Here is a 140,472-nt window from a genome sequence, read left to right as displayed (position 1 = left end):
TTGCCCTTGCTCGTTACTGTAAACACAGCTCCTAATTTACGCCATTGGTAAAGACGGAAAGGTGCATTTCCCTAGAGTGTCATCCACAAATGGCCCTTGAGATCATTCTCCAGCCTTTTCAATTTGGGCGCGTCTCCATGTTCGCCGTCTGGGTCACCCAGGCACGAAGGAGAGGGAGGTGCGCCCTGCGGGGGCGCTGTGACTGGAGCAGGTGCTCTGGCCATTGCCTTAGCCCCCCGACTTTTGCAGCGGTGGCGGGTGCAGGGGTGCAGCCTGTGCGCTCTGCCCTTCCACCCGAGGCTTCCTCCAGGCCACACAGGGAAGCACGCTGGGCGGGGTGCTCGCAGGGTCCCACGGGTGAATGCCCCTGCCTCCCGTCCTCAGGGGCATCATTCTGGAAGGCATTCTGCCTGCTCTCAGGGTGCAGCTGAGCCCGATTGCCCACAGCAGCGACCAAGAAGGCACATTCTTTACAGGCTTTCCTCCTGCCAGGCTCACTCTCTGCTCTCTCCCTCCCACTGTCCGGAATCACCTCCAGATAAATTACCTCCACCCAGGTCCTTGCCCCAGGCTCTGATCCAGACACAGAGCTTTGCAGTTCGGGGCTGTCTGGCATCCATTCCTCCTTCATAATGGCATAAACTGGGTGTTTCCTTGGGAATTACCATGCTCTCGGTGTGTGCAGATTTGTGGGAGGAAGATGCATGAGGGACTGATAAGGGAGCCAAAGCAGCCAGATCTTCCCCTTCCCAACCCCCAAGGGAGCCTCAGGGCCACCGAGTGCCCCTGGAGGCAGGGACACAGGATGAGAGGAACAGCTCTCAGCCATTCTGGCCTGGCCGTAGCTGTGTTTACCTAATGTCCTTGCTGCATGGCCCTGGCTGTGGCCTCTGCTGCCCACCCACCCAGCTCCCTCAGTGCCACTTGCCTCCCATGAGCCCCTGACACCTTCGCCCCACCAAGAGATTCTCTCCAACTGAAGATAGCCAGTGTCAGCTTCCATTGCTGCCTCCACGAATTAGCTGGGGTAACAGAAGCCAACTCCAGCCACCCCAGGCCAACAAGGGGAATTTCTCAGGATGCAAAGGAGGCTCATGGAACCCAAGGGTGAAATTTCAGCCGCACTTCAGGATGGGGCTGGAACCAGACCCTAAAAGCCAGCACTACCCCTTGTCAAACATCCGCTTCAGTCTTCTCTCTCTACCAGCTGGCTCACCTTGCTCAGGGCCCTGCAGCTGGTGAAAGACGACCCACTCCCAGGTATAGTAATACGTAATGTAATGCATCCAGCTGCCCAAGGAGAAGACGTGCATCTCTCTCTCTTTCTCTCTGCCTCTCTCTCTCTCACACACACACACAGTCCTAATCCAAATTCTCAGAGAAGGGCTCTGATTGGCCAAACTTGGGTCAGATGACCAGCCCTAATCCAATCAAATACGACAAGGAGCTGGAGTCACATTACGGGATATAGCTGCCAGCTCCACCCCTGCTGCTGGTGCAGGAACAAGGTGCCATTGTCACCTCAGAAGACCCTGTAATGGATGTCCACTAGGTCAGTGCTTCTCACACTCCCTATGTGCACAATCAGGAGGATCTTGTTAACATGCAGGTCTGGGGTGAGGCCCAGTGGTGCTGATGTTGGGTGCACAGTCCACACTTTGAGCAGCAGGCACTACAATGCCAACCAAGGAGAGCTTACTCATCCCTCTTCAGTCTCACTAAGTAAGCGTCCACCCCTCCCCACGCCCAACAGGAGAAAGCTCTTGTTCCACAGCAAAGATTAAAAGGAAGATTTCTTGCTGGGTGAGATATGATGATGAGTGAGTTGGCAATGACATTTTGATGGGGCTTTTTTTACACAGGGACATTTAATTCAGCCTACAAACCAAACCATTAAACTTTTAGCCAAGTAATTACTTTCACCAAGTAATGACCAAATCAGACCAAATCAGACTCTAGTCCTGAGCCTCACCCCATCTTCTGCCAGGGACTGTGACAGGAACATCACTGATTAATTAAAAACAGTGATTTCACATTTTGACACAGCACTTCTGGGACAGTCACATCAACTGGCCATGTCCAAGTGGTCTGCTTCATCTGTCCGTTTTGCCTGGTCCCCAGAGTGCCTTCAGCTGTCCATCCTGGGCCCCCAGACTCCTGGAAATCTCATCTCCGTATAGCCCTGGTGTCTCTCGCCCTCACCTGTGATGGATTCCGGCCCACACTTGGGCCTTACACTCCCCCTCCCACCCCTAGTCCCCACCTGTGTCTGTCCTATCCTGCCCTGTCCATGGCCTCAGTGACAACCAGTCCCAGACACTCTGTTTCAACTGCTGTTCATGGCTGTGGCCACGCTGCCCTCCACACTAGCCCTCCTTTCTTACTAGCTGGTTGGGAGATGGCCAAGGTCTCTGGCCAAACCACCCACAAGGTATGGGGCAGTGCCCATTTAGGACAGCAGCACAATCTTTGTGGAGACCCTACCAATTGAACGCTGCAGAGTCTGTCTGTGAGGCTCCACAGGGCCAAGGAGGGCCACATGGCACCACGTTCCAGGGATGGAACTGTGGAGCAGTGCAGCCTTGACACCTGTTATTCAGCACTGCACATTGCCACCATACCCTACCCTTCATCCAAACTCTGCACACCTCTCTTCTGGAAAAGGCCACCACAGGCAAGTTTCCCAATACACTGGTCCTAATTCTGGTCCTAATTCTAGGACCAGAGCCAGCCTGCAGTCCACATAGAGGTTAATCTTGCAGGCAGGCCTGGTACTGGAGCCAGGAGTTTTGTTCTCAGTACCTGCACTTGAGAGAAGCCCACAGCCCCCATTAGGAAAGAAGTTTCTGAGAAGGGAAGTCTGTACTCCCCAGAGAAACCCTCTGCCCAGTTCGGCAGCATGATCAGGACTGGTTTGAGTGCAAGTAACAGAAGAACAATTCACGTGACTGAAAATACAGGCATGGCTGGATCTAGGGTGCAAACACCGTTCCCAGGCCAGACTCTCCTTCCCTCTCCCAGCTCTGCTGTCCTTGGGACTGACAGGGGTCCTGGGCAGGACCCCTCCGTGTGACGACTCCCAGGACCCCAGGCTTACATATCCCTGGTTTAGCACCCAGTGGAAAGAGACTACCTCTTTCCTTAAAGCTCAGCAGAAGTCCCGGGGTTGCCTCTTGTTGGTCTGGCTTGGGTTATGTGCCAAACTGAGAACCAGTCACAGTGGGCAGGAAGATATGGCACTCTCATGGGCTGGGCATGAGTCATAAGCCTCTCACTAGACCTAAGGACAGGGGTGGGAGAAGAGTGCTCCCCAAAGGGAAGTGGGGGGCTGCTAATAGAAGAAGATAAGCAAATTATAATTTGGCTAAAACACCTAACTCTCTGGAAACAATGTATAAGTTCTTATCATTGCAATTATTACATGTAATATTACACTAAGCAGTTTTCCAACATGCCCAAGGAAGAGGACTTCCTAGATCATCCTGTATTTCTGCTTAATATGGTGGGACCTCACACACCCCATACCTGGATCACTGACTGTCTTAGTTTGGGTTGCCCCAGACGAAGATCCAGAGATGAAGATTTGAGCAGAAGTGATTTGTTTGGGAGACGATCTAAACTCTATAGGGGAGGGGCCGGCCCCGTGGCGTAGCAGTTAAGTGCACGTGCTCCGCTGCTGGCAGCCTGGGTTCGGATCCCGGGCGCGTACCGATGCACCGCTTGTCAGGCCATGCTGTGGCGGCGTCCCATATAAAGTGGAGGAAGATGGGCACGGATGTTAGCCCAGGGCCAGTCTTCCTCAGCAAAAAGAGGAGGACTGGCATCAGATGTTAGCTCAGGGCTGATCTTCCTCACAAAAAAAAAAAAAAAAAAAAAACCTCTGTAGGGGAGAGGGAAGTGACACAGGAAGGGGAAGGTAGCCAATGAAGAGTGTATTATCAGGCTACTCAGCACGTGGGAGACTGAAACTAATCCCGCTGGGGCACTCTCAGAGGCTGGAAATCACACCTGAGTTAGCCCACCCCAGGGGTCAGGGACCTCCTGCTGTCACTGTCGAGAACTGCTCCTGGAGCTGCTGCTGTCCTGGCCCTTCTGGCTTGAGGTGCCCAGTGACAAGGAGCCCTCGGGCAAAGAGATGCAGTGCTGGCTACTGGCGGTGGGCTGACGTGCACTGAGGGGAGCGGGACAGGACACAAGCAGGCACCCGGCGGCACCTGCAGTCTCCAAGACTAACTGGGCTGCATACGTTGTCTTGGAGGTCCTGAAGTCACTTGAGAATCTTGCAATTCCTTCTGGTCTATAATAGGAATATCGTTTACCACTGTATCAAGCCCTTTACAAAAATAGAGTTAGTAGAGATTTTTGGTAGGTAGAATGTTGAGTAAAGTCACTTTATGAGGTTTAAAAGTTAGAAATACCTCCTCGGAGAATGACACTTCTCCTCTTCAATATTATTCTAAGAATTTCTAAACATTTTATAAATAACATGGTCTCTAAGCCACCCTGAGAAGAGAAAACTGAATTTCAAGGTTTTTTTTTAAAAAGTCAATTTCTTTTTTTAAAAGATCCAAACTGGTTACATAACCTTCTGGAGACAAAGTAACTGACAGATTGATTTTTGCACTTTTAACCCAATTGTTCCGCCTTTTGGCGAGATACCGCCATAGCAAACATAAGATTTAGCCTCTCACACATTACCTCAGCCAGTCCCCTAAGCTTGTCCCTAAGTGTCTTCATCCCAAAGAGAAAAAAATTGGGGGTTAGAAAAGGAACACTTTGCTCCCGGAGAGAGCCAAGTGGAGGATTTGATCATTACTATAAGAGTCACCCCAACTGCAGGCCATCAATCCGACATGCACAGGGCACTGGACCATTTAAGAGGTAATTTAATACCCATCATCTCCTGTGACCCTGTGAGACGGGGAGGACATGCATCGTGAGTCCCACTCGACAGACCAGGGGCTGAGCCTCATCCGGGCAAGCAGAGATACCATGGGCGCCGAAAAAGGTAGACCCAAACTAGATTCTACATCCCCCAGGTCCTAGCGTGAAGGTGTTTCCACCTGCTGTTGGATTCTGCACGTTGGGTTTCTCAGGAACTAGTAAAATTATTACATTGAACCATCCAAAACTGCCATTATCACTGGTCAAAAAGATAAAATCACAGTAAATTTGCCATTTTTATAGGTCATAATGGTTGAATATTAGCAATTTCACATGGTTCAACCTAATACAAAACAATTTGGGAAACTGAATTTAGTGAGCAAGAACATCAGGAAAAAACTCCATTATTACACCATTTCAAGTAGGAGAGATGATTTTAACCAGAGATAAGAAGGCCTCCATCTCAGAATGGGATATTGTGCTCTACGGAACGCTGACTCTCCCATCCGTGTTACACTTCAGAGCCAAGGAGCCACGTCACTCTGCAATCTCCAGGGCCGACTCTCCCTAACTTGACAAAGAAATGTCCAGAAACCCATCCTAGGGCCACTGCCATGGAAACCCTGTGCTCCAGAGATGGCGCTCTGCTTCCAAGGCCCCTCCTCCATTGAACAGACTCAGCAGCTGCCCACTGGCCCCAGGAGACGGAAGAGGGTGGAAGGTACGAGGCAGCTATCATCGAGTCCCCACAAATGGCATGGCAAAGGGTTGGAGGGGCCAAACAAGTGGCAAGGGACGTGGTCTGCCTGCAGAACCACCCCCACTGCACGGTGGAGACAGCAAAGTGGAGACCACAAGGGAAAGGCTCCTCCAATGCATCTCCAGCAGAGAGCTGCAGGCTGAGCAGAAGTGATGACTCATAAAACTCACAACTGTTTTCAGACCGATTCCTTTTTATGTAGTAAAAAAGAAGAAAGAAAGAAATGTGAATGTTTATTTTTTCTTTGCACCAAGCTCAATATTTAAATGAAGCATTTTCTCAAAGGGGCCCCACAGATCATCGTCTTTGCTGCATTAGTTCTAATTGCATTATTGCTTAATTGCAGAGCAATAGAGTGTGTAATTTGGGAGCTGTAACGCCTGGGGGGCTGGGATGATTTAGCTTCTCACACAAAGCCCAGAGTTGGGAAACTGGCCCAAGGACAGCAGAGAGGGTCCAGCCTCCCTCTCCAGCTGCCTTCTTGGACATCTCAGCTCTCTCCACATCGAGGGAGCGGCAGAGAACAAAGACTCCTGGGATCACACCTCATGCTCCCCTTGCAGCAGAACCTCGTGGACAGATACAAAGTTAGGAACAGTGTGTGGGCAGTTACTGGATGCCTACCCTGGGCTGCACAGAAGAACATGGCTTCGTTCCTGGCTGCAGGAGAGCCAGCCTAGACAGGAGAAGCAGACATGATGGAGACAAGCTGAGGAGGCTTCTTCGTGAAGGGAAGCCTAGACCTGAGGTCCTAAAAGAAAAAGTTAGATAAACAAGGAGCTGTGAGCCTCGCTAGGTGCTCACCAGTCCTTGCTTCTCTTCAATGCAATTGATTTGCTGCTGAAGAAGCCTCTAAGGGAGTAGGGGGGAAGCAGGGTGGAGAAAAGAGAAGGCAAACAAGGGTGTGATTCCATTTCGATGAAGTCCCAGACTCAGCCTGATCTCTTTGGAAGCTCCGGAGCATAAATTATACCTCGGACTTTGACCCACCTCAAAGCAAAGATGCTGGGCTTCTCTCCTCCCCCAGCAGTCGGTCATGTCTGTGGGCTGCTCGGGGTGAGAAAACATAATATTCTCTCCATGTGGGGGAGGAGGTTCTGATGCCCGAAAGCAGCCCACAGAAGGCTGCGGGTGCAGTCAGTCAGCAGACAGCACACAGATGCTTGAGGACAGGTGCGAGGGTTAATGAAAGTGACCCAAGAGGGTCGGGGTGGGCCCTACACTCAGTCTTGAACATGAAGACACTCGACCCTGGCAACGAGCTGTCCATAGAAGGAGATGTGCCAAATCCAGGCCTGGCCATAAAGCCCAAGCACAGTTAGCCCTTTATCTGCGCCCTTTCCCGTTTGTGCAAGTCCTCCTTTGTCAAAACTATTTTAGCCCTTCTAGGACATTTGCACTTCCATATAAATTTTAAAATTATCATGTCAGTTTCTACAAAAAAACTTCTGGGATTTTGATTGGGATTAAGTTGAATCTTTAGCTCAAGTTGAACAGAACTGACATCTTAACAATACTGAGTCTTCTGATCCATGAACATGGTATATCTCTCCCCATTTATTTAAGTTTTTTCTATTTCTCTCAGCAGTGTTTTGTAGGTTTTGGTCTATAGGACTTACACATCTTTTGCCAAATTTATCTCCAGGTATTTGAAATGATTGATTCTAATGTAAATTGTATTATTTTAAATTTAAATTTATTTATTTTTTTATAATTTTATTTATTTTTTCCCCCAAAGCCCCAGTAGATAGTTGTATGTCATAGCTACACATCCTTCTAGTTGCTGTATGTGGGATGAGGCCTCAGCATGGCCGGAGAAGAGGTGCGTCGGTGCGCGCCCAGGATCCAAACCCGGGCCGCCAGCAGCGGAGCACGTGCACTTAACCTAAGTTAAGCGCTAAGCCACGGGGCCAGCCCTAAGTTTAAATTTATGATTGTTACTAGGATATAGAACTACATTGTACTTGTGCATATTGATCTTTTTCTTACAACCTTACTAAACTCATTTATAAGGCCTGTAGCTTTTTTGTAGGTTCTTTAGGTGAAGATGATGTAGATTCCTACATAAGTGAAGATGCTGTCAGCAAAGAAAGATGGTTTTGCTTATTCCTTTACTAATTGTATGCTATTTTGTTTTTTGTTTTTTTCTTTTCATGCCTTACTGCACTAACTAGCACCTCCAGCGGGGGAGTGAATGGAAGTGGTAAGAGCGGACATCCCTGTCTCATTACTCACCTTATGGCAAAAGCACCCCATCTTCCACCATTAAGTATGACCTTAGAGAATAGAAACCCTTTATCAAAGTGAGGAAATTCTTTCTATTCCTAGTTTACTGAGGATTTTTAATCGTGACTGGATATTGGAGTTTGTCAAATAATTTTTCTGCATCTATTGAGATAATCATAAGACCTTCCTTCCTTTTTAGTCTGTTAAAGATGAATTACATTGGTTTGTTTTCAAATATCAAACTTCCCTTGCATTTTGCGATAAACTCCACGGTCATGATGTTTTGTTTATGTTCCATTGGATCCAATTTGCTAAAATTTTGTTAAGAATTTTTGCTTCTATGTTCATGAGAAATTTCAATTCATAGTCTTTCCTTGTAATGTCTTTTTCCAGTTTTGAGATTAAAGGTAATGCTGGCCTCACAGAATGAATTGGGAAGCGTTCCCTCATCTTCAACTTTCTAGAAGAGTTTGGATAGAATTGGTATTATTTCTTCCTTAAATGATTAATAGAATTCCCCACTAGAATCACCATAGGCTGGAGTTTTCTTTGTAGGAAGGTTTTTAACCATATATTTAATTTCTTTAATACATAGAGGGCTATTTGGGTTATCTACTTCTTTCTTGAATGAGCTTTGGTAATTAGTGTCTTTCAAGAAATGTGTCCATTTTATCTGAATTGTGGATACTGAGTGTTTTTCCTGATGCCCTGTGTAGTACAGGGTTTCTCCATTCTGGCTGTTGGGAATGTGTGGGTTCCAGAGATTGTTCTCTCTGCTTCTTTCCTGCGGTTCTCTCGGTGGCCTCGAGTATTGTTTCCTCACATGATGCACTGACGGGTACTCTGCTGAAGACTTGAGTGGGACCCACAGACCTCCAGAGAGCTATCTCACTCTCTCTCTTCTCTGGTATTCTGCCTGCAAATTCTAGGCACCTTTGCCCCCCTGAATCCTCCACTCAGTTTCCTCATCTCAGGGAAACCACTGGGCTCTGTGTGGACCCCTCTCCCTAGAAACTTGCTCCAGGCAGGAAGCTCAGGTGATCCAAGCCTCACCCCATTTGTCTCCTTCTCTCGTGGGTCACCACCCTGGCTGCCCTTCATTTGCTGCCTGACAACAGCTGTGACATATATTTTGTGTCTTTTTAGTTGTTCATGATGGGAGGGTAAATCCAGTCTCTACTGTTCTGTCGTGGCCAGAGGCAGAAGCCCATTTCGGACATCTTGAATCTGAGGTTCCTGTGAAATATCTAGCAGACAGTTGTAAGTAATGGGAGAGGTTGGGACCAGAGATAAATATTTGAGAGCAAGTGCATAGACCTGGTAACTAAAGCCATGAGCACAACTGGAGAGAGCTTGTGGAGGGAGGACAGTCCCTAAAAGACAAAACCCACAGGGGCAGGCGGCACCAAGGAGACTGTGAAGCAGAGAAGTAGAAGAAAATGCCTCAGAGAACGAGGAGTGGAACCCACGGCTTGAGAGTTTTAAGAAACTGAAGGCTCCACAGTGTCCAATGACCTAGAGACCCCGGGCATCAGTGTCAGGAGGGCACACACAGCACAACGCTGCCCACGCCATGGGCACACTCTCTGCTGTGGCTCTGTGTATGCTGGTTCCACTGGTTTTGGCAATACTGCAAACTGGTCCCCTTTACCAGAGACTGAGGTGGGGGGAGTGAATGAGGTGGGAAGAAGGGGTACAGAACACACTTTCAAGAAGCTTGGCTGATAAGGGAAGGAGATTAGTAGCAAGAGGAGAGGGCAGGACCAACGTGGGGGGGGCACTTTCTGCTCAGTATCCAAGTCTTAAATCTGTGCCTAGTCTGAGGAGGAAAAGGCAATTGGCAGGTAGAGCCTGAGATATGGAGGAGGAGGATAGCTGATGGAGCAAGATCCGGGAGGTGGGAAGGGGGAAGGGTCTGGCTCTGAGCAGGTGAGAGGAATGGCTGCCGCAGCAGAGAAACCTGCAGATCAGAGAGAGCAAATCTGCGATCCAGGTACCACTCTCCCTATTTACCAAGAGAGGTTGACGAGACACAGGTGGGTAACATACTAGACTATGACAGCCCCACCACACACCTTGGATTTGTTTCTACCAGCCCAACCCTGCAATTCTGAGACCTGTCCCTGCAGCTGGTGGTGGGAAGTCCCATAAATGCACTGAGGCAGTGGGCATCTGTGTATGGCACTTGAGACCGCAGTTTAGGACTGCCTTGGGTCACCCAAAGTGTGTGACATATACAAGACTAAAGAAATCCATTCTCCACAGCATCTGTCCCTGAAGCATTAGGGTCCACATAGGAGGGGCAGAACGGCGTGATTTCTACAAAGTAGGAGTATATCATGCAGACAGAGTGTGGCAATCCAAACTGGGTTAAGCCAAAGGAGAATCTATAGGCTGGATGTGGCTACAGCTGAGTCCAGAGCACAGAAGTGTCAAGGCCCAGCCTCTTTTCTGTCTCCCAAGTGGCCTGATGCACAGGTGGCTACATATGGTGGTAAGCTGACAGCAGCAAGTCCACCAGCTCAACAGAAGTTCCAGAGCTGAGTCCTGGTTCTCATCGGCCTGCCCTAGGTCATATGCTCATTTGGAACCAATCGCGAGGGCCAGAGGGACAGTGCTAATTGGGTGAGCCCAGGATGGACTCACCTTCACTGGAGGCTCATGGGCTGAAAGCGAAGATCAGATGAGTTATTACCAGGAGGGGGGTGCATGCTGGGAGGCATAAACAGGTAGTGTCCTCCACAGGAAATCCAAAGGGGCCAACTCCAAGGTATCAGCCCTGGGGGTCTGCTTCAGGAATGCAAAACACAGTCACAAGGAGCCATGGCCTCAATGTGTCCTCATGGAGTGTGTGTGAGAAGAAAAGAGACAGCGAGCAACAGGCTTGGAAAATGAAAATGTCATTCTGGAAACACTGCATTTTTCAGATGGTGCATCATGCATGCTCAGAAAACAGCGTCCATTAGCTTCTCCTCGACCTTTGGGCTGGCTGCCCCTTCCACTTTGCTTCAAATGAACCCGTAATTCCATCTCGAGAATTCAACTGGAACTAATTCTTTTATTAAATAAACTTCATTTGGGGGCTGACTGCCTTGGGCCCTGGGAGAAAATGCATGTTGCTTTTGCTGAGACCAATCTAGGTCAGCAATTCAAAAGCTTCTTTTTGAGAGAGCTTAGATGAAGGGCGGAGGAAGCTTCCACTCTGAAGGTGCAAAGTGGAGAAGAGAGAATAATCCCAAGGGAGCCAGTTCAGCAGGTGGGCAGTGGACAGTGGGCATGGCGACCTGCTGCTTCCCCCACCGCCCTGCCAGGAGACCCCCTCCGAAACAGGGGCATCTCTGTGTTCGAAAGCAGGCACCAGCAGCATCTCCAGTGCAGACTCAGAGCTCTCCTCGCTGCCTGGGGCCTGAGGCAGAGGTTCCAAAAGTAGACCCTGCAGAGGCTGTCAGTTTGTTCAGCAGTAAGAACAGACACGGGGAATCTGGGGTCTCTGTTCCCCACTCCTGGGTCCCTTTGAAGCAGGAGACAACCCTGTGGTAGCCAGCCTTCAAAATGGTCCCCAATGACCCCTGTCTCCTGGTATTGTTGTCCCTTCCACATTGAGTAGGACTGGCCTGTGCAATCAATAGAATACTACAGAAATGATGAATTCTTTGAAGGGTAGGTCATAAAAGATACTGCAGCTTCTGCTTTGCTCTCTCTTGGATCATTGACTCTGGGAGAAGCCAGCTGCCATTTTGTGAAGAGACTCAGCCCAGTGGAAAGGCACACATGGCTAGGACCAAAGACCCCTGCCCACATCCATGTGGACAGGCCACTCTTGGGAGCAGATGCTCCAGCCCAAGTCAAGCCTTCAGATGACTGAAGCCCTGGCTGACATCTGGGCTGCAAGATGAGACACCCCGAGCCAGAACTCCTCAGTTAAGCCACTCCCAAATTTCTGACCCACAGAAACAAGATAATAAATGTTCTTTTAAGACACTCAGTTTGGGGTAATTTGTTACGCAGTAATAAATGATATAGTTCCACTTCCAGTTTCATGCAAACACTCTCATCTCCTTGTTTTCTGTCTCATGTGTGCAGGACTTGCTTTCACTAAGGGCCATGATCCCACTCTGATGGATAGAAGCTTCCAGAAGGCAGGGACCAGGTTGTCATTAATGACCTCTTCCTCTCTCTGTCCCTAACTCTCCCATGCACTGTAAATGCTCAATAAACATTTGCCAGATGAACTTGTATTTCTGCCTTTCTGAATGTGAGAAACCTTGTGAGCACAGAGGTGTCTCCTTCTCCCAGCAACTCCCTTCCATAGTCAAAATGATAAATGCAGCTCTTTAGTTAACAGAACACATCAGAACCCAGATCTCAACAAATCTGGTGTGATTCAGAGGCTGCTTCTTACAGAGAGAACAGCTACTTGCAAAAAAGTCCACGAGTCAATGCAGTCCATTTCAGGAAATTACGTCCAGCGGGCAACCTCAATATCCCAACAAGGACCTCACTGCAGCACAGATGAGCAGCACGTGTCTGCTTGGCCAGTTAACTGTCCCTGCCGAGGCACAGGCTTCCAACAGCCCGCCTGTCGATGAGGAATTAACATATGCCCACTACCTGCCTGCCGCTCTGCTGAGGTATCCAGCACAGAGCGCTGTCCTCAGGGAGCTTGCAGTTGGCTAGGGAAGGCATTTTCATGGAAAACTTAGCCACATGTACGTCTGAATTCACCTAGGATCCTTAGAGTGGCCATGACTAGATAGTCTCGTAGAGCCGAGGAAGGGCTCCTCGTTTGGGAGAAGTGCACCACACCCTCTACTCCTCCTCAAGGAACTCACAGACTTACAGGGCAAGTGTGCCAGGGAGGGCCTTCTAACCCAGCTGAGAGACGGTAACACTTAAGCTGAGTCTCAAAGGATGAGCAAGAAGTGGCTGGGAAGGCAGAAGGGACCATTCGAGCTGTGGAGGCACCATGAACGAACAGCCCGTGAGGCAGGGATGAAAAGCAGTTTGTCATGACTGAGCATAAAGCGTGAGACAGGAAGGGGTGACAACCGATAAGGTGGGACACTGGTCATGGAGATGTCAGAAGACAGTTCCTCGTGGGTCTCTCACATTTCTGCACATCTTGTGAGCAGAGGCCTTTGTTCTGGACTATCTTTTCAAGGATATTTATATAGTGGACAGCCAGAGAAAACAGAGATAGGTTTGTTCTCCCCCTAGAGCGAAGGCCAGGCACACTGACTGCCCATTATAAAAACTCAGGGACCATAAGTGTTCCTCTCCTGTAACACAACCCCCTGCAGGTGCAGCTCACCTGGCCCTCTGACTGAACCAGTACAAGGAAATGCCGAGTGTCTGGCTCCTGCTACTGCTGTGAGGACGATGTCCTTGGTCTCTGACCCAGGACTCTTGTGTCTTCTGCCAGCATCCGTGAAACCGTGGCAGGCTAGCTAGTTAATGTGAAAGTAGGGTACAATCTCAGAGCCAGCACAGTCCCTGACAGGAGACCCTTGAATTCCAGGTTTTATCCTGCTGGTTCTTGAACAGGAAAATCACATGTCTTCAGCTAGAGAAGATCATTGCTGGGAGCACAGGACGGTGTTCTGATAAAGGGCCATTTATTGGGTTGCTTTGTATTTTTTTTCCAAGAGATACAGAAATCTCTTAAGGAAAAAGTTGAACTCCTCTGGTCATTTCTTTCTCAGGAGGAGTGAAGTAAGAGTCTACAGGGTGAAGGAGTAGGAAATCCGGTGTGTCTAACCAAACTAGAGAAGATGGGCATGGCTGTGAGCCCACCGAAGTCCCCAGGACGCTGCTGCACGGCTGAGCAAACTTGCCCATCAGGTGTAACAGAGAGCTCCTGATCTGGATCACCACATTCCTCTGCAACATGGTAGTCTGAACCTCCTTGGGCAGTGTCATAGTCTGCTCGGGCTGCCAGAACAAAATACCATAGACTGGGCGTCTTACACGACAGATTTCTCTTCTCAGGGTGGAAGTCTGAGATCAGGGCACCAGCACGGTCAGGTTCTGGTGAGAACTCTCTCCCTGGCTTGCAGACGGCTGCTTTCTCACTGTGTCCTCCCATGGAGGAGAGAGAGAGACCAAGCTCTCTGGTGTCTCTTATTATAAGAGCATTAATCCCATCATGAGAGCCCCACCCCCATGGCCTCATCTAAACCTAAGTACATCCCAAAAGGCCCCATCTTATGGATTAGGGCTTCAACACATGAATTTTAGGGGGACACAATTCAGCCCACAGCAGGCAGCTTGGGGTCCTGACCCCCAAGAGCTCCCAAGGACCCACTTGCAACCACTGGTTTATCCTACAGCACTCATAGACCCTCAAGTCCTCAAGCCGAGGGAACCTCGAACACCAACTAGGTCAGCCTCTTGTCACTGGGTGGGGAATGGCAACATTATCTAGAAGGGGTAGCTGATTATTCCATTTTTTAAATCTCAACGAAGCAGGAACTCTCCCACCCCTTCTCTCAACCACCCAATGTGCCCTGATGGTCAAACTGGTCAAATCATCTGACTACATTCCCTTTTGCTTTCATCTAAGCCCAATTTCTTGATTTTCTGGTCCCACTAAAAATAACAGGTGGTTATTATAACAATAATTTCTGCCTAAAACCCCCCTGAATTGTTTTAAAGTCAAATGAGCAGTTGGAAAATGGAAATGTGAAGGTGTCCCATGCCCAAGAATCATAAGATATTCTTCCACTACAATTCAACCTCAGGCAGATGCAGTGGAGAGCGAGATGTCACAGGGAGGAAGCTCCCTGGCTTAGTGTCTGAGAATCCAGAAGCTTCAGCAAAAACCTGGGCCTAGAAGAGCCGCCAGAGCAATGGCCAGGTTGGACAAGGGTCTGGGAGTCACGCTGGCCCCACCATCTGTGGCAGCACCTCCTCCCCCTCATCACCTCGTCCGTCTGTCACAGGCCAACGCAGCGCCTCCACAGTGGAGGCTCTGACACTGGAGACCCCAGAACCCAGGGAGCCAACGCTTCTCTGACCCGTTTCCTGGCCAAAAACTCTACCTTCCCTCACACCATAACCAGCATTGCTCATGAAGATGAATATTACTCAGGACCACCTTCAAGAAGACTGAGACACAAAAAACCACGACATTAAAAACAGGCAATAGGCCAACACTCAAACCCAAACCCCAGAAGCCTTTGCTGGTAGACTATTCCTGGCTTTCTCTATATTTGATACAGTCAACTGTCATCTTTCAACTTAAAGTTTTCTCACAATGGTGACAAGATATGGGGTACAGAAAAGAAACTGTATGCTGGAGGGGAAGGGGAAGGCTCTTACCTGGAGCACAAGGGGCAGGGCTGCCCCAAGCTCTGTATATCATTTCTCCTTCTCAGGAAGGATGCCCAGGGAGCACCACACAGCAGTCGTATTAAAGGACTGGAACGGCTTTTAATCCTCTGTCTTCAGAGTCCATCTACGAGGTACAATTGCCCACTTTATTATCTGTTGAGTAAGCTGGTGAATCAAATCTCCTGGACTCCCTTTGGGAACGCAGTTGTCCTCGTCCCACTCAGTGGCATTTTGTACAGCTCTATCCCTTCCACTTAGTGCCCAAAGTGGCAAATGATGTCCTGAAAATTAACGTCATTGATCTTCATCTGAGAATATGGTCAACAGGCATAATTTTTTCTGATCAATGTTGCTGATCAATTATCTAATAAAAGAAAAAAAAAAAAAAAGGAAAGGCCTCCCCAGCATCAGCATGAATTTATGTGCCTCCTCATATGCAGCACTCATATAGCTCAGGGCTCGTTTTCTGTTCAGAATTCTGCACTAATAACAGATAACCTTTCAAGCACAAAGAAAAATCTGTGCCCTATGCTTTCTAGGAAAGCATGTGTGTCTCCTGGAGGGAAGAGAAATCAGGCACCTCCTAAAGCAACCAGCCTCGGGCAAACAGAACTGAGTGCCGGCCACAGCTGGGGAAGCAAAGGGGCCCACTTTTCAGAAGTAGCAGGCACCAGTGGGCTCCCCACCTGCCCCTCCAGCAGTCTTTGCACACCAGTTTATCAAGACCCTTAGCAGAGGGGAGGGGGGATAGTAAAGAAGTAAAACAATTTACTTCTCCCCAGTGACACCCAGCTGAGATCAGTCAGGTTCTTGGGCCTCTGTCCACCTCAGACGAATTTCAAGTCCAGGATTTCATGGCAAAAGGGCGAAATCAACCAAGTGCATTGTTGTCCCAAGTCTCTGCTTTTTACCTCTTCCCTGAGCTCCCCTTGCCCCCACCCCCACCCCACCCCGACTGCTTAGTCGTGGCTCTGCGGCCAGACCACGGCTCACTTTGTCACATGGCAGGGTGTATTTATTACCCTCACCAGGGGTATTTGCAGTTCAAAATAAAACTCTGGAGAAAGCAAGCGCTCTCCCTGAAAGAATGAGGGTCCTTGTTGGAATTCCAGGCGCTGTGGGTCCTGGGGCAGGAGCTCATCTGTTATACACCATTGGGGGTAGGGGACAGAGAATGTTAGGGCCCCTGGAATCGCACTGCTTGGGAAGCCGCCTCTTCAGCCTAAGCACAGGGTGGCCCCTCTCTGCGGTTTCACTGGACTTCAGACACTCAGCCACCCACGCTTCTCTCACAAAGGCTCTCTGTGTGGCCCCATGTGCAAGCGTTGCGGCTACTTGCGGTTCTGCCAGGCAGCGCTGTAGGAGCAATGGGCACTCCTGCTGCCCTCTCTGCCTGTGGCCTCTCCTCCACAAGCACTCACTGTTCCTTGATAGGGAGGAGGGACAATTGCCACCAAGTGGTTCCTAACCCAGACAACATGAACAAACGTCACCAGATAGTCTCTAATGTCAAAAAATAAATACATAAAGCTTAATTGGCGGCAATTTTGCCAAGCAACTTCAGCTCCCCTTGTCTCAATTTCTACCTCTATAAACACAGAAAAGGACACTCATCACAGTGAAATTCATGAGCTCATGCCTATACATCACCTCCCAACATTGTATTATTTACTCTGCGGTATGAGTGTCCCTTTCCATGGTAATCACAAGGCCAACGGGCAGAAAATCACAGTAAAGGGGAAAAGGGCACCTCCAAAAATAAACAGCTGACAGGAGTAGAAATGCATCCCTCCTCCTCTTCCAAGCAGCCCAGGCTGCAACAGGCCACAGCCCACCCCCGCATCCTGCCAGCGGAGCTGCTCTCGCCGACTCTCCTTCCACCTTGTTTATGCGCCATCAATTTCTGAATGTCACCGACAATCGTGCCTCTTCCCCAGGCTCGCATAATTTCTGTCTCCTTCTAACCTCTATCTTATTTAAACCACTTGACTCTGTAAGCATCCGTTCTGGCAGGGAAGGTGTTGATCAAAATCAAGTTACATTGTTTATAGAGAAATAACCCCAGCTCCTGGATGTCCGCGGTTTCTAGCACCAAGGGCTGTGATTCTTTGTGCTGGCCATAAAACGGGGTTTTTGACAGGCTTGAAGAGAAATAACTCCAAGACGAAGGGAAGAAGCTGCAAGCCACTACTTCAATCCTTGTGTTAGGCTGCCATCTCGTGACAAACCAGGATATCCTGCCGAGAACCGGGGACAGCTTTTATGTCTCACGTTCCAAGACCTCCCCGGAGAAAGAATGTAAACCAATAAATAAATGCCAATATAACCTGTCATAGTCCAAATGGCCACATTAATATTAAAGCCAGCTCTTCTTTAGACATAAGGAAGCTCGTCATACAGGAACACAGATTCCATAGCTGACTTGACCTTTGTCAAGAACCTGAAGCATGCCCTGACACTGGCACCTACAGGCATCCCCTCCCCAACTCAGGTTCTCCCACCGCCCAGCCCCGTCAGACAGCCAAGGCCCTCCTCTTCGCTCCCAGGGTAAAGTGTGGGGAAAAAGCCTCCCCATAGCCACCAGTGCTCCAAAAGCAGAGATCAACAGGCCTCCAGGTGTGTGTGAGCTGCATCCTCTGTCAATACACTCAGCTCCCGGCCCCGCTGAGTCCGACCTGAGACAAACAGAGAGCCGCTCCAAGCTCACAGAGGGCTGCTGCCCCCCACCCAGGCCGACTGCTCCGCAGACCTGTGCATGGACAAATCAGGGCCGGTCCTCCATCACCACAGGGACAGGAAGGGATGGAGCCTCACTGATGAGGACTGACGTGGGCACTGAGAAGACGGAGAACGGTGCAAAGTCCAGCCTGGACCTGCAGCCATTCTCCAGCTGGCAACCTCCACGCCCCAGCTCTTCAGATGCCTGAGGCCTCTGTGGCTCTCAGGACCTGGGGCACACAGAACCTTTCCTGACCCCTCTAGCACCAGGTACAGGGGCTGCAGGGAGACCAGGAACAGTCCCCAGGGCGCCCTCCACTTGACAAACAAGACACAGGGCCCTAGAGACGCCTCGGGTCTTGTGGGAGATAAATATTTGTCTATCAGATGACCAAAAAGGGTGTGTGGTCTCAGCGGTTAAGTTTGAACATGCAGGCATCAGCCATCATAGGGGATACTGGAAGTACTTTTCAGCTCTAGAATTTCCATGTCTCTGCTGAAATTCTTCATCATTTCACCCATTTTGTCCCTCTTTTTCTCTAAATTACTTGATGTATTTATAATAGTATTTTAAACGCCTTCTCTTCCAAGTCAAACATCTGGGTCATCTATGGCTCTGTTCCAGTGACCATTCTTTTCTCTGGATTATGGGTCACAGTTCCTGCTTCTTTGCATGTCATATACACCATGTTTTAAGCTGGATGTTGTGCATTAATGAAGAGAAGAGACTGGGGAAGACTAAAGGGTATATCCATCTCCCAACAAGGGCACCCCTTTTTCTGTCACGCAGCATGCTGAGGGCCTGACCTCTTCACTGAATCAGATTTCTCAAGTTTCGGCTCCCCTGTCTTCAAATATCTTGAAGGGGAGCCCCGGCCCCCACCTCCAGCAGGGCTTTGGGGTTCAAACCACAAACCAGGTCTCTGCTTTCCAGCCCTGTCCCAATTCCAGTTTGGGGTGATTCTATATCAGCTCCTTCTCCCTCCCACTTTCCCATATTTTGGACCAGAATGGGCTCATACATACCTAAACACACAGCTCTTAGGCCTGGAGCCAACGGCTGCTTCCGTGAAGTTGAATGCAGGCCCAAACAGGAGAGGGGAAGCATGAGCTGCCTGCACCCGTGCCCATGCAGCCTGAAGGGACTTCCCTGCAAACCCGGAGTGCCTCAGAAATTTCCCCATCCACCCAGTGAAGAAGTCTCTTAGGACCCCCCAGTCTCCTGTGCCTTCAGACACTCTGTCATGGAAACCAAAACCAAGCTCTCTTGGTCTCTATGGCTTCTGCTTAGAGGGGAACTTCTTCAAGCATCTGGAAGAATCTACTCTGGCTGTACTTTAGATGTCTGCCATCAAGGCAGCCTTGAAGAGTGACTTCTGGAGGCTGAAGTGTTACTGCACAAAATTGGGGTTCTCTGCCCGATGCTAATTATGGCATTAGTCTTTGGGGGAGAAATCAGCTTTTATTCTGTGCAATCAATCTGCAGGGGGACAGGGGACATGTACCCTCAGATCTGTCTCCCCGATTCAGGACTTGGGGCAAAATTTAAGAGGTTAGGGAGAAAAGGCTGGCAGGCAGAAATGCTGGTGGGACAGGTTTTGATTGGTGGTGCTTCAAGCATTTATGGTAAGGTTTTAAACATTTATGACAGGGTGGGGAAGGAATTTTAACACCGGATCTCCTGAATGAGGGACCCCTCGCTTCTGATAAGAGTCCAACTTTCAAGTTCTGGTCGAGTCCCGGTCCTTGGGTTCCATGGGGAAGAGGATCTTTAGTTCCGAGGTCATTTCAGGTTACAATTCCCTTTTTCGCATGCTCTGGCTATGTGACTTTGCAGTTTTTCTGAAAGACAATTCTTTCCTTTTTTTGTGTGAGGAAGATCAGCCCTGAGCTAACATCTGCCAGTCCTCCTCTTTTTGCTGAGGAAGATCAGCCCTGTGCTAACATCCATGCCAATCCTCCTCTTTTTGCTGAGGAAGACTGGCCCTGAGCTAACATCCGTGCCCATCTTCCTCCACTTTATGTGGGATGGCGCCATAGCATGGCCTGACAAGCGGTGCATTGGTGTGCGCCTGGGATCTGAACCCGGGCCGCCAGCAGTGGAGTGCACGCACTTAACCGCTACGCCACAGGGCCGGCCCCTGAAAGACAATCCTTAATCACTCTGTTGATAAGAGATGGGGTGAGTCAAACCGGTCCTGGAGGGCCTGTGGTTACAAAGGGACTGAGAAACCTGGAGTTCAGAAACTGGTATACGGCCACACATGCCAAGAGTTATAGTCCCCGCTGTTTGGAATTCCAAATGGTGGGTCTTAAATTTACTTAGAGCACAGTGCTGCCTCTTGACCAAAAGGGACTGACATGTTGTCCTGCTGTGAGCACAAGTCCTTTGATGCTTGTAGCCAGAGCACCCACTGACCGAGCAGGAGAGGGCTTGCCTGGCGGGAACAGCCAACATTAGCACTGGCACCTCACTGCTCGCCTCTTCACTTAGAGTGGGCAGTTTCCTGTGGCACTAGTAAGCCTGAGGAATGACTGCCGGGGCCACTGTGTCCAGGTCCCCCCACCACCACTCCCAGCTCCCCTTGTCAGTACACGTCCGGACCAGCGTACAGCTCAAGGGCAAATCAAGGCCAGGGAAATTCATAATCTTGAGCCTCAGGGGCTGTCCCGGCTTTGTGAGGATGCAGACAATGATGGCATCATCTCTCACACCGTCCTGCCTGGGCCAGGCCCTGTTTTAACATGGGCATCGTCGCACTGCAAGCTCCAAGCCCCCCTGGGAAGCAGGTGCTGTTGCTAACCCCGTGTCCCAGATAAGGCTTTCCTGTTGTCGAAAAGCAGCACACGCCCCATCCCTCTCAAACACACCAGATTGAATCACTTAACAGAAACAGCAAGAATGCTATACACACACATACACACACAGTACGTGTTTGTGTGTATGTACATATATGTGTATATATACACACACATATACACACAGTACGTGTTTGTGTGTATATACATATGTATGTATATATACACACACACACACAGTACGTGTTTGTGTGTATGTACATATGTATGTATATATACACACACATATACACACAGTACGTGTGTGTATGTACATATGTATGTATATATACACACACATACACACACAGTACGTGTTTGTGTGTAATATACACACACATATACACACAGTACGTGTTTGTGTGTAATATACACACACATATACACACAGTACGTGTTTGTGTGTATGTACATATATGTGTATATATACACACACATACACACACAGTACGTGTTTGTGTGTATATACATATGTATGTATATATACACACACACATACACACAGTACGTGTTTGTGTGTATGTACATATATGTGTATATACACACACATATACACAGTACGTGTTTGTGTGTATGTACATATGTATGTATATATACACACACACATACACACAGTACGTGTTTGTGTGTATGTACATATATGTGTATATATATGTATATAAAATAATATACTGACCTTTTTAACATGGAAGATTACAACTTTCACTGAAAACACAGCCTTCCATGTTCTTATTGCAGGTATGCTGGTATTTCTTCAGGATCACCACCTTTTCTTATATTTACAGGAAATCTACTAGAAATAATGTTTTTCCTTAATCCAAAAGTGGAGGAAAAGGGGTGCAGAAAAAATACTTTTCCACTGTATTGTCAGAGGCTAGTAGATAAACGGTTTCTGTAGATTTAGTTGTGTTTATTTATAAGGAGGGTCCTAATTTTCATAGATATGCACTTATTTAATAGTTGAGGCTTAATCTTTTTGAGCTTATAGATGAAACTTCCCTTGAATGCTCCATCTGGCAGCCTGAATGTCTCAAAGCAGCAATCAAAAGAAACCTGTACAAACAGAGCAAAATGGTAACTGTGCTACCTAGGAGCAGACAAGTGCTCACTGTGGAACTCATTTCATTTTTCTGTACAGCTGAAGTTTTCCACAAGTTGTTGGGGGGTGAAGGGACTCATCTGCAACGACGCCATCCAACCGTGACTTCCCATGGAACTTCCACAAAGTCACTACTGGGAAAACACATACATATCCACGTGTCAAAGCTTGTCATTTACAGCTATAAAAAACAAAAATATTTTTAAGAAAGTATTGCTTTCACTGAATAAAATTTAGAAAATAGACAAAGAAAAAAACTCATCTTTCCAATCCTTTTTGTGTATATATTTGGTTTTGTTAACATCTTGTAACCTTTAAAAAATTGTACGTAATTTGTTTAATGGCTACATGGTATTCCATTATGCAAGTTATATAAATGTACCATACTATAGTTCTCAAACCTGATTACTCAACAAAATTACCTGGGAACATTTTTTAAAAATACAGATTCTTGGTACTCACCTACTAAATAAGAATCTCCAGGGATGATGCCAAGGAATTTGAACTTTTGAAGTTTACCCTCTGATTGTAATGCATTTAATTAACCTAATTAATTAGCACATACTTCATTTATTTAATCCACCATTATCAAAGATGGAGTCGTTTCCAATTTTTTGCAATTATCAACAACAATCACAATAACACTGCTACCTACAAGGACTGGTATCTCTCTGCATACATAGACAATTATTATGAGGATAATAAAGTGGTTTATTTGCTTTTTAAAAAGATTTTTATAATCAGGGAACTATGAAGTAACCGCAGCTCTGGGAGTGCCCGCCCACCGCCCCACACACAATCAGGGAATTCCTGGGAAGACTGGCAGTCATCCGGGCCCCGCGGCTACTTGAGAAGAGGTCAATGGGAGTTAAAGGTCCTAACAACCCAAGAAAAGCTCTCAGACAGAGGTCTGCCTTCTCCCTTATCTCCAGAATCACGCAAGTCCTGCTCAGAAGGGCCCGAGTCCACCGCACTGAGTTTGGCTCCTCCTGTCTCCTGCCGCCTTGTTCAAGTTCACATTTAGCAGTTCACACGGTACGGACCCCCAGTCCCACGGACTCCTAACTATTCTCCAGCACCCGGGCCCTTCTGAGAGGTCTGCTCCCGGCCTTCCAGCCACTTCTCGGCCCCTTCCCCAAAGCAATGAGAACCAATCCCTGCCTTTTATCTTATTGACAGAAACTAACATTCTGGGTCTCAAGAAAGCTTTCAGAGACCATCAAGTCCAATCCCACTCAGAGTACATGCGAGAAGTGGGGCCCAGAGATGGGAAGGGCCTTAGAACTCCGACTAGGGATCCCACAGACCTCGCTCCCAGCACCCTCACCACCATCCCGGCCCCTTTCCGCCCTCCCCTGGTCCCCGACCTCCCTCGTGTCTCTCCAAGTCGGCTCCCCTCGCTCTACTCCAGGCCTTCACGAGCATTCCAGAGGCCCTAACCCAACCCAGCCCTCGGCTTCCGGCCTTCCCCCGCCTACGAAACACGCAGGCTGAAGCAGCCGCACAGATCAGAGACACGACAAGGACCAGCCGTGCCCCTCCGGCCGGCCGAGTCCGCTCCGGGCGCAGGCGCAGCCTCGGCCGGCGCGCGTCGGTGACGTCACGGGCGGCGCCATTTACGAGCTCCGAGCGCCTGGGAGCTCAGCTGCGGGTCGGAGCGCGTCGGTCTGTCGGCTGAGCGTACCGCGCGGCCTCGGGCGCCAGGAACCTCTCCACCACAGACTGGCGAGAGAGGCTCTGGTAGTCGAGGGTGCGGAAGAAGGCGGAGCGTGGCAGAGTGAGCGACGCCTGAAGGAGACGTCATCAGAGCGCACCGGAAGCGGCCCGAGAATGACGAGTAAGCCGGGTTGAGGGCCACGAAATTGTGGAGGGGCGGGATGTAAAGGGTCGGGGACTCGGTGCTGGCGGGGGGAAAGGGTCTCTGCGGAGTCCGAACGGACTGCTGTGGGAGTTGTCCCTCTTTGCATAAGTGAGACTGAGCCCAGAGTCCCGTTTGGCCTGGCGCAGTCTCTGAGCCGGGGATGGTTGTCCGGGCTCCATGGAGGCTTCTCTCGGGGGCTCCTCAGCGGTGTGTGGTGCTGGAGGAGGGCCCGAGGCCTGGGCCGAAGCCTCCCTGGGTGCCGTGGTCGAGGCCCCGCTCCTCTCTCCACCTGGTTCCCCTTCTGTGAGGTGCTGATAGTGGGGCCTGCGCAGCCCGCTGTTCGTAAACGGCCCTTGTCTGGTGTGAAGCGCCGGGAGCCTGCTGGGGAATGACATCGCCAACCCAAGGCTTTGGGGGAGGAGATGTGCGAGGAGGGGAGCGAGCACCCGGGGCAGTTACAGGCAGAGGAGTGCAGACATCGTTAACACGGGGCTTTGGATCAGGATTTTGAGTTCCACGTCTGCTGCTCCCTCCTATGTGATCAGCTGTTCCAGCATATCTGAACTTTAATTTTCTCATGTGTGTTATAGGAATAATCACTACTTTGAAGGATTGTTCAGAAAGTATAATGAGATGAAATATGTGTAGCTTTTAATCAGGTGCATGGTAAAGAATGAGTGCTCAATAACCATTAGATGTGTATTGTTACAGAAAAGACTGGAAGTCTGCCTAATACTAGGCAGCTGTGGCAGGTGAAGCAAAGTCATTCCTGGGGTTCCAGGCCCTGCAAGTTGCTCTCTGCGAACAGGTTTTAATCCCCATCTTCCGTTTGAGGGAGAACCAGACTCTGTGTTTAAAATTTGTGACCACTTTGGTTTGCTTGTTCAGATGTACTCAAGGAAGCACAAGGGAACTGGGATGGAATTGATAGAGTATAGTATGAACCAAATTTCTAGTCTTTTGGCCCCTAAATGCCTTTGTCTCATTCTTATTCTCTTCACACTCGTGCTTTGTCCCCAGTGCCACAGTTTTCTTCTTCAGACAAATAAGAAACAGGAGTGTGGAAGTTTTTAAGGTTGAAACCACATTGATCAATATGTATTTTGACTTTGAAGAATGACATACTGTATTTTATCAGTTTAGGACACCATCAGTTGTATGATACATCCCAATCTCATAGATATTACAGTGTGAAAGTTCTTTTTTAGACATCCTATAGTCAACAAAATGTAATATTTCTAACCATCTGCATCCCGCAAAGCTCTATCACATAACTTTTAAATGAGTTACATCTTTAGACTTACAGAGCAACTGCTCAAGTTCCTCACCTGTGGTTATTGAAACCAGTGCAGCTCCACATGTGGTCCATGAGCTGCAGTAGCACCTGAGAGCTTGTTAGAAACGCAGGATCTGGGCGTGGGCCCGACTGCATTCTGATGAGATCCCAGAGTCGTACACACATGGAAGTTTGAGAAGCACTGTTTTAAAGCACACCCTTGGAACTTCTAGGAGGGTAAGATGAGAAGCTTCTAAGAAACCTTTGACGCTGTGCTCTTTGTACCACCCCCTCATCTCCTGTCTGAATAAGGATAATTATCTTCATAGTTAGAAGAGTCTTGGGCCTTATAGCCATACCCGACAGGACCTGATCATTTTGTGTTTTTTAATCCCCCAGGTGTGATCTACCATGCCTTTTCTCAGAAAGAGGCACAAGAGTTGGATGTTCAGGTACAGTGCTTGGCAGGAGGTGTGGGAGCAACAGAGGTGGTGATGGAGATGGCTCGATGGCTTCGAAGCCCTTAGTGCTGCTTCTGATGTCCTTTGCCGTGTCTGGCGTCTGATCGTTCCTGTAGATGTGCTGGGCCAGGTCAGGCCCGTCGTTCTCATGGCCCATTCCGTGTGCTGGCCTCCTTTCGCCTTGTCCCATGTCAGGTTCCGTTAACTGGGGCTTCTTGATCTGTGTCATCTCCCACTGCATAGGGGACACCAGCCTGTGTCCCGATATCTGCCTTGGTAAGCACCGTCACTGTGCCCCCTTCACTCTTGAAGGGGGCCGGCAGATCACATCTCATAAGTGGAATTTGGGTTATATCTGGATGCTGCAAATGGCCGTTGTCAGTTTGGCAGCAGCTCCACCGCTGACTCATAAGGAGAGATTACCTCGAAACCAAGATTTTGAAAGACGGATCTACCTTTATTTGGCTTCTTCATGAAAGAGGGGCCACTTAGGTATTTAAAAGGATTAAATAATTGTCCTCTTACAGTAATAATAATGATGACAGTGAATCTTTGGTTAGCATCTAAAGGTACAAAGCTGAAGCCGACTGCCCCCTTTACCGTGAGCTACCTTGAGGGTTATGTGTATCAAATCTTCCTCCCTCCCCCACGCCTGCTTCTCCCCCATGCAGGGAGACTTGATTACTATTGACAGACTATCCTCAAGGTGTTTTCAGCCTGGTTAGTGCAATGTGGGTCCAGGAAATGGCCCAGCCAAGAGGCGGGCCCTCAGTGGGCAGTGCTCCCCGGGCTGTGGCAGACCAGAGGGCAGAGGCACACCACTGGGGAATAGACATGGAATTCCAACTTGAGAGGCAGTGATGCTTGGAGTTTTTTCAAGAATTACACACAATTATGACAGTGATTGTGCCCAGAAGTCCTCTCTCAGAGCCTGTGCTCAGTCACAGTCCCATGATGCTCTGCTCTGTGTGGGAGGGGTCTGGGGCTGGGATGCACTGACAGTTCCTTTCCCCGAGGGATGCGGGAGCAGACCTGGAGAGTAGCCACACTGCGTTCACAGGGCTGGAAACCCAAGTAAAGAGGATTACGACGTGGCCGCAGTGTCAAAATCCCTACCCCGAGGCTCAGCCTACTCTGGGGTGCCTGGATTTGCCAGTTTCCGTAGTGTTGGGATCATTTCCTTCAGGCTGTTGCTTGATTCTACTCTGAGCCTGCCTTCACCTGGTCACGACTGATTAAATATCCTTGACATACATTTTTCAAGCTTTCCTCCCTGCTGAGGGTGAAAGAAGTCTTTCTTCCAAATGTAAAGGTTTTTTTTATCCTCATCGGAATAACCTTAGAGAAACAGGGAAGGAAGTCAGGGTTTGATGTGGCCGTTCTGTGTGGCAGTCACGAATTGGCATTTGAATGTGACTCCCGCATCTTGACGGCTATGGCAATGACCACTCAGCAGATGAGAGGCTGTGTGAGCCTCTATGGGTAGATGGTGGGTCAGCGAAGGCAGCCCATGGCTGTTGCAGGGGTGTGTGGTTGTGCCGAGGGTCCCAGGCTGCCCCAGCTAGAGGAGTGAGCACCATGCTGCCTTGTCCCCATGCAGCAGCCAGGAGCCCGGCGGGCGGAAGCCTTCGTGAGGGCCTTCCTGAAGCGCAGCATGCCCCACATGAGCCAGCAGGCCCGCGAGGACCAGCTGCAGCGCAAGGCCGTCGTTCTGGAGTATTTCACTCGCCGGAGGCGGAAGGAGAAGAAGAGGAAATCCAAAGGCCTCTCCGCCAGGCAGAGGAGGGAGCTGCGGCTCTTTGACATTAAACCAGAGCAGCAGAGGTATGCCAAGCCTTCCTGCCTGTCTCCCCGCGGCTGCTTCATCTTCCCGGTCTGGATGTGGACTTGGGAAGCCCAGGGGCGCGCTAGGTAGCCTGGCCCCACTTCAGCTGCGGGAGCCTCTCCTGCTTGTGCCACAAGGGGGCAGCCTTCCTTTACCAATTCAGACTGGGTTTGGGTTAGGCTTTTGACAGCAAGGCCTGGTGGGACTGACTGGCTTCTGTCCTAGCCTTAACTAATTAGACCTGCCATGAGTGACTCTGTTGCCCGTGGCAACAGGTTGTTGGTCTTTCAGCTTTCTTAGAAAAAGGGGAACTGATATTTTTAATATATATCTCTTTGTAGCTTTTAATAGCACTAGACAGAATCGCCCACTGGGGATCTATTGCCAAAGAACATGCTGCCCACGTGTTTCGGAAGTTTCTGAAAGGGACGCATCACTCTGTGGGAGGACATGTTCCTCCCTCCAGCTGCCACTCCATCCCTCCTTGGCCACGGTTCTGCATTTGCATGTCTTAGGACTGTTTGTCGACTTTTGCTTCAAGATCTGTAGCCAGATAGCCTCCACATCCCACAAGACAAAGCCTGTCACTTTGCCCACAGCCCCTCTCACGAAATCAGCAAGGCTGCGTGGAGGAGGTGCTGCTGCCTGCCCCAGGTTGGCCTCGCTGTGTCCCCACCCACAGAGCCCACTTTGGGTTTGAGCTTGAGGCCCCCGTTTCTCTCACCAACAGCTCTGTTAGGTGGGTTCCCCACGAGGCACCAGGACAGGTGGTGCTGGCTCCAGAGGAAAGCCTTTGGGGTTCTCCCACCTGCCCACTCACCGTCTAGACAGACCTGTTCCCTCACACAGGGACTCGTGTGACAGCCAGCAGCTCCTGTTCACCGAGGGTTACCAGAAGCAGCTTCCTATAACAGAAAACCTCAAAATAACAGCGGCTTAAGCCAGATTGAAGTGAATTTCTCTCTTATGAGAAGAGGTGCAGATGGACACCATCCTGGGCTGGTGAGGCTGCTGTTCCACAGCCGTTGGAGGCCCAGGCAGTGCGGCCCGGGCCGCATCCTTGCTGCTCCACCATCATTAGATGTTGCCTCTGGTCTAAGGTGTCTGCTTGAGCTCCAGCCCTCACAGCTGCATCTAGCCAGCAGGAAGGATGGAGGGGCAGAGGAAGGCAGCACCGTCCTCTTCTCCTTAGCAAATGCTTAGTCTCGAGAGGGCTCTACTCGTGACGAAGCTGAGGTTCAGAAGGGCAAGGTGCTGGATTTAGGTTATCTGCAGGAAAACTGGTTGGCACCCAGTCCCCGGTGACCCCAGGTCATGCACCTTAGCATCAAGCCAAGCTCACAGTGCCTAACTTTTTACCTCTTTCTGACTTTGCCGCAGGTACAGTCTTTTTCTCCCTCTTCATGAACTCTGGAAACAGTACATCCGGGACCTGTGCAATGGTCTTAAGCCAGACACGTGAGTTGCCGTTCTGAAGCCTAACCCTTCGGGACAGAACCCAAGTCTTAGGGTCACTGTAAATGCAGCCGTAGGAGCTAGCGGTCTGCCTCACCTGGCTGTAGAAGTCTGTAGGCCCATGTGCTTCTTCCAGGACTCTCTATTATGGTGTACAGTAAGGGCTTCTCTTTACCTTGTAGGCAGCCACAGATGATTCAGGCCAAGCTGTTAAAGGCAGATCTTCATGGTGCCATTGTTTCAGGTGAGTCGCCTGAGAGCACTTGGTCGTCCGGATGCCCAGGCCATCACTTGGTGGCAGCACAGTGCTGTGTCTCGGTGTCAGACACTTTCTTTGCCACGTGGATATCCCCAGACCACCAGGACTTAGTGTCGGAGGTGACTGTGCTGTCTTAGCCAGTTCTGGCCACTCGTTGGCACTCTAAATTGTCTCTATATACCCTCTCCGCCCAGCAGCTGCTAGCACTTGCCCACGGCCTGGAATCGTGAACAGCGCATCCTTTTCATCCAGTCTCGTGGTTTTAAATGTCGGCTATTGGCTGACAGCTCCCGAGTGGTCGTCTGCAGCACAGACCTTCCCCAGAGCTCCTTCACTCACCCCACTGTCCACTGGACACAGCCCCCCGACGTCACAGGCGTCATAGACTGTCCACATCCAGACAGAACTCCAGGCCTCTCCTCAGGTCACCCTCGGGGTCTTCCCTAGCTCATTCCTATCACCACTGTTTACCCTGGCTGTGCAGGCCAAAAACCTAGGACCATCTGCATTTCTTCTTCCTAATCCCCCCTCCAATCCATCAGCACCTCCTAGCACCCAAATCTAAGCCACCACCATCTACCCTGGTTTACTGCAGAAGCCGCCCAACCCTGTCCCTGCTGACACACTGTTCCTCCCCCGACCAGGCAGCAGAGTGGAGGTTTCATAACAGAGGTCAGATCGTGTCCCTTCTGCCTCCTTCCTGTGGTCTAAAGGGCCCCTCCGACTTCCCTGGGCACCAGGTCTAACCACACTGGCCTGCTTTCTGCTGCTCACACACCAGCCGTGGCCCTGCCTCAGGGCCTTTTCACTTGCTCCTTCCCTCTGCCCAGAGCATTCTGTGTGTTCACAAACTGAATCTTCGTTATTCAGGTCCCTACTCAGATGTCACTTCCCGTGAGGGTCTGCCATGGTTAAAAGTGACCCCCGCCCCGCCGCTCGTTACCTCATCCATGTGTTCACAGCACTCACCACTGTCAGGAAATAGAATAGTCTGGTCAGGTGCGCGTTATTCTTCTCCCGCATTAAAACATCAGCTCCCTGAGAGCAGGCCCAGGACTGTCTGGGTCACAGCTGTGCCGGACGCCTGCCCAGGGCGGTGCTCAGTGAACGTCTGCTGACTGTACCGGGGACGGGTTAGGGGAGGCGAGAGGCCAAGGGGCCTGCTGCCCCCTCACTACTTGGTGAGCTACAGCGGGATGCGTTCTGGGCCCAGTGTGGGAGGTGGTGGGGAGACTGTGATGGATGGGTGTTCACTCAGATCCTGTAAGTGAGACTGGGCACCGCCACAGTCCTCTGACGGTGGTTCTTGGTGGTGCTGGACACACATTTGACCTCTTGGCTCCAGAATCCTGCCCAAACCCCATGGCTGCGGGCCCTCCAGAGGACCCTTGTCAGAGCACCCAGAGGCTGCAGGGCCACAGGGAAGGGATTGGGAAGCCTGGCTTCTCGTCCACTGGGTCCCTGCCCCGCTGAGGAGCCTCCACCGCCCCTGCCCCTCTGGGTGCTCTTTCTTCGTCTGCTGGATAAAGGGTGGGCCCAGAGCCCCCGGCCCTGCAGGCCTGGCCAGCTGTGGCTCCCCCAGTACCACAGAGGCCTGACCCTTGAACCGCCCTGTTCCTTTGCAGTCACAAAATCCAAATGCCCCTCCTATGTGGGTGTTACGGGAATCCTTCTACAGGAAACAAAGCATGTTTTCAAAATTATCACCAAAGAAGACCGCCTGAAAGGTACGTCACTGTCTCTGAGGACGCTGTGGGCCGTGGCCTCCCCAGCCACTTCCTCAGCCCTTTCCTCATGACTCTAAGGGTTTGCTTTGGGCTCTCAAGTCAGCACAGGTGGCAGGTACCTGCTGATCCTACCTTCCGAGCCTGCAGAGACCATCCCTGCCCACCCCGCCGCCGGCTCCCCCTGAGACGGTCGTGAGCCCAGCCAGCAGCTCTGGCCTGATACGACCAGGGAAAGGAAGGGCTGCCTGGCTGAGCCCAGACGCCTGGGTCCGTTTCCGGGCCGGGGGCCCTCCACCTGCCCAGAGGCTGCTGCCTCCCAGAGGAATGTTGCTGAACAGACAGTGGGGAGGAAGCTGAGGGAGCGCCTGTCCCCTGGAGTCTCGAGGTCCGCACCCTTGGCGGTGACCCTCGGGTTCCAGGGCCGCGCGTGCTGGCTCCTCCACTCTCTGTGCTGTTGCTGGGCCAGAGCCGAGGGGGAGCAGCGGAGGGAGGGGATTCCCACACTCCTGCCTCACCCGCGCATCCAGAGATTTCAAAACCACAGTTGGAGGGTTTCATTCCTTTCATTGTTGAGCTTGGTTTTTCTTGCTGCTTCCTTCCATTTCCCTGTATATTCTGCTCTCATTTTGAACCTCAGAAAGTGGTGTAGACATTTCCCCACTGAGCATAAAGCCACGAGTCTGTCTGACAGTTATGTGGGAAGACATGTTTCTGGAAGTTTTCTGGGAGTTTCTGGTTCTGGGAGTTTGGTTCATAGCCTTTGACCCTGAAAATCAGGTGTTGCATTGTATTTAAAATGTGAATAAATTCGCCTCCTGGCAGAATAACCCTGCAGTCCTGTGCTGTGGTCTTTGCAGCTCCCCATTTCCCATCAGCTTGTTTTCTATGACAAACATTTTAGGAATAATAATCTGGAGGAAAGTGAACTTAACTACCAGGATTTTCTTCCTCATCTTTTTTTCCTGCTTTTTTTCAGTTATCCCCAAGTTAAACTGTGTGTTCACTGTGGAAATCGACGGCTTTATTTCCTACATTTATGGGAGCAAATTCCAGCTTCGGTCAAGTGAGCGGTCTGCGAAGAAGTTCAAAGCAAAGGGAACAATTGACCTGTGAGCTCCTGCCGCCCAAGGCGGTCGTTTATGACCCCGAAACCTGGAAGCACCCTGCATGCCCACCTTTCCGGGAAGAGATGGTCAGGCCAGTTCTGGTGATAGACCACCTCCAGCCAGTTGGAATCTGTGTGAAGGACACAATCATCCGGGAAGAAACACGCGGTGCTGAGTAAAGAAGTCAGGAACAGAGAGGTGGTGTTCACAGGTGACCTGAATCTATATGACTCCCGTGGAGAAAGAAGATGGCAGAGAACACCAGAATTAGCACAGGTTGACTTGAACGGTGGGATTATTTGGTTTTTATTTGTTTTTCATACTTGTCTGTGTTTTCCGAGTGTTCTATGATAAATCAGTTGCTTGTGTAATAATAAAATACACACAGAGGCATCAACAGGCTACAGGAGTGATTCCAGCGGCTCAGCCAGGTGGGAATGAGGGGGAAGCCCCAAGGCTGCACCTGGACTGTTTTCACTTTGCTCTGTGGACACCTGCCGTCAGCTGCTGTGCTCACAAGTCCCATGGTGCGGTGTGTCTTTGACACATGACCTTAAGTCTTGCTCGCTGTAAACTCTGACCTAACTAGGGTTTACATTGCTGTTTTAAGAAAGTTGCAGAGGAGTGGATGGTGACGTTGCTGAATGACGTAGGGCTCATTCGCGCTGGAATGAGCACAGGGCAAAGCGCCGGGTCTGGACGTGCTTAGTCATGACTGTTCCAGCGCAGGGAGCCTAACCCACAGCAGCCCCCTCCTTCCTGGGTTGGGGAGGCTCCGGAGAAGGGCAGGCTGAAAGGGGAGTGAGGGCCGCCCCTCTTTCCGAGGTGCACCCACCAGGAGAGCAGGAGGCCCCAGCAGTGGACCTAGTTGACATCTTAGTTGCATTCTTTGCTCTGCCCCGGGCCGGTGTGGCAGTGTGCCTGCAGGCCAGCCGATGAGGCCCTTCCATGCAGGGCCCCAGTGAGGACTGGCAGGCCAGTCCTCCAGTGTCTGGTGTTAGAGAAGCCACGTGGCTCAGAAGGACCTAGTGCCCCTTTCCTGTCACAAGCAAGCATTTGCCCACCAACAAGGTGAGGGCAGAAGCATTCCTGGTGACAGACCAGCGGCAAATGCGCGTGCTTTTCCTTCACAGCAGAAGGAGCAGCGCTGTGGAGGCGTTGCTTTCTTGGTACTTCGCAGTCGGACTCCACGCTGCAGGATGAACGCCGTGGTGGAGAAGGGCAGCGTAACACTGACCTCAGGACAGGAGGCAGGAAGGCCCACCTCTGCCAGCGCACCTCCCAAGGCCGAGTGCACCCAGAGTCCCGTGGGGACCCGGCCCAGTGGCTCGACCCCACCATCTGAGGTGTCCCTCGCTCGCCAGGACTGTTCTGAGATGGCTTGGATGCTCTTTCCGGTCTAGCCTGTGGTGTGGAGCTCAGGTCCCGCACCGCCTTGGACAGGGCAGCCTGGGCCAACGACAGCCCTGGGGGGACACCCTCATTTTGCTCCAGGGATACTCAGACTCCAAGCGCTCGCTTTCCAGGGGCCTCCCCGCTTGAGAGGGGTAGAGCTGGGATATGCGCCCTGTCATCTGGCTCCAGAGCTATGCCTTTGACTAGAGGGTGGCCGCAAGGATGAGCAGACGCTGTTCTCAAGTGCAGCACGCGGTCCCTTAATTACCTGGGTTCCCATCAAGGAAATCTCTGTCTTCTGTGTAGGATGGCTCTGTTTTTCCAGCCATCTGAAAGTGCTACATTGGTGACAGCATAGGTGCCGTAACTTCCTAACCACACTGCTCTTGCCAGCCCCTCTGCAATGTAAAAGGCGGCCACTGTTGGGTAAAGATACAGTTGCTTTCCAGAAAGGTCGTTGGTACCACTTGCCACGTGAAATCTGTTTTTCATTTGGCGCAGACTCAAATTTCCCTGTGAGTGGCTGTTCAATTTGTAGACTTCTCTCCCTTCTCCCCAAGGAGCCTTGGTGAGAACACTCACCTACCATGAAGCTGCTCCGTGCATGCCTGTTTCTAGGGTGTCCACCCCGGGGTCACTGGGTCCTGTGCCCCAATGACCATGCCATCCCCCAGGCAGAGGAGGGACGAGGAGGCCCAGGCCACGCAGAGCACCAGCTCTGAGTGAGTGCTGCTGATGAAGGTGCGCTAACTGCCACCCAGAACAAGGCCTGAGGCCCGGGAAGATGGGTCAGGGCTGGCTGTGTCCCCACGGTTGTGGCTCGCAGCTTGTCACGGAGGGCAATGTGGTACCTTCATCTCCACTGCCTAGGGAGCAGGACCCCAGTCGAGCTGGGCCCTTGGACATGTAGGCCAGAGTGAGACATGGCTGAATCCGCCTCGTGTGGAAACCTTCATGCTCTGGGGAAACCTGGGCCCCAGAGAGGCCTGTGGAGCAGCAGCGTGGTGAACACCTCGGGATGGATACAGGAGGCTGTGGGGCCAGGAGACATCAGCCCAGTGACCCGCGCTTTCCCAAAGAGTGAGCGGGCCTGGGACCCTTACATTCCCAGGGCCAGCTCTGTGGAGGGCACGGCCACAGCACAGAGCCCACGGTGGACGGGCCAGGGCCTCTCGGGGAGGAAAAGGACAGTGTGGGTCACGACCGTCGTGTTAGTGGGCCAGGGCTCCGTAACAGTGCTGCGGGGGAGCGGCTTAAACACTGGGCGTTTCTCTCACCCTTCTGGAGGCTGGAAATCCGAAACGAAGATGCCGTCAGGGTTGGCACCGTGAAAGCTTTGCCCTTTGGCCACCTCGCTGGGTCCTCACGTAGCCTTCTCTGTGCTCGCTCCGGGGCGTGGGTCTCTGGTGTCTGTTCTTATAAGGACACCAGTCCTATGGGATTACGGCCCCACCTCCGTGACCTCCTTTAACTTGCATTACCTCCTTAAAGGCCCTCTCTCCAAATACAGTCATATTGGGGGTTAGGGCTTCGACACAGGAATGGGGGGGACGTAATTCAGTCCATGACAGTGTGGAGCTGTCCCAACTGGAACAGACGGGCTGTGCCCCCCAGAAAGGCTCCAGTGCCCAGCCCGGCCCCGCCCTCAGGCACTGGCCTGGCCTTCCCATACCCCAACATGGGGTGCTCGCACCCTTAGCCAGTTCAGCCAGCCCGGCTGCTAGACCCGGGGCTCCCACCACCCCTGGGTCCATGACTTGCTCAGACAGGAGCTGAGGCCCAGCTGCTCCCTCCAGCACCAGGAGCCCTGGGTTGCCAGGTTCCCTTTCGTTCCTGCCACCAGCTGAACTCCTCTTCCCCTGCCCTTTCGTTGGGCCAGGCACAGTCTGGTTGGGGGAGGACGTGCAGACAGGTGGGCAGAGGGTCAAGGGAGGCTCCCCGGAGGAGGGGCTTCTGGAGCCAGGCAGCTGTGGGGTGTGAAGAGTGTGGTCACACGGAGGCTCAGGGCAGGGCCTGCAGAGGCATCATGGAGGACCCAGGGAATCACCTGCCCCCTGGGCTCAGGGCCAGCAGGAGGGGAGAGGGCCTGTGGCTGCCCGTCGGAAACCCATAGGAGACGCCCAGCTCGTTAGTGGCAGTGGAGAGATGTCGGGAGCTGCCAGAAAGGTTCTAACCCGCGGGGCAGGATGTGGAATTCTGCTGATTCCTTCACCCAGTCCTGAAGTCTTTTGGGGCCTCAGTGTCATCATCTGTCAAGTGGGGCTGTGAGACTAGATTCTGGAACTTTCTGTGTCAGAATCAGCAGGCTGCATGTTGAAAGCAGCCGGATCTGGGCTGCAGTCAGACTGCAGGGAGGAGGCCCGGGTAGCCTCCTGCTTCTCCAGGACCCCAGCTGGCTCCTCCAGTCGTGATGGGTGAGGATCCTGGACTCCAGATGCTGTCTCAAGTCTTTTCCAGCTCTGACATCTGGACTGTGACTTAGGATTTGGGACTCTCAGGATGCTGTTTTCTGGATGCTGGAAAAGCTTGTCAAATGACTGATCTCTCAGGTTCTGAAGAGTAAACATGAACATTCCCCCAAAAAGCCATAAATTCTGGTAAAAAGCTTTCTTTCTGGACAATGGCTTTAGTTCTAATTTAGTTTGCATTTCTTAGCTATAATGCCTAATTAAGACATCTGTTAAATGTCTATAATATTAATTTAATAGAGGGGGTTCTAATAGAACTGTATTGGAATTGTCCATTTAATTAACCTCATGGGCCTTTAATGGATGTCTTAAATAGACATCATTAACAAGAGTGCCAGACGAATTAAAATTAGAGTCAATAACATTCTTGGTAATTTTTCCTGAGCTGTGAAAGACAAACATTGCTAAGTAGACAGATGCAGAGAGATCTGGGCTGCACAGAGGAGTGGCGGAGCTGGCGTCCCCAGCAAGGGTCCAGAATGGACAAGGCCCACATGGGGCTCAACCATTCTGTGTCCTGGTCAGCTTTGCCCAAAGAAGGTACTACCGTCCAGCCACAGGTGGCAGCTCTCGGGAGCCCAGACCTGCCCCTTCATACACTTTTCCTGGGAAAAGTTAGCTGGCCTGGTCCTTTAGACTGAGCTCCTGGATGAGGAGAAGGAGTGGTGAGGGAGGAAGATGCAGGAGGAAATAGGACTCGCCCAGAGACTGGCATTAAGCACCGCAGATGACGTATCAGGTGAGATGGAACAGACTAGGACAGGGCGGGATTGCTGGGATGGGAGGGTGGGCTGGGGTGAAATGGAAATCATTATACCACTTTTGGCCCCACCACTCCACTGGGCAGCTCTCGCTCAGATGGACCACATCTCTCCCAAGCCAGCGGTCGATTCTCTACCTGTCTCTCGTCTGGCCTCTCATCAGCATTTGACACGGTTGGCCATGCTCTGCCTCCTGAAAGCCTGCTGTAGCCCCACCCTCCCTGACTTTCCTCCTGCCTCCTGGCCGCCGTCTCAGCATCCGCCTTCTCGGTACGTGTCCACCTTCGCAGCGTCCTTTTGTGGATCCCCTCCTCTCCCAAGCCTCTGAGTGCTGGGCTAGCCCTGAGCTCCATCCGCGGACTCTTCCACAGTCGCTCCCTGGGTGGCCTCCTCCACAACTTCACAGACAGGAGACTCGCAGAGTCCTGTGGGCAGCCTAACTCCCCAGCCGCATGCTGAGTCTGTAAGTTGGTGGTCTGCCTCCGCCAGCTCCTGTGTGAGCTCTGGAGGAGCAGCTGTGTTGGGTCGCTACCACATCCCCAGAGGGCTAGCAGCACCCTCTGAGCCCTGAGGGGTGCTCACGGAGCACTTGATGAGGGATGAAAACAAGGCCCGTTGACATCTCCGCCTGGGTATCCAGTGGCGTCCCCACCTGACGCGGCTGAACACAGAGCTGTTGACTCCCCCACACCCCTCCCCTCCACTCCCTCCTCAGTGAACCGCCTCGTGTCTCCAGCTGCTGAGGCTGGATCCCAGGGTCATCCTGGAGTCCTCTCTTGCCTTCACCCCCCATCCAGGCTTTCACTAAGTCCTGCTGGCTCCTTCCAGCCCCTCCCACCCTGTCCCCTGCTCCGACTCTCACCCTCCCGCCCACCGTCATCTCCACCGCCGCCACAGCCTCTCGCCGGCCGCCGTGCCTCACGTGTGGCCCCACCACAGCCCAGGTGACCTTTATGAAGCGTGACTCAGATCATGTTACTCTTCTGCTCAAAACCCACAAGTGACTTCCCAGTACACTGAGAACTAAAGCTGGCTCCTGACCAGCGTCGTCGGGGCCTCCCACTCCTGACCCCACCTGCCTCTCCGACCCCTTCTCAGCCCAGCTCCCCAGCACCCTGCCCCCACCCCCCGCCCGCTCCACAGGCCTCAGGTCCCCTCAGGGCTCTGGCACCTGCCACTCCTCTGCCTGGGACCCTCTTCCCCGGGGCCTTCAACCTCAGGCCCCCTGGCCTGCATTCGGCTCTCAGAGGGGCCTCCCCGTCCTGGCTCAGCAGCACCCCCGCAGCCCCTCTATCACATGCCCCCTCTCACGTCTTGGCAGCGCTCCTTGGGAACTAACAGAATCTTATCTGCTTGGTGGTTGTCATCTTCCGCTAGACTGTCAGCCCCACGAGTGCCGGGATGTGGCCTGTCTCGGCCTTTGTCACACTGTCACCTCAGAGCAACCTAGACCGCTGCCTGCACATAATGTGTTCAGTTAAATATTGGTTGTCTGACCAAAAACCCAGTGAGCCAAGGTGTGGCCCTAATGATGGATAAGGGTTGGCGTGCACAGCAGCCGGGACACTGGCCGGTGACCCCCATTCAGCCCAGACACCCCCCACCACTGTGGCTTGTGCACAGCAGAGCAGTGCCGTGTCCTGAGACCCATGGGCTACCCCACCCTCCCACGCCGCCAGGCTCCTCAGTCCCCAGGTGCCACGGCAGCCCTCGTGCGTCACTGGGCCCTGCCCTTCCTGGCTGCCCGGCCAGATGAGCTTACCCTCCACGAACAGCTGTGACCCGCAGTGTCTGTGGCCAGCACTTGGCCCTTTCCAGCTTTGCCCACTGGACCCGGTGCAGTGGGGGCAGGGGTGGCTGGTGCTGGGCGAGCCAGCCTGGAGAGGCCGAGCTGAAGGAGCTTGGCGTTCAGTCAGGAAGCCGAGTTCAAGGCCCAGCTTACTCTTGCCCTTTAGGTTCAACCACAAAGGACATGAATGAAGGGAGGCTGGTGATTATGGTAAATTCATTTAATCCACACAGACTGAACTGTAGGGCGGGAGGGAAACAATTGTAGACGGAGCTGGCATGCCCGGCCTCCCTTCAGTGGAAGCGTGCCTTGCAGTGGTGTGAGATGGGAAGCAGCCTCAGTTGCCCTTGTCTCCCCAAAAAGTGCATGGCTGTAATGCTATTCATAGTAACGCAGGCTCTAAGCCGGTGGTTTGCTGGAGGGCTCCCCCACTCAGGAGAGCCGGTGTGCACATCGCTTCCGGATGCACTGCTCATGTCAGCACCTTGAACCCGGCCTCGCTGGGGTGTTTACACCATGGAAACTTACATCACACTGTAGCGTGTACAAATCAGGGCTTGTTCAACACTTACCAGTGCACCGCCACCCTAGATACTGGTCAGCTGCTCTGTGTGTAGGAAAGGTGGTGCCAGATTCCAGCCCTGGGAGCAGGCCCTCCTGAGAGCGGAGGTCTGTCCGCAACGCCCTCCCTGAGGGAGACTGGATGACACGACCGGGACCTGATGGGCTGTGTTTGGCACTTAGCCCACAGAAGATGTGACTCTGCGGGCTAGGGGCTGGAAACACGAACGCATTTGCCGGCCGGTAGCTCAGAGGACTGCAAAGTTAGGATCGTGTTCTTTCCGTGGATGAGTCTACTATGTGGGTGCTTAATAAGTATCTGAAAGCTAAGCGTCTCCCATGCAGCCTTGTTCTGACTGATCCGGGGGTGTCCCTAACGGCTCTTGCCCAAGAATCACCAAGTTAAAACAAGGAAACTCGAAGTCCTAAGAAATGCGATGTGTCACCAAATTCAGCTTTATTACATCCCCCACATCTCAAAATATTGGCTCCTTCTCTGCCCTGGACCTCGAGGGACCAAGAGGTCAGAATACTGTCACTAGGGTGTGGTTGCCACGCACCTCCTGGTCCCCACCTACGTGAGGCTCCCAATCTAGTGGGTGAGACAGGCAGTGAGTGAGAGGACAGGGGCCATGGGGGCTGCAGGGTGAGGCAGGGAGGGAAACGAGGCCCGTGTCGGGGGCACCTGGAGGGTCTGGAGGTGGAGCAGGCTTCCTGTGGGACCTGACCTTAAGATGAGGCCAGAGGGCTGAGCTGGAGTCAGGCAGGCAAAGGGACCTCCTGCTGAGGAACTGGAGGGGAAGAGGGGCCTGCAGGGCCTGGGCTGACTGCAGCAGAGGCTCCAGGCCCTGGGCGGGGCAGGGGAAATGGGGTCGGGGGGATGGCCAGAGAGGCCAGAGCCAGGGCTGGGAGACCAGTGAGGAGGCCTGGACCAGGGTGTTGGCATCAGGGATGCACAGAAACAAGTTTGAAGGGTACCCACAGCACCCCATAAACCAGGCCTTGGGTTCTCAAGCCCCGCCGAGCCTCCACTCACAGCCAAGCGCCTGTAAGTCTGGAGCCCAGCCGGCAAGCAGAGGTCGGCCCCAGGCAGCCAGGCATGAACCGAGGGGCTGGGAGCAAGGCAGGCAGGGGCAAGGAGGCAGGAGGAGGCCACAGCCCAGGTCTTCTCAGAGCAAAGAGGAGGAGGCAGGTGGGCAGGTGGGGGAGGAAGAAGGCGCTCTTGGGCAGCCAGAAAGGAGGAGGAAGACAGCAACGCTGGGCCAGGGACGGGGGCCTGGGGGCACCTCCAGGGGGTCCTGACTTGGCTTGGCTCTGTGACCCCTCACAGTGCCCCGATGTCTTCACCTGTAAGATAAGCATCCTGAATAAACCACAGTGAACCGAGTTTACTGTGCAGCAGGTGTCACCTGGAAACTCGGAGAGTTCCCACGGTGTATGGTCTTGTCTTCTAACCACATGGACCTGTCGCTTGTCAAAGCTGTCCCCTCTGTGGCCACACTCGTGGTGGAACCTCAGCACTGGATGCCCGAGCGCTGGCCAAGTGAGATTAACTCAGCACGGGTCCCGTGGCTGGGCCCCTCTCTCACATCAGCTATTCTTCTGGAACTCAAGGAAAGCTCCCTTTTCCCCTGAATTTAGAGCCCCTCGCCTGCCGGGGTAACAACAGGACTGGTTTTTGCAAAGCAGGAACCCCTGCCAGCCTCGGGCTCCTGGGGCCTTTGCTGCAGAATTTAAAGGCTGCAATAACTGCCAAGCACCCTATTATCAGCTGCCTAATTAAAGTAAATGCTCGTTACGGTCTGCTCACCGAGGCTGATGCGCCCCCAAGGAGGCCCTGCCAGCCGCCTGGGCCCCATTCCGGGGGCGTTTATGGTGGCAGCCCCATTCTGGCTTTGCTAGTGAAAGGTAAGTCGTGGCCCTAAATAATGAAGACAGAGGGCTAATGGGCCCCAAGACGCCGGGCAGCTCAGGCTGCAGGCCCTGAATCAGATGAGAGAGGCGCTCGCTCGCAGGCTCGCCCCTCTCAGGCCCAAAGGCTCAGCTGCATCCTGAAACCCCAGTGGCCACATTCCCTCAGCCTTCCTGCAGGGGACGAAGGAGTGTTTCTCCCAGGCTCCTTCACGGAGAGTAAAATACTCAAATCCCTGCCTCCCTCCAGCACCCCCCCACCACGCTCCCTCCTGTCCCGTAGCTCCAGGCTGCAGGGACCAACTGGTCAGGGACCGCCTGGGACCACCCTGCTTTTAGCACAGTCCCAAGCGAGCCCGGGCACTTGCTCACCCTACTCCAGCCCTACTGGGATGGTCCTTCTGGGTCAATGTCTGGCTTCTTTTAGCTCCGGGTTGAAAGAGCAGACTAAATGCCACCTTCTCAGAGAAGCCTTCCCGGACCCCCGTCTTAGCCAGTCTCCCTCCCCCAGTGCTGGGGAGCAAAGCCGCTTTCCTACGGGCGGTGGGTCCCCACCCTGTGGGAGAGTGCTCGGCCTGCGGCAGCTGCCCAGGGCTACCTCCCAGTCCGGGGTGGTGCGCACAGGAAGGCATGGAGCCGGCCTTTCTTAGGAAGAGCCTACACCTAGCTCCGTGCTGCCCAATCCTGGCTCCACATTAGAGCCACTTGGGGAGTTTTTCAAGCAATACCAAAACCCAGACCTCACCCTCCAAAATGAAACCAGAATTCCCGGGGGTGGGGCCCATGGTAGAAAAAACTCCGGGTTCCCATCCCAGCTTAGACACATCCACGCTGCGTGGCCTCGGGCGTGGCGCCCGCGAGTCAGGGCTTCCTCATGAAATAGGAAGACTGCCCCCGCGTTGTAAGAAGCGAGGAGGGCCAGGCATGGAGGAGTCTCATCAAGATTCGCTCTGTCCTGGCTTTTCTGTTGTGGGATGGGTAGTTCATGGGCTCCAGGAGCCAGTCTGAGGCCGGGGGCGGCAGGCAGCGGTGCCTCGCCATCCCAACGTGTCCCCAGTCTCCTGGTCTCCATGGCCACGCACAGTGCCCTTCGGCCCAGAGCCCAGACCCTGGGGGACTGGATGTCTCAGGACCCTTCCACACTGTGTTGTGTGCACGCGCCTGCCTCCTTGACTGTGGACTCGGAGAGATCCGCCCTGATCCCAAGGCCCCCACAAAGCCGACTCCATGTCAGCGCCCCGAGAATGGATGGGCGAGGCACCCCCAGCTGGCGTGGTCAGCACCTGTGGGTCATTTCAGGGCCACCTCCGTGGCAGGACCGTGCTTCTGAGAGCTTCTCCTGACTACCGTACCCAGTAACTGCCCACAGGCGGCACATGTCCCAGCATGCCTTGTGGAGAGCGCTTTGGACTCTCGTTTCCAGAAAGTTGTTTCCAGATGACTGTAATGAGTCTGGTAGTTGACACGGCAGGTGGCGACCCGCACGCTGTTTTTTTTGATGAACTAGGATGGACTGCAGGATAAAACACCAGAGTGGACCACACGTAGGTCAGCTGGCTTTATTCTCTCATGTTTTGTTTCAGTTACATGTGACAATGGAGGTCTCCAGCCCCAAGGAGCACTGGGTGAGGTCCGTGCTGGGGACCTCTGCACCGGCGCCAGGAACAAGGGACGCTGGGAGTACATCAATAAGGAAACAGTGCAGAGGACTGAAGGGGCGAGCCCAAGGGTTGTGGATTGTCAGGGTTGGAGCTGGACTCCAGCCCAGGTCTCTTACTTCACTACCCTGCTCCCGATTGGTCCACCCCTCCACGGAAGCCCAGGATCTCCTCTGGCTCAGGAGCACTGAGGTGAGTGTGTCTTCTCCACTGTGGTCCCATGTGGACAGGTCTCTGAGTTACCACTCCAAGAGACACCAACTTTGGTGTATGGCCATTGGGTGCATTGATTGGGACTATTTTGGATATAAGTAACAGAAAATCCAATCCAAACCGATTAAACAAAAAGGGAATTTATTGGACCCTATAATTGAAGGGTCAGAATAGGACTGCCTTCAGGAATGGTTTGATCCAGATGAAACAACATCTTCAGGACCCCTTCTCTCTTGCCATGTCTTTGCTCTGTGTTGCTTCCTTGAGCAGACAAGTTCTCCCTTTACAGCACAAGATAGTTGCTCAAGCCTCACACTCTCTCAGTCTAGCTGAAGTCTAGCTGCAAAGAAAAGGAATGTTTCTTTCTGGTAGCCCTTTCCCCAGTTCCAGGACTCCTTCACCTTCATTTGACCGTTTGGATCATTTGGACCGTTGGATCAGGGATGGTCCCCATCCCTGCGCTGTGGCTGGGGCATCCAGGACACTGGTTGGCCAGGCCTGAGTCACATACTTCTGCCCTGGCAACACCTGGATTGATAGTAGGAAAGAGATGGTTCCCCAAAGGCATCAAGGTGCTATTTTACAAAGAAGGGAGGACGGACGCTGGTGGCAATAATAATAATAATAATAGATGTCTACTCCACTGAGCTCCTGAAGGAGGGAACAGGTAGCAAGGAGTGGATTGGTACCAGGTCAATTCAGCTTGGCTGGAACTACATTTCCCAGCATTCCTCTCTGTGCGTAGTTCCCAGTTAGCATGGGTGGTCACAAGAGACCTTGGGCCTGAGATGGGGCGGGGGCCTGCAGTGGCAGCTGTCTCCTCAGTGCTCTGGAGGGCACTGCAGGATGTGTTTTACGAGGTACCGCTGTGGCTCCTGTTGGGCAGATCTGCCGGGTCGCTGGTGTGGGGTGGGCAGCAGCCAGGCCCACAGTGCCTCCAGCTTCTCCAGTCCCGGGCTGTGAGGAAGGGTGCCAGCTGCTCCTGCACGACATCCTCATGGGTGAAACTGGAGGCCAGGAGATGGCGAGAGGCGGCTGCGGTGCCAGCCTCGCAGGTCCAGTTTGTCATTGCGTCCTCCACCTTATATCCATCTTCCCTTCCCAGTCGCCAGGCTCCAGGTTCCAGGACCAGACACAGAAGCAGTGGCTTCGTGTAGACTGTTTAAGCAGCTCCCATGGGGATAAGGTCAAACCCCTACACTAAATCCTTTGTGACATATAATCTCCTGGTGGCTCTGCTCTGGTGGAACCCTACAGAAACCGTCCCTGAGCTGCCTGCTCTGAGATAATCCCAATGAGCACAGGAGTGGCACATGGGATCGATGCCAGGAGCAGCCTTCTGCCCCCTGCCTATGAGGACTCCCAGGATCACCCCAGGCACCACCCTTGGGTCTGCTTGGGTCAGGCTCCCAAGGCCATTTTGGAAGAAGCTTTGGCTCTGGTAGAAAGCCTGGACTAGAGCCGCTCCCTGGGGACACAGAGCACCATCTGAGCTGAGACAGCTCCCCACAGCCGCTCCTCCTCCCCTGGTTTATACCAGCGGACCCCCGCGCTGTGGGTCTCGCTGTCTCTAGACGCAGGCACAGATTGCAGAGCTCTTACAGTTGACTGGCTGGAGTCCATGCCCCGTCCAAACAACTGCTCTAACTGATCATGGGCATCCTGCTCTCCTTGCCAGGGATTGGTTTAGAAATGGGCGTGTAGCCCTATCCTGGCCAATGAGAGCAGTTGCGGCAATGGTTAGTGCTGTTTGCCCAGTATTTCCCATTTTCCCCATGTCTGGGAGGGGAATGTTTAAGTGGGGCCATAAAACTAACCTTGGCCAATGAGTCATGAGAAGAAGCTATGTGTGTTACTTCTAAGCCAGAGCATTTAACTGCAGGTATGAAACCCTCCAGCGCTCTCTTTCCCTTCAGCACGGCCACCAACAACATTCAAGATGGCGGCTGCCCCCTCAGCCTGAGTCCCTGAGCGACTTCAAGGAGAGAGCCCCTTTACTGAGCCACTATGGCATGTAGCATGAGTGAAAAAGAGACCTTCGTTGTTTTAAGTCACTGAGACTTTGAGACTTTCTGTTATTTCTGTGTAACCTAATTTATCCTGACTGTTAGAAAATTCTACTGGGTGTGCGGGGAGAGTGTCTTTGTTTCTAAGAATGAGGTATAGAAAGAGGCCCAAGGGCTGGCCCCATGGCGCAGCAGTTAGGTGCACGTGCTCCGCTGCTGGCAGCCCGGGTTCGGATCCCGGGTGATGCACGGCTTGTCGGGCCATGCTGTGGCGGCATCCCACGTAAAGTGGAGGAAGATGGGCACAGATGTTAGCCCAGGGCCAATCTTCCTCAGTAAAAAGTGGAAGATTGGCATGGATGTTAGCTCAGGGCTGATCTTCCTCCAAAAAAAAAAAAGAAAGAGGGCCAATAATAAATCCCTTTTCCTCCTCTAGATGGTGCTATGTAGGTATGAGAAGCCTGGAACTCAGCCGCCATCTTGAGCCCAGAAGCCAGTGTGAGGGAAAGCCCTGACGACCACGTGTCAGAGGAACAGGGAGAACCAGGGGCCTGGAGGACATGGCCACTGAGTCAACCAGTTCTCCAAGCTCTCTTACTTCTCCACTTCCTGTTACGTAAGATAATAAAATTCCTTCTTGTTTAAGCCAATTTGAGTTGGAATTTTTTCTACTTGCAGCTGAAAACACCCTACCTGATGAGTGGTGTGGACACATTTCTTCCTCAGACACCCTTTGGATGTAGTAGTTTTAAATCAACTTTACCCGTAAAGAACCCCCACCCCAGAAGGCAAAGTCTCAGCCAAGGCCACACGTCCTCTCCTCCCGGTCACGAGGCCAGGCAGGATTGAACCATGTGTCCGTCAGCTGAAGGTGCAGAAACTGGACTCAAAGGTGGCTGATGGAATAAAGGGGGGGGATATATTGGTCGACGTAACTGAAAAGCATGGGGGCCACTGTCACTTCAGGCATGGCTGGACTTGGGGACTCCAAGATGTTGGCAGGAAGCCACCTTTCTCGTCTCTTAACTGCGTTTGCTTCCGTGTCAGCTTTGCTCTCACTCAGGCTCTTGCCGACTGATCTGGGGAGTATTTGGTTCACGTTCAACCAGCCTCCACTTCCCAGGGTAAGATCTCTCCTTCCCAACACCGCAGAGGAGGGCCGGAGGCGGGTTCTCATTGGCCTAGCTCAGGTCACGCTCGTGTCCCTGAATCAATTGGAGCTGGGGAGCACGGTGCTCTGATTGTCCAGACTCTCATCTCATGTCTCTCTCTAGGGCCAAGACTGAGGTCATCCTCTCTGAATCCAAGGAATGAAGAGGGAGAAAAGTTCTGTTCCCCAAGGAAAACAGGTATTTCTGTCAGAAAGGAGAAGGGATACCGGGCAGGTAAAAACAGTAGATAAAGCTGTCTGTTCAGGGCTGGTGTACTGGGTTTTAATGAGAAGGATGGGCTTGGGGGAGCTGACATGACTGTTGTGTCAAGTCTTTGCCAATCCAACAGCAAGGAGGGGAGGGATATGACCAGGGGAAGACACTGTCTTAGTTTGGGTTTGCCCAGAAAAAGGATGTTAATGCAAGGAGTTTATTTGGGAGGAGAAGGACACACACTGGCAGCGGGGAGGGGAAGGGAGACAGAAAAGGGCAGGCAGCCTACCAAGGGCGTGTTTTCAGGTGAGCTGGAGCTGTGGGCAGCGGAGCCCAATCCCATGGGGGCCGTGGGAGACTGCAGAGACCCCCTGGCGGGGTCATCCCACCTGAAGGCCGAGGGATTTGGGGTGTCTGTCCACCAAGGCCACGAGGTGAGGGCTGTCCCCGCGGGTTGATCCCCTGACACGTCTGGACCACTGTGCAGGTGGACACAGGTGCATTCTGGAGCTTTGGAGGAAGCTCGCGGGTAATAGATGCAGAGCCTGGCTGTTGGACTTCATCTTACAGGCTATGCGCAGGCCCAAGAGTATCTGCCCTGGAACTAACACTGATTAAGCCACCACTGTGTGCTCTACAAATAACCACTTCAAATCCCAGCAACAGCCCGCGAGGCAGCTTGCAACATCAGACTCACGAGAAGCCCCGGCAGTAGCCCTCGGCTGGCAAGGCGGACGGCAGAGGTGTGAACCCTGGGTGTCTGGCTTGGAAGCCGCTGCTCCCCCTGCAAACCCCCACAAATTCAGCAAGGCAATTCTAGGCCACCGCCAGGCCTGCCAGCTTCTCAGAGAAGGAGAACCAAGCAGCCACTTCAGAGACCCTCAAGCAGCCTGCCTTGCCAATGGTCACTCTCAGGGGCCCCTGTTCTGGCCCCTTGGGTGCCCACTGTGATCAACAGTCAAGCCCTTTCCTTCTGTGACAGCAGCTCTCTGCAGTCTCTTCTCAGGCATGTTTTTCTGCAGATGCTAATGAATGACCCTTACATTTCCCAGGAAAGGCTGCCTCTTTTTGAAGTGGCTTATGATCTCTGCTCGTGATTGCAATCTTCCCAGAGCTGATTTTGGCCACTTGGCTCTTATTTCTGAAGTGCTGATGGGGGTCTGAGGAGAGGAAAGTGAGGAGGAGAAAAGCATTTGGAGCAGAGCTCTCCCACGGAAACTGCAGTCTCAGGAGGCAATTTTTCAGGCAATCAGAATTGTAAGGCAGAGAAAAGAACTTGATTTTCTTTTCAGTTCTGTGCGTAATTTATCCCTGCTTATATGAGTATAAGCCACACTCATCCCTGCTTATATGAGTATAAGCCACACTCATTCCTGCATAAATCATGACTTGTCATGTAAAGATTTGCCACTTTTTCTTGATTTTATTTTATCATAGGAACAAAATTATTTCTATAAATCTCATCCTTAATTTTTAAAATTAAAGTCTTTAGGAAAATGTGACCTGAGTTGGAGAAGTTTATGTCACATGTAATTTTTCAGAAGTCACGTGCACATGCTCACAGATGTTCGAACACTGATGAAGCACCTGCCAGGTGCTGTTCTGAGCACTTTGCATGCATTAACTAACTTAATCCTCACAACAACCCGAGGAGCTCAATGCTAACATTATTCCCATTTTGCAGATAAGAAAATTGAGGCCCAAAGAGATTAAGTCTTTTGCCCAAAGTGGAGCTGGGCTTTTAGCCCCGACAGCTTGGCCCCAGGGTATGTGCCCTTTAATGCTGCTCTCCACCCACAGACAAATGTGCTGGCGGCGGGAGACACTCGGACCTCTGCAGACACACACTCGTGCCCGCCCACACACACGCACATGGCCACCAGCACTCCCGCACGCACGAGCACGCACACACTCCTTTCTGCTGGCTCTCTCTCCGCGAGTCCTGGTACAGAGGAGCCGGAGAGGCCCCCGCACTCGCCGCCTCAGCTGGGAAGCCGGGACTCTGGTCTCCTGTTTAAAACCATCCCAGCACCAGCCCTGTCTGCCTCGTCCCTGCAAGTGAGAGGGACCCCAGCTTCTCCAGCAGCACTGTCCCCCTGATCCCCTCATCACCACGTGGGGCACGTGGGACCTGCTCTCCTGTCCAGTTGGGGAAACTGAGGCCCAGAGAGAAAAAGCGAGTGTCCCAGAGTCATCCTGGGAGTAGTGAGCAGGGCGGGGCTGAGGGTGCCCAGGGCCCTGGTCCTGGCCGGGCTCCCCTGGGGCACAGAATGTACTCTGGAGGCCCAAGCAGGGGCTGGGCAGCACCGAGGGTTCCCCAGCGGACCAGGGCAGGAGGGTTAAGGCCCCAGTCAGGGCGGTGGCATTTTGGAGGGTCTGTCTCAGCCCAGAGCAGTCCCACGAAAACCCCGAGTCAGGCTGAGGGATGCTATCACTTAATAAACGCAGGCGACCCGCCCACATGCCTCCACGCTGTGTGTCCCTCACTCTCTAGGAGCGGGCAGGGCCTGGCCCCACAGGATGCCTTTCCATTTCCCGCCAGCCCTTAGCGGCAGGGCGGCCAGCACAGCAGCGAGAGCTGTAAATCTCAGCTTCCTCTCCCGACTCCCCACTTCTCCCTCACCCTTTGCGCTGCTGGAAGTTTTATGGGAAGACAAAAAATAAAAAAATAATAAAAAACAAAAAAATAAATTACTTGGGAATTTGTTTTTAATTAAGCAATAAGGCTCGATGAGGCCTGGCTGCCGCCTCATAAAGCCGCTCCTGGGGTGTGGGGAAGCATTTGGTCCAGCTGAGTGCCTCAAATCAGCCCGGAATGTGATTAGATGATTGCTCCCTGGAGTTCACACAAGATGATCTGCCCCAGAGTTGTCTTATTGCTGTTATAAAAAGTCTGCGGCGGGGGGAGAGGGCTGCAGTGCTGCTTGGAGAAGATGAAAATGCCTATGCTAGCTGTCAGGGCAGATGTCGGGCCTGCGCTGCGCCGGCCCACTTTCCCCACACCTGCCCCGGTGGTGGAAGCCATGGGTGGCCCACCATGCTGGCTGGATGCTAACATCTTTTAAAATAAATGGGTCCCTGTACACAGGGAATAGGAGGTTTCAACAGGGAAGCAAGGGGGCAGGGCACAAAGAACTCTCTTTGAGATACTTTCTCCTCTCCTGCTAGGAGCGACAAGCCGTCCTCACACCCAGGGCAGCTCAGTGCCTCTCACGCGTGCTACAGAGACTCAACGTATTGACGTCTGGGAGTTTTCCACCTTCCCTCTCTCTCTCTAGCTTACCAGGGGAAGGGATTCTTGCTTCCTGCGTCATAAGCTGACCTATCCTTGGCTGTGCTGGGTCTGGATAATAGACAAAGGAAAAAGAAAACTGAAGACACCAGAGAGGTCAAGTTGGTCTCCGTCATAAGCAGCTGAGATGGGAAAAGATGAAGAAGAACAGAAATAGGCAGCTGCCCCGGCTGAGTGTCTTCAGGGAGAATTTGGAGGACCAGGAGACAAGAAGGGGGAAGAAAGAGAGCCTTGGAGAGCCGTCACCCTCTACTAGAAGGATGAAATTAGCCGTGCTGGAGAGGAAGGAGTTTTAAACATTTGCTGAAATTAAGGATGTGTTTTCTCTTGTGGTAGTTCCTCAAGGGCCTGAGCACAAACTTGGAAGTCCTTTAGATTACTTTGTGGCTGTGATTCTGTCTGTGACTACAACATGCCCACAGACTGAACTACTTGGGACCCCAGTTATATTTGGGTTACACTAACAAGGATGAAGGCAGAACTGGGAAGGGGATGGAGGAGAGTCAGGCACAGGAATCCCTAGGACGAGGATTTGACCTGGTTTCCATATAAAGACAGACGTGAATGACAACATTGGAAGTAGCCAGAGAGAAGCAGAGGTGGACTCAGGTAAGGTACCGACACATTTACACACACAAACAGCCAAGGGCAGGTGCTCTAGTCAGAAAGCTCTGGATAGAAGTGCCAGCTCTGCCACTCACTAGCTGGCTGACTTGGGAAGGTCTCTTCAGCTCTCTGAGCCTGACTCTTCTCATGTGTGGAATGAGACTAATGGTGGGAGTAATCGTGGGACTCGCTTGATGGGGATGTTGTAAGCTCCCGTGAACCTGCAGCAGCTCTCAGCACACTGCCCCGCATGGAGAAAAGGCCCGTGAGTGCCCCCTGGTATCACCATTGTTCACTTAAAGCTGCAGATACCCTAAGATGATCCTGTTCAAAGGCCATTTTTAAAGGGCCCAAAACTCTGACCTGCAGGTCAAGGTCACACCTACATGACCTCAGAGGCCACAAGATCTGTTTTGGACTCCCCTGAAGATGGATGGATTTAGGAAGAGTCTTCTCTCCTTGGTGCTGCACCCTGTGATACCAGAGTGGAGAATGGGGGCGAAGAAGGCGACTTTTCGATGAGAAATTCACTGTATCATTTCATGCTAAAGCAATGGAAAAAGATCGCTTAGGCAATATTTGTGTGCCCAAAGATTGTTCAGCAAACACTAACAGTATGAGTGGCGGAACATAAGGATATTAACATTGAAAAATAGAATTCAAAGTAAAATGCTTTTAAAAAGATGTTTCATTTTGATAAAATAACAATTCATCAAAAAATACATATGTAATAGACCAGTTAACAGTTAGAGAAAATCAATGAGGTTAATGACATGACAGGCTTCAAAAGAGAATGATTTGAATCTCAATGGGTTAAGAAAATTGATAAAATAATTAAATGTTTTTGCAAAACTGGCTCTTATGACCAAGCAACAAAAGTCAGAGGTAACGAGAAGGATGCCCTGCTGAGCGATCACACATTTTGTCTGAGAACGGAAGCCTTCTCCAAACCAGCAGGACTCAAGCTTGCTCTATTCTAGGAATGTTTGAGTAGTTGCAAATGTAGCCTATGTTTTGTTAAATGGAAGACAAACATTTTCATAATTTTATTTCATTTTTGAAGATCAAGTGGCTTTTTCCTTTCCTTTCTTTTCTTTTCTTTCTTATTGTGTCCCCATCTTGAGTCGATTCGCTTGAAGGGGTTGTTCTCTGAGAGTGGTTGTCCTCAGGTAATGAGCACCCCTGCAGGTATAAGGAGCACAGGTGGAGACGTGTTCAAAGGTTAAACTCCATTCTCTGTCAGAACACTCCAAAGGGAAAGAGGCCCCATAAACAGTGGACACATGCAAACACTTTCAAATGCAGTCGTGACGCCAGCAGTCGGGAAAGACTCCTCTTAAAGGAAACAGCTTCTGAGTGTAACCACTGTGCCTGGGCTTCAGGCGGAGAGCAACCTCAGTGGCATCAGAACATTCCTGTTACATTCCCGAACTCTAGCCTGTGCTCCCAAGGGGAGACTCAAAACAGAAACAAGTAACGAGCGACTACTGTGGGTGTGCACAAGGGAACTTGTCCTCGGGGCCTCAGTCTCCGGGGAGGCAAAATCACAGAGAGACCCACGATGCGGAGCGACAGAGCTGTAAGAGGGTTGAGCAGGATGCTACGGGAGCGTGGAGGAAGAGTAGGAAGTGCCTCCAACTCAACCTGGAAGTCAGGGGATCCTTTGCAGGGGGAGGGACGGTCCATCTGAGGCCTGAAGGCTGGATTTCCCAGAAGAAACTCAGAGGAAAGGGTGTTCCAGAAGAGGAAGCAGCCGAGTTCAGAGATGTGAGAGAAAGACAGACAGACGACAGCTGGCCGGGAAGCTGGCAGCCTGCACACTGGGAAAGAACGACGACTCGGGTGTTGACTCTAATGACAGAGAACCACTTCAGTGCCAGACCTCTGGTCTTCAAAGCCTCTGAGGGCCAAGGGAGCAGCCTCCTTAGGGGCCACCAGGTGGAAGCCACAGCTTTCCTGACTCTCCAAACCTGTGTGTCCCATGTGGCTATAGGGTGAGAAACCCAGCAGGGTGGACGCAGCTGGGCCTTGCTGCCCCTGCCCCGGGGGTCCACTCCCCCCCGAGGGTCCTCATCGACTCCTGCAGCCCCTGCATGCAGGGGACCAGAGTAAGGAAGGGGCTGGTCACCACTGCACTCTGACCTGCGGACGGACACAGGCCAAGGCTCCAACACTGAGGCAAGACCTTCCCCAAAGCTGGGCAGGAACAGAAGGGAAATGAACACAGAAGCAGTCATCACACCTATCGGGAGCTGGTGCAGAGCCAGGCACGCGACACGCTGCAACAGGACAGTCTGCTTTATCAGATGGCTTTGTGACGTTCATTTTGGATAGAATTTCTCAACAGTGGCACTGTTGACATTTTGGGCTGATCATTTTTTGTAAAGAGGGGCTGTCCTGTGCTTTGTAGGATGTTTAGCAGCATCTCTGGCCTCCACCCACTAGAAGTCAAGAGTATCCCCTGAGGGCCGGCCCCGTGGCTTAGCGGTTAAGTGCGTGCGCTGCGATGCAGGCTGCCCGGGTTCGGATCCCGGGCGCACACAGACGCACTGCTTCTCCGGCCATGCTGAGGCCGCGTCCCACATACAACAACTAGAAGAATGTGCAACTATGACTTACAACTATCGCTTGGGGCTTTAGGGGAAAAATAAATAAATTAAAAAAAAATAAATAAATAAAAAAAAAAAAAAAGAGTATCCCCTGAGTCGACAACCAAAGATGTCTCCAGAAATTCTCAAATGTTCCCCAGGGAGCAAAATCACCCACGGTTGAGAACCATGAATTTTAAACATGAATCTCATGAGGACCGTCTCCAGGCTGTTCTCCAAGGGACCCAGGAGCCCGCCCTGCCTGTAGGAGCCCGCCCTGCCTGTAGGAGCCTCAGGATTGCCTTGTGCAATGAGAGGTCCTATAATTCTTCAAAGGGGGTTGTATTGTGGGCAGTGGATAGGAAAAGGGTCTCTATAATCTGCAAGCTCCCCTTCTAGACTGACAACTTAAAAATCTGTGCCCCTTCTGGACTGGTGCAGCCTACAGGACCCACCTGGGCAGGCGGAGTGAAGGCTGGATTTCAGCCCCTCTCATCTCTGCCCAGCATCTTCGTGCAGTGAACAACCTGCCCAATTGTGTGCAATGACCTTGAAAAGAAAGCTCCCCTCTGGGCTCAGAACTGGGGAACGTCTCAAACCAGAAGAAAATACATGCATTCTGACTTTCCTTTAGAGGCAGTACTGCCTATTGGGAAAGTCTGTTCTGTGCTTTACATGATGAATTCAGGAAAAATGTAAATTGAGTCAGGAGATTTGGATTCCAGATAGTCAAACAGCCTTTGGCCAGGTGAAATCCTGTTTCTAATTGACACTGGGTGTAGCCAGAGGCCCATGCGACCAGGATGCTCATGTGGAGGGCGGTAGGGGGAGGGAACAGGAGGTTCAGGGCAGTCTTAATACCAGAGAATGAAAACCAGAAGGGACTCACTTCTTAAACAGGAAATAGATATTCCAAAAGCACTCCCTGGTCACAATGCAGAAAGCAGCAGTAAGACCTGTGCGCTTGCACCGCCTTGGACTCTTCTGTGCTAATTCACTCACCCTCAGCTCTGCTGACTTCTTCCTTGAAGGAGCTGCAAATTCAGTCTTTGACTTCACGCACAGTCCCCTGGACTCCGAGGGGCTCAGAAACCCTCAGTCTTGTCAGACACTGACTATGAGGCTTTTAAAAAGCCTAGATGGCTGAGACAAATCAGCTCAAGAGATCACAGCTGTCTGACTTGGGGGAGGGTAGGAGAGGCGAGGGAGGGACTTCAAGATAAGCCTTTGGGTACTGTTTTGTTTGTTTTTTAAACCTTGTGATTTAATTTGATGGAAGATTTGGAGTTTTTTTGTTGCTGTTGTTTTTTTGTCTGTTGTTTGTTTTACAAGTATTTTAAAGTTTCTACAACACACACATACACATGCACACATGCACCATAAAAGGCCCTTAGGGAATGCAAGGGCCAATCCCCACACTGGCTGTTTTAAGTTCTCTGTATAACTTCTTCTGTAACACCAGGGTCTCAGGACATCCCTGTGAGCTGTTACAGGCTGGTGAGGGGGGAATTAAGGGAGAGGTCAGGGTATCTCCATTGGTAGACCTGTTGCCCCATGGTTCCTACAGGGGCCTGGCTGTAGGCTCCAGGCAAAACTCCTGGGGACGCTCCCCAGCACCAATGAGGCAGTGCCCACTCTGGATGGCAAAGCAGCTGGTGATCAAGAGGCTCACCATCAACCGTCAGGCAGGAGAAGGGTGAGTACTAGAAGCATTCTAGGTGGGGAGACATTCTTCATTTTTTCAGACCCAACAGCAGTCATCTATTTTCTGAATCCCTGTGGAATTTGTGGCTGGAGAAAATGAGAGCAACCATGACGGGACCGTTCTGTCTGCATTCTCTCGCTGTGCTCCCAAGCCAGGAAAAGTCAAAACATTGAGGCCAGGTGGTTTCGCGCTACTCCAGTAAGACCCTGAGATGGTGGAGGCGTGGAAGACAGTCAAAATTTCTGCAGCTCTTCCCAAAGGGGCTGATAACCTCTGTCTATTTTCCTCTAATGGGAAGGTGTTTCTGAGTGTCCTCCGCCCCAGCATTTTGGCCTCTCTCCCTCTTCGTTCTCCCTATGGCTTTGGGGGCTGGAGGTGTGGGAGATCAAAATTTGGCCACCCTGAAATATGTCTCTTTACCTTGATTATTTTCTCTGATGGACATTTGACCTCCCCCACTAACTGCCTAAAGGAATTTAACTCTGGGTGTAGACAGACCGGCAGCATCCTCGCTAAGCCCATTCTTTTCAAAGTTCGGTTTACCAAATATTTACATTTGTAAAGGTATCTCCCTCTGTGTAGTGGGAAGGCGGGGGGGATGACCTTGTCTGTGAAAACTCTTATCAGGACGGAAGAAGAAGACTTAAATGTACATACTCTTGATTACTATAATTCCTGTCTCTCCGGCCACATTCTTTATAGGTGGCCTTGCAAAGCATTGTCTGACAAATATTTACATTTCCCTCTTCATGTAAATTGTCTTCTCCCCCTCTGAAATCCCAAAAAGCCACCCACCCCCAACATCCTTCTTTGCCTTTAGCTGAAGATAGTATTTAAGACGAGAATCTCTGCCACTGTGTTGAGAAACTCAGTGTCCCTGGTTTCTCCCATGTATACATGTTATTAAACTTGGTATTATTTTCTCCTGCTAACCTGTCTTGTTAATTATTTGGACAGCCATAAGAGCCTTAAGGGAAAGGGCAGAGGGGGATTCTCCCTCTTCCCCCACAGAGGTGAAGGGTCAGGGCAGCCTTAAGAACTAGGCTCATTTCTGAAATCTCCTTTCTCTTAATTTAGTCATCCCTTCAGAAAAATTTTTTGCGTGATATTTTGCCCTGGCCTTTGTAACGCCATTTCTATGCCTAGATTGTTAATTTTTGTTTTGTTTGTTTTTTCTAGTTTTATTTTATTTCACTAGGTATGGGAGGGTTTTGCATTTTATTGTTGTTATTGTATGTCTTTGATCTTGCCGGTGGATTTTTACTTATTCAGAGCTCTGCTTGTTAAGGTTTGAGGGAGGGAAACTCTGACTCCGGCTTGGGAAATTCCCACCTGTGGCTTTGGAAAAGGGAGGGGAAGTTCTGAGCCCTGGCCTTCAGAACAGGAAATAGCTAAGAATCCCCAGGAGAAGGTCAGAAGGACCTTTACACCCTGGGAGAGAGTTCTTACAATGGAAAATTGTGCTTGCTTTTCTTTTCTCCTCTCCTAACAATAGGTCACTTGGAACTTTTCCAGTGTGATTTTCTTTGAGGCCTAGATGGCCACCAAACCCCAGCTCCCAGACTTTGCTATTTCTTTAGAAAATCCAACACTGAACTTTTGAAAGGAAAACACACACACACATACACATTCCAGTTAGTTGGCAACCATGTAAAGAGCAGATACAGGAAATGCTGTATGTGCTATGAGACTTTAAATTACAAATTATGTAATTACTTATTTTACTAATATTTGTTTTCATTTTTAATTTATAGTACATTCATTCTTTTAGTGTACAGTTCTAAGTGTTTTGGCAGATGTATACAGTGTCACCACTGCCACATTCAGAATACAAAAGTGCTTTCATCATTCCAAAAGTCACCCTCATGCTGCTCCTTTGCAGTCACCTTACCCCTAACCAGAAGCAATGCTGTCTGTTCTCCATCCTTAGAATTCTGCGTTTTCAGAATGTCAGCATGTAGCTTTTGAGTCTGGGATTTTCTTGTAGCGTAATGCACTTGCAATCCATCCTTGTTGCTGGATCTATAGAAGTTTGATTCTTATTATGCCTGAGTTCCTTTTCATTTCCTTGTACAGATATACTATACTTTGTTCATCCATTCATCTGAAGGACATTTGGGCTGTTTCCAATTTTTGGTTTTTGTGAATTAAGCTGTTATAAGCATTTGTTAACGGGTTTTGTGTGAACAAGCGTCATTATATCTCTTGAGTAAATATCTAGGAGCGAGATTGCTGGGTCACATGGTGAGGGTATATTTAACTTCTTAAGACATTGTCAACTATTTCTCAAGTGGTTGCACCGTTTTGCGTTCCTAGTAGCAACGTATGAAAGTTCCAGCTGCCCTGCGTCCTCCCCAGCACCTGGCATTACCATTTTTTGTTCTGCTTTGGTTTTATAGCCATTTAGATAGGTATGTAGTGGTATCTTGTTGTGGTTTTAGTTTGCATTTCCCTCATATCTGATGATGTTGAGCGTTTTTCCTGTGTTTATTTGCCACCCATATATCTTCTTTGGTAAAGCGTCTATTGGCAAGTTTTGACCGTTTTTAAATTGAGCTGTTTGTTTCCATTTTGTTAAGTTTTGAAAGTTATTTATATATTCTGGATATATATCCCTTTGTCACATATGTGATTTGCAAATATTTACCCCTAGTCTGTGGCTTTTGTTTTTATTTTAAAAGTGTTTTTCACAGGGCAAAAGTTTAATTTTGATGAAGTCCAATTTTTAATTTTTTCTTTATGGATCATGCTTTTGGTGTCTATCTAAGAACTCTTTGCTTAACCCAAGCTCACAAAGATTTTCTTCAGTGTTTTCTTCTAAAAGTTTTAGGGTTTGATGTTTTACATGTAGGTCTAATATCCATTAGGAGTTCATTTTGCATAAGATTTGAGACATAGGTCCAGGTTCTTTTTTTGCCTATGGACGTCTAGTTATTCCAGCACCATTTGTTGATAACAGTGTCCTTCCTCCTCCTCTCCAAGGAGTCTACGCAGGGAGGTTTGATGGGCTATTGAGGGAGATGCTGCTGGAGTTTCCCTTAAGAAACAGGAATAGAGTGCATCACGAAAGAGATGATGATTTTTCTGTCTCAAGAAAACTTCCCAACAGGCAGGGACCAGCCTGGTGGTGTAGTGGTTAAGTTTGTGTGCTCCGCTCTGGGGGCCCAGGGTTCACAGGGTCGGATCCTGGGCGTGGTCATACACACTAGTCATCAAGCCGTGCTGTGGGAGGAAGATGGGCACGGATGTTAGCCCAGGGCCAATCTTCCTCAGCAAAGAAGAAAGAACACTTCCCAATACCCAAAGCAATCTTGAGAAAGAACAAAGCTAGAGGCATCACACTTCCTGATTTCAAACTCTATTACAAAGCTATAGTAATAAAAACAGGATGATGTTGGCATAAAAACAGACACATAGACCAATGGAATAGAATCGAGAGTGAAGAAATAAACCCATGCATATATGGTCAATTAATTTACAACCAAGGAGCCAAGAATATACAATGGGGAAAGGGCAGTCTCTTCAATAAATGGTCTTGGGAAAACTGGACAGCCACATGCAAAAGAATGAAAGTGGACCACTATCTTACACCATACCAAAAAATTAACTCAAAATGAATTAAAGACTTGAATGTAAGACCTGAAATCATAATATTCCTAGAAGAAAACATAGTCAGTAAGCTGTTTGACATAGGTCTTGCCAATGATTTTTTTGGATTTGACAACAAAAGCAAAAATAAACAAGTGGGACTACCTCAAACTAAAAAAGCTTCTGCACAGCACAGGAAACCATCAACAAAATGAAAAGGCAACCTACCAAATGGGAGAAAATATTTGCAAATCATATATCTGATAAGGGTTCATATCCAAAAAATACAAAGAACTCATACAACTCAATAGCAAAAGAACAACCTGATTTAAAAATGGGCAGAGGATCTGAATAGATCCTTCTTTTTTCAAAGATGACATACAAATGGTCAACAGGTACATGAAAAGATACTCAACATCACTAATCATCAGGAAAATGCAAATCAAAACCACAATGAGATATCACCTCACAACTTTCAGAATAGCTATTATCAAAAATTTGACAAGAAATAACAAGTGTTGGTGAGGACGTGGAGAAAAGGAAATCCTTATGCACTGTTGGTGGGAATGTAAGTTGGTGCAGCCACTATGAAAAACAGTATGGAAGTTCCTCAAAAAATTAAAAATAGAACTACCATATGATCCAGCAATTCCACTTCTGGGTATTTATCCAAAGGAACCAAAACACTAACTCAAAAAGATATATGCACCCCTGTGTTTACAGCAGCATTATTTACAATAGCCAAGACGTGGAAACAATCGAAGTTCCATCAATGGATGAATGGATAAAGAAGATGTGGTATATATATAGAAAGAGAGAATGGAATATAATTTAGTTATAAAAAAGAAGGAAATCCTGCCATTTGCAACAACATGGATGAACCTAGAGGGCATTATGCTAAGTGAAATAAGTCAGACAGAGAAAGACAAATAGTGTATGATCTCTCTTACATGTGGGATCTAAAAAAAAACCACACACACACACATCAAACCCAAAGATACGGAGAATAGATTGCTGGTTGCCAGAAAGAGGCAGGGGATGGGGCGTGGGTGAAATGGGTGAAGGGGGTCAAAAGGTACAAACTTCAGTTATAAAATAAGAAGTCATGGGGATGTAATGTACAGCATGGTGACTATATTAATAATACTGTATTGTATATTTGAAAATTGCTAAGAGTATAAATCTTAAAAGTTCTCATCACGGGGCCGGCCCGGTGGCGCAAGTGGTTAAGTGCGCGCGCTCCGCTGAGGCGGCCCGGGGTTTGCCGGTTCAGATCCCGGGTGCACACCGACACACTGCTTGTCAGGCCATGCTGTGGCGGCGTCCCATATAAAGTGGAAGAAGATGGGCATGGATGTTAGCTCAGGGCCAGTCTTCCTCAGCAAAAAGAGGAGGATTGGCAGATGTTAGCTCAGGGCTGATCTTCCTCACAAAAAAAAAAAAGTTCTCATCACAAGAAAAACAATTTGTAACTATGCGTGGTGAGGGATGTTAACTATATTTATTGTGGTGCTCATATCACAATATATACAAATATCACATCATTATGTTGGACACCTGAAATTAATATAATGTTATATGTCAATCATAGCTCATTAAAAAAACAAAATTAAAAATTATGAATTTATTACAAATTAAAAAAGAAAACTTCCCAGAGACGCGAAGAGAGGGTGAATTAGAGCCCTTCCGTCCCCTCCTCTGGCCAGGAGGAGAGAGATGAGGATTTGGGGACAGGAAGTAAAGGAGGGAAGAGCAGAGGCGGGACATCCAGAGACTTTAAATGTGTCTGGAGACTGGGGTCTTGAGTGGTGGGAGAAGAGTACCACTGGTACATCTGTGCTTAGTCAGGGTCTCCCGATGAGCCGACACCCAGACAGCAGCAGACATGCAGGAGATGCACTGTAGGGAAGACCTGTGAAGGACAAAGAAGAGGCCCCCAAGAAGGGTGGGGAAGCCTGCAGACTACTATGCCAGTCTGCGACCTGGAAAGAGAGGGAGAAGGAGTCTCAAACTGCAGTGCAGTTTCAAGAAAACATCGGCCAGGCCAATGGGGAATCCTTGAGCCGAGACTGCCTGTCACGGATGGAGTGTGTCCCTCTAACAGTCACGTAGAAACCTACTCACCAGTGTGATGGTAGGTGGAGGAGGTCCTTTGGGAAATACTTAGGTCATGAGGATGGATCCCTCCTGAATGGGATTAGGGCCCTTCTAAGAAGAGGCCAGAGCATTAGCTAGCTATCTCTCCTATGTGAGGACACAAGGAAAAGACAGCCATCTGCCCCCCAGAAGAGGGCTCTCACCAGAACCCAACCATGCTGGCACCCTGATTTCAGACTTCCAGCCTCTGGAACTGTCAGGAATAAATTTTTATTGTTTAAGCTCCCCAGTCTGTGATAATTTGTTATAGTAGGCCAAACTGACTAAGACATTGCCATGATGCCACATCTCCCTGGAATGGACCAGTATTAGCACCCCTGCATGCTCAGACACGGTCTGGGAGCAGCCTGGGGGAAGTGGGGCCTTGAGCGTGAAAGGAGTGGTCCAGAGCAGCAGCTTCTGGGGCTCAGTCAACCATGATCCCTGCAGCAGGAGGTTGAGCGCTGCATTAATACCCTGCACCTGATTCCAATGTGTGGTTTTTTTTTTTTTCCCCACACCATTAAGCAATTCTCAGACACCAGCTGAGTGTCCTACAATTCAACTCAATTCTGACACCTTCTACACTATAGCGTCAGATCCCACAGCTTAAGGACTCAGTCCTACAAGACTGCCCCTCTCTTTAGACGCAAGTCACAAGTCCAGGTTGTCACCTGTGCTTCTGTCTGACTGACTACAAATCAGAGTTTCCCATGACCCCCTCCTTAGGTTCGATTAATTTGCTAGAGGGGCTCACAGAACTCAGAGAAACATTTTACTTACTAGATTACAAGTTTATTGTAAAAAGATATAACTCAGGAACAGCCAGATGGAAAGGATGCATAGGGCAAGGGATGGGGAGAGGACGCAGAGCTTCCACACCCTCCCCAAGCGAGCACATCACTCTCCCCAAAACTCCACATGTTCACGAACCCGCAAGCTCTCCCAACCCATCATTCTGCATTTTTATGGGGGCTTCATTACAGAGGCATGATTGATTAACTCCTTGGCCATTGGCGATTGATTCAACCTCCAGCACCTCTCCCCCACCAGAGGTCAGGGGGATGGGATGAAAGTTCCAACCCCCTAATGACAGGGTTGGTTCTGTCAACTGAAATCAAGAGTCTAGGTAATATTAAGGAGGAAGTTTATTCAATAATCAGCGTGAGGAGTTGGAACCCCGGGAAACAGTCCAGCAGACGCTCTGCTGGAGCGGCTGCGAGGCTGTGAGCCTAAGTGCGGCGTTCTACATTGCAGACTCTACATTGAAGGTAACATAAGGAAGAATTCCTTGTTGGATATCAAACAAGTTCAGAGATGCTGACGTTATCTATGCATGGAGGGAGGCAAGGACCAGGGTCGTTAATCAGTCCCTCCATCTCTAAGAAATGCAGCTGGGCATGTGAGAGTGAGATACCCTTTATCTTTCCTGTTGTGCATCTGTCCAGCTGACCTCTTCAGTCGTGAGGTGTGGGGCTGCAAGGTCATTTGACACAGGCTGAAGATGGCCTGCACGGCTGCTTCACAGAACAGGAGGGATTTTATTGTACTGACTTAAAGCCTATGCAGTTTGCTTGCTGGATTTGCCTGTTAGACCAGACCAAAAATCTGTCCACAGTTGTCTTGGCAACAGGGCCCCATCCTTAGGTGCTTCCCAGAAGTTACCTCATTCACATAACAAGACACCTTTATGGCTCTCGTCACTTCAGACATTTCAAGGGTTTTAGGAGCTCTGTGCCAGGAATGGGAGACAAAAACAAATATGTATTTATTAGAGATCACAATATCACATGCATTTTCATGGCTGCCTCCACAGTAAGGGGCTGGGCCCAGTGTGTGGGAGAAAATCCCAGTAACGTCGTCTGCTCTCCTCCGTCCCTGGCTGCCTGCCCCTCCCGGACTCCAGGGGTACGCTGCGAGAGGCACCCCAGAAACACCAGTCGAAGGTGCCTCCTGCAGGAGCCACAAACTTAGCCTTCAGAGGGTAGCCGAGAGGGAGGAGTGGAGACTGTGGGGAACTGGGATGTGCATGCCTTCTCCACTCCCAGGCTCAGATTTTTTTAGTTACTTTTATTTTGTTGAGGTATAACATACATACAATACAGTGCACAAATCTTATGTGAACACTTTTATCAATTGTTACATATGCATACACATGTAGAATCATCACCAGGATCAAAATAAATAAAATCATATAAAACATTTTCAGCACCCCAGAGGGCTCCTTCTTACCCTTTCCCAATCAATGCCAGCGTCCTTCCTAGGTCACCACTACTCTGACTCCTCTCCCCGTGGTAGATAAGCTTTGCCTTTTTGAACTTCAGACAATACAGCATATCCTCTTCTGTGTCCTGCTTCTCCTGCTCGGTGTGAGGTCTGTGCGATTCATCCGTATGAGATGTAGGTTCTCTTGTGGAGTAGTGTTCTTTACTGCGGGGAGGAGGCAGTGCGGCGACTGTGCCACTGTTTATCACCCGTCACACTTGTGGTGGATATTGGGGTTGTGTGCGTTTTGGAGCTATCATGAATGATGTTTTTATATCACTCTTGTGCTTTTATCTGGCAGACATGGCCCTCGTTTCTCGGGGAGACACACTTAGGAGAATTTCTGGGCCATAGGACAGTACCGGTATGTGGAGCTTTGGTAGACACCACCAAATGGTTTTCCAAAGTCGTTTTATACTCCCTCCAGGAACACGTGGTCAGACCCGTGCCCTCTGCTCCGGGGGAGCGGTTCTCGATCCTCATGGGTAAATATGTGTTCACCGGTCTGCCCGTGCTCAAGTGTGAGCCCCACAAGGGCACAGACAGCGCCTCATTCATCTCTGCAGCCACTGCCCGTCCCGCAGTGGTGCAAAGTGTGTCCAGTAACTGTTTGTTGAACGATTGAATGACCCAGATGAAACTTTGTTAGATCTGTGTGGTCAGGGGCCTCTTGGCTTTATCCCGTTGGAGAAACTAGGCGTGTCTGAACCACTCTGAAGATTATATTTAGCTGCAGCATTTAGTTCATCCCTCTGAAGCATTTTTCAAAGGGCAGTGTTTCTTTTCGTTATTCTTGTTTTCCCGTTTGGCCTGGTCAGAGCCTCATGTGGACACCCACAATGGGAAACAGGCAGAAAAATGCCCACAAACATGAAAAGGATGCGCAGCCTTGGAATGACAAACACGGGCACACACACAGAGAAAGGAATAAATATTGACACTGCTGAGGCAGGGCAGCGGGGGTGGGGACATCGCTGCAGGGCTGAGGTTCAGCAGAGGGTGAACCAGCTCTCAATTTCAAACCCAGAACTTCAGCAATCCAAAATCCAAACATCTGGAGAGATTTTCTTTTGAAATCACAGTTTCTAAACATCTCAGGGTTTCCTGGGGCCAGCCCAGTGGCGTAGCAGCTAAGTTCGCGTGTGTCACTTCAGCAGCCCGGGGTCCGCTGGTTTGGATCCTGAGCGCAGACCTACTCACCGCTCATCAGGCCATGCTGAGGTGGCGTCCCACATAGAGGAACTAGAAGGACCTACACCTAGGATACACAACTGCGTACCGGGGCTTTGGGGAGAAAAAGAAAAAGAGGAAGATTGGCAACAGATGTTAGCTCAGGGCCAGCCTTCCTCAAAAAATAAATAATAAATAAATAAATAAATAAGGACCTCAGAGTTTCCTCCTTTAAAACTAATCTCCGTAACTGTTTACAGAAATCTTTCCCCAGTGTCCCACATTGCCGTGGTTCTGAGCCTCAGGGCTCAGCCGTGTTAGTGATCAAGAAAGCAGCATGGAGAACCATGGGAAGTGAATCGATTTGGAGTCAAGGTCAAGATTTGCTCATGAGAAGCAGGACAACCCCTGTTTCCTTTTCTTTTTTCTTTATTTGTTTTCCCAACTTTCTGTTTTGAATATTTTCAAACTGACAGAAGCGTTGCAAGAAAATCGTGGTGAACAGCCGTAAGCTCCGGCCCGCAGCCTGGTTTCGTATCTGTCGGGAACTCAGAATGGCTTTTATAGTTTTACGTGGTTGAAAAAAACGGAAAGAAGAATGATGTTTCATAACACATGAAAATGCCGTGACATTGAGACGGCGGTGTCCCCGGGGAAGCTTGCCCGCGTGCTGGCTGGCTGTCTGTGCTGCTCTCCCTCTCCAACTGCAGAGTCGAGTAGTTTTCACAGGGATCCTGGCCCACAAAGCCCAAAAGGTTGACTATTTGGCCCTTTACAGAAAAAGTTTGCCAACCCCTGACCTGGAGTCATGCATGGTTCCTATTTTGCCCCATTTGTTTTCTCTCTCTCACTGAAACATCTGTGTCAGTCTTGCTACTCCCCCCCAACTGCTTCGCTGTCTGTCTCGCTCTCTTAAGCCCCCACCCGGGAGGGACAGGTCGGCCTGGGGACAGCGAAGGCAGTAAGGAAGCGTTTAGCACACAGAGTGTGGCACTTAGAACTTAAGAAATGATCCAATAAAAAATCTGGCATTTTCTGCAGAGGTGGTTGCCCAAAGCCCTAACTTGAAAACCCTGCCTCTGCGCTTCCCTGAAAGCCGGTTCCCGCAGGCGGGAGGCCAGCTTCCCCTCAGACAGGGCTTCTTACCCGAGGAGCAGGAAAAGCCTCAGGGAGACCTCATTTCTTCCACAGCCTGTGGCTTGGCTGACTCAACTTCTGCCTTTCCCTGAGTCACGAGTTTTTCCTCTTATTTGGAGGAGCACGGCTCTCCGCCCAGGTCTTCTCGCCCACAGCTGGTCCCTGTTGGGAAGGGGTGGAAGACTGGATGATCCAAACTCGGGCTGCCTCCAGGGGATTTCCCAGAGCTCCACCCAGACCCACAGGGTGTCAGCCTCGGAAGGAAGATGAGGAGACTGAGGCCCCAGTGGGCCCTGGACCAGGAGTGAGATGAGGCTAGTTGGGGGTCTCCTGACTCCAGGACCAACAAGCTGTGCATCTTCCCTCTAGTTTTCCAGAATCATAGAAAAGGCCTCCTTTTCCTGGACACCTGCTCTGTGTCAGGCATGGGGTTAGATGCCAGGGTGCTGTTGCGAATAAGACAGCCCTGCCCTCACAGGGCCTTCCAGGTCCCTTCCCACAGCCATTGCACCCCAGGCAGGGCCCACCTTCCCTGAGAAGCCCCCTCTTGCCAGGGAGGTGGGGGATCTGGCACTGAGGCAGTCACAGAACACAGCCTTGAAGGCTCAGCTCCAATTCCCCCTCCACTCCCCCGGCGACAGGCAGTGTGTACACTGGGATGGCATTTCCCAGTGTCTCAATGTCCCAACTGACTTCTCTGGTTAAAACTCAGCCTCTGGGATCTCGGGGCCTCGTCCCTTCTCCTCTGTACGGCGTAGAGGCCTGGCTATACTGTCAGGACGCATCAATTCAGATGCTTATTCAGCTGGAGGTACGTACATGGGTAAAGTGGATTAAGAGGGAAAAGACCGGGGGACTGCAGTGAACAGGAGAACATGCGCCCCATCTGAAGGGACAGCTCTGTGTGGAGACAGGGACCAGCCTCTCAAATCTTCGGATGTAAGAGAAGCTGAAAATCCTGATCTTTGTGTGAAATCTCTCAGTATGAAATGTTGGCAGTGCGTTTGTAAATGTCTGAATACTTGTGTGGGGCTGTGGCTCCTGCCAGATGCCCAGGGAGCACTGTCTGTCCTTGCTGACGGGGTAACAGCAGTGGGGGTGGTGGGATGCGGGGTCTCCACCGCCACAGCTGGTGGCCCCCTCACTTGCCCTTCACATCCACCCTCCTCTTTCTCTTGGCCTCTCCCTCCTCTCTCCTCCTTTGCCCCATCTCCTCCCTTCTCAGTCCATGTCCTGGCCCCGGTCCACTTGGGCTGGGAGAGGCACATCCCCAGCCCTGGGGCCCCCTCGCAGCCTCTGCCTACACCACCCAGGAGCGCAGGTCCCCACTGCTCAGCTCATGCCTCCTGGCACCAGCCCTGCAGGCCGGAGCCCTGGGCCGAGTGAAGGTCTGGACCGAGGCACTGGGAGCGGGGTCAGCTCTTCCTCCTGCTCTCTCTTGCCTTGGCCCTGGCCCTGGCCCTGGCCCAGCAGGCACTGCACTGGTGGGAGCCAGCCCCTCTCCGAAGTGCCCAGGGTCCGCCCTATCGGCAAGACAAACTGCATCTGTGCCGCAGATGTTTACTGCTTTTCTACAAAGGCACAACTCCGTTCTCAGCACCTGAGATAGGTGAATGAACAAGAGGAACACAGTCCAGCCCACAGGGTGCACAGCCTGGCGGGGAGACAAGCCATGAACGGGTAAACAAGTGACCTAGTAAGATGACTACGGGTTGGGAGAACTGCTGCACAAGGTAATAAAGCCGGGTGAGGCAGTTGAGGGTGATGCGGTGGAGGCAGGGAGCTGCTTTGCCTGGTCAGGGAAGCCTCTGAGGAGGTGACAGTTTGAGCTAAGACCTGAACGCCAAAAACACAGGCGTGGGAAGATCTGGAGGAAAGGGAAGTGCAAACGCTCTAGGTGGGAACAACCTTGGGGTTTTGAGGAACGGAAAGCAGCCGGTGTGAGATGAAGTGTTGGGAGGAGGGCAGAGGGAGGCTGGGAATTTCATTCCCGTATCATAGTGGGCACGGGAGGGGGTGGGGGGTCCTAATCAGCTGGTGATGTTGGAGCTGGGTGATGGGTGCACGGAGTCCATTAAACTAATCTCTCTTTCCTTAAACGCATGTTCGCAAGTCCCCACTATAAAAAGTTGAAAATATAAAATAGGTAAAAATGCTGCTGATTTTTGACATGATCACTAATCCCTGTTACTGAGAAGAGACCACTATGTCAGCTGGCAGCGGGGAGGCCCGCCGGGGCAGCAGAATTCGGGCGCAGTGACCCCAGCGCCTCCCTCCCTTCCCCTGGCGCGCAGTCCCCGGGCGAGGACGCAGCCTCCAGCGGGACGAGAGCGGCCGGGGCGCGGAGTGCGGTGGACGGAAGGGGAAACGGCGGGGGGAGGACAGTTCAGACCGGGGAACCGGCCCCGGGAGCGAGCGGGAGGAAGCCCCGCCTCGGCCCGGCCGCCCCGCTCCGCCCGCGCACCATTCCCGGGCGCTCGGGCTCGCCGGCCCCGCCCCCGCCCCGCCCCGCCCCGCCCGCGCCGGGGCTCTGATTGGCGGAGCCGCCTCGGGGGCGTGTCCGGGAGAGTGGAACGCGGCGGCGTGGGCGGCGCCGGGCTGGACGGCAGGCGGCGAGCGGAGCGCGGTGGCCGAGCGCGGAGTGGCGGGCGGGGAGCGGGACCCTGGCCGAGGAGGTGAGGGGGAGGTAAGGCCCCCGGCCGGGCTGCGGCGCGCGGAGCAGGAAGGCTGCCCGCCGGCCTCCTCTGAGCTCCCCAGGCCGCCCCGTCGAGGTGGCCTCTGGGCTCGGGCGGGTTGGGCGCGCGACCAGGGCCGCCTCGGACTCTGGCCCCGAGCAGAGGCGCGGAGAAGGGTCCTTATTGTTGGCTGGCGGGGTGGCGGCTGCACGGGCTCCAGGAGAGCGGGTGAGAACAGGTGAGGGGTCCGGAGTCCAGGCAGGGGCCCCGAGGGATGGGCGACGAGTGAGAGGAGAGTCCACAGGCGCCTATGGGCCCCGCGCCCTGGGGCTGCAGGGGTCTCGGCGCACCCGTGGTCCGGTGATGGTACGGGGAGGTCCGGCCTCCCGCCGCCGTCGGGGCCTCACTCTTTTGTCTTAGTCTGCGGGGTCTGGAGAAGCGGGCTGGGACAACTGCCCCAGCGGAGGGGGGAGGCGAGGGAGGGTGGCCTCGGTCCTCATTGGCCTTGCATTTAGGAACCGCCTGGCCCCTGAAGCGTTTGAGTTTGTGACTTTTGGTGGGAGTTGTTAAAGGAAGCAGGGCCGGGCTTAATCTCCCATTTCACAGACGAAGTAACTGAGGCAGGCCCAGAGACATGGCAGTTCCTTCCCAGCCTGGAATTACCTGGAATCTCTTTTCCTTTCTCTCTCCCTGAACAGCAGGGACAAGGTGTCCTCGACTCCCTTTCCAGGCGGGAACATGGAGGTTCCCAGTCGCTCTGAAACTTGATCTCCCTAAGGAAGCCCTAAGGAAATGCTCAGTTTGGAATTTGAACAAAGCTGTTATCTCACCAGCAGAGAGGGTCAGGAGCCAGGGAGGAGAGGAGGATCACTGCAGGTTCCTTCTTGGCACATAATTTCCACTTAGTGCTGGGGTGTTCCTGGGCACATAATTTCCCCTGGGGTCACTGTGCAGGCCGAGAGATGACTGACTTCAGCTTGCCCTGCACACGCAGCCCAAAACACAGGGAGCTGCGGCTGCCCAGCTGAGCTAAGGGACGTGCCCACCGCAGCCCACCCCAAGGAAGGAGGGGGTTAGGCAGCCCAGCCAAGGTAATGGATCTGCGTAGGCGCCCCCAAGGGGCCCCTGACCTGGGGGGTGGGGGTGGGGATCAGGCTTCTGGAGATGGGCCCCGCCCTCTGGACTTGAGGATTTCTGCTTCTGTCTTTGATTAAGATCAGCCAGCAGCAGCTCAAAATAGGAAGCTGGCTTCCCGGTCTCTCAGCTGGGACCTTGGGCCGTGACTTTGATGATGGAGGTGGCACCTTCCCCGGTGGAGCATTTGTGTGGATTAAATGAGATAACGTTTGTGGTGTGCTCCCCGCTGTGCCCGGTGAGCTGTAAGTTCTCAGTCTATGGCACCTCTGGTTTATTTTCCTCATTACCGTTCTTTTCACGGAGGAGGGCCTTCCGGGAAGCACAGGGCTGGCCAAGGCGGGGCCGCCCTTCTGAGGAGAGGACACTTGGGTCCTGGCACTCCCCTCAGTGCACTTGAGAAAAACTCCGTTCCTCCTCTCAGCCTTTGGGCCTGCAAGACGGGCCCCTGCTGGCCCCTTGACCGCACCTCTTGCCCCTCACTCCTTCCTCTGTGGCCTCCACGGGTCAGCTCCTGGAGCTGTTCCCTGGGCCCAGAACATTCTTCCCTCGGGCATTTGCATGGCTGGCTCCTTCACAGTCCTCAGGTTGGTGCAAGGTCGCTTCCTCACCAGGCCCTGCCTGGCCACCAGCCCTGCCCGGCCCGTCAGCCTCTTTCTTCGTGGCCCTTAGCACTCACGATCAGAAATTCCTTGCTGACGTGCTTTCTAGTCTGGCTCTCCCACCAGGAAGTCTGGTACGAAGGGCCTGGTCGCCAGCACCCTGGGTAACGCGGAGCCCAGCGCAGTAGGACTGTGCCTGGCATGTGGTAGGACTGCCGTCAATATTTGGAGGTGAGATCAGGCCGGCGTGGAGCAGCGTGGGCCTGGTGGGGCTGGAGGGGGGGAGGGCAGGTGGTAAACCGGCCCCACCGCAGTTGGAGACGCCAAGGGACAGTGGAGGGCCAGCATGCTGACTCCCTCCCGCTGTGACCTCGGCCACGTGCCTCCTTCTCTGAGAAGCAGTGTCCCCACGTAGCTCTAACGGAAGGATGGGCCTGGGTGACCCTCCCCACTCCTACTTTCCAGGGTTCCCAGGTTGGGGCCCCAGACATCTCTCTTGAATCCCAAAGGCTGTGGCTAAGAGGAGGAGGGGTGCAGCCCTGTGTCAGGTGTGTCCCTGGAGTGGGTGCATTATGTATCAGACAGCATGTGGCAGGGCAGATCAGGGTTGGCAGACTTCTGGAGAGGGCCAAATAGTAACTGTGTTAGGCTCTGCAGGCCAGTCTCTCACACTTGGCTGTGTTCCAATAACCTGTATTTAACGAAGCTGGCAGTGGGTCAGACTTGGTGTAGGCTTGCCAGCCCTGGTGTCGATCACATGTGACACCCAACTGTCACGTACAGAACCCTGGCCACCCAGCCACACTCAGGGCGTGTCTCCCCAGCCACCAGCGCTCACCGAGAGCACATTCAGCCCAGCCTAGGTGGTGGGGTCACTTGTGTTCAGGAGGGCCAGCCCAGGATCCTGCCGCCCTTCCGGACCTTCCAAGAAAGAGCAGGTCCGTTTACCTCCCTGCTCCCAGATGCTGTCCGCCCTCTGTCAGCGCCCTGGGTACCACAGCGGGGTCAGCACAGGCACTGTCCCAGGGCCAGAGGCTGTCCTGAGGCAGGCTGGCCCCAAGAGGAGTGGGGACAGGCTCGGTTCTCCTCCCCTGTCCTAAGGGAGGGAGGTCACTTCTCTTGTGAGAAGAATAGAATGAAAAAGAGGATTCCCTGTCTGCTGCTTGTGGTGGGGTGGGGGGTGCCTGCCGTATTTACCAAGAAAACCTCCAGGCCATGTCAAATCAGGCTGCGAAGTTATGTGGGGAGGGTGGGTGGGTGTCAGGAGAGCCCCAGGGGTCCTAGGGGTAGCCTCTGGAATGTTCAGACTGTCCACAGCTGAGGTCCAGTGATTATCCTGGGCTGTCACCGATGGGTTTGCAACACAAAGCGAAGATCAGCAACCTAAAAATAGCGGTTCTTACATGAGGTGGTGTGGGCAGCCCTGCTCAGGACGCCTTGTGGTCTGAGAGGGTGAGTGGCGTGTGACTCGGGGCCAGCGCCCCGCTTGTGCAATGCATCCAGCCCCCGAGGGGCCCACTCCAGCTTCCCGTAGGTGGCCTGACTTACAGAGCTGCAGTGTGGTGACCCAGAAACACCACACGTGTGATCAGCTTGGCCAGGAGTGTGCTGTGTGTGCCTGTACACGTGTGCACATGTGGTGGTGGTGGTGGCGGTGGGGTCGGCTGTCTCCTGCTTCCTCTGCAGAGCAAGAGCTGAGGCATGCATGGCGGGCCCTCAGGAGCTGGGAAAGGTGCATTCATTCGATAGCCACTTACGAAGCACCTACTGTGTGCTCAGTGCTGTTCCAAGCGTTGGGGATACAGCTGAACCGGAAAAGGCTCCTGCTCTCATGGAGCTTAGAACTGAGTGAGGGAAGTAGAAAACCCACAAGCAAACAATGGATAGACGAGAAAATACAGGTCCTGATAAGTCCTGTGAAGAAAAAATGAAATAGGGCAACGTCCTAGAGAACGGGTCAGCAAACTCAGGGAAGAGAGTAAACATTTTAGCCTCTGTGGCCGTGTGATCTCTGTCATCACTGCCCAGCTCTGCCATTGCAGCATGAAAGCAGCCACAGACAATTGTAAATGCATGAGCGTGGCTGTGTTCCAATAAAACTTTATTTACAGACACAGGCTGTGGGCCGGGTTTGGCCTGCAGGCCAGAGCTTGCCGGCCCTGTCCTGGGTGCGGGGAGAAGCTGCCTGCGCGGGGGTTGTCAGAGACACCGTTTCTGAAAGGGAGATGTGAACTGGCGGCCAGGTCTCAGGAAGGAGGCAGCACAGGGCAGCCTGCTGCAGGCAGGACGTGATGGCGCCTTGCTGTCGATTCAGCGGTGGAGTTGGGTGGTGAGAAGTGGGCAGACTCGGGCAAGGTGTGAGAGATACAATGATGAAACTTGCTCATGGGTTGAATGTTGAGGGTACAGGAAAGAGTAAATTCAGGGGTGAGCCCTAGATTTGGGGCTTGAACAACTGGGTGAATGGCGGTCCATTTACGGAGAAGAGCTGGAGGGAAAAACTGGCTTTGTGTAGGGCGTGTTGAGTTTGAGGACCTCAGATGAGCAGGTGGGAGATCACATGGGCGGGTAGACGCCCACACCTGCCATTTAGTGGAGAAGCCAGGACTGGAGGCTTGACCTGGGTGATCTTCAAAGCCGTGCGTCCGGTGGATCACAGGGAGTGTGTGGACAGAGCAGAGGGAGCCCGGCTGAGCTCTGGGGCCACCAACATCTCGTGCTTGGCAGAGGAGGACAGAGGAGGCCTCTCGCTCCATGGGGGAAGGCGCTGTAGCAGCACGGTCTCCAGGGGTGCAAGCTCTGGGCCCCCTGCTTACTAGCGGAGCCTCCCTTTCCCTCCTATCAGGGCCGTTCTGCCTCCCAGGGTTGGAGTGGAGACTAAATGAGTAGTCATGCTTGACGTGGAGGAAGCACTCAGCACGTGGTACCGTTGGTGATGGCAGTGGGGCCGCTGGGCTCCCGGGGGCTGAGTGACTGGGCTGCAAGATCTGTGGTGGTTTGGCTTGGTGGAGGGGGGTGTCAGTGATGGATTGGGGCTGCAGACACCCTAACCGCCCGGCACTCACTGTCCCAGGACATGCACCTCCACGCTTCCGCCTGGGGCAGGCCCGCAGTGCCGGCTGGTTGGTGCTCCCGGGAGCCTTGCTGGGAGTTGGGGCTCAGTATCCTTGGGCCTCAGGTGGACAGCTGAGGTGTGTTCTGCCCCGGCTTCCAAGGCTCCCCCGGGGTTGAGCCCCCACTGTCTGCAGTGGCATCCTGCTCAGTTCCCATCTCCACTGCTGCCTGCCCCTCCCTGGCTGCTTCCACATGCCCCTTGCTGGGGAGTCCCCCTTCACCTCCTGGGAACCACTTGTCTAAGGGTCGGCTTCTGGGCCGTGAGTTCCTTTGGTTGGGTGGCCCTCTGGGCTCGCGGGGTCGCAGTGGGGTAGTAAGTGGGTTGGCTGGCTCGGTGGGTTGGTGAGTTGGGGGGTGGGCAGTGTGGTCCTGACCCTGGCTGTGCCCGGGTAGCTGACACCTCCTCTGCCGCTCCTCTGCAGCCGAGCGCAGAGAAGATGGTGGACTACCTGGCGAACACGGAGATCAACAGCCAGCGCATCGCTGCCGTCGAGAGCTGCTTTGGGGCGTCGGGGCAGCCGCTGGCGCTGCCGGGCCGGGTGCTGCTGGGCGAGGGCGTGCTGACCAAGGAGTGCCGCAAGAAGGCCAAGCCGCGCATCTTCTTCCTCTTCAACGACATCCTGGTGTACGGCAGCATCGTGCTCAACAAGCGCAAGTACCACAGCCAGCACATCATTCCCCTGGAGGAGGTGACGCTAGAGCCGCTGCCCGAGACCCTGCAGGCCAAGAACCGCTGGATGATCAAGACGGCCAAGAAGTCCTTCGTGGTGTCGGCCGCCTCCACCACGGAGCGCCAGGAGTGGATCAGCCACATCGAGGAGTGTGTGCGGCGGCAGCTGCTGGCCACGGGCCGCCAGCCCAGCACGGAGCACGCGGCGCCCTGGATCCCGGACAAGGCCACGGACATCTGCATGCGCTGCACGCAGACGCGCTTCTCCGCCCTCACGCGGCGCCACCACTGCCGCAAGTGCGGCTTCGTGGTCTGTGCCGAGTGCTCCCGCGAGCGCTTCCTCCTGCCCCGCCTCTCGCCCAAGCCCCTGCGCGTCTGCAGCCTCTGCTACCGCGAGCTGGCCGCCCGAAAGCAGGAGGAGGAGGAGGAGGAGCAGGGCGCGGGGTCCCCGGGGCAGCCGGCCTACCTGGCCGGGGCCGTCTGCGGAGCGTCCAGTGGAGACGACGACGACTCGGACGAGGACAAGGAGGGCAGTGGGGACGGCGACTGGCCCAGCCGCGTGGAGTTCTACGCCTCAGGCGTCTCCTGGTCCTCCTTCCACAGCTGACGCCGGGTCTGCAGACGTGAGGGAGGGCCCCAGTCCCTTCCCCATCTGGCAGACGCCACTGCCCAGGCCCCTGAGTCCCCGAAGCAGCGCCCCCGAGGACCCTACCCCACGGGTGGCGGGCGAAGCAGGAGTGGCCCTTCTCTGGACCCCAGTGCTTTTTTTCTGGACGTTGGCATGCTTCTGTTTCCACTTCAGGTAATTATCTTTCCATTTAGCAAACCCAAAACACTTAGATCTTTGGGGAAGAAATGCCATTTCTCAGCCCTATGAGCCGTAGCTCCAGAGGACCCCTGGAGTCAGACAACCCCAGGCACCTTTAGAGACCAGAGGGAAGACAGGCCTGGAGGGAAGTCCCCTTGTCCCTGAGGCCTTGAACCACAGCCCGTGCCCCCCAGACAAGCACACTCCGGGGAAGACAAGCCTGGGAGGCCTCCAGGAATCAAGGCCTGCCCACTCACCTTGCTGATGCCCACCTGCCTGGCCAGCTGGGCCTTGTCAGACCAGGCATGTGGGCTCCAGAGCCAGGCAAGAGCTGGCCGTGCTGAGGGTGCCCACCAGGCCCAGGGACTGCAGCCTGGGCTCCCCGTGGTGCAGGGTGGCCTGCCAAGGCCTCTGGCCCTGTCTCACCACTGTCCAGGTGTCCAGGCTCTGATGCCTCTCTCGGTCCTGTCCTCCTCTCTCCCTGGGGCTGGGGACAGCAGTGTTTTCTGTTAGGTCTCTTCATTGCAAGTGACAGAAACCTACCCAGACTGACTTAATAATAAAAAGAAAGTTCATTGACTCGTAGTTGAAAAGTCTAGGAGCGTTCTTGCTCAGACGCGGCTTGATCAAGGGCTGGAACCATGCTGGGTGGCAAGTGTTGACAGCTCTTCACCACACTGGGCGCCCCTGGGAACACCGGCAGCGCAGGGCGGCCAGACGTGCGCACCGCAGTGTGGCTGGTTCTCGAGGACACGGCCCAGTTCGTCCGGGTGCTGTGACCGGGCCCGGCGGCTGCAGCCCTGTTCACCTGGGGAGAGTTATCTACATGGACAGACAGGGGGTAGAGGGAACAAGGGGCCGTTGTCCGGCTCTGCGTGGGCCTTCCGGGTGGAGAGCTCTCCCGTGCAGCCTCCCGCCCACCCGCTCCCGGGGTGGTGCTGTTGAGCGGGGGCCCCGGGTGTAGCCGCTGGCCTTGCTCAGAGCGAGTGTGTGTGGCGGCTGGGCTTGAACGCCAGCCTCCTGCTGCCTGACCCACACCTGGCCACAGCGTTGCGGGGCCCTCAAGGCATCGCCTGCATTTTCTTCTGCACAGTCATTCCCTGTCACCTGGCCGGCCTTGGCCAGAGCCTCCTGCGGCAGAGAGAGGGGTCACTGTCAGCTGGAAGTGGTGACTCTGGGGCAAGAAAGCTTCCCCCAGCCCATGGGCACAGTGCGGAAACCCCATCAGGGCTGCAGTCCCTGGGGAAGGATTGTCCTCTCTGGCCAGTTCTCGAACCTTCATGAACAAACAGAGGCCAGAGGGGTTTGTCAAAGGCTGACTCTGATTCAGCGTGTTGGGCTCGCTCCCAGGGTCCGCAGGCTCCACCGGCTGTTGACAGGTGGCCACCCTGTGAGGGAGGGTGGTCGGGGTGGGCGTGATATGAGTGCCCAGGGCCTGGCCGTGGCCAGCCCTCCCACTATGGGCAGAGGGACCGGGTGGGGAGGGTCAGAGGTGCTTCCAAGAGAGGCTTATCGGTTTACAAACCCTTGGCTCACAAGGGTTTGTACACACAAACTGGTTCAGGCTGGTTCTGCCTGGGCAGAGGGGTCAGGGCAGGACAGCTGACGGGGTGAAGGGCAACTTCCTGAAGGCAGATTGGGTGTCCTCAGAAACCAGGCCCAGCGGCCCCTCTCTTCACCCCAGGCCTGGTGCCGGGGCAGGGGCAGGTTCCTCCCTGCAACTTCCCTGCCTAGTGGAGGGGAGAGCAGCAGCCGGCTCGTGTTCGTGTGGACAGCAGAGAGGACTGCCCACAGCCGATCCCGGGCACTGCCAGCCTTCTCTCCAGGTGTCTGCCCAAGGGCGCAGAGCACAGGGCCCTAGGCGGGCGGGGCAGGCGGGCTGAGGGCTGTGTCCTGCTCGCCAGGGCTGGGCGAGTGCTGGCTCGGCCCTCAGCCTGGGACCCTCAGCCCGCTCCTCTCGCACCCCCCAGGGCGGGGACAGGGCTGCTGATCCCCTGAGCCCTGGGGTGTTAGGACCTGTCAGGACCCAAGGACTCGAGTGGCCAGCAGCCTCTGGGGCCCCCACCCCTGCAGACGCACTCACTGCTGCATGCCACTCTGGGTGCTGGGGACTCAGCGTGAGGGAGATGCACAAGGTCCCCACTCTCTGGGAGCATCCGGCCCAGCGGGGGAGATAGACAGGCACAGGAGCAGGTGGTGTCCGTCCGGGCGTGCTGTGACGGGAGCATGGCCTGGGCATGGTGTGGGGGCGGGCGGAGGGCAGCACTCCGCAGAGTGGTGAAGATGAGTGAGTGATGCCGGTTGGGGCGGTGGCCTTCCAGACAGACGGAACGGCAGGTGCAAAGGCCCTGAAGAGAGGAGCACGTGTGTTGCGGAGCAGCGTGGCCAGGCTGAGGCAGAGAGGCGGAGGGGCAGCTCAGCTGTGCCGGGGAAGAGCCTGCCTGACGGCTGTGTGCAGGTGGCTGAGGCAGGGAGAGTGGCTGTGCAGCTGCCCGCTCCCCCTGGGATCCCCGAGGGGGACCAGGCTCCTCTAAGGCCACATCTGCCTGCAGTGGTGGGTGGGGGATGGCAAGCCCTGGCTGTCCTCAGCTCCTCCTGGAGGGCTGGCCCCTCCCCTGTTCTTCGAGAATTTCTGGATGACAATTTCTGGATGACAGCAGACGGTGCGCTAGGAAGCAAAATAAAGGCCACAGGCTGAACATGTGCCCTGAGCCAGTGTGTGAGATGGAGTGTCCAGTGCCCCTGGCCGCGGAGCACAGAGGGAGGGGAACGTGTTGGGAGGAGTCAGGACCTCGTGGAACGGGACATGTGGGCCCCGGAAGGGAGGAGACCCAGGAGACCCCGTCTCTGACTCCTTACAGGGACCACCTCATCAGCCTGGCTTAGGTCAAGGGTCAGGCCAGGTCCTGCCCCACCCTGCTCCCCCAGGCTGTTCTCAGAGGGGCTGGCTGCCCTGCCAGGCTGTCTCTCCCACCTCCCCGCAGGTGCTGTCGTCCCAGGCTCTGGAGTTGCCCTCAGTCAAGGCCACACAGCTGACCTTGCCCTCGGCTGCCACGCTGCCCCGCGCCTGGGGGAGGCGCGCCTGGGGGAGGTCAGGAGTGCTCGGCAGAAGGGATGCTCTGCTCTTCACGGATGTTCCCTTTCCCCGGAGCACAGCTTGAGATCTGGCGCAGGGCTGGGTCTGCCGGGCCTGCGTCCACCCCCCACTCTCGCCCGGGGCTTCGCTTGCAAGGCCTGGCAAGGACACGAGAACCAACTGTCCTGCCAGCCAAGTGCCCCAGCCACCTGGGAACCTCATCCCAGCTGTGCCTGGACTCCGCATCCCGCAGCAGGCTGGTCCTGCCCAGCCCGCCTCCCGGGAGATGCAGACGGGCGAGGGGAGGGTCTGAGGCCCAGGCATCTGAGGAGCACCGGAGCCCCCCACCTCAGCCAGCCTGAAGCGGCCTGGCTGCAATCAGCCCGGCTGGAGGTCACTCCAGGGGGAGAGTGGAGTCCCAGCGGTGACCTCAGGGCATCTTGGGGCTGAGCAACAGGCAGGCCTCCCTCTAGAGTTTGGCCCACCCCTCGGCAGGGGGGCAGTGTCCCTGCAGGACTCGGGGAGGCCTCTACAGGGGGTTAGCCAGTGGCCCTACCTGTGAGGTTGGGCTGTTGGGATTTTTAGATGCTGAGTTTTCTTGAAGAGGGCCCACCCGCATGGGTGCTGGTAACATTCAGGTGCTGTCTGCCGGAGGCAGGGAACCAGGCAAGGAGTTCACAGGACGCGAGGAATCTTATCCCTCCCTGATGATGATGGAGGGGGGCTACTGGTGCTGAAGGGGGCAGTGGCTGCTACTTACTGAGACCCATCTGTGTGCTGGACCCGGGGAGGCAGAGCCAGGTCACTCAAGGCCAGCCTGAGACTGAAGGGGATGTGGCCTGAGCCCTGAGAGAGGGAGAGACAAAGCCAGTGGACAGAGCTCCCAGAACTGCTGTGTGATCAGGGAGGGCTTCCTGGAGGAGGTGGTGTTTGGTCCAGCGTCAGAGAGGGCAGGACTTTATCAGAGGATGGTAGTCTCCATGAGGACTGGGACTCTAGGTCTTTTTGTTAACTGTCCCCTCCTGTCCCTGGCACTAAACATTTGTTGACTGAATAAATGAATCAAGTAAGCAATGGGGCTGTTGGCGTTGGGGCAGAGGAAACGATAATGAAATGCAACTGAGCCTCAGCCTGGAGCCTCTAATCAAGGTGCTGGACGAGAACTGGTGGCCCTGGCCTCTTCCTGGAGGTGGGGACAGGCTCTCCCCAGACTCTGACTGTTGTCCTCTCTGGCAGGGGCAGGAAACACCCACCCACCTCCACCCGGGCAGAGCTTTCTGGAGAGATGACGGCACTCTGCTTACAGGGGCCCACGGCCTGGCCTCTCCCCTACCCCCGCCTGGTCTCCGGACAGAGGCTGCAGGGGAAGTCAGGGCCACGCCTGGGCTTGGGCACCGGGCAGGGTGGGAGTGACCACAGGGCTGACCCGGTTCTCAGCCAGGATCCGGGGTCTCTCAGGTCACACTCGCACGCGAAGGCCGCTGCTTCCACTGGCCTGCCTGTGACCCGGACCTGCAGGAAGCGGCCCCCCGAGGCTGTGGAGTGGAAGGGGCGGACCGCAGTCTGGGGCTCTCACACCTGGCTCCGCCAGGCTCTGGGCTGCTGGAGCCTCCCTCCTCAGTGCTGGCGGGCTCCTCCCTGCCTCTGCTCCCAGGCTCCATCCCCGCCCTCCACACGTGTGCTCTGCCTCAGCCCTGAGCAGACTGGGGGGACCTGTGCCCAGAGGGGAGAACGTGGGGCAGGGGCGGGGCTGGAGGAGAAGGTCTGCCCTGCTAAGCCCAACAGTCAGACTCCGGGCTTCTCTGGGTTACTCACTGACTCTGTGCCCACCATTCTGCCCCTGCCCACGAGCTTTGACCCTCCCTGTGGACCCCAGTGCAGCTGCCGCCTCCACCCTGCAGCCTTCCTGGGCTGCCCCAGGGGCATGGCTGTCCCATCTGTGCTCCCAGAGCTCCTGCAGCCCCCACTCCGGCTCTCCGCTCCGTCCTCCATGAGGTGCCTGAGCGGGCCTGTGCCCATCAAAGCCAGCCTTCAAGCCTGAGGAAGCGGCTCATCCACCATTCACCTGTGGCCCCCACAGCTCCCAGCCCCGGGCCCTGTGCCCCTGGCCGTCCCACAGATCTTCTCTTCGAAGGTGGCCTTGTGATGTTGACAAGATGCTGGGTCAAGGGGACCTCAAAGCCCCCGTGTCCAAAACTGACCCCATCGGCTTCGCCTGACCTGCCCATCCTGCTTCCGCGGGCACCTCCCCGGGCCTTCAAGCACACCCTGGGGTGCTCCTGACCCTTCCCTTGCCGGCCCCGCCCTCCCGTGCCCTCCAGGCAACCCAGGCCCAAACCCAGCGACTCTGTGGTGCGCTGAGGCACCGAAGCAGCTTCCTTAGGGCCACGGAGGGGGCGTTCCAGCAAGGCCACAGGGGCCAGCCGGGGCCAGGCTCTGCCGGACCCTGCGAGGTGGATCCTCATCCCAGTGGAGAGAGAGCCCGCTTCCACGCGCAGGGGCACGCACACACACACACACCCCTGCAGCCCCTCTTGGCTGCCTCCCACTTCGCCCTCCTGGACTTCCCATTTCAAAGCCCCAGACTGGTTTCCGGATCAGTCTAGAAGGGGGGAATGGAGCATGAGGTCAGCAGACCACACCCAGAACAGGAGAGTGGAACCCAAGGGAGGCTCGGGCTCCCCGTTCCCCTCCGGTTTGGGCTGCGCACCCGAGGCCCCAGGAAGGCAGGTCAGTGCCAGATGAGAAGCCTGGCTGGACACCGTCCCGAGTCCCTCCCGGTCCTATCTCCTGCTGGTCCCCACCACACAGCCCAGCCCTGACCGGAATGTTCCAACGCTGAAAACAGAAAGGCAGGCGGGCAGGCAGGGAGAGAACAGGGCGGTGGGCAGACCGAGCCAGACATTTCTGGGCAAAAACAAGGGGAAATTTCAATCCTTGGAGCGTCAGCTTAGGGGGCCTGCCAGACATTCTCACCCCAAGGAGCAGGCTTCCTGGAGAATGTTCCTGCCCACCGCAGCTCCCCAGCTGGGAGAGGAGGGCGTCCCTGTGCTGCCCATTCTCTCTCGGCACAGCCCTGCTTAACATGACCCTGCAACTGTGCGCGCGCACACACGTGCACACACGCATGCGCGCACACGCACGCACATGGAAACTTTGTGCAGTCTGCAAATTACCAACATTCTTAAAATGCCAAAATGGCTTCCTTTGTCTCCCAACCAAGCCTCCCCGGGGCCGCCACCCCCACCCCGGAAGCAGAGGAACCTTTTCAGCCCTGGGCCAAGCCAGCCACCTGCTGAGCATTTCTCTCCCGAGGCCTGAGCTGGAGCCGGGTCCCAGACAGGGAGCCAAGCAGAGGCGCTCAGGGAGCGAGAGGTGGGCCTGGGGGAGGCAGGAGGCAGAGGCGGGGTCGTGCAGGCAGCCCAGCCCTGACGGGAGCAGGGGTGCAGGCTGTCGCCCCAGGCTCCCCTTGCTCCTCTGCTCTGCTCTCATGCTGTGTCCTCCCCCTGAAACACCTCCCTGCCCCAGCTGCCTTAGAGAGCTCACGGGCGGTGGGTGCCAGGACTCACCTGGGGCCATCCTCCAGCACGGGTCACGGCCTGGTACTCCCTGACACGAAATAATACAAAAGTACATACTAGTCTCCACCCCAGCCCCTGGCACAGAGCTCCTGAAGCTCTTGGCATGTCCCAAGCGACAAGAGCACCAGGAGCATCCTCCCCAGATCTCCTGAGTCCCTTGGACTTTCCTGGGGGACAGGAGTGTCTTTTGTTCTGATGGAGCGTCTAGTGGATGCTTAGTGGGCAGCATGAGGACCAAGCCAGGGTTAGACGCTTGGAACTTTCAGTTCCAGCCCCGTCCTCCAAGAAGGGAAGGGGAACTAGAGATTGAGTTAATGATCAGTGATGAGGAAGGTTCTGTAAAAATCCCAAAAAGTACAGTGTTCAGAGAGCTTCTGGGTTGATGACCACGTGGAGGTGCTGGGAGGGTGGCACCAGAGAGGGCACAGGAGCTCCCTGCCCCTTCCCACACTCCCCGCCCTGCGCATCTCTTCATCTGGCTGTTCGTCTGTATCCTTTATTATATCTTTTATAATAAACCAGTAAACTATTTCCCTAAGTTCTGTGAGCTGTTCTAGCAAATTACTGAACCCAAGGAGGGGGGTCACAGAAACTCTAATATGTAGCTGGTCATTCAGGTAGTAAGTACAGGTGACAACCTGGGACTTGTGATTGGCATCTGAAGGGGGGCAGTGCTGTGGGACTGAGGCTGTAACTTGTGGGTCTGTGCTCACTCCAGTTAGTGTCAGGGTAGAACTGAATCATAGGACACCCAGCTGGTGTCACAGAGAATTGCTTGGTGTGGGGAGAATCCCCCCGTTCTGGTGTCAGAAGTGTGGTGAGCGCGCCAGTGGTGTGAGAGTGAAGGCGCTCACAGGAGTGTTTCCGTACGCCCCTGGGAAGCCCTCCTCCTTCCCTGCAGCCACGTGCTTTAGTACAGCCGACCCACCCATATCCTGGCTCTGGAAATGGACAGGACACGAGTCTGGACAACCAGAGCAACCAGTAGGACTGAAGGGACTTGCTGAGGGCTGTGAGCCTCGAGAGCCACTTCCCCAACCTGTGCAGAGGGTGCAGGGGTCCTGAGTCACGAACAGAGGTACCTCTCTCAGAAGAGTCCTGGGAAAATGACTGGGCGAGGGTCTTGGGGCCCAGACTCACCCCCAGAATGAGGCTGTTGCTAAGACACTGTGCAGATTTCAATTCAATTAAGGAGAAATCCACCCAATGATGAACAAGAATGAAAGATATGAAAACAGAACATTCAAAAGCACAATGGACACAGTGATTGTTTCCTTTATTCAAGTCAAAAACAATGCGACATCTCACTCAGGCAGTCTCGCTGTCTCACAAGCTGATTATCACATGAGTCAAAACTCCGAGGAATGAACATAATTCAGATGCAAACCTGGTTTGGGGAAACAAAGCCCGCCCAGCCCTCCTTGAGCAAGGAGAACGTGATGAAGAGGCTGAGCGCTTCAAGGAAGTACTTGGTGAAATCTCCCGCGTCCCCCACAATTAGGACCAAGGAATTTCTGCACATTGATCTCCTCGCCAAAGGTCAAGGAGTAAGCAGTTAGGAAAATCAGTAAGCCTTCACAGCGTTACAAGGAGGAAATCAGCACGGGTCGGACACTGGTTCAGAAGCCGTGCAGTCGGCCGTCTGGGTACCCCCTGGGACTCTTGTTTCCTTTTTTACTGAGGTCTGACCTACATCCAGTAAAGTGCACACATCTCAAGTGCAGCTCAGCCAGACTTTACACATTCACTCACACACACGTGTACAAGCACCACCCAGATCACGAAGCAGAACATCACTGGCACCCAGAAGGCTCCCCTGGCCCCTCCAGCAGAACCTGCCTCCAAGGGTAACTGGGGCTCTGATTTCTGTCGCCATAAGTTTTTTTCCATTTTTTTTTTAAACTTCCTATAAACGGAATCACACTGTAGGTATCTTTTTGTTCACATCGTCTGTGCCAGTCCTCCGTGTCCTTGTGGGCATCCGTGGTGGTGGCGTTTTCGTTGTGGTCAAGTCTTCTACCCTCCACGATTGTTCATCCCTCCTGCAGTTGAGGGGCTTTGCGTTGTCCCTGGTCCGGGGTTGTTGTGAGTCACGCCGCCGCGACCGTGCCTGGAGCCGTCCTGTGGTGGACACGGCACACGTTTCTGTGAGGGTCATCATCAGGACGGGATTGCTGGGTCATCGCGCGGCCGAGGGGTGCTTCCAGCACACGCTGCCCACAGTTCTCTGCAGCAGTTAGACCGGTCTGCACCCCTCCAGCAGTGGGAGAGGGCCCAGCCGCTCCGCGTCCTCACCCACCTGGCGCCCTCGGTTCCTGGGAACGCGGGCCTCACCCAGGCCCAGGCTCAGGGAGGCTGCCTTTTCTCTAGCGGCCGGTGGAGTGGGCGGGCCTGTGAGACGGAGACGGGGCAGCAAGAAGCCGTCAGCACGCATATGGGACGCAAAGTGAGACGGGAGAAAACCTCCTGCCAGCTTTTTAATTTGTCTTCATTCACTCAACGAGTACTGCGTCCCTACAAGCACTGGGGACACAGCTGTGAACAAAACAGACGCCACCCCCCACCCTGAAGCTGATGCTCTAACGAAGAGATGGACACGGATACAATCTAACAGTATCCTGTACTCTTCATATTTCTGGTGTCTTTTCCAGCACCCAGAAGATTCCCAACAAGAGGGCCCCACTCCTTGGACGTACTCCTGCCTGCCCCTTGTTAGTTCAGCTCTGCTGATGTGCTTTTCCCTTTGTTTTCTGGAAGGATTATCTCCACACTCTTCTCCTTGATAAAGATCCTCTCAGTTGGAAACTAAAAATATATACTGGAATATCTTAGAAGGTGTTGGGTGTTATAGATAATAACAACCCAGGGCGGGGACAGTGAGGGCTGGGTGCCTACAACTTCAGATCCAGTGGCCAGACGAGGCTTCACTGAAAAGGTGAATTTGAGTCAGGACCTGAAGGAGGGGCCGGCCCGGTGGTGTAGTGGTTAAGTTCACATGCTCTGCTTCGGTGGCCTGGGGTTGGCAGGTTCAGATCCCAGGCACAGACATACACACCGCTCATCAAGCCCTGCTGTGGTGGCATCCCACATACAAAAATAGAGGAAGACTGGCACAGACGTTAGCTCAGCAACAATCTTCCTCAAGCAAAAAGAGGAAGATCAGCAACAGATGTTAGCTCAGGGCCAATCTTCCTCACCAAAAAAAAAAAATCTGAAGGAAATGAGGCAGATATTTGGGACAAGAACATTCAGGGCAGAGGAAGCAACAAGTGCAAATGCCCTGGGGTGGGGAGGTCCCTGGCATGGTCAAAGAGCGTGGGGGAGGCCAGTGTGGCTGGAGCAGAGTGACGGAGCAAGGGAGAGAGTGAGGAAGAGATGGAGATGAGAAGGCCAGGGGAGGGAAGATAGAGGAGGGCTGGAGGCTATGTAAGGACTTTAGTGAGAGAAGGAAGTCAAGGGAAGGCTTTCAGCAGGGAAGTGGCACCATCTGACTCACCTTCCAGCAGGATCACTGACTGCCATGAGCTTAACTGAAGGGGCAGAGAGGGCACCTGGGAATCCACTGCGCAGGCAGGAGAGGGTGGTGTCTCGGAGCAGGGTCCAAGCGGAGTGCTGTGAAGAGATCAAATTACGGACGTACTTCAAGGTAGGACAACAGAATCTGCTCATGGATTGGATATGGGGGGTGAGAGAAAGACACGTCAAGGCAGCTGAAGCCTGAAGTTCCTGGTTTCTGAGACGGAGAAGGCTGAAGGGGAAGCTGTTCCTCGTGGCGGTGGCTGTGTGCGGAGTGGGGCGCGTGGGTACAGGGAACTCCGTTTGGGAATGTCAAGCAGGAGAGCCTGAGTGGGTGGTCGCATATAAGGGACCAGAGTGCAGGGGGAAAGTACAAGCACAGGGACTCCTCAGCGAGTCAGCAATGAGAGCCCCAAGGGAGTGAGCTGCATAGAAAGGAGAAGGGCCGGGAAATGAGCCCCGGGCCCAGCGTCTGCAGGTCAGGACTGCAGGGAGAAGCAGCAGAGACTGAGCAGGAGCAGCCGGCGAGGCAGGAGGCAGACCAGAGGAGCGTGGGGGCGGGAGGCCGGGTGGAGAGGGAGTACTCGCCTGCGCCAAACGCCGTCTAAGGATCACGTAAGAGGTGGACTGAGCCGTGACCCCCGGGTGTAGTAACACAGAGGTCAGTGGTCATCTTGATAAGAGATGGTTTAGCGGGGCAGTAGGAGCAGACGCCTGCTGGAAAGGATGGAGAGAACTGGAGGAGACAATTGGCAATCGTGAGACTGGAAAACATGTTGGAAGAATTCCATTGCAAAGGGAAAGAGAGAAATGGGCGGTGGCTAGAGGGGGAAGTAGGCCACAGAGAGGTGTTTTATTTTGTTTTTTTTGGTGAGGAAGATCAGCCCTGAGCTAACATCCATGCCAATCCTCCTCTTTTTTTTTTGAGGAAGACTGGCCCTGGGCTAACATCCGTGTCCATCCTTCTCCACTTTATGTGGGATGCCGCCACAGCATGGCCGGAGAAGCGGTGCATCGGTGCACCACCGGGATCCGAACCCGGGCCGCCAGCAGCAGAGCGCTCGCACTTAACCACTACTCCACGGGGCCAGCCCCGAGGTGTTTTTTTAAGCCACTTTATTGAGATATAATTCACATCCCATAAAATCCACCCCTGCCCTTTATACAATTCAGTTGTTTTCAGTATATTCACAAGATTGTGCAACCATCCCCACATCTGATTTCAGAACGTTTTCATCACCCCAGTCGCTCCCATCCCTCCCTCCCCCCTGCCCCTGGCAACCCCTGACCTACTTTCTGTCTCTATGAATTTGCCTGTTCTGGACATTTCATAGAAATGGATTCATAAAATATGGTGGTCTTTTATGACTGGCTTCTTTCACTTAGCATATTTTCAAAGTTCATCCATGTTCTAGCATGTATCTGTAAATAATTCCTTTTTATTGCTGAATAATACCCCATTGTATGTTATATACAATGTATATTTCACATTTTATTTATCCATTCATCAGCTGATGGACATTTGTGCTAACACTTTTTGGCTATTATGAAAAATGCTGCTAATGAACATTCGCGCACAAGTTTTTGTGTGGACACATTTTCAGTTCTCTAGGGTATATACCTAGGAGTGGAATGCTGATCATATGGTGACTCTATGTTTCCTATTTTGAGGAACTGCCAGACTGTTTTCCACAGCAGCTGCACCATTTTACATTCCCAGTAGCAACATATGAGGGTTCCAATTTCTTCCCAACCTCATCAACACTTGTCACTGTCTTTTTTATTTTAGCCATCCTAGTAGGGGAGAAGTGGTATCTCATTGTGGTTTTGTTGATTAACCATGTCGAGCATCTTTTCATGCCCTTATTGGCCATTTGAATATCTTCTTTGGAGAAATGTCTATTCAAATCCTTTGCCCATTTTTTATGTGAGTTATTTGTCTTTTTGTTGTTGAGTTGTGAGAGTTCTTTATACATTCTAGATACTAGTCCCTTATCAGATACATGGTTTGCAATTATTTTCTCCCATTCTGTGATTTGTTTTTTCACTTACTTTTTGTGTATGTGTGAGGAAGATTAGCCCTGAGCTAACATCTGATGACAATCCTCCTCTTTTTTGCTGAGGAAGACTGGCCCTGAGCTAACATCCGTGCCCATCTTCCTCTACTCTATATAGGACACTGCCACAGCATGGCCTGATAAGCGGTGCGTCGGTGCACGCCTGGGATCCCACCCCACAAACACCGGGCCGCCGACACGGAGCACGCCACTTAACCGCTACGCCACCAGGCCAGCCCCATGTTTTTTCATTTTCTTGGTGGTGTCCTTCAAAGCACAAAAGTTTTTAATCTTGATGAAGTCTCATTTATCTATTTTTTCTTTTGTCACTTATGTTTTTGTGCCATATCTAAGAAACCACTGCCTAATCCAACATCATAAAAAGTTATTCCTATGTTTTCGTCTAAGAGTTTTATAGTTTTAGCTCCCAAATTTAGGTCTGTAATCCATTTTAATTTTTTTTCTATGCTATAAGATGGGGAGTCATCCAACTTCACCTTTTTGCATGTGGATATACTGTTGCCCCAGCGCCATTCCCCGGGAATAATTGTCCTGGTACCTTTGTTGAAACTTGTGCTGTTTTTTAATACGGGAGAAATATTGCACATGCGTGCCGATGGGACAAACCCTGTAGAGAGGGGCAGACGTGAGGAAGGGAAGGAGGAGAGTGACCGGAGCAGTGTCCTCAGGGAGAGGGCGCCCAGCGGAGCGCTGGCATAGTGGAGAGCAAGGTCAGCTTCCAGGAACAGCAGGAAAGGTGGGCGCAGAGGCAGGTAGTGAGCATTCTTTTCCTGTTACTTCCCTTTTCTCAGTGAAACAGGAACCAAGGTCACCGCCGGAGAGGAGACAGAGGAGGGAGGGTTGGGATGTGAGGAGACAAGAGGTTAGTGGGAGTGGACTGGGAAACACAGGACACTCGCCAGCAACACTGCAGTCCCCTCTGAGCTGAGTGATGATGAGCTGAGGGGAGACTGTCAGTGGGGTCAGCTGCTTTTCTCTAGCCACATCCAGCCAGGCAGGTGCAGGTGGGGAGGGGGTGGAGATGCAGGGGTGCCATCCTCCAAGGCCTCTGAGGCCTACCTGTGCCTGGGCAGTAGGACAAGGCTGGGCCTTAGTGGCTGCAGCAGGCAGCCTTCTCCTTGAGCATGTTCAGGTTCATCCGGGGAGAAGGTCTTCACCCACACACTGGGTCAGCTTGACGTCTCAAGGAAGAGGAAACGCCACTGCCTCTGAATTGGGTTAAAGAGCAGGGATCAGGGAAGTCACAGTAAGCCCTCAACTCTCCCAGCTCAACTCCCCACCTGTCTCAGTCGGCGCGGGCTGCCATAACAAAGTACCACAGACTGGGCAGCTTCAACACCGGACGTTTACTGCTCACAGTTCTGGAGGCTGGAAGTCCAAGATCAGGGTGCCAGCATGGTTGCGTTCTACTGGGAACTCTTGACTTGCAGACGGCCATCTTCCTGCTGTGTCCTCACATGGCAGAGAGTGAGCCAGCGAGTGCTCTGGCGTCTCTTCTCGTGGCACTAGTCCCATCATGGGCCCCCTCATGGCCTCATCTAACCCTAATTATCTCCCCAAGGCCCCATCTCCAAATGCCATCACACTGGGGGTTTGGGCATCAGCACATGAATTTGGGAAGGACACAGTTCAGTCCACAGGACCCAGCCTGCTCTTGACCTCACAAGGACCTCAGACAAGCCCCGATGCCGAGCTTCAGCACGGAGAAGAGACAGAGGGAGGTTCCCGGCCCCTACAGGGACACGTCCGTATCACTGGCAACCCCTGTGGCTTGAATGTGGCTAGTCAGACCTGAGAGGTGCTGTACGCCTAAATATACACCAGGTTTAAATACTTAATATAAAAAGATGGAGAACATCTCAATAATCTCTTATACCGATTACATGTTGAAATGATAATACGTTGGCTATATTGGGTTAAATAAATTATATTATTAAATTAATTTCATCTGTTTCTTCTTACTTTTTAGAAATGTGGTTACTAGAACATCTAAAATTATATATGTGGCTCCCGTTTGTGCCTTGCGTTATATTTCTGTTGGATAGCCTCCAGAGGGAAGACCCTCCTCCGAGAAGTGCCCAGCACGCTGGCCCTCCTGCCTTGGTCGATGGCACATGTGCATTGGATGAAGCTCTCACGTGCCACCCGCCTGGGGTTGTGCTCTAGAACTTCACACGGCCCGGGGATGGCGCCTCCTGAGGACACTGTCTGGAACAGGGAGCTGGGGACCAGGCTGTTCTCGTTTGGTTTCGGCACAGGTAAATAATTCACATTTTTAACACTAGAATCCCCTCAGGCACAAGACGTCTGAGCTCACACTTGGAGATTCTCTTCTGTCTGTACTGTTTCCTCGGAGCCACACCCTCATTGCCTGGGAAGCCGGGCCGTCACCAGCACCAGTCACAGTCCATCCGGTTCTTTATCCCTCCCAAGCACATAAGTACAAAACTGCTGTAACCTAAATAATGTGTATGGAGCAATTTCATATACCCAGCCCCGTTTACTACTTATTAAAACTGGCTATCAGTATTCCATTAGAGTGTCCACATCATAGTTTAACTATTTCCCTGTTGTACAACATTGGAATTATTTCCCTTTTTTCCTGCTATAATAAACAGCAGTGCTACGAATATCTTTATCTTTTTTCCATCCGAATTATTTTATTGTAATGTTTTCCCTGAAGTACAATCTGTTGGCTGGAAAGTATATACAATTTTATGGTTCTCGTGACTTTTTTTCCTCAAATCACTCTCCCACGAGACTGTGTCTGTGTTTTCTCCAGTGGTGTGTACGTGTGCGTGTGTGTATACGCTGCTTCCCCACAGCCCTGCCACCTCTGAGCTTGATCATTTGTATTTATTTTTACTAATTAAGTGGGGTGTAACAGACATCTCCTGGATATTATCCTCGCATTTGCTTAACTGCAAATGAGAATGAGTCAAGTCCTTAAAACCCACAAACTTAAGTAAGTAGCCAGCACCTCAATAGTTTAGAAAAGCACTTTCCAACCCCTCCGTTTGCCACCATTTGGGGTGCTCATAGCTGCCCCAGGCTGCGATTCAGCCAGCAGGGCCCAGCTACACCTCCTGACCTGCCTTAGCATAACGCTCTGAGAAGCCTCCTCCAGCTTATAAAGCCGTTTGTCTCCTGCCAGCAAACTGAAAACACATCAGACAGTTCCCTTCCCTGTGTGGTTTAGATGAATCCTGGCATTTCTTAATTGCCATCTGTTGATTGTTCAGGATTGAGAGACATTCGGGTTTATATGCATAAAAGTTGCAGGAGACACGGCTGATGTTCTGTTCACGGCTTATTAAAACCTCAGGAAGGCCCCAGCCTCCTCCTAAGGGGAACTCATAAAACAGCATCTTTGTGGAGCCACATCCTGGCCAGGCTGGTGACCCGGAGAATGCGCGGTAGGCCTGGCTCAGAGGGAAGAGGAGAAAGGATGCACCCACTTGCCCACTAGATGGCACCTCTCAATAACTAAATGGGGAGAGGACCACTTCCTTCCAAACCCTGAGCCCGTCCTCCAGCCTCCTGCATTGCAACACACCCCAGTCGTGTTTACTTCCAAGCCAGACGTTTCAAAAAACAAAAAAGTAAAAAAGTTCATTCTAGTTAAAAATACCATCTGCCTGTGAAAAATCTTGCTCGGCACTGTCTCATCAACACCCAAAGCAGGTTAATAACCGCCTCAGAGCAGATGGTTTCTTTTTATAATTACTGGGTCCCCCCAAGGCTCCCTCCTCAGCCACCTCCTCACCCCACTGGCAGCCCCCCGCCGTTTCCCGGCCACCCTGCCACCACCGCCCAGCCAGCCACAGGTGGGGCCAGTCTGCTGCCAGCCCTCTGCTCAGGCCAGTGCCACCTCAACCTCCAACAGGGCCTTGGCCACAGGCAGCTGGGGGCTCTCGGCACCGCCTGGGCAAGCAGCCACCAGGAAGTCACCTCGCCCTGTCAACTCCACTCGTAACCCAAAGAAAAACGAATCAAACCCAGATGCCTATAATCACCCATCAAATTAATAAAGGTTTAAGATACTATCATTCTATTTCTTGGTGAGGATGCAATGAGACGTGTCCCCCCAAACCCTGTTTTTAGGAGAGCAAATTACTGATATCACCTCTCTGGAAAGAATTTTGACCAAATGTAACAACAGCCCTAAAAAATATTACATAGTTTTTAATAGCCATTTCACTTTGAGGAATCTATCCTAAAGACTATCTATCATGAACAGAATATTAACACAAAAATGTCCACTGCAGCATTATAAGAGTAAAAACCTACAGAGGAAACCACACCAGGGATGTGGGTCAGTGCAATGGAATATTATACAGGCACAACGCATCTACAGGGAGCTTGAAGTTCCGTCACAAATGGTATTTGATGTTACTTGGTGAAAGTGTCCAAAGAGGTCTAAACACTAAGAATGCAAATACATTCCAAGTACACATATGCAGGATTAAAAGGCTTGCACGAAATATACCAAATTTGTTAACAGTGGTTTTCTGGGTGGTGAAATTTGAAATTTGTAGTGGTTTTTAATTCATTATATTTTTCTGAATTTGTCTAAGTTTTCAGGCAATAAACATTGACAAATAAAAGGAAATGAATGGTTTTCAAAGATGATTTAAAAACAGAGTTGAAGGAATGCACAAGAAATTGGTGCAGTGTCTGTACCCATGTGGGGGGCGCTGGGCAGGGGTCAGCATAGGAGGAAGGCTTCCATTTCCATTTGTACATTCTGGTGTCTTCTAAGTTTTGTACCCGGCTGGTATTACCCACTCAAAAATAAATAAAGATTTTTAAAAGATACAGATATATAAATACTCAAACCACAGGAGCTGAGACGACAGCCTGAGGGGAAAAGTAAGGACAATGCTTTTAGCTCCTGGGGAAGACAGGACTTGAGGTGGGGACTGCCCTCTTGGGCTCAATGCCCACAGCAAGTCACCCCAGGACAAGCTAGTCAAGAGTGACTTGACTCAGCAAGGCCCGCTCCATCCAACGCAAAATCCCTCAGGAGTTGGGCCATCTGCTCCTGGGGGTGTTTTGCCCAGGGGTGAAGGCAGGCAGGCTGAGGGAGGAGCTTCAGTGGACACTGGTGTAGGAACTCTGAGCTGGGACCATCTGTGTCCCCTGGGCCTGGCAGAGTAGACCCCAACACACGAGTAACGAATGGGGGGGCCTCCCCCCCCCGTCACCTTCTGTGATTTAGGAGAATCGTCTATCGGACCCCGCCTGCCCCCATACACTCAAGCAGCACACACATGATGGAGCAGCTTCGTCAACTCCAGGAGTGTGGCCTGTGCCAGGGCAGCTGATCTGTGCTAGTGGCCAGCTGAGGAGCCATTGTTCTGAGGGAAAGGCTCGATCCTTCCTTAACCACTGTGGGTTCTAATTCACCCTGGTTTCCTCCACACACCTGGATATGAGAGGCACCACCTGTCCTCAGCAGGTGTGCCTGCCCCGCACCCCAGGGAGGCCTGCACTGCTCCTGTCCGTGGAGAGGTCCTAAGTCCCAACCCTGCCCAGGGCCTGGGGACCAGAGGGATGGTGTGTGGCTGCCAGGGGAGGCCCAGGCGGTGTGCGGTGTGCACACACCGGCAGCACAGGGAGGCAAGGGCAGCCTGCAAAGCCAGGTCTCAGGCAGCGGAATCGGGAGCTTTCCTTCATTCTTTAAATCTACAAATCTGGTACCTTCCCTCATGTTCTGTGTGTACAACTCCAAATGTCAGAGATGCTTTATACAGCATACGCAGGAAAACAACTGCTCAGAAAACATTTACTGTAACTCGGTGACACTTAGTCAAGCTGTGGTTCAAAAGCACAGTGAACACAGTATTAGAGAGATGTCAGGTGGGCACATTCTCGGAGACCCATGATGCTCCCACCACTTCAGCAAGAACGACACTATTACGGAAGTATTTAATTTACAAAGCAGAACCCAAGCACTACCATGACTTTTCAGAAGGGGAAAGCAGGCCCCTGGGGGGAGAGCCCAGGCTGCAGCTAGTGGGGGATGGGGGGACAAGGGGGGTGCGACGGGCGCTTGTGGCTTCACTCAGCAGGCCGACTGACCCCTCCTCGAGGCCACTCAGGAGTCACGGGGGGAGGGGCGCAGTCAGGAGGTAAACATGATTCCAGCACGGTGGCCCCGAGGTCCTGAGACCCTGGCCCAAGGTGGGAACCAGTCCTGCGACAGATGCGTGTGTCCGGAGCATCTTCACAAGACGACGAGGCTGAACGAGACAACCCTCCACACTCCCGCGTGAGCGAGTCGATTCAGAAGACCCGCCAACGTCCGCAAGGGCGCGCCTCTGCTTTTCACCAGCTTCCCAGGTGAAGGGCTGTCCGTGCGCGTCAGCGCGCACGACCGGAGAACACACGTCTTCACGAATCATTTCCAGGACATGATGCGGCACAGCAGCAGCCTCTCCAGCAGGAGACCTCTCTCCAGTTTAAGGTGATACCCTGATGATGGGGCCTCCCCCAGCTCCCCGGTCACCTCCCAGGAGGTAGGAGAGTCGCCACATGAGACCCTCACCTCCTGGGGAGGGCCTAGTCGTCGTACCGAACTTCCGCCCGGAGCTCCCTGGTGACGTAGTTCGCCAGCATGGCCAGCAGCTGCTGCTGCAGGGCCTCGCTGCCCATGACCAGCGCGGTCAGCTGCACGGCGTCCGTCCACTCCAGGTGCCTGACGATGGCAGCGGCCTCGTTAAAGAGCTTCTGCTGCTCGGCAGGCGGCAGCTCCATGATGATCTGAGGAACTGGCTGAAACTGTCCACTCGTCATCCAGGCACCTAACAGACCCCCGACGGCGCCCCCTAGAAAACAAAGACGGTTCAGTTAGTCAGGACTGACTCATAAATCAAGGCCTCGGGTTCTCACTGAGAGCACAACCACCGTCATGGCGAGTGGGCAGTCAAGAGGGGGTCGGGACGGGCCCAGCTCACGCCTGCTCCGCCAGGCAGTGCAGAGGGCAAAGGTTTGTGTGGTCTTCAGTCCATCTGGCTCAGACACCTGACACCCAACATGCCCTTTCCTGAGCTCCACGCTCACGGAGGCAACAGGAAGCATCTCCCGCTTCAGCTGTGCTAACTAAATCCTCTTCAGGGCCTGAAGCTTTCCACGCCGCCCATACACATCTCTCTCATCTCACAGGAGAGGACTAAGAAGCAAATGTATCTTCAAGGAGAACCATCTCAGCAGTGAGGCTGAGTTTCCTCCACGGAGCGGCTAATGTGCTCCTTGCCCCTGAACTTTGGAAATTTCCAGTGAAATCACGTGGTTAAAGGACCGTGGGGACAGATAAGGAGACCTTTTCTCTTGAAGCAGTATTTTTCATACAACCCTTCCAAAGTTATATGATAATAAATAAAAATTTAATGTATTCAACTGTTTCTCTTTCTGCTACTCCAAAAGGGCACAAACAACATTTTTTTCTTTTTGGTGAGGAAGATTAGCCCCGAGCCAACATCTGTTGCCAATCTTCCTCTTTCTTCAGAGGAAGATTGGCCCTGGACTAACACCTATGCCCATCTTCCTCTACTTTACACGTGGGACGCCACCACAGCATGGCTTGACAAGCGGCACGCAGGTCCACACCTGGGATCCGAACCCGAGAACCCCAGGCCGCCGAAGTGGAGCACGCGAACTTAACCACCACGCCACCGGGCTGGCCCCGGCACAAACATTATTTTTAAACGTAAATTTATCATCAAAGTTAAGGCACACTGTTTTGGGACTTGAAGACCTGGTATCAACGGAAAGTTCTAACTAACGAGGTGTGGCGCAGGTCTGCTGCAGGAAGGTACCCTAGGGCAGGGGTCTCAAACTCAAGTGCCTTCCGGAGTGAAGTGGGCCGAGTGGGCCTGTGGTAACTGGAGAGCTGGGTCCCTGTCTAAAGGGCCAGTGGCTACCCCATGCCAGCCAACTGCTGCCATACAGAATACCAGATTTGTGTCTTTAAAAAGTCCCATGACTTCAAAGTGTCAGCGATCAGGTATTTAAAAGCTGCAGCCCGGCTGGACTTAGTGACCATCTTTGAAAGACTGGAACACGGAAAGGGGAAACTAGCTTTACAGTGGAGAAACCTGGCAAACACGGCCCTACCCAGGTGATCAGGGGGAACGCCACCAGGGAGGTCCTGCCCTGTGTCCTGATGTCACGGGTCCCGGAAATGGTGCCATGAGAAGGGCACTTCACCTCTGCAATGTTCTTCCCAAAGACCATAACCCCAGGCTAACCCTGAGGCAGTCATCAGGCAAACCCAAATGGAGAGGCGCTCTACACAACACCTGCCCAGTCCTCCTAACACCATCAAGGCCGTGGGAAACGAGCAGTCTGAGAACTGTCACAGACCAGGGGAGACTGAGGAGAAAGGACGATTATATGCAGTGCAGTATCTTCAGCTAGCCTCTGGACATACAAAGAACTTTAATGCAAAAAGTGGTAAAACCCAAAGTCTGGAGAATAGTTAATAGTAATGTATGTATCAGTGTTAGTTTCTTAGTTTTGGCAAATGTACCATGGTAATAGAAGATGTTAACTTGAAGGGAACCGAAACTGGGTGAGGGATACATGGGAATTCTCTGCACTATATGTGCAACTTCTCTGTAAACCCAGTATTATTCCAAAATGAAAAGTTTATCTAAAAGAATACAGCCCGGGCCAGAGAGAACCCATCTGCAGGCTGGACTCGGCCAACAGGCAGTAACACCCGCCCTCTTGCAGGAAGCCAAGGGTGGAGGCACCTGGAAGCACACCCCTCCTCCTGCACCGAGGCCTGCAGGCTGAGCACATCCCGGGACGGGCTTCCTCGCCGCTGAGGGAGCGTTCCAGGGAGGGAGAGTTCCAGGGAGGGAGAGCCAGCAATTCACAAGTTTCACTGAACTTTTCCCCATGACACCAGTGAAACACCTAGAGCCAACAAGAGTTGCACTCATCTGCACTAAACCTTTATGAGAACGTCAATATTTGATTTAGAGCAGCACTTAATGCAAAAAAATCACCAGGAATATTGACCAGCAAATTACTAACTCATTGGAGAAGAGAAAATTCCTTTGTTTTCTTGGTAAAATGATGCTCCTGCCATGACCAGGGGCTGCAAGTATCAAATCCCCCAGGTTCTCTAAGTAGACACTCTGTTCTCTACCAGCTTCAACTCAATCTGAATAAAATATGTCCTCCCAAAATGGCATCTGGGCACAGCTCTATGATAAATGATCCCAGCAAGCCTCCCCTGAGCACAGCACATGGGGTGGGACAAAGCTATAGGGTGTCACTGAGGAAGAAGGCAATGCCTTGTCTCCTCCCTCACTGGCTACTTCCTAGATGGCAAGAAGCTGAGGTCACAGGACTCGCTAATTCACAGAGCTTGGAAAGGGAAATGTAATATGAAAGGTCTGGGGCCACCACACACTGATTTTTCTCCCCAGTGCAGCCTCAGCTTAATGAAATGTCCTTGAATGTCAATCCTACTACCGAAGGGAAGAAGAGAGCAGGAAGCCTTGCCAGTGAGCTGGGAAACAGAAGCCAACCTCAGCAAAAAAGCAGTCATCTCTCCAGCCTGTATTCATGTGAAGACTGTAAGTCATACAGAAAGGATTTCCACCAGACCCCGAGCTCTCTGAGGCCCCCGTATCCCCAGCACAGGCTGCCCAGCACAGAGAAGTCCTTCGGGAGATATCTGTAGAGCCCAGTGTGGCAGTCCATGCCTTTAGCAGATCCCCTGGGTGGCAGGGTCCATCTGAGGCACCTCAAGGGAGGCCTCATCTGGCCTCTCCCTGAGTAAGGCCTGAACGGTGGCCAACTCTGACATCACCCCAGCCCACAGTTTGGGCCACACAGGAATTCTTCCTGCTCCTAATCCAAAGGAAGCAACTTCATTCTAGATCCACAGAATGATGGGAAAATCAGCCAAACGTTCATTCATTGCCAGAAACTGACTCCCAAATAGAAGCAGGTGGTAAGACAAGGGGGCAGGGGCGACCACTCTAGGAGTTTGTTTGTTGCTTTTTCTGCACTGGGCTGTTTGCTTTCAGAATGGGGAAGCTCACTCTGAACGAGCTTGTGTGAAACAGCCAGACAGCATCTGCTCCCAGCAGGTGCTCAGCACATCCCAGCTTCCTCACCGCTTCCCCTCTGCAGTGACGTAATGGTGACGGGGGAGGGAGACCGGCCAAGGGACCCAGGACACACCCCCTGGAGGAAAGGTGTCCTCCAGATCTACATGACACAGATGCCATTTTTGAGAGTGCCCTGCACTTCTGAGGCGTTCACACAGAAGCTTGTATTTTTTTTTTTTTAAAGATTTTATTTATTTATTTTCCCCCCAAAGCCCCAGTAGATAGTTGTATGCCATAGCTGCACATCCTTCTAGTTGCCGTATGTGGGACGCGGCCTCAGCATGGCCGGAGAAGCAGTGCGTTGGTGCGCGCCCGGGATCCGAACCCGGGCCGCCAGCAGCGGAGTGCGCACACCTAACCGCTGAGCCACGGGGCCGGCCCAGAAGCTTGTATTTTTAACAGGACAAATTATGTACACCAAAACCATTTCACAAAAGCGACCTTAACACACTCCTCACACAGCACAGAGACAATCACGAGGTCTCTGTGGATTTGAGGCCTTTTCACGACACCCGTGAGGCACCTGCACTTACCAATGGCTAGTCCCGGTGGGCCGCCAACCAATCCCCCAACGAAAGCCACGGCCCCTGTGACCAGGGCGCCCCTCCCAGAGTGCTTGACTGCCGCCTTCATCTTCCTCTCCTCGGAAATGGAGCAGAGCAGCTTCATGATGTCTTCCACCATGATGGGCATCTTGGCAGACCTCAAAGGAAGCATTTCAAAGGAGAGTTTAAATGAGTGTAAGAGTATTTCCACCCAAATGTTACTCTTCTAGAGTTCTGAGGAAGGGTCCTCATTTCTGGGGACAGAGAAGAGTGGCTCTGCCATGTGTATGATGGGCAGCGCCCAGTCATGTGACAAATTCTGTGGCAGAGAAAGCAGGGCAGCATTCAGCTAATAAGCCAACAGAATCAGCGGCACGGATGACAGGCCGTCTCTGCCCTCTGATGACCTTCCGACTTAGGAGAGATGAAGGAGCAATCCCAGCCACACGCGCCACCAGGTCATCGCAGGTGAGGCGAGTCTGCCCCCCTCTTGCATCGGCAGCCTTCCCAATGGCCCAGGCAATCCCCGATGCGCGAAGCCTGGCAGATGCACAAAGCCCCAGCCACGTGTCCTCTTTCATGTGACACGGCATCTGAGCTCACGTCAAGCCGGAGGAGGGGAAAGGACAGGACTCTGCCACCACACTGGCCTTGCGCCCACACTTGCCCGCTGTGTGACCCGGAGCAGAGGGCCCAATTCCTCACCTGTAAGATGGAGATAAACCACCTCCAGGCTGGACTCTTGTAAGGTCTAAGTAGAGATGCAAGGTGCCTGGTGCAAGCCTGGGACACAGCAGACTCTCAGACCTGATGGCTCTAAATGAACATTCTGTTACTAACACACACCACTGGCTTCCATAAGCAGCCACTCCTAAAGTCAATCCAGTTCCACACATGGGACATTAAAGGCAGGGACACGATGATGCAGAAAGATGAAACAACCACAAAGTAAAAGATATCAAAGAATTCCAGAGGGGGTGCATATGTATGGACAGACGGACAGATGGACCTTTGAAACAATGACCTTCGGAACAATTCTCTGAGGTCAGGAAACTGTTTGCCACACTGGTAGGAAAACAGCAAGCAGGGACACAGGCAAGGGCTGGGCGGGCTCTGGCCCAGGGCGGTGGGGATGGACAGCCCCAACGCTCTGGGGCCACCGGGCAGGGCTGGGAGGTAAAATCACAGCACCAATGAGCTGGGCTTCTCCATCCAGCTTCAGCCGGAACCAAAGCCCCATGGGCACTTTCCTTTCCCACCAACACTCCCCTCCTCACTCACGGCTGAAACATTCCCTAAACAGGAAACAGTCCCTAAGGGAACTTGACCGAGGAAGTTTGGAGCAGATCCTACTGCTCAGTATCTTTTGGTTATATGAGCTCTTTCTGACTCAAGGATAATCCAGAACCAGTCTCTAATACAAAATTATCCTCCCAATCCTGGGAGAGAATTTTGAGCCCTTATAACAAATCTGTGCATCTACCATATCACCAGTCAGGTTTTCAGAACTCTGCAGTCCCAGGAGAGGTAAGAAGCAGCCTGTGCTCCAATCCCTGTAAATGTCTCCCTTCCCCCACCCCACCCTTTTTTTTGTGTGTGAGGAAGATCGGCCCTGAGCTAACATCTGCCAATCCTCTTTTTGCTGAGGAAGACTGGTCCTGGGCTAACATCCGTGCCCATCCTCCTCCACTTCACATGGGACGCTGCCACAGCGTGGCTTGACAAGTGTTGCATCGGTGCACGCCGAGGATCCGAACCGGCGAATCCCGGGCCACTGCAGCGGAGCACACGTGCTTAACCGCTTGCGCCACCCAGTCGGCCCCTCCACCTTGCCCCTTTTGCTAGTGCATAGGAGTCACTGAAGATCTGGTTAAATACAGCCAGTATGGGTGGGCTGAGATTCTGCATTTCCAGCAGGCCCCCCAGGTGGTCTCCTGACCTCACTTGGGATAGCAAGACTCTAAGAGAGCATGACCCAGGACGGTTCACGTCTGTTACTCAGTGCTCGAGTCCAGAAACTGCAAACAGGTGTCTCCCAGATGTGTCTGTTCACCAAGCGGGGTGTGAGAGGTAGTGGCAGGGCAGGCCCTGCAGGGGTGCCCAAGAGACTGGAGGGCAACTCACATCTGCCTGTCCCTGCTCTGGCTCCTGGTGTCCTGGACCTGCCAAAATGCCTCCTGGCTTCCAGGCCCCTCTGCTCACCAGTAGTGACCACTTGCAGACAGGGCAAATGCCTCCTTGTCCTCCCTGGAAGACAGCCTCTTCCACTCTTCTAGAGGTCAAGATCTGTCCACACAAATGTCATGATAATAAAATAGCATCATAACAGTGAAGGGACTAAACACGGCACAAGCCATTCAGAAATGGGGGGACGGAGGGCATAATCTGATTTACCCAGCACCCACGGTCCTGTGAAGCTATGCAGACTAACAAAATGAGTTTATTTCAAATACACATTAAGATAACCAAAGGAATTAATTTCATGGTAAAACCTTTCAAAAAGCTAAAAATCCTCCTGTAAAATATCTAATCACCTTCTTGCTCAGCACTGGTTTAGATCCAGCTTTTTGTCTGTCAATTACGCTGGAAAAAGGGAGAGGAAGCTGAGGTCCCAGGAAGGCCCCTCTAGAGGCGGCAGTGAGCTCCCACTCCCAGAGGCATGCAGACCCAGAGCCCGCCACGCTTGGTCTGTGAGGCTGGCATCCAGGCCAGTGCACTCTGCCCAGAAGCCACTCCTAAAACAGGTTTTCTGCAGAATTATGGATCTGTGCTCTTGAAACAGTTTCTGCACAGCAAGAAAATGCATGCAAAAGAGGCAGGAAACAGATATATACCCACTTCACCCTCTACTGTCTATCAAAAAAAAACCCAGCTTCCGACCTGCTCTGAATGACTTTAAGTCAAAACCTACAGGGGCTAATGAGTCATCATTGTGCAAATGCTACTTCCAACCTCCACTTAGCCCAGCCAGACCAGCACAAGGCACAAGCCAAGGGCTCTGCAGAACTGGAGGGCCAGCAGGTGTCACGGTGTGTGGGAGGGCAGGGGGAGGAAGTGGCCCAACTCTGGCTATTGATGGTGTTTAGGGCAAGCTGCCCCAGGAAGCACCACTCTGGTATGTGGATTATTTCGAGCTGAAGACAATAAGGACTCAGAGAGCTCAGGAAAAATATTTGAGTTTCCCCTCTCAAACTGCCTAAAGAATTTAAAACCAAAAAATCTGTTTTAGGAAGGGGTTATTATCATGACTGTTATAAAAGATAATTTAGGATAGAGGTTACAATAGAAAAGGCACCAACAAGCCCATCTTATCGGGAGTTCTGTCTCTCTGGCCACATTCTTTGTATGGCCCTGCGAGGAGTTGTCAGACAATCATTTACAAGGGAAGTCTCCATTTGTAAAGGTATCTCCCTCTCTGTATTGAGAAAAAGGGGGGGGGTGAGCTCATTTCTAGTAACTTATCAATGTGGAAGATGAGGCCTTGGGGCTGTATAATAAACCTTATTCTTGTTTACTGTGCTTTAGTGGTAATCTCCGGTAACTGACTCCCCCCACCGCCAAAATCCTCCTTTGTCATTGGCTGAAAATGATATTTAAGACGAGAATTTCTGCTATTGTGTTGAGAAACGCAGTGTCCCTGCTTTCTCCCATGTATACATGTTATTAAACTTGGTATTATTTTCTCCTGCTAACCTGTCTTGTTGATTATTTGGCCAGCCAGAAGAACCTTAAGGGAAAGGGCAGAGGGAGATTCTCCCTCTCCCCCCGACAGTTTTGGCGAGCCAGGCAGGAGAAGCACTGGCTGGTAAGTTGCCTTCTCTGGCTGGAAGACCTGCCTTCTCCCTGGACTACTGCAGATGATGAGATACGGGAACGCCTGACGAAAGCCAGCAAAAGGTAAGACTTCTTACCACGTCAGCCTCCTGGAATCTCTATCTGCGGAGTCCGGCGGAAGGAAGTGGTGAGAATTTTTTTCTCTTTCTAAATTTAGATTGGCAGGAGAAAATATTTGAGAAACTAGTTTCTTGGGCTTTTAGTGACTCTTGGTTTAAATTTGGTAGAGTACTCTTGGTTTTTGATCTTGATCCCTTTTCCTCCCAGAGGTAGTCTCTATTTTTCTCTTTTGTCTGTGTCTTTTGTCATAAGAAGGAACTACCATAGGGTAGGACGCAGGCATAGGCCCTATAAGCCTGCTGTCCGGGCCGGCCCCACAGACTGGTGAGTTTGCGGGTCTCACCAGACCGGCGTCTACAAACTTTGCTGTGGGTTATTATGCACATGAAGTGAAGGCCATTGCCGAGGGCATCTTGGAAGCCAAAAATGCTGCAAATTTAAGTGGGCGCGGGTCGAGCAGTTAAGAGCCATTAGGGCGCTCGCCACTTTCAGAAGACTCCCGTGTCAGGATAAGTTGGGTCACGGAACGGGGTAAATGACACAGGTCCCCCGCCAACTGCAAGAAAATGTCTGTACAACGACGAGGTACTCTGTAAAGCACACAGTCCCCAACCCCGCGGCACCTCCCCCTCTAGGTATTATTCTGGCTCCAAGAGACCTAAGGCTTGGCTAAAGCTGTCGTTGTGCACATAAGAAAAAAAAAAAAAAAAAAAACGGATGAGGTTTTTCCTTCTGTCTTGTTCTGTGTCCTGAGAAAACTTGGCTTTGTGACCAGTGAGAATATTCTCCTTGGTCTCCACCATACGGAAGGTGCATTTACCGGGGTGCACCTTGGTGGCCAGTCGAGTAGACTGGGGTTCCGAACTGTCTCTGTCCGGCTGTGCCAAGCTCTCAGGGGAGTCTGAATATCTTTGGGAGTGAATTCTGTGGATCATGGGGGCTACATCATCTGCGCCCTCTCCAGGGACGCCTCTTGCGTCCATGGAAAAGATTTATTCTAAGCGTGGAAAGTTACCTCCGGGTCTTTCCTTAAAAAGGCTTATTGGTTCGAGTCACTATTGGAATAAATATACAAGTAAAGATCCTACTCGTCAATGGCCAGATGACGGATCCTTTAAATTAAAAAAACTTCTAAATTGGAAAAAAAAAATGTTTTGAGAGCTCTCACATAATTGCTTAATTGGTACCTAAAAATTAAGGCCAGAAAAAGGAAGGGAAAAATTTGACTAGTCTTAAGACCTTGACTCAGGTTACAATTAAATTGAGAACATGTAAAAGTGTAAGTGTTGATAAGATTATAAAGGTTAGAATGTTTGAGCTAATTTTATATAAAGAGGTTACATCAACTTTGCCTGAATATGTTTTAAAATGTCTGACTGGGAATGCTTCTCTTGTCCAAAATTAAAAGACCAAGACCTATTGATAAAAATCTTAATGATAATTATGTTTAAAGGTATAAGAGGTGACGAAATTTACATGAAATTTTGTAAGAAAAAAACTGATGTTATTTCTATTACAGAACTGGTTAACAAAAATAATAATTTAAATGATGGCTAATTTTATCTGAGGTCTTATGAAGTCTTATAGACAATCTAAATAATTATTGGAAATAAGTAACTAAATAGTTGTAAAAAAGATGAATGTTAGATGAACTTTAAACAATAATTATGTGTTATGGTGGTTACAGCTTCCAAACTCTTTTTGGTGACTTAAAACTTAAGAGTTTTGCTAAGTTTTATGATAAAAATTCTCTGAGTATCATCATTTCCAAATAAGATATTAGACATTGATTGCTAAATGTACATTTGTCTACTTTTGGCTTTTCATTACAGGAAAACTAAAAGATATTTTGGGTCTATTGGTAAACATGTGTTTTATTAAAAGATTGTACTATAAAATAATGTGTTTCTAAAGTTACAAAGTGTTTATAAATTTTCCAAGCCACAAGATACTAATGTAAAAAAAAGTTTATAATTGTTTACTTAGTTTTTACTTACAAATTAAGGTTCCTAAGGGTTAAAATTTCTAATTAATATATGTGATTGAAGCTACTAAAAAAATTAAGAAAAATATGTCTGTGTACAAGAAAAGTAAGATGTATAAAGGTACAAAGAATAAAAATATTTTGTTTGGTTAAAAAAGATAAATTTGCCCTCAAGTACTAGGAGGGAAAAGAAAGACATGGGACAAATTCTGAATGTAAAAAAAAAGTTATAGAAGGTTTGTGAAAGAAGAATTCTGGAAAAAGAGTTTTATGCATGGTCAAGTTGGCTAAGATTAAAATAAATTTAATTAAGTAAATGAGTTTTAATAGCAGAAATAAGCTGGTGCAAAATTAAAATTTGGTCTTCTGTCTCTTAAAAGGATAATTTACTTAAACTTGATAAAGAGGTTATAAAAGATTTTTCTTTACCTTTGAGTAAGTCTACCTAAAAGACAAAAAAAAAAAAAACTGTTAAAATAATTTCCTACGTTCAAAAGACTGAGGTCTCTCTATTAAGGCTTTTAGACTGTTAATGCTCTGTTTACTTTGATTGTTTACATTTTTGACAAGCTCCCCCAAAATTCATATCTTAAAGTCTTTTTTTAACTTTTATTTCTTTGAGAATTTTCAAAGGGCCCTGGAACTTCTCAAAGAAATTTGCTCTCTTCCTATAAGGGAAAAGATACTAAACTTATTAGGCTGATTCAGTATGTTAAATTACATAAAAAGCATTGTCAGACCAGTGATGATAAGCCTGCTTAGGTGCTATTATGTGGGCAAATGTTATTGACATAGGTGTTTTAAAATTGTATAACATTACTAAAATTCTGATCTGTCCTGATTATCAGTCATAATTCTGGTTATTATTATTTTAAAGTGTTGTATGTCACAAAATTAACCAAATTTCTTTGGCAATTGCCATTTTGAGGTCTTTTTGTTTACAGACATTTCTTTGCTCTAATGCTTTTACAAAATATGTTTCAACTTCAGAAAAATTCATAGAAAAGACTCTGATGTTTACACTGAAATACAGGTTTCTGACAAACTTTCTGATCATAAAACTGAACTTGGTAAGAAATTACAAAAATCTGATAGAAAAACTGACTTCATGAAGCTGCTAACAAAAAGACTGGGATCGAGAATAGATTACACAGGACTGAATGAACTGATAAAGATGATTATAATTTTTATAATTTTTCGTTTAAAGTATTGCTAAATTTTTACTGTTTTGTTTTTTCAGATTTAAAAAAAACTTTTTCTCTTTTCTCCTGAGCTAGCTATGACTTATAACAATTTGGTAAATGATATTTTTGTAACTAAAATAAAAATATTTATCTTTTTCTCTCTACCTGATCCCTCCAAGATTTGGAAACTCTTAGTAAGTAAATATTGTTGTTTTCATGGCAATATAGTTGTTTACATAAGTTCAATAAAAATCTGTTCTCCTTATAACAGGACACAATTGAAAACACTGGTTATATTACCAAGGTTGTGACTAGAACATCATATTTGCGATATAACCATACAACTTTTGAAAAATAAAGATTAGACTTTATAAAATAAAGCCACGTGGAAATATTGGCCTGGTACCTTATGTTCCAAACAGCACTTACCAGAATAAGTAAAAAATGTCACTTATCTGGCAGGTACAAAGAACCTCAAAATATTTTAGAGAACCTCAAAAAAAAAATTCACCCAAATCTATAGATATTACAGACAAAGTCTGATGACAAAATCCTTGGCTTGGCTTTCCTGGCCTGGAGAGGCCTTTAAAGTTAAATCTGAGATTCCTTATAAAAAGTTCCAGCAAAGCAGATTTAAAAGAGCCTATGTGATCAACTGCTATTCTTGCTGTACTTATATAAATAATTGAGCCAACTCTATTAGAACTAGACTTATTTTGCAAACTAGTTTTAATTTTGCTATCAATAAAAATGAGGGTGATTTTAGAGAGAAAAATTATATTTCAATAAAAACTATTTCAGTATAAGTTTGCGGATATTAGCTCCTAGTTTTGTTGTCTTTTGAAGTTTTTGTTTTATATCTGTTGACTGGACTGGATCCCGATTTCTTCTAGTCTCCTGAAATATCTGGTTACAGATGTCCAAACTAATGTTTTTGATTTTCTCCATCATTTTCATTTGAAATCACTAAAAACTGAACCTGCCCTTTTTCCTGAAGCCTTACAAACTAAAACTGATAAACTTGATATAAACTTAAGAGATGACCTGACGATACCATCAGTTCCATCAGAGACATTTTATTTTTTTTTTTATTTATTTTTTTTTTTAAAGATTTTATTTATTTTATTTTTCCCCCCAAAGCCCCAGTGGATAGTTGTGTGTCGTAGCTGCACATCCTTCTAGTTGCTGTATGTGGGACTCGGCCTCAGGATGAACGGAGAAGTGGTGCCTCGATGAGCACCCGGGATCCGAACCCGGGCCACCAGCATCGCAGCGCACGCACTTAACCACCAAGCCACAGGGCCGGCCCAATCAGAGACATTTTAAACTGCAAAAGATACTTTGACGCTGACATCTAAAATTCTTCTTCACTGGCTGTCCTCTGAACTCAAAAACTGGTTTACAATTTGCTCTAACCATTAACCTTGTTTTTCTTTCATTTACACAAATATACTTTTAGAGTCTGCCATGCTGTTGGCACAATTTAGAAATCCCGTAGATTCTTAACTTCTGCAAAAACTCCTATTGCTAATAGACACTTAATTACAGCCTTATTACAAGCTATTCACCTTCCTTCAAAAATTGCCATTGTTCATTGTTCAGCCCATACTAAAAAAATTGATGTCATATCTTTAGAAAATGACAGGGCTGACAGAGCTGCTAAAACATGCAGCTCACTATGGACCCCCTTATCCGTTTTCCACCCAATTCTTAAACCTGCCTTTATCCCTGACTGATGTTATTAACTATCAGGCAAATGCCCCACTATCTAAAAAAGACAATTAGATACAAAAGGGTGCCAAACAATTATCAGATAGATTATACATTAGACCAAATAGACTTCCAGTAACTCCTTTTCTTTTGACTTTTTGGCTTACACTTATCTCCCACCAAATGGGACATATGTGCAAACGGGGGATAGGTAAGGAACTGAAAGACAATTGGTTTTGCCCTGGCATCCATAAAATTTCTGACCAAATCACCTCCCAGTGCACAACTTGCAAATCTTACCAAGTCTCTGGGAGAAATCAGTGTGATCCAGGAAGTCCTCCCAGGCCCACGCTGCCTTTTGCGGCACTCCAAATGGATTTTATAGACTTGCCTTCAGCTTTAGGTTACTCTCACTGTTTGGTTATTGTCTGCATGTTTAGTGGATGGACTGAATGCTATCCGACCAGACATGCAGATGCCACAACAGTGGTAAAAAAAATTAATAACTGAAGTTATTCCTCGTTTTGGCATTCCTTTATGGATTGAATCAGACCAAGGAACTCATTTTTCAGCAGAGATAAACCACTTGCTTGCAAAAACTCTGGGGTATTCATTAAAATTTCATACCCCATATCACCCTCAGTCATCAGGGCAAGTGGAACGTAAAAATCTAGATATATAAAGAACTCTAGGAAAAATCTGTCAAGAAACTGGACTTAAATGGCCAGAAGCTCTGCCCTTGGCCCTTATGAAGATTCAAAATACTCCAAATAGAAGGCATGGATTGACTCCTTTTGAAATAGTTTTTGGACGTCCAATGCCTACTGGTGTCTCTAAACCTTCAATTCCTGGATTAAATGAATATTATGGGAACTTAAGTAAACAATTTGATGCTATGACTTGTTATATACAAAAATTAACTAGTATACTTGAAGCATATCATCAACAGGTAAAAGAGGCGTGGCCCCCACCTTCTGACAAGCCTTGCCATCCCTTTCGACCAGGAGACCGGGTGTACATCAAGTTCTTTAGAAAAAAACACGCACTGTCACCTCGCTGGGAAGGACCTTATGAAGTCTTACTGACGACCTGCACTGCCATCAAAATAAAAGAAAAATCTTCCTGGATCCATGCGAGCCACGCCAAAATAGACCCAGAACATCGCTCTCAAGACAACTGGGAGATAATCCCCACAGGTGACCTTAAATTAAGGATTTCGAGGGCCAAAACACAGGCCCCAGAAGCAGCCGACATCACAAAGTAGACAGCTTTTCCCAAGATCACGGATCAAGAAAACCTACTTTGACCCATTTCCCCCCCCCGTTGCTTTAAAATTCCCTATATATATATATACACACTCGCACACACAATCTATTAGTGGATATATATATATATATTTTAATCATTTATTAGAAAGCTGACTGGAGAGTGCTGGTCTCTATCTGTCCCTCTTCCCTCTCTAAGTCTCCGCTATGGGCTCTTTTCCGATCTGTGTCTGGCTTTTACTAACCCTCTCCTTTTCAACAGGTCGGGCACAGACCAAACACCCCCTCGTGCCAGTTTACCAAGCCCTAGCCACGTTAACTAATCAATCTGACTGTTGGTTATGTCAACAGCTAGATAGTGCAAAAGAACCTGAACTCGTCTTTGTTCCTGCTGATGTGAACACCTGGTGGACTAAGTACGGAAAATGGACGAGTAACAGAGTATGGTATCCGCAACAAGGGAAACTTCACTCTGCTTCTTCTCCTGGTGGCATCTTCAGAACTCTCAAGGGAATTGTAAGTGACTCTATCACTACTCCCTCTGGCACAAACATTTGCCAAATCACCAAGTGCTCTGGATGGCCTACGAGCCACCCGTGTGCAACTTGGGGTATCGCAGCTATCCACATGGTTAAGCTGCCCAATGCCACAGACTATATATGGGTGGATCAAAAATCTGGACTCACCTGGTCAGGTGACAAGACCAGGCTTTATAGCTGCCAAAATCAGACTGCAGGCCTCCTGTACCAGCTATTCCGCAATCTATTCTGTTCTCACAGACTGACAGGAGCTCATGGGAAATAGAGATGTTTAGGTAGTAACATTGCAAGTGGCACAGATCATAAAATAGTCCAGATCCTGAAAACTACAGACTCAATTCTAACCTTGTCTTTAAACTACACTGGTCTTTTCCTTTTATGCGGCAACAAAGTATATAAAAGATTCCCACCTAATTGGTCAAGACGATGCGGACTTGGATACCTGGCTCCTTCTGTCACCAAACACTCCACCTTAAATGCTAGCCAAAATTACAAACTTGGGTTCGTTTGTTCATAAGATTGTGCCACATAAACGTGCCAGTCGAGAAATCGTGGAAAATCCACTTGTGTATCACAACTCCAAGTTCTTTTCAGCCTTGAGAGTCCTATTCCCCGGCTTTAGAGATTATGAGTTAGAGAAAACAATATTAAATCTCTCTATGGTAATAGAACAAGAGTTCAACACCACCATACAAACCTTAAACATACTCCAGTCAGAGATTAACAGCCTAGCATCTGTGGTGCTCCAAAATCGACGTGCTCTGGACGTACTCACTGCCCAGCAAAGAGGAACATGCTGCACAATCATTGGAGAAAAATGTTGCTTTTATGTGAATCAAACAGGTCAAGTAATATCTAACTTAAATCTATTAAAAGAGAAGATTGACATTTTTCATCAGATAAACGAAGCTCACACATTTTATTAGACTGACTTATTTCCAGGATTGGGGGACTGGTTTAATGGAGTATGGGAAAATGTGCTCCGATTTGTTCTTTTCTGCTTATTCATCCTCATTCTAATCTATGTTCTTTTCTCTCTCTTTGCAGACTTCTTGTCACCCGGGTACTAACACGATTTCTCTCTCCACAGTCACCAGCTCAGCTTTTAATATGTGAAACTTCTAGGGAAGTTTCAGAGGAGGGAACTGATGGTGCTCAGGGCAAGCTGCCCCAGGAAGCACCACTCTGGTATGTGGATTATTTCGAGCTGAAGACAATAAGGACTCAGAGAGCTCAGGAAAAATATTTGAGTTTCCCCTCCCAAACTGCCTAAAGAATTTAAAACCAAAAAATCTGTTTTAGGAAGGGGTTATTATCATGACTGTTATAAAAGATAATTTAGGATAGAGGTTACAATAGAAAAGGCACCAACAAGCCCATCTTATCGGGAGTTCTGTCTCTCTGGCCACATTCTTTGTATGGCCCTGCGAGGAGTTGTCAGACAATCATTTACAAGGGAAGTCTCCATTTGTAAAGGTATCTCCCTCTCTGTATTGAGAGAAAGGAGGGGGTGAGCTCATTTCTAGTAACTTATCAATGTGGAAGATGAGGCCTTGGGGCTGTATAATAAACCTTACTCTTGTTTACTGTGCTTTAGTGGTAATCTCCTGTAACTGACTCCCCCCACCGCCAAAATCCTCCTTTGTCATTGGCTGAAAATGATATTTAAGACGAGAATTTCTGCTATTGTGTTGAGAAACGCAGTGTCCCTGCTTTCTCCCATGTATACATGTTATTAAACTTGGTATTATTTTCTCCTGCTAACCTGTCTTGTTGATTATTTGGCCAGCCAGAAGAACCTTAAGGGAAAGGGCAGAGGGAGATTCTCCCTCTCCCCCCTGACACTATTCAACAGTTCCACACCACGGGTGGAGGTGGCATTGTGGCTGCCTCGATCCATGGGAAAGCTGGTTTAATTTCCTTGCAAGAATCATTTTAGAAGTCAGAGCATCAACAGACTCTTGCTGTGGAAGAAAGGTTTGCAGCCCCATGTCCTAAGCACTTGCTACAAAGCTAGCCTCCTGGCTTCTCCAGGCTAGCCAGAGTGAGGAGGGGAGTCAGTACCGCTTCTCCGTCTCCCACTCCACGCTTGCCTTTGTCTGGAAGTGACAGGGAAGCGGGTGAGGAGGGAGGAGGCGGGACAAGCACCCCAATGGGGACAGACCTCAGAAGGGTGGGAGTGCCCCCCCCATATCACACCTATTTCAGAATCAGATTTGTCCACAAAACAAGCTCTGGTCACAGAAAGCCCATCTGCCAGCCAAGGGAAGGCAAATGCCAACTTGAAGCCCTGGTTTCTCACAAGCGCCCAGGCTGGGCTGCTGACTGCAGCGGGGTTCTGGGGAAGAGGGAGATGAGCCCGTCCCTGAGGCTGCAACTCGGCTTTTTGAGAGGGACCATGTTGTAAGCGAGGAGAGTGAGGTAGCCTTTAGAGCTAACACAGACCTCCATGCCCCTGGTTCTTTACAAAAATTAGAAAAGTGGAGCCTCTTAAGAGAGTGATCTCGCTCACCTGGAATCCTCAGTACTTTCTACTTCTCTGACGGAATTTACAAAACTCCACTGTGCACGATGGCCCTTGTAAACCTTGTCTTCCCACCTTTCTAGGCCCCAGTGCAAGAGTTGCAGGTGGATCTCAGCAGCAAACATTGTCAGATTAGCCCACAGACTTTTTAAAAAATGAATTAGTCGCCAGTATTTAAAAATCAGGAGATTTCACATAACCCTCAGATTCCACCTGTCTTGAAAAAATCAGAAGAGCAAGCCACACTGACCTGCCCTCCTGCAGCAACTGCGGCCAGAGCTGAGCAGGTGCGCCCTCTCTCTGCCACAGGCCCTGGTGGAGGACACTACCCACTCATCTGGCCCATAAGCAGGTCACTTCTCACCTCTCAAAGCACCCCTGTTTCTTCTTTAAAAGGCTAAGGAAGCTACCAGTCCCCACCCAAAACTAATCTCCCCTCTCAAATCATTCACATCCCTTCCTGATCCTCTCTAACGCCCAGATGCTCTCCCACAGGGCAAGGCCAGGTGTGCTGACCCACCCAGGGGTCCTGCTAGGGTTCTGCCTCACATCTGTAACACCCGCCACACACACCCAGAGACCCAGCCTACTGCAGGGGGTCTCACAAACACACCCCCAGGTTATTGAGAAGGGTGACGCACATACCCCACACACACTTGGCTTACTGCAGAAGTCACACACACACTCCCCCAGGTTACTGAGGAGGGTCACACACACACACACACACACACACACACACACACCCAACTTACGGAGAAAGGTGAGACACAGAGAGACACACACACACGGACCCGACTTACTGCAGGAGGACACGGACACACACACAGGTGACACACAGAGAGACACACACACGGACCCGGCTTACTGCAGGAGGACACGGACACACACACAGGTGACACACAGAGAGACACACACACGGACCCGGCTTACTGCAGGAGGACAAGGACGGACACACACACGGACCCTGCTTGCGGCAGGAGGACACACACCCCCACACACCCGGGTGAATGCGCAGGCGCACGGCTGGGGGCGACGGCTCTGGACTCGGCCGCCGGGTCTAAGCCAGGTCTGCTGCCCGCCTGACGTCTGGAGCGACTGCGCTCTCCGTGCCTCAGTTTCCCCGTACCGAGGACGAGTGCGCCGGCAGCGTGCCCCCGCGCCGGGAGGGCCAGGCCCCGCGCTCCTCCGCCCCGGCCCCGCGCCGGCCGCGAGGCCCCTACCTGGGGGAGGCGGCCGCCGCGCCCAGGACAGAGGCCGGCTCGCCGCGGGCACTGGGCGGCTCCCGGCCCCGCCCGCCGAGGGTCCCCCGGCCCGGCAGCCGCGGCGCAGGCCCCGCCCCCCGCCTTCCGGCCGGCGCGGGGGCTTCCGGGTCGGCGCCAGCAGGTCGGGCGTCCCCGCCGCCCGCTCTCGCGGGAGCCCGCGGGCGCCTCCTCCCGGCGCGGGGGGGCGGGGCTCCGCGCCCGCAGGCGCGCCCCCGCACGCTTCAGCCGGGTCCCTCGGCGTCCCCCCGGAGACCCTCCCGCCCGACCCTCCGTGCGGGGTGGCAGACCCTCGGCCCCGCCCCGGCGCGGCGGAGGGCGCAGTGGCCGCGGGCGTCGAGGCTGTGAGTGCGCGTCTGGCGAGCGCAGGGCCCCCGGGCGGCCCAGGCGCTCGGGGTCTGGGGCTTGGCAAAGGCCGAGCGCCGCTTTACTCCCCGGGTTCCAGGGGAGGGGAGGTCCGGCCTCCGGGCAGGGCGGACCTTGGGGAGCCTCTGGGGAGGGTGCGACGGGCGTGAGGGGGCGGGGTAACAGAGCGGCCGGGGAACGCCTCACAGGGGTGTGTGGAGAAGCCCCCACGCAGGCGCACGCGCAAGGGCTGGCCCTGAGCCGTGTCTAATCTGAGAAAGGCTTCTGGGGGCTTCCCGTGGACTGTCGCCCTTGATCCTGAGCGCAGTCCCGCACGTGGGCACAGTTGTCGCCGTATTACACACAGGGGCAGAGAGCGGCCCAGGGCCGTCCAGGTAGGGAGTGTCAGGGTCCGGACTCCAGCCGGGGCCCGCCTGGCTCAGAGCCCTTGCTCTCCCTCTCCGGATGGCGTCTTTCATCCTGCCGCGGTCATTTTGTTTCTCCCCCCGCCTTCTCCTTCTTCTGAATGGGAAAGTACTTTGGGAACATATATGTATATATATATAAAAAATATATATATCTCATACCTCGATAAAGTGGTTTAACATTTTTAAGCCACTTTATTGAGGTATGATTGACATACAAAAAGTTGTAGGTATTTAATATGTATAATTCAATGAGTTTGGGGTTAAGTACACACCCATAAGTACAAACCATCACCACCATCGCGGCCATAAATATGTCCATCACCTCCGGAAGTTTCCTCCCACCCCCTTTATTATTATTATCATTTGTGTGTGTGTGGTAGGAACACAACGTAAGATCTACCCTCTTAGCAAACTTTAGTGTACAGTACAGTATTGTTAGCTATAGGCAGTACGTGCTATAGCAATCTCCAGAATTCTTGATCTTACATAACTGAAACTTTGAACTCTTTAACTCGCATTATTTTGTTACCTGTTTCCCCTCTGTCCTCAGGCATTTACCAGGGTTCCCCTGGCCGCAGTGAAATCATTCGTCCATTCCTGAATAGGAGCTTTTGCTTCGGGAATGACTTGCAAGAGTAAAAGTTAACTGAGGCTGAGATAGCCCAGCTCACCACGGTGTCTCCAGGCTGGGACCTGAGTGAGATCCTCCGGTTTCTCTGCGGGCAGCTCCCTCTGGCGGCACATTGAAGGACTGGGCCTGCTGACTCCTTCCCCAGAGACGGAAGGGAGAGTACTGGGAGGAGGGAAGATGCTGGAGGGGAGAGCAACCACAAGGTTGGGCCTCTCTAGAGCAGGTGAGCTGTGAGAAGTCAGCAACCTGGGACCTCCGTTCTCATATGAATGGAGTCATAAAATGATGCACACACCGAAGCCCGTAAATGTAACACACGGTACCACATTCTCATAATGGTGCCAGGCTTCCTGCGAAGTGTGTCCTGTGAGTGAGCTGCACAGTGGGGTCTCCATCATGGTGTGGTGACTGTGCACTGGCCCAGCATACAGCTAGTGCCTTCATGATGCTTACAGTCGTCAGGTCTGGCTGGGTGACCTTGGGAAAGTCATCCACCTTCTCTGGTCAGTGTCCTCATTTGGGGAATGACAATAATAACAGTGCCTGTCTCACAGGATTAAGATTAAAGGAGGTTGTGTGTAGGAATCTAGATTATTCTTGTTTACATTGTAGGATATGAAAATGAACAGCATCTCCAAAGTGCCAAATGTGAGCCTCATGTGCCCAGAGCGGCAGGAAACCCGATTCTGCCCCAGCCTGCACAATGCACCCTTTTCCTAATGGGGGCAAGAATCCCCCAGGGTGCTAGGTTGTGTTCACAGAGCCAGCTGGAGCCAGAACGCAGATGGGGCCCCCTGAGGCCAGCGCCCTAATCCCACCCTTTTGCAGAGGCTGAGTGAGCCAGCACCTGATTTCCATGGCTCTTTCAGGATAAACCCAGCCAGACGGAGGGCTGGATAACCCCACACGAGGTCACACACACACAAACCCGTGCAGCCTCTTAATAAGCATGCAAATAAACGTGATGTCATTTTGACACCAGAACTAAACTGTTCTGGTCAGTGTTCTTTTTATTTTACATTACCTCTAAGGAGGCACCACGGTCTTTTCGGTGCTTGGGGATTCCCAGCAAACTCTAGCCTCGCAGGCAGTCATTTGCCCTAAGGCCCCCACAGAGCCAGGGTTTTGGGACAGGAGAGGTTCCAACCCCCCTTGCTGGGCCCAGGACACCCTTCCTAAGGACCCCTGAGTCCTCAGCCCTGGAAGTGGAGGAGGTGTCCCCTGCCCTCCATCCTTCCCCAGGATGCATGCCATTCCTTTCACATGTGAAGTTTTCTGTGCACTGCTGGGCACGTACCCCATGGATTCATTTCCTAGCGCCCCATAACGAAGGACCACAAACTGGGTGCTTAAAACAGAAATCCACTGTCGCACCGTTTTGGAGACTACTCCAAGGTGTCAGCAGGGCCATGCTCCCTCTGAAACCTGTAGGGGAGAATCCTGCCTTGCCTGTTTCTAGCTTCCAGTGGTGGCCATCAATCCTTCGCATTCCTTGGCTTGCAGCTGTATCTCTGCCTCTGTCACCATGTGGCGTTCTTCCTGTGTGTCTGTGTCCCATTTTCCATCTTATAAAGACACCAGTCAGACTGGACTAAAGGCCCATGCTAATGACCTTGTCTTAACTTCATTACATCTGCAAAGACCCTATCTTCAAATAAGGTCATATTCACAAGTACCAGGGATGAGGACTTGAACATATCTTTTTGGGCAACACAATTCACCCCCAAACACCAGGTACTCAGCAAATGCCAGCTGTGGTGGTGATTATCTGAGGATGCACTTGATGTGTGCTTGCGAAAAAGAAAGAACAGCGTCAGCCCCTGCCTCCTGTCAGAGGGGCTGTGTGCAGGAGCACCAGCCAGCCGCCTGCCTTCAGTCTGGGGAGAGCTTAATTCTGAAAGGGTTGTTGAGGGACAAGGTAGCTTTGGGACTGAAAATGAGCTCGTCTCAGCCTTCATCATTATTCTAAATAATTAATTCATCTTCTTCCTTGGTGTTTACATCCTTCAAATATTTGTAGATGGTTATCATGTCCCTTTAGTCATCACTTAGCACCACTACATATTTGCCATGGTGTTGAGTGTGGCTATCCTTGTCATTATTATTATTATTATTATTATTTCGTCCCAGCACACTTCCTTAGTCCCTCAACTGCCATCGTCGCTGTGTGAATTTCCTCCATGTTCCCAGCCTTTCAAGTGCCAAGTTCCTCAGGGATGGAACGTTAGGAGTCAGTAGTGGTGACAGTACGGCTCGCAGGCCCTTTGGCCCCCTACTCCTCTGTAATTTTCATCAGTTTCCCCAAAGCCACATCAAATGAACGGATAAGCTAAGTAAAAAGTATGCTTACAGTGCAAATGCAGTTTCTAGACAAATCCCCCCGCCCCGCTTCCATCCAGATAATCCTCAATTCCTCCATTACGAAATGAGGATCAGAATCCTTGCCGTCAACAGCCTGGGATCACTGTGAGGACTGAGTGAGGGAGGAGGGACAGGGCTCTGTAAACTCCAACGCGGGAGAGAGGCAGCACCAGCAATGCCTTCAACACACGACTGGATTTCTGCAGAGAGTCCCAGGGGTCGGCTGCTCTAAAAAGCTAGAAATTCTAAGCTAGAATTTACAAAATGAACTCGATAGTACAGAGATTCACCCTAAAATCTGTTTGTTGAAAGAATGTAGAGACGCCCTACTTCAAAATCCACGATTAGATTTTAGTATTCCAAATGAAGTATGGAGCTTGGAGCCGATGGGCCCTTGGAGACATGTTACAGATGGCCCTGAGGGGGCTATGGAGGGTTATGCTGCTATAAAAGGTTTTTTTAAAAAATCCACCTTGGTTTCCATTTCAGATCTCGCTGAAGAGTTTTTCTGTACCCATAAGACTTATTTTCAGTCTGAGAAGAATGATTTTCAATGGTTCTGTTGAACATGCAATTCTCACGCAAGGATTTCTATAATTATCCTGTTTCAGTTATAATACAGTTTCTGGAACAATAGGACTTTTATTGTATTGCCATATCTGTTATAATAGATGTTTTATTACAGAAAATTATGGTAGAGTCACTATTATGATTCTGAAGTTTTTATTTCAAATTGCTCATAGGATGGAAATTCTTTCTCCCAAGTAGTTTTTACTTTAATGCTGCTTTGGGGTTTTTTTGGTTTGTTTTTTCTTTTTTGATTTTGGTGTGTTTGGGATTTTGTTCAATGGCAGAATGTTTTCTTTTGCTCCAGCACACATTGTGGCTGAGAAGTTACCCCTGGTGTTTGTTTGTTCATTGTTAGCATGTGGTGCACACAATTTTTTTTAATGTCATCTAGATTGTTCTATAAAGATCTGCGTGCTTTAGTCTGCTCAGGCTGCCATAACAAATACCACAGACTGGGTGGCTTAAACAACAGAAATGTGTTTCTCATAGTTCTGGAGGCTGAAGTCTAAGATCAAGGTGTCAGAAAAGGTAGGTTTCACTCTGAGACCTCTCCTCTTGGCTTGCAGGTGGCTACCATCTTACCATGTGCTCACGTGACCTCTTCTGTGTGCACTTGGGGTGGAGGGTGGGGAGCAAGCTCTTTGGTGTTTCTTCTTTTGAGAACACTATTCCTATCATATCAGGGCCCCACTCTTATGACCTCATTTAATCCTAATGACCTCCTTAGAGGCCCTATCTCCAAATACAGTCACATTGGGGGTTGGAGCCACAACATGTGAATTTTGGGAGCACACAATTCAGTCCATAGCACTGCATAATTTTTATTATTATTGCTGAAGAAATACCCAGAGCCCTTATAGTAAATGAAGCTGATAAACTATATTTTGAGAAGGAATAAATAATATTAATGAGAGTGACAACAGAGAATTTGAAACTTCAAGCACAGATAAACTAGGTAATATCCTATTTCTGACGCTAGCCCACCGGGGAGAGGAGAGGAGAGTGAGGGCTGGAGGTTTTCTTGGTTAGCTCACTGGCCTCACACTCCCAGCTGGTGGAGGCAGAGCTGGGATCTGGAACATGTTTGTTGACTCCAACTTGAAGATTTTAGCCGCCAGGAAGTCACCACTTCTGGAGAAAGGCTGATCCTCAAATCTTGGACATCAGGTCTAGCTGTAGGCCCAGTGAATCTTTCCACAATGGAAAGATTTAAGGACTGTGAAAAGTCCCAAAATATCTGCCCACAGCACTCCAGCACCGTCAGAACCCGCCTCGGAGATTAGCCATCATTCCCACAGGTCCCTGGTAAAACCCACTTTCAGCTCAGAATCCAGAACTACTGATGGAGGGACAAGTCCTGGGCCCCGGGAAAAACACAGGCTCCCCAGTCAAACTAGACAGAGCTCAATCATCTAGGCTCCCTAGTTTCCAGATGATTTCTTAGGCTCCCCAAGAAACAGGGAGAGGAGGGGACTTCCCATGGTTACACCGGTAGTCACAGAATCAGAACAAAACTCCAGACCTCTTGGCCTCCTGGCCTCTGTTCTTCCCATAGGGGTGGGAGGAGACCTGGGGGGTGCTATGGATGGGGGGGTGCTGAGGGCGGGGAGGCTGAGGCAGGTAAAAAACCACACAGACACATTGTAAATATGGTGAAAATCAGAGAGGAGACTGTTCAGGGCATCCTCCAACGTGGAGAACAATCGAGTTTGGAGCTCCGGAAAGAGAGGCTCCTTGGAATTCACAGGGCATTCTTTTGAGGCTCAGCCCCACTGGGAGGTAGAGTCTTTGAGATATCTGAGGTCTCCCTTCTCCCCTACCCCCATTCCCATCCCACAGCATGGCTGTCCACTGCAAAATGTCAGCTGCCTTGGAGACACACTCCTAACTTCAATGGAACCCGGGGGAAAGGGATCCACTTGGCACACTTTCATTTTTCAGGCCCCTTTTTGGCCCACCTTTCTCTTACGAAAGTGGAGATTCACCCTGTGGTCCCATCAATGCTCGTCCACTGGAGGACCTCATAAATGATGCTCCGTGTCCCCCTCAGTGTTCAGGCCCTGATCAGGGGGACTTTGGGGCCATGTTCTGGGGAGATAAACACGTATTATCTCTGGCAGTTTCTGTGGGTCAGGAATTCAGGGGCGCAGAGTGGCCCGCCCAGCAGCCCAGGAGCCATTTCTTCTAGGGCCCCCTCCCCTGGCCCAGCTGGAGGCTCCGGCAGGTGCCAAGCCCTAAGCACTCGCTCCCCCGGGTTGAAACCGCCGCAGGATTCTCTGTTTCAGTCGCCATCACGCCTAGCCGGGGCACCCCGAGGCGGGAGCCCGCCCCGGTCGGGGGCACGCAGAGCCGCGGCGTGCCGGCCCGCGGATCACGGGCCCAGCCTTGGTGGCGGCCCTGCTGGTGCCAGCGGCTCGCAGAGAGTGATCTGAGCGGGCCAAGCGGTTTCTCGCAAGTAAGCTCCTCAAAATATGTCCAGAAACCTCAAAGACGACAGCGCCCACACAAGGGGAGCAAAGCGGCCTCGGATGATGCACAGACAATCGGGCGAGGGGCCGCGGCGCGCGGAGGCCGGGAGCGCAGAGGCCGGGAGCGCAGTGGGGACGCCGGGCCCGCTCACGTGGCCGGAGACGGCAGCGCCCGGGCGCCCGGATCGCGTCGCTCCACCTCGAAAACCAAGGCCCTGGGCCCATCTGTTCGGGGGCCGGGGGAGGGCGCCACACTCCTCGCCGCATGCAAAGCAAGCGAGACGCGAGACAAAGGGCGCAGGCCGGCCGTGTGCGCAGTGGAGAAATAATTAAGCACGAAGGAAATACTGCGTGTGGATTTGAAACGAGTGCGACAGGCGCTCCCGAACAATGCCCGTCGTTCTCCCCGGGCTGCTCTCTGCTAAGTTTCACCGAGTGATTTGCATGCTATTTTAATAAAATAAATGAATTAGGACCCAGTTTTTGTTTTATTTACATAAAATAAAGTCTTCCTTCGCATTGTCATTGAGATAATTCGGCCGGAGCAGGACGCACAGTGGGCAAAGACAAGGTTCCTCCAGGCCAGACCCCGCCTCCTGCCCGCGGAGCGGCAGGGCCACCTCCGGGGAACCCTTCCTTTGTTCGTGCAGTCCACCGTGGCCGTGGGAATAGGCCGCGCTTTCTTACGCCCGCCTTTCCTGCAGTGGAAGCTCCAGAATCTCATGTAGAAGGGGTCAGGGGCAACAAGGAACCAGTCAGAAGGAGCTGGAGGATAAGGGGCTTCTCTTAAAGTTGTATTTGCAAAGTAAGCACACAGTTTACTAAGATTTTATGCTGCAACTTTTTAAAAGGTAATCTTTTCTAAAATTTACATAAGACGGAGGAAATGTCAATAGTTGGTATTAAGGAATAGCATCTACACCACTGTATTTGTTATTATTGCTGCATAACAAATTACTTCAAAACTTAGTGGTGTGGGGGAAGAGGGAGAATCCCCCTCTGCCCTTTTCCTTAAGGTTCTTATGGCTGGCCAAATAATTAACAAGACAGGTTAGCAGGAGAAAATAATACCAAGTTTAATAACATGTATACATGAGAGAAACTCAGAAATGAGCAACTCCTCCCTCTGTCTAAGCTGCTTGCTTAAGTATTGCAGCTAAAGGCAAGGAAGGTGTTGGGGGTGGGTAGTGGTCTGGGACTTCAGAGGGCAAGAAGACAATTCTTTTCAGGGTCATCTATAGATAATGTGGTCAGGGAGAGATAGAGTTTTTTGATAAAAGGGGCTTGGTGCCCCTCCCATTGTAACATCTATTTTACATTATCGTTACAGCCATTGTGATAGCAGATCTGTTCCAGGAAGGAGCCACCATGTCAAATTCTTTAGGCAGTTAGTGGGGGAAGTCAAATGTCCCTCAGAGAAAACAATCAAGGTAAAGAGATATATTTCAGGGTGGCCAAATCTTGATCTCCCACAGTCTCGCCTTTGAAACTAAAAGTTTCACAGTCCTTTTGAAACTTAAAGAAGTTTCATAGTCCAGAAGCTGAGTTTGTAGATTATTTCATCTCACTGAACACATTTCTTAGTCCTGATAATAGATCAGTTCAATTAAGTTCATTTTAGAAGATGGTGATGCAGGGGGGCTCTCAAAGTTACGCCTATATTGTGGAAGTAAGCAATCAAGTATTTAATAGAAGCATTTCTATGTAAACAAAAGAAAAACAAGGTTAATGGTTGGAGCAAGTTGTAAAGCAGTTTCTGAGTTTAGAGGACAGCCAGTTAAGAAGATTTTTAGATGTCAGCGTCAAAGCATCTTTTGCAGTTTAAAATGTCTCTGATGATGTCGTCAGGTCATCTCTCAAGTTTATATCAAGTCCATTGGCTTCAGTTTGTAAGGCTTCAGGATAAAGGGCAGGTTTAGTTCTCAGTGATTCCAAATGAAAATGATGGAAAAAATCAAAAACGTTAGTTTGGACATCTGTAGCCAGATATTTCAGGAGACTAGAAGAAATCAGGAACCAGTCCAGACAACAGATATAAAACAAAAACCTCAAAAGACAATTAACAAAACTAGGATCTAATATCTGCAAACATATACTATAGTTTTTACTGAAATATAATTTTTCTCTCTAAAATCACCCTCATTTTTATCAAAGATAGCCAAACTTAGACTAACTAGTTTGTAAAATAAGTCTAGTTCCAATATAGTTGGCCCAATTATTTACATAAGTACAGCAAGAATAGCCATTGATCACAAAGGCTCTTTTAAATCTGCTTTGCTGGAACTCTTTATAAGGAATCTCAGATTGAACTTCAAAGGCCTCTCGAGGCCAGGAAAGCCAAGCCAAGGATTTTGTCATCAGACTTCGCCTGCAATACCCACAGATTTGGGTGAATTCCTCTCTTCCGAGGTTCCCCCAAAATATTTCGAGGTTCCTTGTACCTGCCAGACAAGTGACATTCTTTACTTATCCTGGTTAGTGCTGCTTGGAACACAAAGTACCAGGCCAATATTTCCACATGGCTTTATTCCATAAAGTCCAATCTTCATACCTCAAAAGCTGTATGGCTATATCGCAAATATGATGTTCCAGTCACAGCCTTGGTAATATAACCAGTGTTTCCAACTGTGTCCTGTTATAAGGAGAAGAGATTCTTATTGAACTTATGCAAATAACTATATTGCCATTGTTATATAACTATATTGCCATAATACTCACTTACTCAGAGTTTCCATATCCTGGAGGGATCAGGTAGAGAGAAAAAGATAAATATTTCAATTTTGCTTACAAAATTATCATTTACCAAATTGTTATAAGTCATAGCTTGCTCAGGAGAAAAGAGAAAAAGTTTTTCTTAAATCTGAAAAAATAAAACATTAAAAATTTAACAATACTTCAAATGAAAAATCATAAAAATTATAATCATCCTGATCAGTTCATTCAGTCCTGTGTAATCCATTTTTGATCCCAATCTTTTTGTTAGCGGCTTCATAAAGTCATCAGTTTCTCCATCAGATTTCTGTAATTTCTTACCCAGTTCAGTTTTATGATCAGAAAGTTTGTCAGAAACCTGTATTCTAGAGTAAGTGTTAAAGTCCTTTCCATGAATTTTTCTGAAGTTGAAACATATTTTGCAAAGCATTAGAGCAAAGAAATAAGTGTGTAAACAACAAGACCTCAAAATGGCAATTGACAAAGAAATTTGGTTAATTTTGTGACATACGACACTTTAAAATAATAACCAGAATTATGACTGATAACCAGGACAGATCAGAATTTGATAAAAGGGGCTTGGTGCCCCTCCCATTGTAACATCTATTTTACATTATCATTACAGCCATCGTGATAGAAGATCTGTTCCAGGAAGGAGCCACCATGTCAAATTCTTTAGGCAGTTAGTGGGGGAGGTCAAATGTCCCTCAGAGAAAACAATCAAGGTAAAGAGATATATTTCAGGGCGGCCAAATCTTGATCTCCCACAGTGGCTTAAGACAACAATAAATATTTACTCTCTCTCATAGTTTCTATGGGTCAAGAATTTGGGAGTGCTTTAGCTGGGCAGTTCTAGCTTGGGTTCCCTCATAGGGTTACGGTCATGTGAAGGCTTGACTGGGGCTGGAGCATCCACTTCCAAGATGGCTCATCCATAGGGCCGTTGGCCAGGGGGCCTTAGTTCTTCCACACGTGGGTCACTCCACAGGCTGCTTGAGCACCCTCGGGACTAAGGAGCAGGCTTCCTCCAGGGTGAGGGATCCAAGAAGCAAAGCAAGAGCCACACACACCATCACTTCCTCAACATCTTGTGGGTGACACAGCCCAGCATTTGTTGGTATGGTAGGGGACCACACAAAGGGATGAATACAAGTAGGAGAGGATCATTGAGGGCCATCTTGGAGATGGGCTACCACAAATGATTGTCATTAATATTGTTTGGTAGGGGTTTTTTGAGGGTCTGGAGAAGAGTACCACATGGCAAAAGCCACCATTTCTTATTTGTCTTTCTAATCAATACAAATTGAAGTCAGTTACCTTTAACGGTATCCCATGTCACAGCCAAGCGAGCCATCTGTCCAACAAACATAGACGCAGGGCCGTCTCAGGGCCAGCCCCCTTCCAGCTTGGGGACTAGAGCAGTGGTCAAGAGGGACAAGACCCCCTCTCGGGTCCCTGACCCTCTGGAGAGGGAGGACGTAGGAGACAATGGATGGCAGTCAGAGCTACAGAAGGGACAGCAGGAGCCAACCGGCGGACTCGGAGGACACTAAGCCCTGAGTGCCGTGGTTGGGGGTCTGTACGTCTTGGTCCTCCCCAAACTGGAAATCTGAAATGACCCAGGCATTGCAATAAGATGGCTGCAAGCTGAGCCTTTCAGCAGAACAGCCTGGATAAGATGGACTTCTGATACTGTCACACCGCTCGTGGAACACCCCTCATCTGTACAGCCCTCTCCATCCCAGAATGTAAGATCCACAGGAAAGGAAATGGTTTTGTCTTATTTACCCCTGTATCTCTGGTGCCTAAAGAAAGACTAGCACAGAAAAGGTATTCACTAATGACTATCGTTAATAATAATTATTTAATAGTTATCAGCCTTGTTGGTGTGCCCAAGTCTTTTAGGTTTTTTATTTTTTGGTGAGGAAGTTTGGCCCTGAGGTAACATCTGTGCCCATCCTCCTCTATTTTGGATATGGGATGCCACCACAGCGTGGCTTGATGAGCGGTGTATCCGTCCACTCCCAGGATCCGAACCTGTGAGCCCCGGGCTGCCAAGGCGGAGGTGTGCGAACTTAACCACTATGCCACCGGGCTGGCCCCTCTTTTAGGTTTAATGGAAGTCACCCTTAACATTAATAAATAAAAATGACTCAAGCTCTCCATCCACTCACAGTGGAGGGTCGGCACAGGACCCTGAAGGTTGCAGGAGAGGGGTGGTGAGAGCCAATTCTGTCCTCCTGAGTGGGAGCCCCCAGAGCCTGGCTCTCCTGGTTTTTCCCCAGCCTCCCTCCTCAGCTCCCGCCTCAGCGGTCACCTCTGCTCAGCTCAGCAGGCCTGGATGAACAGGCCTCCAGATCTTCCCTAGAGCATGTCTAACACAGGCGCTTGCTGCCACAGACTCAGACCAACGGCTTTGCAGCGGCCAGAGAGGCTTAGACGTAACAGCGTGACCCATCAAGTGGCCTGAGAGGGAATACTGAGACATCCTGGTTCTTGAAAGTTCCTAGGGCCCAGCCAGGCGCTTCCCATTTTACTGGGCGTCTTGCCACCCTCTTCCCAATGGCCAGGCCTCAACTCACTCCCCCACTCTTCCTGGACTTCCCTCCGCACAGCCAGTGTGAATAAGGCACTCATCCACTCCAGGGCTTGGCAGACAGGGGTCTGAAGCTCGGAACTAACACCCTACCTTTAGCGTAGTCAGATTCTTAAGCTTGGAGCCCTCCCTCCTTCTCACTGGAGGGAAGCAATGGGTATAAAGGTTTACTCTATTCCCATAATCAATTATGCAGCACCCCCTTCCCCTTAGAAGACACCAGCACCCTAGTCAGATTTTCCGGGTTTTTTTAAATAGCAATTTTTCATTCGTGCTATACATAGATATACATACACGCCCACAAGACTGCTGATGAAAACTAAGAAAATATCGTCTTGAGAAAACAAACAAATCTTGAGTAGGTTTCGGTCTGTTACTACTATCACTTTGCGGAACAATTTGTTGTTCCAGCAGTGATTTTAGGGCATTTCTCAGATTGTCTGTTTTCGAAAGACTGTTGCTGGGAGAGGCAGCATAGTTGAGTGAGTCCCAGCCATCCTGTGGACAGGTGGACCGAGGGAGAAGTTCAGAGGGCGTTCTGGAGTGATTTGCAACGTCTCAAACAGAAACATATCTTCTTTCATCCTCTGCAGAGTCTGGAGCTAAATTCACACCTCTTTTTTTCTTCCCATCACTTAAAATCAAATTCTCGCCCTTAATACTTCCTTTCAGAGCTGCACCAAAAATGAGGGTATCTTCTTATGCATATCAATTACCCGAGGTGGATGCGAATCAGCCCCATGGGAGTGTGCTGCAGCCTCAACCCCACTCACACTAAAGCTGCTGAGCCCTGAATACAGCAAACGTGTCTTATTTTCCAGGACATTTAGGACGGTTCACGCGCCCTGCACAGATGCGCTGAAATCCATCCTGGGGCAAACTGTAAAGACAGCATATGCTCCCCGTATCTGTTCCCGAGCCAGGTAGGGGGATGGATTCTGAGGTGGGATCGAGGCAAACAGTGGCACCTGTTGCCCCTGCACACACCTGTGTGGACACTGGTCTGACACTCTCCTTCGCTGCTCGTCTGTGGAAAGTGCTGTACTTTGATTGAAACCTGACGCCGTAGGTGGTGTCTTCTACAGACCACACAGACACTCCACAATTATTCGGTGGAGGAACAAATGAAGCATAAAACATGATACTTTATTCTAAACTTAGAGGTGGCACAGATTTATCCTCCAAAGATTCGAACACCCGATGACTTCTCCTTAGAGAAAAAGCAATGAAAGGAGCCTCTCCTGTAACAAATTTCCACTGACCACAGTTTTGGTGGAGGTGGAATTTTAGGCTTCACTGCCGAGCTCAGGACATGAATGGAAGCTAACACTAGGGGGTGCTAGAGATCAGGAAATCCAGGAACCATGGTGCTGGCGCAGGCGGGGGCGCAGCCCCAATTTTAATTTAACAAACCCAGCATTTCACTATGAGAGAGCTGCCCATTGAAAATGACCTACGTCTTCACTATTTCTGCCGTGATGAAATTATTCTATGTATGCCCAATTTGGTACATTTCTGTACCCTGTGATACAAGGAATTTCAAGACTGGCTACAGGTTCCTTATGACAGGTCCTTATGACAAACACCCAGCATCTTAAATGCTTTGTGTCCTTGTCATTTTTAGCCGGACACAGACAGAAGTCTCACTCTATCCATCTACTTCAGTCCTTCTCCAGGGGAAGGTGGAGTTTGGAGACACATTCTTAACCTGGGTCCTTCCCAAAAGCAGAGCCTAAGAAAAGGACTTGGGCAAAGGTAGCTTATTTGAGAGGTGATCCCAGAACAGGGAGGAGGAACCAGAGAAGGTGGCTCAGGGTAGGAGGAAAAACTGATACAGGGATGCTTGGTCAAGGCTAGTTGGTCAAAGCCTCAACCCTTGGTCCCTCAAGGGGACTTCTGAGCAGTATCTAGAAGGCCTCTCAGAATTTTCTGCTACCCCTCACTGGCCGAGAGATCCCAGGAAATTGACTCTCCTGCACCTCCAGGCTGTACATGTGGGGTGTGCTTAATGGGCGCTTTCTGCCATCCCGCGCCACAGCGGGGAAACCTTGGGGCCAGAAGCTTGAGGCGAGATGCTGTCCTCAGTAAGAGGCGGCTCGTGATGGTGGGCCCATGCGTAGCATGATCTTTGCACCAGGGCCACGCCGTTCATGGAACTCTTATAGCCCAAGCAGTGGGTGGCTGGTGCTGCCTTACGTCCCTGGGATAAAGCATCTTGTCTGCCTCGTTGCTGAGTGCCTCCTCTGCAGAAGATGCCTTCTGGGGGGCCTTAACATGAGTCTGAAGATGGGGGCCCTGGTGCCCATTTCCATAAGTCATTGTTACTGATTTTTCCTTTCGTCTCAGGCTCCAATATGGTTCTGCTTGGCCCAGTTACTTATCCTATCCTTATTTAAAACTTTGGTATTTTACTCATCATGCATTTTTTTGCATTGATTTTTACTTTTTAAGTATTGTATTAACGGATCGTTTGTCTTGACTGATGACACACTTTTCCTCCAAGGTGAACGCTGCCCTTGTCCTAGTCCTGAGGGCAGCGGCTTATTTTCAGTTCCCGTGGATGTATTGAGCCAGCTCATCTGTGACCTGGGTCTGGGTTTTCTCCTCCTCCATCAGCTGGTCATCAGGCCCCTCCCCCTGCAGCTGTATGCCCGTACGGCCATATCTTAGTCCGTTGGGCTGCTGTGACAGAATACTAGAGACTGGGGGGCTTATAAACGACCAGCATTTATTTCTCACAGTTCTGGAGGCTGGGAAGTCTGGGAGCATGGTGCTGGCAGATTCAGTGTCTGGTGACAACCCTCTTCCAGGTCGCAGACCACCAACTTCTTGCTGTGTCCTCACGTGGTAGAAAGGGCTAGGGAGCCCTCTGAGGTCTCTTTTATAAGGGCACTAATCCCATAACAAGGGCTCCACCCTCATGATCTACTCATCTCCCGAAGGCCCCACCTCCTGATACCATCACCTTTAGGAATTAAGATTTCAACATAGGAATGTTAGGGGACACCAACATTTGACCACAGCTGGCCATAAGTGTGAGCTGAGGGAGAAGTGTCGTTGCATCAGAGATAGATGATAGAGGGGTCTAGGCCGCCTGTTCTCATAACTTACATGTTTCCGCTGGACTTCCTCGGGCCTGGTCCCAGACGCATCATTTTCATTGCGTGATGGATTGCTGTTGTGCTCACCCAATCTATGACTCCGTGGCTCTGACAATGCCCAACTCATCACGGTCAGTTCCAATAGCAAAGCCACTGCTCTCCTATGAGGCACTAAGTCTCTGCCAGGACCCCGTCGCACACCAGGAGCTGGTTTTCAAACTGCCAATGGTACTCCACAGCAGAAGGCACGGCCTTCCTCCAGAATGCTAAAGGTCTACCCTGTGACTCTCCTACTGGGGCTTGCCAGACTCTCGACATGGCGTCCTTATCCATCATCGTGGACGCGGTGTCTATCACCATTGTTCCGCCGAGTGGACGAGCAGATTGTTGTAGAGCCCTCCTTTGCTCTAGACTCCGTCGAAACTGGTGGCTTCCAAGTCGTCTGGTAACTGGATCGGAGAACTGTCGCCAAGTGTGCTGCCGACAAGCCCCAGGGGCGCACCAAGCACTGCGCTTCTTGCTCGGCAGTAGATGATGCGATGTCGCCACTGCTGGTGCTGCACCTTAGGAGGGATGCCCTGGCATGTCCCAGACCAGTGGGACCCCTGAAAGCCTTGCCAACGTGGCTGCCCCCTGAACATTTCTACCTCTGGAATGCGTGTGCCTTCTTATGAGGACATCCAGTGCCTGCCACTGCCTGCGCACCAGGTCCACTGGGCATGACATCATCATGGGCACCGTTGTGCTGTTCAGACCACTGTGACTGAGAGCAGTGTGCAGGCAGAGTGCACTCAGGGGTGCTAGACGGGTATTTGTTATTATTGGTTATAAATACCTGCTAGGGAAAAAATTCAAAAGGTCTGGTAAAATTCTTTCTGCACCACTGAAGTTGAGGGGTGAGAAGGTATGTGGGGGGAAAGAATGAGGCAGCAATATGTCACTGAGGGGCGATCTTATACACGACACTTTGATTCTTAGTTTAAGAAAATCATTTTGAGGACAGGGTCCATGCAGAATTCCTCTCTGGTTTCCAGCCCCACACAGCCCCTGGCACATGGCAAGGGGTCAGTCAGTGTTGGCTGGACGGACAGATGAATACATGAATGGATTTCCATCTCCTTGCAACTTCTCCCAAGATATCAGTCAAGTTGCCCCCATAAAGCAGGTTCCCACAGGGTCAAAGTAGCAACTTATGGTGAAATTTGAATAAGATCTGTAGATTCAACAACAGTACTGCATCAGTGGTTATTTCCTGATTTTTATAATTGAATTGTGGTTATATAAGAGAATGTTTTTCTTTTTAGGAAATGTGCACAGAAATACTTAGGAAGGGAATTACGTCTGTAACTTACTCTCAAGTGTTTCAGGAAAGAAATTACATATCTATATTTCTATCCATCTGTCTATCTATCAAGAGAGAATAATAAAACAAATGTGGTCACAGGAGACATCTGGAGAATCGGAGTGAAGGATGTATAGGAGTTTTTGTCCTATTTTTGCAACTTTTTTGTAAGTTTGAGATAATTTCAAAATAAAAGTTAGAAATAAATACATTAATGATTTTAATTAGCAATTTGATCAGTCATAAAGTAGTCAGTTTCATTAAAATCAAAAGCAAAAAATAAACAACAAATCTGATTCCTTAAAGGCAGATATGGGACGTTTCTCTTCACTGAGAACTAGAACTGAGCAAAAAGCCCCACACAGAATCCACTTAAAATACATACAAAATATGATTTGGTTATTATCTTCAAAATTGAACCTATCAACTATTGAAAATAAATTTATTTTCAATATTTTACTGAATTAAACTACTATCTCGGTTATAATTGCCACTATGCTCTAAATCTTAGGACAAAGAATTAATCAACTATTTTTTATTTATAAAGTTTATATTTTGTTTTAGTATATATATTTAATTATATTTTATTTATAACATTTATATTTTTAATTATAACTATTTTATTTTTAGGGGGGGAATGCTTTTCTGGCAAAAGTATCTGATGACGTGATACGGCATCCTCTACTTAGGACTTCCACAGGATGATCACAAAAAGATCATTTTTCTAACAATGTGTGAGGCTTCAACTATTTGACATTCAAATAATTCTCTTTTGAACTCCTATCACGTCAACATCCTTGCTGATCTTTCTTTCGATCGTTACGTTATCTGGTCTAACTTGGCCAGATGCTCAAAGGCTTTTCACACGATCCCAGCAAGTCTCCAACATCATTTTCATCAACTTCATGAAATCCTTCATCTCTGTCAGGATTTTCAACCTCATTTCATAAACGATTTGCATCCCATCTTCATTTTACTCGTGGAAGTTTAGAACATGCTACAGTTAGACCAAGATGCTGACATGTTGGGTAGGAAGAGATTTTGGTGTTAAGAAGAAAAACAAGTTTGAGTGATGTGTGTGTGTGCTAAGAGGATTTCTGCTTCCCTAGTGATGTGTAAGGTGTGAACCTGTGATAAGGAGGGTCCTGCACCCTCGCTGCGCAGGCTGAACCACAGGGTTGTGGACTGTGGAGGAATTTTCTCCTGAGGAATGGGTAGGAAGCTTAGCATTCACCCGGTTTCATAGTTCTCATTGGAGGGTGATAGGAGAGAGGCTGAGACATTTGTAGAAGGCCAGTTGCTTCTCTGATCTAATGATTCTACTTGTGTGATCAACATCCTCCTACTTGGTTCCTAGGAGCTCCTCAATTCTTAACACTCAACATGAGTGTTAAGTGAAGGTTGGAGCCTTTCAAAAGTAGTTTTAAAAAGAGAGGGAGGGAGGGATGAAGAGGAGGAGCACAGAGGCTTTTTAGGGCAGTGCAAATACTCTGTGTGATACCATAATGATGGCTACATGTCATTATATAGTTGTCCAAACCCAGAGAATGAACAACACCAGGGGTGAGCCCTAATGTAAACTGTAGACTTGGGTGATGAGGATGTGTCAGTGTAGGTTCATTGATTACAACAGATGTGCCTCTCTGGTGGGGGATTGATGATGGGGGAGGCTATGCATGTGTGGGGGCAGGGAGTGTATGGAAATCTCTGGACCTTTGCTCAATTTTGTTGTGAACCTAAAGCTACTCTAAAGTTAAGTCTCAAAAAAAAAATGGCAGAATTTATTGAAGTCATTTTAATACTCGAAATTGGAGACAATCATTATAGCCACCATTTACTTCAAGTTTGCCAGCTCTGGGCCGTGAGCTTTGTGGCTGTGACCGCTTCTCTGGGGCGTCTCATCTTATTGATGTAAAAAGTAAAATGACTTCATTCTATCCAGCACTGCCTCCAGCCGTTTGAAGTTGAATTTCCCCTTCCCCATCACTTGGGGGTATCTATCGGGGACAGTATGTCAACATCATCTTGGCCCCTTCTGTACCTAAAGACCCCCTCTGAGACGCCCGAGGACTGTCTTCTTATCTACACATCCATCCCAGGCTCCCTGCCCCTCCCATCCTCCGTGTCCCTTTGCCTGGTGCCTGGGCACCTGCTGAGGTCCCCATTCTCAGAGGGCTGAGGGAACCGGGATGGGCATATGCCCCATTTTTTCTCCCCAGCTTACTCCACCTGGTGGTCTCCTCCAGCTTCCCTGCTCAGGAAACTCCAGTCTCCTCTGTCTTTAGACCAAAGATTGTGCCCGGTCGCTGTCCCAGAAACACACGCCACGCCCTCTGGAGGGTTCTCCAGCTAGCTTCCTCTGCTGGGCCTGCAACCTCTGAGCTCAGCAAGCACCCAGGCGGGAATGCGGTGCCGGTGCCGGCCCCTCTTCCTGCCGGCGCCTGCAGTCTCTCCACGTGACTCACTCTGCAGGAGTTTGGAAGGGCGAGAGAAGCATCTCTCTGCCTCCCCGCACAGGAAGGGGCGAGCTCGGCGCTTCCACCAGGCTGACGACTTCTGAGCCCAGCACCCACCAAGGGCCCAGGCTTCACTGCACAGGGCCACGGTCCCCCGGGCAGCAAGAAAAGAACCACATCACAGACCAGGGCTCTCTCGTCTGTGTGGTCAGCGTCCTTTCTCCTGGACACAGACCTGCCTGAGAGGCCAAACCTTCCTCCTTGCCTCTTGAGCTAGGAGACCGCCAGGTAACAAGATGCTTAATGGCTTCTAACGAGTCTCCACGGCCCCCAGTGACACTGGAAATAGTCCTGACTGGCCCCCTCTTCCTTTTTCGCACCACGCAGCCCAACAGGTGGCTGGGAAGGTTCCTGTTAGCGCTGTGCACCTGTTACAGGCGCATTCTCAGGGGCAGGCTTCCTGTGCTCATTTTGAAGATCCGGGAGGCTGCCCTTCAGTAGCCCTTGAGAATGGACAGGAGGCGTGCTCTCGCTGCCACCCCTCCCTCCTTGTTGTACAGAGGTGGAAACCAAGCTCGGATGGGGAGGACTTCCCTGGTCACACAGCTAGTTGAGTTGCTGCACTAAGGCGTTAACTAGGCCAGTTTGACCCCCACTTGCCCATCCTTCCCCACCCACACTCCCTTCAGGTGCCAGTCTGCACACACTCAGCACCATCTGGGTACAGACTTCAAGCTGTCCAGCCAGAGGGGCTGCTCTGGGCCCCAGCCCTGCCTCTCCGAGCCCCTGGGGACCTGGGTGTATTGAGACAAGGGCCGGCCCTGTTGTTAGTCCCCGTCCTTCCTAATGTCTACTTTCATTTAAGGCAAAGAAGGTCTCTTTTCATTATTTTCTTTAAAGTAACCAAGATCAACTTTAGACTATAACGAGTTGCTAGAGAAATACCTCCACCCCCCCGTTTGGTCTGATGTGCTGCCTAAAACCCCCCCGCCTGTGCAAGTCCTTTCACGTTCCGACTCCGGAGCTCCCCACGGTCCAGTTAAAGACAAGGGTGTGACCCGGGTGGGCGGGCACAGTCACTCACCGGCGTCTAATTGCCCATTAGCCCAGAATGTGTATTTGATGAGGTGCCCGTCCCATGGGGTGGAAGTGGAAGGTGGCTCAGGAGGACAGGGCCTCGGAGCCTGCAGAGGGGGCTCCTGCAGAACCGGGGTGACGGGGTGGGCTGTGTGGTGTGAGTTAGGGACTGGGGTTGGCGGGAGGGTAGGAAGGATTGGGGCCTCCTTCATTCATCCTTCAACAAACATTTATTGTTACGATTAATGTTACCATAGCAAGTCCTTCAAACACTCTGTGCCTCAGTTTCCTGAGCGGAGAGGGAGGCAGGAGCAGCTGGGGCAGGAGGCAGTGAGGGGGGCCTTCTGGGCTCACCAGGGCTTGGGGCTTTGTCTAAATGCTCTGGGAAGACACTTGGTGGTGTGGGGGGTAAGGATGGGGGACGTGTTTAAGGCCTACAAGAAAACTAGTCAGATTGACTTTTACAATACAGTTGGGGGCCGGCCCGGTGGCATTGTGGTTAAGTTCGCATGCTCCACTTTGGCGGCCCAGGGTTCGCAAGTTCAGATCCTGGGTGTGCACCAACACATCACTTGTCAAGCCATGCTGTGGCAGCATCCTGTATAAAGTAGAGGAAGATGGTCATGGATGTTAGCCCAGGGCCAATCTTCCTCAGCAAAAAGAGGAGGATTGGCATTGGATGTTAGCTCAGGGCTGATCTTCCTCACAAAAAAAATAAAATAAAAAATAAATAAATAAAATAAAATATGGCCAGTTGCCTGAGGAGCAGGGCTTGGGGGGAGGTTGATGGACTAAGCGAATGTTCGTGTTTCCCCCAAATTCACATTTTGAAGCCCTAATGCCCAGTGTGATGGTATTAGGAGGTAGGGCCTTCGGGAGGTGTTTAGGGTTAGATGAGGTCACTAGGGTGGGGCCCTAACGATGGGGTTAGTGCTGTGATAAGGATAGGAAGAGATGCCAGAGCACTCTCTCTCCCTCTCCCTCTCTTTCTCTGTCTCTCTCTCTCTATATATGTGTATATATATATCAGCCGTGTGAAGACAGCAAGAAGGCAGCATCTACAAGTCAGGGAGAGTCCTCAGCAGAACGTGACCATGCTGCACCTGCTCTTGGACTTCCAGCCTCCAGAATGTGGGAAATAAATTTCTGTTGTTTAAGCCACGCAGTCTAAGGAATGTTTTTACGGCAACTCAAGCCAACTGAGACAGGGGGCTAGCTGGGGTCAGGTCCTATGTGAGACAAGGGGGGCTTAGAGCACAGTGGCAGCAGGGTAGGGGGAGGGGAGCAGACAGGGTATGAGACACTTTCTGGAGGTGGATCCACCTGATGGTGGTTTGGACGTGGGCGTAGAAGAAAAGGGGCATCAGGAATGACTCCAGGTCTCGGCTGGAGCGGTAGGAGAGGTGAGGATGCTGGGTTCTGGGAGAGCAGCAAGGGGGTAGAGTCCATTGTGCAGGGCCCGCTCTGGAGCACTCCAGCCATCAGAGGTCTGGTCAGGGGGCCCAAGAGGTGAGGGGCAGCCAGAAGGGTGGAGAGTCCTAAGGCTGGCACAGAGAGGAGCCCCAGAAGAAGGCAGCAGTGGGTCACCATGGTAAGGCCTTCCTTCAAGGCTGGTCGTTCACTCATCTACCCACCCCACCCCTCCGCCCCGCCTTCCTCAACCTGAACTGCCATTCAAGCACACCATGCCCTGGGCAAAAGGACGCTCCGGGCTGTCCATATCGGACTGGAAACCATCACCCCCGAGACTGCAGATTCCCACTGTGTCCATCCTCTGAGGCCCTCCTCAGTGTCCCCTGGTTCTTTTCTCTGGCGTCCCCCAGCTCCATCCTCCCGTTCTGTCCAGCGCAAGAGCTGACTGTGTTCTTGTCTGTTTCCCCCAGGGGCGAGCTCCTCACCAACAGCAGTCATGCTGCCTTCTCCTCTGAGTCCTCAGCTCTGAGCAAAGGGTCGGGTAGCCCGTAGACAAGGAAGGAAAATGTAGTGCATGAAAACACTAACGTATGCAGACAGCATAGCTAAAAACCAGCAAGTGAGATGGGGAGGTTGGGTCAAGTAACCCAAAACATCCTCTGACATCAGAAGCCCAGCCATGGAATGCATTGTGCCTTTGAAGGGAGTGAGCTGCCCATCCCTAGAGGTGTCCAAGAAGAGGATACAGGACACTGTTCAGGGGTGGGAAATGGGACAGGAGATTCCTGCAATGGGGAAGGCCAGATGACACAGCCCCCAGGACAGTCCCTGCTCTGGGGGCCTCCTGGCCCCAGAACAAGGCAAGGAGAATGAGTACTGAGAACCGAAGGATTCACGGTCGTAACTCTAGAGTTGGCACTTAGCTTAATCTGAAAATATTTGCCAACCTATTATGAATAACAATATTTGCAGCTTAAAATGCTTACCCTCCGCAGCTCTGGAGTGAAGATGAGCTCCTACCCAGACAAAGATGTCCTCACTGCTCTCAGAGCAAATTGACACAGGGAGCTTATGAGCCTAATTGTTGGCATCTCCATCACGTCTGCCCCACCCCAGGCCACTTGGATCCCCTGGCTGACATGCAGAGGTGCAGGGGGGCGGGGCACAGCCAGAGGTCCCAGTGGGCCTGGGCCAGGGGGCCTTTTCTAGCCCCCCTCCCCCACTCCCCAGCCCACACCCCCCGCTTTTATTCATCACAGGGTCTTTGGACTGGCCCCTGGGCACTTGTGTTGTTCTTCAGGACGTCTTCACAGCCCGTCCAAGGTCTGGTAAGGCCCTGTGGTGTGTGATCACAGCCATCGGCCAAAATGGGCGACGAAGGCCACTGGGGTTCTGGGACACTGAAAGTCCCCACACATCTCTCTTTCCCGGGGAGTGGGCAAACGACCACCCTGAGCCCTGGGTCCGCAGAACTTGTCTGCACAGAACTCGGGCAAGGGGAGGCATGTGTTGGTCAGAGGATGAGTGGAGGGTCATTTTTAAAACTTGTTTTCGTTGCATTTGCCTTAATTCTCCCGTTTTCTAGGCTCCTGAGGACAGGCCTGAGCTGTTTAGGCACTCAATGCTTATACCTCAAGTAACTAGGCTTGTTCAGGCAGGAATTATCAGAATAATTTAGGAAGAGCACCTCTTGGGGCGAGGACAAGGAGGGCGGTCATCTATGTGACTGTCCAGCGTCTCATGGCCTGAAGCCCTGGTCTCCCGTCTCGGCCACGCGCTCCACAAGGCCCATCTCTGGAGCCGCCTTTCCTGCATTCTCCTCACCCCACAGCCGTCCGCCAGGCTCCTGCCGTGGCGCCGGGCGCTTTCTCACCATCGTTCTGAGCAGGAACCACAGAGAAAGGTCCCTGCTGTCAAGAGCCCGGGTTCTGCTCAACAGGAACAAAGAAGGTAATTCAGGTAGCGATACAGGCTTGGGAGAAAATAAATCAAGGTGAGAGGCCGCGAAGCAGGGCACCTTGGAGCAGGCGGTCTAGGAAGGCCTCCCTGAGGAGGTGACGTCTGTACTAAGCACGAAATGACCAGAAGGGGCCAAGCAAGGATCTGGGGGAGAGCAACCAGGCAGAGGGAACAGCCAGAGCAAACACTCAGAGGACGCAGGCTTGGCTGGAAGGTGGGCCACTCTGGGGCGGCCAGGGCCCTGCGGGCCTCTCTCGGTGCTCTTGGCCCTCTGCTGGCCGCCTCTGACAGGGGCTCCCCTAGCAGACAGGCCCCAGACCAGCCACCACGGGGACAGAGGCAGAGGCGGGGCCGGCTCCTCTGAGGCTGTCCTGAGGACAAATGCCCACTCGTCTTCATCGTTGTTCCTCAAACAAAAAAGGAAGTGTTTAAAGTAAACCAACAACAAACCACCACAGAGCTGTCGATTCGGCAAAGTTTGTTTCTTACCCAGGATGTCCCCTTTACATCCTCAGTGGACAGAGCGGGACGCTGGAGTCTTGTCGATTCTCTGACTTGAGGACTGAATCTGACCACCCCAGGCTCACCGACAGGCTTGAAAGCAGCCTCTGGTCAGGCCCAGGGGGCTAGTGGGGGGACCGGGACCATAAGGATGTCTTCTTTTTGGTCATTGGTAATTGTAACCTGTCTGGTGTTTTGTGCACACATTTACAGAACAAAACCTGCTGAAAAACGTCCACTTACAGGCCTCAGACTCCTGCTGCAGAGAGGGCTGGGCCGTGTTCCCAGGGCCCTCACGGTGTGGACAGGAAGCCAGCCGTCCCATTGCCTGAGAAGTCACCAGGCACAGGACCCGAGGCTCTGGGACACTTGGCAGTCATGGCTGTGATGAAGGTGGAAGATGCATGGGGGCGCGCAGCAGCAGGCCACCAAGCCTTGTTCCACACCACTTGGAAGAGACACAGAGCCCGACCAGCAGCCTCCGTGGTCCTCAGGGCAGAACCAGGCAGCCGGGCGGGGCTGCTTCGCAGGTGGTCCTACACAGCCCTCAACACGCTCCTGTCTGCACATCTGTGAAGTGGGGGTGCCACTCTGCACCCAGCCTGCCTCGCTGGGTCTGTCTGTAACTCAACATTCAGCAAAGACGTTTGGAACGCCTACCATGTGGCCGGCCTCAAGGTCATGGGAGAAAAGGGGGATGAACGCTTCAAAGAACTGCTCCAGCCCCCCAGCACCTGGCAGTGGCCGGCTTGTGACACAGAGGTTCCCCCGGTCACCGTCGGTCTCTTCATCTCCCCTAGGATGTGGCGCCCACTTTGAGGGCAGGGACCCAGCATAGTTTGAAAAAGGTGTGTCACTCCCACAGCCAGCGCAGGGCCCAGCACGAGCTTGAGCGTGATTTCTCTCATAAAGGAACGCCAGTGTCCCGGGAACGTGAAGACTTAAGCGTGATTTCTCTTATAAAGGACCATCAGTGTCCTGGCAACATGAAGACATGAGGGTCAGATCTGCTTTGTTTTGCCCAGTGCCTGGTGCAGAGGTGTGTTCCCAGGGGAGACCAGGGAGGTTCTGGAATAAGTGGAGGCTCTGATGTGCCTCCCAGTTCTGTATGAATGGGTGGGCTGGGTCAACATGTGGGCCCAGCAAAGGGGTCACCTCTGATCCACCAGCCTCAGGGCCTCCGCTGGACAGGACCTCAGGACCTCAGAGGTCTTTTTGGAGTCCAAAGATTCTCCGAGACTCACCCCTCCTTCCCTACCCAGAAAGGCTGGTTCCTGATGGCCCGGCCTTGCCCACTCCCTCCCTGGCAAGCTCTGAGGCCACCGTCATCCACGCAGCTCTCAGCCCTGTCCCCCACAGACTAAGCACCCAGTTCCTAGGAGTCAGTGCTCTCTGGCCTCCAGTGCAGGGTCACTGCCCCTCAAGCAGGACAGAGAAAGAGTAGACAGTGGGGGGCAGTGAGCTGCATGCCTGGTGCCCCTCCTGTCCTCCCAGCGCCCTCCTCCAGGTGAGTGTGGGGGGCCCAGGCTGGGGGGCAGTGAGCTCACCTGGCCCCGTCTGGGCCAGGCAGGAGGGGGCCTATGTTGCACAGTTTGATCAGGGGGCCCTCAGATTTCTGTTCCGTATTTTTACATTCTGATTATTTCATATATGGACTTCTGATGGACTCATTTACTGGGAAGCTAAAGATACTCTTAAATGCCTAAAAATAAACCTGAACTGCTAAAAATTCAGCATTTCTCTCCCTCGCCTCCACCAGCTGGGCCTGTCTGCTTTCGCTCCAACACCATCAGGAGCTACAAACAAGATTCACAGAAGCAAACAAGTTCACACGGGCCTGATTAGCAGATTCTCTTTTATCTTCAATTTGCCAAAACATTTTGGGGATGTTATTATTGAGACACACTCTTTCTCTCTTCTTCTTCCTTCCCTCCTCCCTTCCTTCCCTTCCTTCTCTCCTCCCCCCCCTTCCTCCCTTCCTCCCTCCTTTCCTTCCTTCCTTTCTTCCTCCCTCCTTCCTTCCTCCCTCTCTCCCTCCTTTCCTTCCTTCCTTCCTTTCTCCCTCCCTCCTTCCCTTCCTTCTTTCTTCCCTCCCTCCCACCCTCCCTTCACCTCCTTCCTTCCTTCCTTCCCTCCTTCCTTCCTTCCTTCCCTCCCTCCTTCCTTCCTTCCTTCCCTCCCTCCTTCCTTCCTTTCTCCTTTTCCTAATCTCTTCAGTTTTGTGACTTGTGCTCCTTTATTTTAATCTTTAGGAAAAGTTTTGTCCAAGTGCGGGCCTCCAACGTTTTCTCCCTCTGGTTGGCTGCACCTCCTTACTTCAATTATTTTAAGAGACTCTCCTGGTTTCTCTGAATACCATGCGGATTGCCTGAAGGCCAGTTAAGAATAAACCTGCTAAACCAATAAATTACATTCACCCTCATTTCCAGAGGAACCCTTTACATAAATATCTGCCATAGAAATAAATCAGATAAATTAGTAAGAACTCCTTCCTCCCCCCAAACCAAACAGTGAACAGTAATGGTTATCAGACCAGTTAAAAGAATAAACCTATTAAATAAATAAATTTGCTCTACACCAATTTATGTCACCAATGTACTTAAAGGGAAACCTTTTAAAGGAGTAGATTTACGGTGCACACACACAGATCTCCACTGGGTGTGTGTAATTATGCATAAGAAAGACATTACTTTTAAAGTGGATGAATGGGCGATACTTTTTTGATTTACTGTTAGAAACAGAAAAGTGGTAATGGCATGAAATAAGCGTTTGCAAACCCATTTCAAAAGACAAGAAATGCTTGATTTACCTAGGGTACCCATCATGTTCTGTATTTCAGATCGAAGTAGATAAATGGCATGGCAAATGGATATTTGGGGGGAAATCTATAGCCTTTCTGTCAACTCTGCAAGTTAAATGTTTGGAATAAAAATGCAGAGAGTGTCTATGTGTGAGGAAGAAGCCATGATTTATTCGCAGCCTGGCAAATGGAAGTGGGCAATCCTTACCTGGGAAGGTGAGGATTTCACACCTCTGAGGTGCCCCAGGCCCCTTCCGTGACTCCCTATGTCTTTAGCCATGAAATCTGCCATCCAACTTGTCCTGCCCTTCCCCCAGGCCACCTAAACACTGCCCCCAATGCTGTTCTTGTTCTCATCTCTTTCTTCCTCTTAAAAACCCTGCCTGGCCCACCACCCCGTCCGAAGAAGAGACGGATACCTTGTAGAGTGGTTGGGCATTGTCTTCACGGAGTCCACAGGGCCTTGGTGTCACTCACTAATCAATACCATGTATGAGCCTTTATTGAATGCCAACTATATACATGCACCTGAACCAGTTGCTGCTTACAGACGCCTACAAGATTTCTGCATTTCGTACAACGCAGTCTTTCTCAAGGCAGAAATCAATATCTAGAAATTAGCCAGGATCTCAGGAGCCATGTTACGCTCAAGTAGAGGATTGAAACTAGAGCCCAAACCCTGCTTTCCTAAATGGCAGCCCTCCTTTCCTGAATTACCGAGTCATTGCGGGAACCATTCCTCTGTTGTTTTACCCTTTTGCACACAACGGCAAAGCAACACCGTCAGGCTGGACAGGATCGTGGCCCAGGTTTCAATCCTAGCTCTGCCAGTCACTAGCTGGGTCCCTTAGTCCCTCTGAGCCTCAGTTTCCACACCTCCAAAATTCTTGTCACCATCCCATAGCATGTGATGGTTACATGAGGTCATGAGTAAAGCAACTTACCCCGTCAGGTGGTCAGCAAATGTGACAATTGCTGTTTTGTTGGTTTTCATCATCAGGGAGACAAACAGAAAGTCCTGACCAGGTGACAGGCTGTGTGCCCAGCTGCCCTAGGTGCTCCGAAGACCGAGAGATCTGCATCAGGCTCTGCCTCCGGGAGTTCCTTCCGTTGGTTCTTGTGCACGAGAAAGAAAGAGGAGCCAGTGGTGTTGTTAGTGCTACAGCAGCTCAGCAGCGGGGTGCGCAGATCCCTGACCTGCGAGTAGAGTCAGGACAGACAGAGGGAGGAGGGCATTCTAGGCAGAGGGCACAGCCCGGGTGAAGGCCTGGAGGCAGCGATGCCCATGGAGGCAGCACCTGGGAGACAGAAGGAGCGTCTGGAGGTGAAGCACGGGGGCGGTGCTCTGGTCAGGGAGCCATGGTCAGAACACTAGGAGCCGCAGGACTGCTTCTCAGAAGGCGCTCTCGTGACGGCCCGTGTGAGGCCTGCTCTCCGCTGCGTCGGATCCTGGCTCCTCCCACCCGGTTCCTCTCCGTGGAGCAGTCAGATCCAGCCGGCCTCTCTCGGTGCTCTCCCAGCCCCAGGGACCCCTCCGAGAGCTGTCCCTGACTGGGCCCTAGCCTGCTGGCTCTCCTGCGTGACTCAGCCGCCAAGCGAGTGCCCCTGTGGGGCTCAGGGTGGTCGGCCCGGGGCCGGGCCTCCTACCTGCTTGTGCCCGGATAGGAGGGCATGCCGAGAACATGTGGGATTCAGGGGCTGGCAGATTTACAGAGTCAGATGCACTAATATCTTTTGACCAGCTTAAGAATAAATATGGCCCAACAAATTGTCGTTTTTATGGATATTTACAACCAAGGCACTTTGTAAACCTAGGAACTAATATTTCCCAGAGGAAATCTGGCTCTCGATTGTTGAGAAATGATTGGAAATTCAAACCAGCCCCAGCCCAGGGGTTTCTATCTCTATTTTTTGGCTCCAGAGGTGTGGTTTGTCCGGGGCTGAATCACAGCGGGCGTGAACAGCCTCGAGGCACTGAAGTGACAATACCAGCAGTAATAATCACAAGCACTTACGTAGCAATTACTATGCCCCCCCACTCTTCCAAGCCTGTCTCAAGTGTTAGCTCATTGAATCATCATGACAGCCTTAGGATGTAGGTACTGCTATCACCCCATTTCACAGGTGGTGAAACCGAGGCAGAAGATTACAGGATGATTCAGGGAGAACCTCTTGAGGGTGAACAGGAATCCAGCCCCAGCGTATTGGCGGGAATGCGCTCTGTTACAAGTTAGAAAGCCCATGTGAAACCGACATCTAAGGACAAGAAGAAACATATTGGCTCATGTAAATAAAAAGGGCCTGGGGAAGTGGGGCTCCAGGCAGGCGGGGCAGGAGCTCCATGATCTCGCCTCCCACCTCCTGGCTTCCCTCTGCTTGCCTGGCCATTCTCACACTGGCTCGCCTGAGTTGCTGCAGGGGCCCCAGACTTTGAAATCCCCTCCCCTTCAAATGGAGCCAGAAGGGGAGTCAGGACCTCGTTGTGTGAGGGTGGCACGGCCCCTGGGGCTGCCCATCCTGGCGAACGTCCACCTCGCGGGGGATGAAGAGCCCAGAGTGGAGTCGCTATCCCAGGAGGCCTGCCTCCCCCAGCAGTTCAGTCCCCCTCCAGCATACGGACAGGGCCAGGATGCTGTGACCCGCAGGTCTGGACCCTTCCCCAGTTCAAGGCCGGCAGTCTGCCCAGTCTTGGCTCCCCGGTCCTCTAACAGCAGGAAGGACCCAGCCTGCCTCCCGTTCACCTCCTGGGCGTCTGGGGAGGGCGAAGCAGGTATTCCTGAGGCCAAGGTCTTCCCCAGCGGCCACGTGCCCCATGGCCATGCACAGGAGGAGTTTCTGGGGAGCTGTCAGATGGAAGCAGTGGGTCCTCTCAGCAATGCCCTGGGGCCTTGAGCAAGAGGATGACCACCAGACTTTTCTGGTTATAGGCTCTCTCCCACCCCTTTAACATATTGAAATCAGAATGCATCTTCGGATCAATG

The 140,472-nt window shown here is 51.3% G+C and overlaps 3 protein-coding genes and 3 long non-coding RNA genes across 24 annotated transcripts; 3 read left to right on the top strand and 3 right to left on the bottom strand.

Moving 5' to 3' along the window:
• Window positions 1-7,380: 7,380 nt before the first annotated feature.
• On the bottom strand, window positions 7,381-22,685 carry LOC147912925 (uncharacterized). The gene is made up of 3 exons (XR_015549524.1): window positions 21,435-22,685; window positions 15,191-15,566; window positions 7,381-13,801 (listed from the first exon to the last, which is right to left on the bottom strand). It is a non-coding gene; the product is annotated as an uncharacterized LOC147912925 (long non-coding RNA).
• A 68-nt stretch (window positions 22,686-22,753) lies between these two features.
• On the top strand, window positions 22,754-32,220 carry POP4 (POP4 ribonuclease P/MRP subunit). 5 transcript variants are annotated; one of them, XM_087421889.1, is made up of 8 exons: window positions 22,754-22,892; window positions 23,269-23,694; window positions 25,394-25,446; window positions 27,056-27,279; window positions 28,661-28,738; window positions 28,918-28,979; window positions 30,620-30,721; window positions 31,698-32,220. In XM_087421889.1, exons 2-8 carry the CDS (start codon window positions 23,688-23,690, stop codon window positions 31,832-31,834), a joined length of 663 nt encoding a protein of 220 aa, XP_087278015.1. In that variant the 5' UTR covers window positions 22,754-22,892; window positions 23,269-23,687; the 3' UTR covers window positions 31,835-32,220. The 5 variants fall into 5 exon arrangements, with proteins under 5 accessions (XP_087278015.1, XP_087278017.1, XP_087278016.1 ...); XM_087421893.1 differs by lacking the exon at window positions 22,754-22,892 and adding an exon at window positions 25,017-25,231 and having other exon boundaries at window positions 23,546-23,694; XM_087421890.1 differs by lacking the exon at window positions 22,754-22,892 and having other exon boundaries at window positions 23,531-23,694; window positions 27,059-27,279.
• A 21,776-nt stretch (window positions 32,221-53,996) lies between these two features.
• Window positions 53,997-74,028, top strand: PLEKHF1 (pleckstrin homology and FYVE domain containing 1). 5 transcript variants are annotated; one of them, XM_087421886.1, is made up of 2 exons: window positions 53,997-54,135; window positions 72,388-74,028. In XM_087421886.1, exon 2 carries the CDS (start codon window positions 72,403-72,405, stop codon window positions 73,240-73,242), a length of 840 nt encoding a protein of 279 aa, XP_087278012.1. In that variant the 5' UTR covers window positions 53,997-54,135; window positions 72,388-72,402; the 3' UTR covers window positions 73,243-74,028. The 5 variants fall into 5 exon arrangements, with proteins under 5 accessions (XP_087278012.1, XP_087278010.1, XP_087278009.1 ...); XM_087421884.1 differs by lacking the exon at window positions 53,997-54,135 and adding an exon at window positions 67,054-67,115; XM_087421883.1 differs by lacking the exon at window positions 53,997-54,135 and adding an exon at window positions 67,054-67,126.
• Window positions 74,029-81,359: 7,331 nt separating this feature from the next.
• Window positions 81,360-83,723, bottom strand: LOC147912924 (uncharacterized). The gene is made up of 2 exons (XR_015549523.1): window positions 83,597-83,723; window positions 81,360-82,491 (listed from the first exon to the last, which is right to left on the bottom strand). It is a non-coding gene; the product is annotated as an uncharacterized LOC147912924 (long non-coding RNA).
• A 7,745-nt stretch (window positions 83,724-91,468) lies between these two features.
• Window positions 91,469-110,785, bottom strand: C33H19orf12 (chromosome 33 C19orf12 homolog). 10 transcript variants are annotated; one of them, XM_087421874.1, is made up of 5 exons: window positions 110,472-110,551; window positions 107,646-107,744; window positions 97,078-97,188; window positions 96,361-96,530; window positions 91,469-92,524 (listed from the first exon to the last, which is right to left on the bottom strand). In XM_087421874.1, exons 4-5 carry the CDS (start codon window positions 96,518-96,520, stop codon window positions 92,259-92,261), a joined length of 426 nt encoding a protein of 141 aa, XP_087278000.1. In that variant the 5' UTR covers window positions 96,521-96,530; window positions 97,078-97,188; window positions 107,646-107,744; window positions 110,472-110,551; the 3' UTR covers window positions 91,469-92,258. The 10 variants fall into 10 exon arrangements, with proteins under 10 accessions (XP_087278000.1, XP_087278004.1, XP_087278007.1 ...); XM_087421878.1 differs by lacking the exons at window positions 107,646-107,744; window positions 110,472-110,551 and adding an exon at window positions 110,693-110,781; XM_087421881.1 differs by lacking the exons at window positions 107,646-107,744; window positions 110,472-110,551 and adding an exon at window positions 110,693-110,738 and having other exon boundaries at window positions 97,078-97,155.
• A 99-nt stretch (window positions 110,786-110,884) lies between these two features.
• Window positions 110,885-114,254, top strand: LOC147912923 (uncharacterized). 2 transcript variants are annotated; one of them, XR_015549522.1, is made up of 3 exons: window positions 110,885-111,075; window positions 112,055-112,358; window positions 112,748-114,254. It is a non-coding gene; the product is annotated as an uncharacterized LOC147912923 (long non-coding RNA). The 2 variants fall into 2 exon arrangements; XR_015549521.1 differs by lacking the exon at window positions 110,885-111,075 and having other exon boundaries at window positions 111,265-112,358.
• Window positions 114,255-140,472: the final 26,218 nt, after the last annotated feature.

Source organism: Ceratotherium simum, chromosome 33, assembly GCF_057802395.1.
Source record: "Ceratotherium simum simum isolate JZ-2026a chromosome 33, ASM5780239v1, whole genome shotgun sequence".
Taxonomy (NCBI): domain Eukaryota; kingdom Metazoa; phylum Chordata; class Mammalia; order Perissodactyla; family Rhinocerotidae; genus Ceratotherium; species Ceratotherium simum.
The sequence above is the reverse complement of the archived record's forward strand: the minus strand, read 5'-3'. Positions and strand labels throughout refer to the sequence as shown.

What these genes read in the sequence shown, in the direction of transcription:
- C33H19orf12 (XM_004439798.3), bottom strand. Translation starts at nt 96,544, where the DNA reads ATGCTTCCTTTGAGGTCTGCCAAGATGCCCATCATGGTGGAAGACATC. An exon ending in CCCACCGGGACTAGCCATTG is followed by an intron (nt 92,525 to 96,360) that starts GTAAGTGCAGGT and finishes TTTGTTTTCTAG; the next exon opens with GGGGCGCCGTCGGGGGTCTG.
- POP4 (XM_087421889.1), top strand. An exon ending in CACAAGAGTTGGATGTTCAG is followed by an intron (nt 25,447 to 27,055) that starts GTACAGTGCTTG and finishes GTCCCCATGCAG; the next exon opens with CAGCCAGGAGCCCGGCGGGC. An exon ending in TCATGGTGCCATTGTTTCAG is followed by an intron (nt 28,980 to 30,619) that starts GTGAGTCGCCTG and finishes GTTCCTTTGCAG; the next exon opens with TCACAAAATCCAAATGCCCC.
- PLEKHF1 (XM_087421886.1), top strand. Translation starts at nt 72,403, where the DNA reads ATGGTGGACTACCTGGCGAACACGGAGATCAACAGCCAGCGCATCGCT.